Source organism: Hetaerina americana, unplaced genomic scaffold, assembly GCF_022747635.1.
Source record: "Hetaerina americana unplaced genomic scaffold, ioHetAmer1.1.p SCAF_29, whole genome shotgun sequence".
Classification (NCBI taxonomy): domain Eukaryota; kingdom Metazoa; phylum Arthropoda; class Insecta; order Odonata; family Calopterygidae; genus Hetaerina; species Hetaerina americana.
Genome location: NW_027286863.1, coordinates 94,053 through 238,231, shown reverse-complemented (window position 1 = coordinate 238,231; position 144,179 = coordinate 94,053). Strand labels below are relative to the sequence as shown.

The 144,179-nt window shown below is 40.6% G+C and overlaps 1 protein-coding gene across 1 annotated transcript; it reads right to left on the bottom strand.

Annotated features, from left to right (window-relative positions):
- Window positions 1–23,683: 23,683 nt before the first annotated feature.
- On the bottom strand, window positions 23,684–133,910 carry LOC139689925 (collagen alpha-1(IX) chain-like). The gene is made up of 24 exons (XM_071587057.1): window positions 133,763–133,910; window positions 128,944–129,036; window positions 110,249–110,290; window positions 100,415–100,631; window positions 99,100–99,316; window positions 92,931–93,101; window positions 84,170–84,241; window positions 83,105–83,182; window positions 55,188–55,295; window positions 50,735–50,839; window positions 49,591–49,737; window positions 48,984–49,145; window positions 47,668–47,842; window positions 45,272–45,423; window positions 44,216–44,476; window positions 43,866–43,919; window positions 43,190–43,306; window positions 40,437–40,643; window positions 35,719–35,865; window positions 35,422–35,476; window positions 32,653–32,754; window positions 27,754–27,921; window positions 26,973–27,041; window positions 23,684–25,238 (listed from the first exon to the last, which is right to left on the bottom strand). The coding sequence occupies exons 1-24, from the start codon at window positions 133,908–133,910 to the stop codon at window positions 25,108–25,110; spliced, it is 3,198 nt and encodes a 1,065-aa protein (XP_071443158.1). The 3' UTR covers window positions 23,684–25,107.
- Between the last annotated feature and the right edge of the window lie 10,269 nt (window positions 133,911–144,179).

Sequence of the window (144,179 nt, the reverse complement as noted above, 5' to 3'; positions counted from 1 at the left end):
TATTAAACGTTTTTATTAGTAATTTTGGAGTTAACTTTTTCATAAATTACGACTTAACTTTCAAGGTAACGTTTCAGGAAATATTCGATGTAACTTTAAAAGTATTTTTTCGAGGCAAGTTCCGAGGTGATTCTCGAGGTATATTCCTAGGTAATATGTAAGGTAATTTTCGAGTTAACTTTTGTGATAAATTTCGAGGTAACTTTTGAGGTATTATTTGAGGTAACTTTGATGGCGACTTTCGAGGTAAGTTCCGAGGAAACCCTTAACGTAACTTTTCAGGTAAGTTTCGTGTTTAGCTTCGAGCTAATGTTTGAGATAACGTTCGAGGTACCAAATTTGATTTAACTTTAGAGGTAACTTTGTACGTAATTTTCAAAGTAACATTCGAATTAAATGTCGTCTTAACTTTCGAGGTAACTTCCAAGATAACAATGGAGGTAACATTGGAAGTACCTCGAGGTAAATGTCAAGGTCACTTTCGAGGTAATATTCTAGGTAATGTTTAGATAATTTTCGAGATAATATTTGAGTAAATAACGAGATATTTTTAGAATTATCTTTTGATGCCTTTTCAAGGTAAAATACAAGATTAATTTAGAGGTATTTTTAAATTAACTATCGATGCAATGGCCAAGGTAACAATGGAGGTAATTTTGGACGTAACTTTTGTGGTAAAATTCGAGGTAATCTTTGTCAGAATTTTTTAAGTAACTTTTGATGTAACTTTCGAGGTAATACTAGGTAGGTAAGTTTTAGGTCATTTTTGAGGTAACTTTTGAGTTAAATTAAGAGGTCACTTTGAAGGTAACTTTCGACGTAACTTTTAAGGTAACATTCGCGGTAACTTTCAAGGTAACTTTCGAGGTAAGGACCGAGGAAGCCTTTGACGTAACATTTGAGGTAAGTTTACACCGACGTATTTTAGTGGCAACTTTCACGGTAACTTCCGAAATAACTTTCCAGGTACCTTTCGAGGTATTTTTCGAGGTAACTTTGAAGGTAACTTGAGAGGTAATTTCAGAGGAAAACTTCAAAGTAATTTTTAAAGTAAGTTTCGAGGTCAAAATCGAGGCAACTTTCGAGGTAACTTTCTAGTTAACTCGTAAGGTAACAATGGAGGTAACTTCTGTGGTAACATTGGTAACTTTCGATGTTTATCCGAGGAATTTTGACGTACCATTTGAGTTAAGTTTTGAAGAGACCTGTTTGGTATTTTTTCGGTATATTTTGAGGTAACTTTCGAGTTAACTTAAAACGTAAGTCAAGAGGTAACATTAAAGGTAATTTTCGATGTAACTTTCAAGGTACCTTGCAATGTAGGTACCTTTTTTTATTTTAGGTACCTTTCGCGTAAGTTCCGACGAAACCTTCAAGTTAATTTTAAAAGTAAGGATCGAGGTTACCGTCGAAGTAATTTTGTGGTAACTTTCGAGGAAACACCCGAGGTGGTTTCCGAAACAACCTTCGAGGTAACTTTGGAGGTTCCTTTCGTGGTGACTTTGGAGGTTCCTTTCGTGGTAACTTTGGAGGTAACAATTAAGGGAAATTACAAGGTAAGGAAAGGTTGAAATAACTTTCGAGGTAAATTTCAAGGTAACGTTGGCGGTAACTTTACAGGTAACCTTTTAGGTAACTTTTAGGTACCTTTTGAGGTAAATTTCAAGGTAACTTTCAAAGTAACATTCCTTGTAACTCACTAGGTAATTTTAGAGGCAACTTTCAAAGTAACCTTCAGTTAACGACCATGGAAACATTTTACGTATTATTTTAGGTAAGATTAGAGTTATCTCCGCGGAATTTTTTGCTGTAACCTTTGGGTAACTTTCGAGGTATCTTTGGGTGTTACTTTCAAGTTAACTTTCGAGGGTAAGTTCCGAGGAAACTTTAAACGTAATTAACCTTAAAAGTTATCTCGACAGTTACCTTCAAAGTAACCTCGATAGTTTTGTTCAAAGCTACCTCGAGTTACATCGAAAGTTAACTCGAAAATTACCTCGGAGGAAACAGAAAGTTACTTCAAAAATTAAGTTGAATATTTCCTCGGATCTTACCTCGAAAGTTACCTAGGATATTACCGCGAAGGTTAAATCGAAGGTTACATTAAAAGTTACAAAATAATACCTTAAGGGTAACTTCTAAATTTACATATAAAGTAGCGTCAATGGTTTCCCCTGACCTTACCTTGGAAGTTACCTTAAACATTACCTCGAAAGTTACCTTGAAAGATACATTGACAGTAACCTCAAATTTACCACTAAACTCACCTCGAAAGTAACCTCAAAAAATGTTACCTCCAAGGTTACCTCGAATGTTACTTCGAATGTTACCTCGAATGTTACCTCAATGTTACCTCGAAAGATACATCGATTGTTACTTCGAATATGCCTCAATTGTTACGTCGAAAGTTACCTAAAATGTTACCACTAATGTTACCTCGAATGTTCCCGCAAATGTTACATCGAATGTTAACTCAAATGTTACCTCAAATGTTACATCAAATGTTACCACCAATGTTACCGCAAATGTTACCTCAAATATTACCGCCAATGATACCGCGAATGTTACCTCAAACGTTACTTCGAATGTTACATCAAATGTTGCATCGAATGTTACCTAGAATCTTACCTCGAATGTTACCACAAATATTACTTCGAAAGTTACCTCGAATGTTACCTCGAATGTCATCTCGAATGTTACCTCGAAAGTTACCTCGAATGTTACCGAAAAAAATACCGCAAATGTTACCTCAGACGTAACCACAGATGTTACCTCGAATTTTTCCTCGAAAGTTACCTCGAATGCTACCTCGAATGTTACCTCGAATGTTACAAGGAATGTTACCTCATTCCTTGTAAATGTTACCTTACCTAAAATGTTACCTCGAATGTTACCTCTAAAATTACCTTAGATGTTACCTCGAATGTTTCCTTGAATGTCACCTCGAAAACTACCACAAATGTTACCTCGAATGTTACTCGATTATTACCTCAAATGTTATTCCGTATGTTACCTCGAATGTTATCTCGAATGTTGCCTCGAATATTACCTCGAATTTTACCGCAAATGTTCCTGCAAATGTAACCTCAGATATTACTTCAGATGTTACCTCAAATGTTGCCTCGAAAGTTACCTCGAAGGTTACCTCGAATTTTACCTCAGATGTTACCTCAGATGTTACCTCGAAATTTTCCTAGAAAGTTTCCTCGAATGTTACCTGAAATGTTACCCCCAATTTTACCTCGAATGTTACCTCGAATGTTACCTCAAATGTTACCTCGAATGTTACCTCGAATGTTCCTTGAATGTTAGCTCATCTGTTACCTCAAATGTTTCCTCAAATGAAATCTCGAATGTTACCTCGAAGGTTACCTTTATTGTTATTTCGAATGTTACCTTGATTGTTACCTCGAATGTTGTAAAACCTGAGGTAACATCAGATGCCGCCTCAGATGTTACCTCAGACGTAACCACAGATGTTACCTCGAATTTTTCCTCGAAAGTTACCTCGAATGCTACCTCGAATGTTACCTCGAATGTTACAAGGAATGTTACCTCATTCCTTGTAAATGTTACCTTACCTAAAATGTTACCTCGAATGTTACCTCTAAAATTACCTTAGATGTTACCTCGAATGTTTCCTCGAATGTCACCTCGAAAACTACCGCAAATGTTACCTCGAATGTTACTCGATTATTACCTCAAATGTTATTCCGTATGTTACCTCGAATGTTATCTCGAATGTTGCCTCGAATATTACCTCGAATTTTACCGCAAATGTTCCTGCAAATGTAACCTCAGATATTACTTCAGATGTTACCTCAAATGTTGCCTCGAAAGTTACCTCGAAGGTTACCTCAAATGTTACCTCGAATGTTACCTCGAATGTTCCTTGAATGTTAGCTCATCTGTTACCTCAAATGTTTCCTCAAATGAAATCTCGAATGTTACCTCGAAGGTTACCTTTATTGTTATTTCGAATGTTACCTTGATTGTTACCTCGAATGTTGTAAAACCTGAGGTAACATCAGATGCCGCCTCAGATGTTACCTCAGATGTCACCTCAGATGTTACCTCAGATGTTACCTCAGATGTTACCTCAGAATGTTACCTCAGATGTTACCTCAGATGTTACCTCAGATGTTAGCTCAGATGTTACCTCAGATGTTACCTCAGATGTTACCTCAGATGTTACCTCAAATGTTTCCTCAAATGTTACATCAAATGTTACCTCGAAGGTTACCTGGAATATTACCTCGAATGATACCTCGAAATGTGCCTGGACTGTTACCTCGAATGTTACCTCTAATGTTACCTTGAATGTTACCTCGAATGTTACCTCGAATATTACCTCAAGTGTTACTTCGAAGGTTACCTTGATGTTACCTCGAATGTTACCTCGAAATATGCCACGCATGTGACCTCAAATGTTTCCGAAAATGTTACCTCTAATGTTACCTCAGAAGTTACCTCAGATGTTACCTTGAATTTTACCCCAAATGTCACCTCGAATGTTACCGCAAATGATACCTCGTATATTACCTCGAATGTTGCTAGATTGTTTTCTCCAATGTTACCTTTAATGTCACCTCGAATTTTATCTCGAATTTTATCTCGAATATTACCTCGAATTTTACCGCAAATGTTCCCGAAATGCTACCTCAGCTATTACCTCAGATGTAACCTCGAAATTTGCCTAGCAAGTTACCTCGAATGTTACCTCGAATTTTACTTCGAATGTTACCACGAATGTTACCTTGAATTTTATCTCGAATGTCATCTCGAATGTCACCTCGAAAGTTACCTCGAAATGTGCCTGGAATGTTACCTCGAATGTTACCTCGAATGTTACCTCAGACGTAACCACAGATGTTACCTCGAATTTTGCCTCGAAAGTTACCTCGAATGTTACCTCGAATGTTATCTGATATGTTACCTCGAATGGTACCTCGAGTGTTACATCGAATGATATCTCGAATGTCACCTCGAATATTGCCTCGACTTGAATGTTATTTCCAATGTTACCGAATATATTACCAGGAATGTTACATCGAATGTTACCTCGAATGTTACCTCGAATATTACATCTAACTTTACCTCTAAAGTTACCTCGAATGTTACCTCGAAAGTTATCGGATATGTTACCTGAAATGTTACCTCGAATTTTACCGCAGATATATCCTCAGATGTTGCCTCAAATTTTACCTCAAATGGCGCCTCAGATGTTACCTAAGATGTTACCTCAGATGTAACCTCAGATGTGACCTCAAATGTTTCCTCAAAAGTTACCTCATGTGTTGCCTAAAATGTTGCCTCAAAAGCGGCCTAAAATTTTGCCTGGAATGTTACCTCTTATGTTACCGAAAATGTTACCTCTAATGTTACCTCGAATGTTACAGCAAATGTTACCGCAAATATTACTTCGAATGTTTCCTCAGATGTTGCCTCAGATGTTGCGAAGAAAGTTACCTATAAAGTTACCACCGATGTTACCTCGAATGTTACCTCAAATGTTACACTGAATGTTACCTCGAATGTTACATTGAATGTTACCTCAGATGTTACCTTAAATGTAACCTTGAATGTTTCCTCGAATGCTACCTCGAATTTTGCCTCGAATGTTACCTCAAATGTTACTTCGAATCATACCTCGAATGTTACCTCGATTGTTGCCTCGAATGTTACCTCGAATTTTTTCTCGAATGTCATCCCGAATTTTACCTCGAAAATAACCTCAGATATTACCTCAGATGGAACATCGAAATTTGCCTAGAAAGTGACCTCCAAAGTTACCTCGAATTTTACTTCGAATGTTACCACGAATGTTACGTCGAGTGTTACCTCGAATGTTCCCTCAAAAGTTGCCTCCAATTTTACCTCGAATGTTACCTCGAAAAATACCTCAGATATTGCCACGAATGTTACCTCGAATATTACCTCGAGGGTAAACTTAAATATTACCTCGAAATATGCTTCGAAAGTTACCTCGAATGTTACCTCGAATGTTACCTCGAAAGTCACCTCAAATGTTACCTTGAATGTTACCTCCAGTGTTACTTCGAATGTTACCTCGAATGTTACCTCAATATTACCTCGAATGTTAGCTCATATGTAACCTCAAATGTTACCTGGAATTTACCTTGAATTTTACCTCGAAACGTTTTCTCTAAGGTTACCCCAAATGTTACTTCGAATTTTACCTCTTATTTACCTCAATTTTGCGTCGAATGTTACCTTGAATAATACCTCGAATGATACCTCGATTGTTACCTCGAAAGATACCTAAAATATTACCAATAATTTTGCCTCGAATGTTCCCGCAAATGTTTTATCGAATGATAACTCAAATGTTACCTCAAATGTTACCACGAATGTTACGTCAAATGTTTCCTCAAGTGATACCACCAATGATACCGCGTATGTAACTCAAACGTAACTGCGAATGTTACCTCAAATGTTACTAAAAATGTTACCTAGAATGTTACCTCGAATGTAACCCTTTAGGTTACTTCGAATTTTACCTCAAATGTTACCACGAATGTTACTTCGAAAGTTACCACAAAAGTTACCTCGAATGAAATCTCGAATGTTACCTCGAAAGTTACCTCAAATGTTACCAAAAAAATAACCGCAAATGTTACGTCAGACGTAACCAATGATGTTACCTTGAATTTTGTCTCAAAAGTTACCCCGAATGTTACCAGGAATGTTACCTCATATGTTACCTCGAATTTTTACTCGATTGTTTGATCAAATGATACCTCGAATGTGACCACGAATGTTGTCTCGAATGTTACCATGAATGTTACATCGAACGTTACCTCGAAAATTATCTCAAATGGTACTTCGAATGTTACCGCATATATTACTCTAAGATGTTCCCTAAAATGTTACCTCAAATGTCCACTCATCGGTTACTTCAGATGTTACCTCAGATGTTACCCTATTTGTTACCTCAAATGTTTCCTCAAATTTTCCCTGAAATAATGCCACAAATGCTGGCTCAAAAGTTAACTAAAACTTTACCTAAAATGTGGCCTAAAATCTTGCCTCAAATGCGGCCTCTATTGTTACCTCAAATGTTACCTTAAATGTTACCTCGAATATTACCCCCAATGTTAAGGCTAATGTTACCTCGATTGTTACCGCCAATGTTACGGCAAATGTTACCTCGAATGTTACCTAGAATGTTTCCTCGAATATTACCTCAGATATTACCTCAGATGTTACCTCAGATGTTACCTCGAATTTTACCTAAAAGGGTACCTCCGATATTACCTCAGAATTTACCTCGAATGTTTCCTCGAATGCTACCTCGAATAATGCCTCGAATGTTACCTCGAATGTTACCTCGAAGACTACCGCGTATGTAATATCCGATAATGCCTCGAATATTACACACAAACATTACCTCGAACAAATGTTACTTCGAATATTACCACGAAGGTTACCTTGAATGTTACCTCAAATGTTAGGTCGAAATATGCCTCGAATGTTACCTCATATGTTACCTCAAATGTTACCTCGAATGTTACCTCTAAAGTTACCTCAGATATTATCTCGAATGTACCCTCGAATGTCACCTCGAATATTACCTCGAATGTTACCTCGAATGTTACCGAAAATGTTACCACGAATGTTACCTAGAATTTTATCTCGAATGTCATCTCTTTGATACTACGTAAGTTACCTCGCTTGTTACCGGAAAAGTTGGCGTAAATGTTACCTCAGACGTAACCACAGATGTTACCTCGAATTTTGCCTCAAAAGGTACCTTTAATGTAACCTCGAATATTACCAGGAATGTTGCCTTAAATGTTGCCTAAAACGTTGCCTCAAATGCAGCCTAAAATGTTACCTCAGATGTTACCTCATATGTTACCACAAATGTTACCTCGAATGTTATCCCCAATGTTACCTCCAATGTTACCTCGAATGTTACCGCAAATGTTACCTCAAATGTTACCTCGAAAGTTACCTCGAAGGTTACCTCGAATGTTACCACAGATGTTACCTCAAATATTACCTCGAATGTTACCTAGGAGGTTACCTCCGATGTTACCTCGAATGTTTCCTCGAATTGCTACCTCGAATGATGTCTCGAAGGTTACCTCCAATGTAACCTCCAATATTACCACAAATGTTACCTCGAATATTACCTCAAAGGTTACCTCGAATGTTACGTCGAAATATGCCTCCTATGTTACCTCGATTGTTACCTCAAATTTTTCCTCGAATGTTACCTCTAAAGTTACCTTAGATGTTACCTCAAATATTTCCTCGAATGTCACCTCGATTATTACATCAAATGTTACCTCGAATGTTACCGCAAATGTTACCTCGAATGTTACCTCGAATGTTTCTCGATTGTTACCTCGAATGTTACCTTCAATATTACTTCGAATTTTACCGCAAATGTGCCGGCAAATGTTATCTCAGATATTACTTCAGATGTTACCTCGAATGTTGCCTAGAAAGTTACCTCGGATGTTACCTCTAATGTTACCTCAAATGTTACCTCAAATGTTACCTCGAATGTTAGCTCATATGCTACCCTAATTGTTACCTCGAAGGCTACATCGATTGTTACCTCAGATGTTACCTCGAAATTTTCCTAGAAAGTTTCCTCGAATGTTACCTCAAATGTTACCTCGAATGTTACCTCGAATGTTACCTCGAAAGTTACTTCTAATGTTACCTTGAATATTTGCTCTTACGTTTCCTCAAATGTTTCCCCGAATGATATCTTGAATGTTATCTCGAAGGTTACCTTGAATGTTTTTTCGAATATTACCTCGAATGTAAACTCGAATGTTACCTCAGATGCCGCCTCAGATGTTACCTCAAATGTTACCTCAGATGGTACCTCAGATGTTACCTCAGATGTTACCTCACATGTTACCTCACATGTTTCCTCAAATGTTTCCTCAAATGTTGCCTCAAATGTTGCCTCAAATGCGGCCTAAAATTTTACCCCAGATGTTACCTCAAACGTTACCGAAAAGTTACCTGTAATGTTACCTCGAAATATGCCTCGCATGTTACTTCGAATGTTACCAGGAATGTTTCCTGATATGTTACCTCCAATGTGACCTCGATTTTTACATCGAAATTTGCCTCGCATGCTACTTTGAATGTTACCTCAAATGTTCCTAGAAATGTTACCTCAGATGTTACCTCGACATTTGCCTAGAAAGTTACCTTGAATGTTACCTCGAATGTTACCTCAGATGCCGCCTCTAATGGTACCTCTAAAGTTACGTCAGATGTTACCTCGAATGTTACCTCAAATTTCACCTCGAATGTTACCTCGAATGTTACTAGATTTTTAGCTTGAATGTTACCTTGAATGCCTTGAATGCCTCGAATGTTATCTCGGATGATACCTCGATTATTACCTCGAATTTTACCGCAAATGTTCCTGCAAATTTTACCTCAGATGTTACCTCGAATGTTACTATATTGTTACTTCGAATGTTACCTTGAATGTTACCTGGAATGTTATCTCGGATGATATCTTGATTATTACCTCGAATTTTACCGAAAATGAACCTGCGAATGTTTACTCAGATGTTACCGCGAAATTTGCCTAGAAAGTTTCCTCGATTGTTACCTCAAATGTTACCTCGGATGTTATCCCCAATGTTACCGCAAATGTTACCACAAATGTTACCTCGAATTTTAACTCGAATGTCATGTCGAATGTTACCTACAAAATAACCTCAGATATTACCTCAGATGTAAACTCGAAATTTGCCTAGAAAGTGACCTCTAATGTTACCTCGAATTTTACTTCGAATGTTACCACGAATGTTACCTCGAATGTTACCTCGAATGTTCCCTCAAAAGTTACCTCCATATTTACCTCGAATGTTACCTCGATTGTTTTCTCTAAATATTACCTGATACGTTACCTCGAATGTTACCTAGAATGTTACCTCGAATCAAACCTCCAATAATACCTCGAATGTTACCTCAAATGTTACCTCAAATGTTACCTCGAGGGTTACCTGGAATATTACCTCGAATTCCTCGTTACCTCGAAATATGCCTCGAAAATTGCCTCGAATGTTACCTCAAATGTTACCTCAAATGTTGCCTCGAATGTCACCTCAAAATTTACCTCGAATTGTACCTCGAGTGTTACATCGAATATTACCTCGAATGCTACCTCAATGTTACCTCGAATGTTAGCTCATATGTTATCTCAAATGTTACCTCGAATGTTACCTTCAAAGTTACCTCGAATGTTTTCTCTAAGGTTACCCCGAATATTACTTTGAATTTTACATGTAACTTTACCTCAATGTTACCTCGAATGTTACCTTGAATAATGATAATGATACCTCGATTGTTACCTCGAAAGTTTGCTAATATGTTACCAATAATGTTACCTCGAATGTTCCCGCAAATGTTTTATCGAATGATAACTCAAATTTTACCTAAAATGTTACCTCAAATGTTACCACGAATGTTACCGCAAATGTTACTAAGAATGTTACCTCAAATGTTACTAACAATGTTACCTAGAATTCTACCTCGAATGTTACCCCAGAGGGTTCTTCGAATTTACCTCAAATGTTACCACGATTGTTACCTCGAAGGTTACCACAAATGTTACCTCGAATGAAATCTCGAATGTTACCTCGAAAGTTACCTCGAATGTTACCAAAAAACTTACCGAAATGTTACCTCAGACGTAACCACAGACGTTACCTCGAATTTTGTCTCAAAAGTTACCCCGAATGTTACCAGGAATGTTACCTCATATGTTACCTCGAATTTTTACTCGATTGTCTCATCGAATGATACCTCGAATGCTACAACGAATATTGCCTCGAATGTTACTTTCAATTTTACATCGAATGTTACCTCGAAAGTTACCTCAAATGGTACCTCGAATGTTACCGCATATATTACCTAAGATATTCCCTCAAATGTTACCTCAAATGTCAACTCATCGGTTACTTCAGATGTTACCTCAGATGTAACCCCTCAAATAAAAAAAAACAAGATTGTTACCTCAAAAGTTTCCTCAAATTTTCCCTCAAATAATGCCTCAAATGCTGGCTCAAATGTTGCCTAAAATGGTCCTAAAATGTTGCCTAAAATCTGGCCTCATATCCTACCTCAAATGTTACCGAAAAGGTAATTATCGAATTTTTTCCCCCAATGTGAAGTCTAATTGTTACCGCAAATGTTACCTCGAATGTTACGTCGAAGTTTCCTCGAAAGTTACCTCGGATGTTACCTCAGATGTTACCTAGAATGTTATCCCCAATGTTACCTCGAATGTTACGTCGAAATATGCCTCGAATGTTACCTCGAATGTTACCTCTAAAATTACCTTAGATGTTACCTCGAATGTCACCTCGATTATTACCTCAAATAATACCACGAAAATTACCTCAAATGTTACCTCGAATGTTACTTGATTGTTACCTCGAATGTTATCTCGAATTTTACCTCGAATGTTATCTCGAATGTTACCTCGAATATTACCTCGAATTTTACCGCAAATGTTCCTGCAAATGTAACCTCAGGTATTACTTCAGATGTTACCTCGAATGTTGCCTAGAAAGTTACGTCGGATGTTACCTCCAATGTTACCTCTAATGTAACCTAAAATGTTTCCTCAAATGTTAGCTCATATGCTACCCCGATTGTTACCATCGAATGTTACCTCAGATGTTACCTCGAAATTTTCCTAGAAAGTTTCCTCGAATGCTACCTCAAATGTTACCACGAATGTTACCTTGAATTTTATCTGGAATGTCATCTCGAATGTCACCTCGAAAGTTACCTCGTATGTTACCGAAAAAGTTACCTCAAATGTTTCCTCGAATGATATCTCGAATGTTACCTCGAAGGTAACCTTGAATGTTATTTCGAATGTTACCTCGAATGTTACCACGATTGTTACCTCAAATACCGCCTCAGATGAAACCTCAGTTTTTACCTCAGATGTTAACTCAGATGGTACCTCAGATGTTACCTCAGATGTTACCTCGCATGTTACCTCACATGTTTCCTCAAATGATGCCTAAAATGTGTCCTGAAATGCGGCCTCAAATGTTACCTCAGATGTTGCCTCAAATGTTGCCTTAGATGCCACCTCAGATGTTACCTCAGCTGTTACATCAGATGTTACCTCAGATGTTACTTCAGATGTTGCCTCAGATGTTACCCCAGATGTTACATCAGATATTACCTCAGATGGTACCTCAGGTGTTACCTCAGATGTTACTCCAGATCTTATCTCAATTGTTACCTCAAATGTTTCCTCAAATGTTACCACAAATGTTACCGAAAATGTTACCTCGAATGTTACCGCAAATGTTACCTCAGCCGTTACATCAGTTGTATCCTCGAAGGTTACCTGGAATTTTACCTCGAAATATGCCTGGAATGTTACCTCGAATGTTACCTCTAATGTTACCTTGAATTATACCTCGAATGTTACCTAGAATATTACCTCAAATGTTACCTTGATGTTACCATGAATGTTACGTCGAAATATGCAACGCATGTTACCTCAAACGTTGCCGAAAATGTTACCTCCAAAGTTATCTCAGATGTTACCTTTAATGTCACCTTGAATGTTATCTCGGATGTTACCTCGAATATTACCTCGAATTTTAACGCAAATGTTCCCGAAATGCTAACTCAGATATTACCTCATATTTAACCTCGAAATATGCCTAGCAAGTTACCTCGAATGTTACCTCGAATTTTACTTCGAATGTTACCACGAATGTTACCTTGAATTTTATCTGGAATCTTATATTACCTAAGATATTCCCTCAAATGTTTACTCAAATGTCAACTCAGCGGTTACTTCAGATGTTACCTCAGATGTTACCCCATTTATTACCTCAAAAGTTTCCTCAAATTTTCCCTCTAATAATGCCTCAAAGCTGCCTCAAATGTTGCCTAAAATGTTGCCTAAAATGTTGCCTAAAATCTTGCCTCAAATGCGGCCTCTATTGTTACCTAAAATGTTACCGAAAATGTTACCTCGAATGTCATCTCCCCATTGTTAAGTCTAATCGAATGATACCTCGAATGATACCTCGAAATGTGCCTCGATTGTTACCGCCAATGTTACTGCAAATGTTACCTCGAATGTTACCTCGAATATTTCCTCGAATGTTACCTCGGATGTTACCTCAGAATTTACCTAGAATGTTATCCCCAATGTTACCTTGAAGGTTACCTCGAATGTTACGTCGAAATATGCCTCGATTGTTACCTCGAATGTGACCTCAAATGTTACCTCGAATGTTACCTCTAAAATTACCTTAGATGTTACCTCGAATGTTTCCTCGAATGTCACCTCGAAAACTACAGCAAATGTTACCTCGAATGTTACTCGATGTTACCTCGAATTTTACCTCGAATGTTACCTCGAATGTTACCTCAAATGTTACCTCGAATGTTACCTCGAATGTTACCTTGAATGTTAGCCCATCTGTTACCTCAAATGTTTCCTCGAATGATATCTCGAATGTTACCTCGAATGTTATCTCGAATGTTACCTCGAATATTACCTCGAATTTTACCGCAAATGTTCCTGCAAATGTAACCTCAGATATTACTTCAGATGTTACCTCGAATGTTGCCTAGAAAGTTACCTCGGATGTTACCTCCAATGTTACCTCTAATGTTACCTCAAATGTTACCTCAGATGTTACCTCAGATGTTACCTCGAAATTTTCCTAGAAAGTTTCCTCGAATGTTACCTGAAATGTTACCTCGAATTTTACCTCGAATGTTACCTCGAATGTTACCTCAAATGTTACCTCGAATGTTACCTCGAATGTTACCTTGAATGTTAGCCCATCTGTTACCTCAAATGTTTCCTCGAATGATATCTCGAATGTTACCTCGAAGGTTAACTTTATTGTTATTTCGAATGTTACCTTGATTTTTACCTCGAATGTTACCTCAGATGCCGCCTCAGATGTTACCTCAGATGTAACCTAAGACTCCTAAAGTACTTAGGAGTGAACATATGTACGGAAGAGAGACAGCTATCACTCACAAAAGGAAGTCTGTCACGTGCACGGTATATTTTGGATATCATCCCTCGACTACGGCGCAAAGATTTCCCCAAAGCCTTGGGGTTCATCGCATGGTGTGCGTATATACTCCGCCTCCCATACTTCCTCATGTCGGACCTCGCCCGCAGGCAAGTAAAGTGGGCCAACGAATTATGGGAGGCGGGAGTGTGGGCAAAGAAGCGCTATTTTAACAACTTTAGTGTACAAGTAGATGTGTATACCGACGCTACACCCTTCCAGGCAGCCTGGACAATACCAGGACTCCACGTGACGGAAATATGGGCCTTCGACAACGATATGAACATTCTAGAAGCAGAGGGATATGCTGCCTTGATGGGACTCACCCATGCTCTTCAAATTTGTCCCAAATTTTGTAATATTAACATGTATACTGATAATGCCAATGTATTATTCTCAATGTTAAAAGGTAAAGGTGTATTATTTAATAATGCTGAACTGAAGCATTTGTATGTACAAACAATAAAAGAACAGTCACAAGTTGTGACCTGGCAGTACATCTCCACCGCCGAGAATCCGGCCGACCGTCCATCTCGGACCGTCCTTCCTCCCTATGCCAGATCGGCCGCCGATTCGGCGGTATATAGGAGGGACGAGGCCTGAGACGACAGTCGATCAAGAAAATCTTGGTGTGGAGGTGCGCTGCCAGATCTCTCTCACTTACCTCAGATGTTACCTCAGATGTTACCTCAGATGTTACCTCAGATGTTACCTCAAATGTTTCCTCAAATGTTACATCAAATGTTACCTTGAAGGTTACCTGGAATTTTACCTCGAATGATACCTCGAAATGTGCCTGGAATGTTACCTCTAATGTTACCTTGAATGTTACCTCGAATGTTACCTCGAATATTACCTCAAGTGTTACTTCGAAGGTTACCTTGATGTTACCTCGAATGTTACCTCGAAATATGCCACGCATGTGACCTCAAACGTTTCCGAAAATGTTACCTCTAATGTTACCTCAGAAGTTACCTCAGATGTTACCTTGAATTTTACCCCAAATGTCACCTCGAATGTTACCGCAAATGATACCTCGTATATTACCTCGAATGTTGCTAGATTGTTTTCTCCAATGTTACCTTTAATGTCACCTCGAATGTTATCTCGAATTTTATCTCGAATATTACCTCGAATTTTACCGCAAATGTTCCCGAAATACTACCTCAGATATTACCTCAGATGTAAACTCGAAATTTGCCTAGCAAGTTACCTCGAATGTTACCTCGAATTTTACTTCGAATGTTACCACGAATGTTACCTTGAATTTTATCTCGAATGTCATCTCGAATGTCACCTCGAATGTTACCTCTAATGTTACCTTGAATGTTACCTCGAATGTTACCTCAGACGTAACCACAGATGTTACCTCGAATTTTGCCTCGAAAGTTACCTCGAATGTTACCTCGAATGTTACCTGATATGTTACCTCGAATGGTACCTCGAGTGTTACATCGAATGATATCTCGAATGTCACCTCGAATATTGCCTCGACTTGAATGTTACTTCCAATGTTACCGAATATATTACCAGGAATGTTACATCGAATGTTACCTCGAATGTTACCTCAAATATTACATCTAACTATACCTCTAATGTTACCTCGAATGTTACCTCGAATGTTACCTCAACTGTTACCGCGAAGGTTACCTCGAATGTTACCTTGAATGTTACCTCGATGTTACCTCGAAAGTAACCTGAAATGTTATCTCGAAAGTTATCGGATATGTTACCTGAAATGTTACCTCGAATTTTACCGCAGATATATCCTCAGATGTTGCTTCAGAAGTTACCTCAAATGGCGCCTCAGATGTTACCTAAGATGTTACTTCAGATGTAACCTCAGATGTGACCTCAAATGTTTCCTCAAAAGTTACCTCATGTGTTGCCTAAAATGTTGCCTCAAAAGCGGCCTAAAATTTTGCCTGAAATGTTACCTCTTATGTAACCGAAAATGTTACCTCCAATGTTACCTCGAATGTTACCTCGAATGTTACAGCAAATGTTACCGCAAATATTACATCGAATGATTCCTCAGATGTTACCAAGAATGTTACCTAGAAAGTTACCACCGATGTTACCTCGAATGTTACCTCAAATGTTACATTGAATGTTACCTCGATTGTTACCTCAAATGTTACCTTAGATGTTTCCTCGAATGTTAGAGTTACCTGGAATGTTTCCTCGAGTGCTACCTCGAATGTTGCCTCGAATGTTACCTCAAATGTTACTTCGAATTTTATCTCGAATGTCATCCCGAATTTTACCTCGAAAATAACCTCAGATATTACCTCAGATGGAACCTCGAAATTTGCCTAGAAAGTGACCTCGAAAGTTACCTCGAATTGCACTTCGAATGTTACCACGAATGTTACGTCGAATGTTACCTCGAATGTTACCTCGAATTAAACCTCGAATAATACCACGAATAATACCTCGAATGTTACCTCAAATGTTACCTCGAATGTTACCTCGAGGGTAACCTTGAATATTACCTCGAAGGTTGCCTAGAAATATGCCTCGAAAGTTACCTCGAATGTTACCTCAATATTACCTCGAATGTTAGCTCATATGTAACCTCAAATGTTACCTGGAATTTACCTTGAATTTTACCTCGAATGTTTTCTCTAAGGTTACCCCGAATGTTACTTCGAATTTTACCTCTTACTTTACCTCAATGTTGCATCGAATAAAAAAATAACCGCAAATGTTACGTCAGACCTAACCAATGATGTTACCTTGAATTTTGTTTCAAAAGTTACCCCGAATGTTACCAGGAATGTTACCTCATATGTTAACTCGAATTTTTACTCGATTGTTTCATCGAATGATACCTCGAATGTGACCACGAATGTGTTCTCGAATGTTACCTCGAATGTTCTCGAATGTTACCATGAATCGAATGTTACCTCAAAAATTATCTCAAATGGTACTTCGAATGTTACCGCATATATTACCTAAGATTTTCCCTCAAATGTTACCTCAAATGTCCACCCAGCGGTTACTTTAGATGTTACCTCAGATGTACCTCAAATGTTTCCTCAAATTTTCCCTGAAATGTTACCTCAGATGTTACCTCGAATGTTACCTCAAATGTCACCTCGAATGTTACCTCGAATGTTACTAGATTTTTACCTTGAATGTTACCTTGAATGCCTTATGCCTTGAATATCTCGGATGATACCTCTATTATTACCTCGAATTTGACAGCAAATGTTCCTGCAAATGTTACCTCAGATGTTACGTCGAATGTTTTATATTGTTAATTCGAATGTTACCTTGAATGTTACCTCGAAAGTTATCTCGGATGATACCTTGATTATTACCTCGAATTTTACCGCAAATTTCCTGCAAATATTACCTCAGATTTTACCTCGAAATTTGCCTAGAAAGTTTCCTTGAATGTTACCTCGAATGTTATCCCCAATGTTACCTCTAATGTTACCTCGAATGTTACCGCAAATGTTTCAACAAATGTTACCTCGAATGTTACCTCGAATGTTACCTCGAATGTTACTTCAGATGTTACCTCAGATGTTATATCAGATGTTACCTCGAATGTTACCTAGGAGGTTACCTCCGATGTTAACTCGAATGTTTCCTTGAATGCTACCTCGAATGATGCCTCGAAGTTTACCTCGAATGTAACCTCCAATAATACCTCGAATATTACCACAAATGTACCTCGAATATTACCTCGAAGGTTACCTCGAATGTTACGTCGAAATATGCGTCGAATGTTACCGCTAATGTTACCTCAAATGTTACCTTGAATGTTACATCAAAAGTTACCTTAGATATTACCTCGAATGTTTCCTCGAATGTCACCTCAAAAATTAACTCAAATGTTACCTCAAATGTTACCTCGAATGTTATTCGATTGTTACCTCGAATGTTACCTCGAATGTTACCTCTAACTTTAGATGTTAAACTAACCTTAGATGTTACCTCGAATGTCACCTCGATTATTACCTCAAATAATACCACGAAAATTGCCTCAAATGTTACCTCGAATGTTACTTGATTGTTACCTCGAATGTTATCTCGAATTTTACCTCGAATGTTATCTCGAATGTTACCTCGAATATTACCTCGAATTTTACCGCAAATGTTCCTGCAAATGTTACCTCAGATATTACTTCAGATGTTACCTCGAATGTTGCCTAGAAAGTTACCTCGGATGTTATCTCCAATGTTCCATTTTATGTTACCTCAAATGTTACCTCGAATATTAGCTCATATGCTACCGCAATTGTTACCTCGAATGTTACATCGAATGTTACCTCAGATGGTACCTCAGATGCTACCTTAGATGTTACCTTGAATGTTTCCTCGAATGTTACCTCAATTGTTACCTCAATTGTTACCTCGAATGTTACCTCGAATGATACTTGAAATGTTACCTCGAATGTTACCTCGAAGGTTACCTTGAATGATAGCTTATATGTTACCTCAAAGGTTTCCTCGAATGATATCTCGAATGTTACCTCGAAGGTTACCTTGAATGTTATTTCGAATATTACCTCGAATGTTAACTCGAGTACCTCGAATATTACCTCGAATGTTACCTCAGATGCATCCTCAGATGTTACCTCAGATGTTAACTCAGATGGTACCTCAGATATTACCTCAGATGTTACCTCACATGTTACCTCACATGTTTCCTCAAATGTTACCTCAAATGTTGCCTAAAATGTTTCCTCATTTGGGCCTAAAATTTTACCCCAGATGTTACCTCCAACGTTACCTCAAATGTTACCTCTAATGTTACCTCGAATGTTACCTCGAAATATGCCTCGCATGTTACCTCGAATGTTACCAGGAATGTTACCTGATATGTTACCTCATTTGTTACCTCGAACGTTCATCGAAATTTGCCTCGCATGTTACTTCGAATGTTACCTCAAATGTTCCTGCCAATGTTACCTCAGATGTTACCTCGACATTTGCCTAGAAAGTTACCTCGAATGTTACCTCAGATGCCGCCTCGAATGTTACCTCTAAAGTTACGTCAAATGTTACCTCGAATGTTACCTCAAATGTCACCTCGAATGTTACCTCGACTGTTACTTGATTTTAACCTCGAATGTTACCTTGAATGCCTTGAATGCCTTGAATGCCTCGAATGTTCTCGAATTCTTGGATGATACCTGGATTAATACCTCGAATTTTACCGCAAATGGTCCTGCGAATGTTACCTCAGATGTTACCTCGAAATTTGCCAAGAGAATTTCCTCAAATGTTACCTCGAATGTTACCTCCAATGTTACCACGATTTTTACCACAGATATTACTGCAAATGCTGCTGATATTACTGCATACTCTGATGATACCTCGAATGTTGCCTAGAAAGTTTCCTCGGATGTTACCTCCAATGTTACATCGAATGTTACCTCAATTGTTACTTCGAATGTGAGCTCATATGTTACCTCGAATAGTGCACCGAATGTTACCTCAGATGTTGCCTCAGATGTACCCTCGAATGCCTTCCGAAAAAGTTACATTCGATGTTACCTCGAATGTTACCTCAAATGTGACATTGAATGTTATCTCGTTTGTTACCTCAGATGTTACCTTAGATGCTCCCTTGAATGTTTCCTCAAATGCTACCTCGAATGTTACCTCGAATGTTACCTTGAATGTTACCTGGAATGTTACCTCGAAATTTTTTCGAATGTTACCACGAATGTTACCTCAAATGTTACCTTAAATGTTACCTTGAATGTTACCTCAAAAGTTAGGTCTAATGTTACCTCGAATGTTACCTCGAAAAAAACCTCAGTTATTACCCTAAGAGTAACCTAAAACGTTATCTCGAAAGTTACCGCAAATGTTACCTGAAATGTTACCTCGAATTTCACCGCAGATATTACCTCAGAGTTTGCTTCAAATGTTACCTCAGATGCCGCGTCAAATGTTACCTCAGATGTTACCTCAGATGTTACTTCAGATGTTACCTCAGTGCCACCTAAAATTTTACCTCAAATGTTACCGCAAATGTTACATCGAATGTTAACTCAGATGTTACCTAGGAAGTTACCTCCAATGTTACCTCGAATGTTACCTTAAATGTTTCATTGAATGTTACCTCGATTGTTACCTCAGATTCTACCTTAAATGTTACCTTGAATATTTCCTCGAATGCTACCTCGAATGTTACCTCGAATGTTACCTCGAATGATACTTGAAATGTTACCTCGAATGTTACCTCGAAGGTTACCTCGAAGGTTACCTTGAATGATAGCTCATATGTTATCTCTTTCTACCTAACAACATCTTTCAAATTTTACACAATGGCATAATCATATCTTGATCACTGGCTCAGGCACTTTGTGCAAACTACCTTCATATCTACAGAGCAAGTTTAGGCAAATGATTTCAATGCTTGGAATCAATGTTTCAATGTTTAAAAACACTCCCTGGAAAGAGCAGAGTAATGTGGATTGCCCATGGAACCCATGGCATTCCTCAGAGTTATCCCACTTCAAATTTCTACCACATGCCACCACCACTCAATGGGAAAAACCATTGATGGAGAAGATGCAGATAGGAAATTTAAAAAGGAAGATAGAGAGAGAGGATAGGAGGTCGAAGGAGCGGGGAAGAATGAGTGGGAGAGACAGGGAGGGTGAGACGAGGTAACCTCGAGGTTACCTCGAGGTAACATCTGAGGTAAAATTCGAGGTAAATATCGAGGTAACATTCGAGGTAACATTCGTGGTAACATTCAAGGTTACATTGGAGATAACATTGGAGGTCACATTCGAGGCAGCATAAAATATAATATTCGAGGTAACTTTCGAGGTAACATTCGAGGTAACATTCGAGGTAACATTCGAGGTAACATTTGTGGTATCATTTACGGTTACATTCGAGCTAACATTAGAGATAACATTTGGGGTAACATTCGAGGTAACATTTGAAGTAACATTTGAGGTAACATCTGAGGTAACTTCTGTGGTAACATTTGAGGCCGCATTTGAGGCAACATTTTAGGCATCATTTTAGGCAACATTCCTGGTAACATTCGAGGTAACAATCGAGGTAATATCTGAGGTACCTTTAGAGGTAACATTCGAGGTAACATTTGAGGTAACATTTGAGGTAACATTCGAGGTAACATTCGAGGCATATTTCGACGTAACATTTGAGTTAACATTCAAGGTAACCTTCGTAGTAATATTCGAAGTAACATTTGTGGAAATATTGGTATTATTGGAGGTTGCATTCGAGGTAACATCTGAGGTAACATCTGAGATAACATTCGAGGCATTATTCGAGGTAGCATTCGAGGTAACCTTTTAGGTAACATTCGAGGTAACATCTGAGGTAACATTCGCGGTAACTTTCGAGGTTACATTGGAGATAACATTTGAGGTAACATTCGGGGCAGCATAAAATATAACATTCGAGGTAACATTCGAGGTAACTTACGAGGCAACATTCGAGGTAACATCTGAGGTAACATTCGCGGTAACTTTCGAGGTAACATTTGAGTTAACTTTCGAGGTTAAATTCGAGGTAACATTCAAGGTAACATTCGAGGTAACATTCGAGGTAACATTCGAGGTAACATTCGATGTTTCATTTGATGTAACATTCGAGTTGACATTCGAGGTAACATTCGACGTAACATTTGCGGTAACATCTGAGGTCACATCTGAGATAACATTTGAGGTAACTTTTGAGGTAACTTTTGAGGTAATATTCAAGGTAACATTCGAGGTTACATTGGAGGTAACATTGGAGGTCACATTCTAGATAACATTCAAGGCAGCATAACATATAACATTCCAGGTAAATTTCGAGGTAATTTTCGAGGTAATTTTCGAGGTAATATTCGAGGTAACTTTCGAGGCCACATTTGAGGTAACATTTGCGGTAACCCTTGCCGTAAATTTCGAGGTAACATCGAAATGTACCTCGAATGTACCTCGAAAGTTACCTCGAATGTTACCTCGAATGTTATCTCGAATGTTACCTCGAAAGTTACCTAAAATGTTTCCTCAAATGTCATCTCAGATGTGACCTCAGATGTTACCGCAAATGTTACGTCGAAAGTTACCTCGAATGTGACCTCGAATGTTACCTCAAATGAAACATCGAATGTTACCTCGAATGATACCTCGAATGTTACTTCGAATATTACCTCGATTGTTACCTCGAATGTTACCTTAAATGTTACCTAGAATGTTACCTCGAAAGTTACCTCAAATGATACTATGAAAGTTACCGCAAATGTTACTGCAAATGTTACCTCAGATGTTACATCGAATGTTTCCTCGAAAGTTACCTTGAATATTACCTCAAATATTACCTTGAAAGTTACCTCGAATTTTACCTCGAATGTTATATTTTATGCTGCCTTGAATGTTACCTCGAATGTGACCTCCAATGTTACCTCCAATGTAACCTCGAATGTTACAACGAATGTTACCTCGAATGTTACCTCAAATGTTATCTCAAATGTTACCTCGAATGTTACCTCGAATGTTATCTCGAATGTTACCTCGAATGTTATCTCGAATGTTATCTCGAAAGTTACCTCGAAAGTTACCTAAAATGTTACCTCAAATGTTACCTCAAATGTTATCTCAGATGTGACCTCAGATGTTACCGCAAATGTTACGTCGAATGTTACCTCGAATGTGATCTCGAATGTTACCTCAACTGAAACATCTAATGTTACCTCGATAGTTACCTCGAATGTTACCTCGAATGTTACCTCGATTGTAACCTCGAATGTTACCTCGAAAGTTACCTCAAATGTTACCTGGAAAGTTACCGCAAATGTTACCGCAAATGTGGCCTCGTAAGTTACCTCGCATATTACCTCGAATGTTACCTCGAAAGTTACCTCGAATATTATATTTTATACTGCCTCGAATGTGACCTCCAATGTTATCTCCAATGTAACCTTGAATGTTACCACGAATGTTACCTCGAATGTTACCTCGATATTTACCTCGAATTTTACCTCAGATGTTACCTCGAGGTAACCTCGAGGTTACCTCGTCTCACCCTCCCTGTCTCTCCCACTCATTCTTCCCCGCTCCTTCGACCTCCTATCCTCTCTCTCTATCTTCCTTTTTAAATTTCCTATCTGCATCTTCTCCATCAATGGTTTTTTCCCATTGAGTGGTGGTGGCATGTGGTAGAAATTTGAAGTGGGATAACTCTGAGGAATGCCATGGGTTCCATGGGCAATCCACATTACTCTGCTCTTTCCAGGGAGTGTTTTTAAACATTGAAACATTGATTCTAAGCATTGAAATCATTTGCCTAAACTTGCTCTGTAGATATGAAGGTAGTTTGCACAAAGTGCCTGAGCCAGTGATCAAGATATGATTATGCCATTGTGTAAAATTTGAAAGATGTTGTTAACTTTAATGGGAAGGTCAGAAGAATGATGACTGCCGTATTGAAATAATGGCAATAATATCAGGATTTTAATTGATTCTTACTTACCTGGGCTCATTAAACTTTTTGAATAGACTATGATGATAAAATGGTTCAATGTGTTGTAGATGTACCAATGCTGGTCAAATAATTGCATAAAAACAATTGATTTTCAAAATAACAAATATTCCCTGCACACAATGTGTAGTATTAAAAATATATTTAATTTGCCAAAATCAATTCCATTGGTTAATATGGAACAAAAAGTTACACATTTTGTTACAATAAATACAATATGACCAATTTACTGAAATGTGCCATTTTTTTACATAAAAACTTGTTTCATAGCATTAATTTTTAAATGAATAACTTTAACATAAACAACAAGCATGGCTCACCTAAACCGATGCCAAATGAATGACTGTTAGCAGCATTTCATTTTAGCGCAAGGCACGCAAATGAACTTAGTCAAATAAAATCTCAATCAAAGAAGCAACTCTTGTCGACATTATTCATGCATTTAGCATCCAAAGTAACATAACAACTCTGGGTGTATTACATAACTTAGAAACTATTCCATGGAAAGCAAGTTAACTGGCCATCCAAAGAAGGCAGTGGGCATAGCGCACAATGCAATGGTTTCCACCACTGCACCTACACTCTGTTGGGAAATTCCTATTAACTAAACATGAGGAAGTGGGTAGCTAACAAAATAATCAGAATTTCAGTTCTTGAGAGAGAATGATGGATAACTTTTACATATTTTGGTAATTTTGTTCTAAAATCGTGTAGTTTAGTGTATCAATATACTTTGAATCTAATTTTCATTTTCACTGCAATCCAAAATTTATTTTCATTCACAAAATTGGGCACTAAGCATTGATGCAGGATACTCTAAAAATATGAGGTGCTGAAGATCCATCATTGCCTTTTCGATTTCCTTTTGTGCTTTACAAAGAGTGTATGGTTACTTTTCCTATAGAAGTACCACTGAGTTACATTTACTCTAAATCTACAGATATATATTGCATTTCAAGTTGTACATCATTCAACCACAAATTTTAAAACTTAAGGAAATATGCTGATTGTAAGGAGAAAAAAGTATCCAACTGCTAAAGAGTATTTAGACAAAATTTTAAACAATATTTTTTTTTAGGTGGAGTAAATCTAAATTTTTCTTTTATTAGAAGATGTCATGTCACTTGACTATGATTACAGTTTGTCCCTATCCTTTTTATTTAAACTTCTAAACCCATCAGTCCAACATTAATGTTTTTATCAATGCATTTGACACCCTTGAATCAGCTGAAAATCAATCAATCAAGAATTACTGTTTTTCAAAAACCATGTTGTGCAGTTCTATAAAACTTTGGTTCCCCGTCATTAGGCTAAGAAAGAGACATCACAAATGGCTGTCTTAGATTCTATGCCGCAACACCAAAACGTGTTGTCCACTCTTCCACCCAAACAAGCAATATTTGAGTTAAGTCTTTTATTAAGCGCCACTCAAGTTGTCACCACCAAGCATGTAGGCCCTACACTGTCATGTTCTGGAGTCACTGCTTTGAAGGAATTGAGGCGCATAGATAGCATGGGCTTCTGAGACTGTTTATGACTTAATGCCACTTCATGGGCCTTTGCTGTTCCCTCCTGATCTAGATGAACCAGACTGGACTAAGCTTGCTCCGGGATAATTGCAGAATTCGCAGAATCCTGGCTGCCCATGAGGTCCTGGGGGACCGCGGGTCCCTGGCAATCCTATAAAAACCATTGAAAATTAAGACAAATATGTCTCATGTACTTATTTACACAAGTTTAAAAATTATGCAAAGTGCCAAAATGTATATGAATGAAAGGGAAAGTTTTAGTTTTATTTTTTCAGTTATTCAGAATTGCCTTCTTCAAAACAATTTGGGCATGACCATGAAGCATCACTCATAATACACGCACATATTGACAACATATATGTTATTCTAATTTCACAATCATTTCCAATGTCCCCTTTTACCATATGAATGGTGTGTTCCGTCAATAAACTTGCTTTTTACCCAAAAATTTCAAAATACACACCACACATCCTAGACCTGCTTACTTGGCCTAATTTTACCAACAAAAACTCACACTATAAAACTTTTGCACTCCACACCTTCCCTCCCATTTCATTCATGATACTCATTTTTGCACCACTCTAATTCTCCCGCGTAAATTTTTATTTAAATCTGATCATATTTGTGATGACCAATAGTAACTCTTGTCTTGAGGGACTGTGGAGAATATCGAAGCATACTAAGTTTATTCCAGTACCAGTCAGGCACCCAGAAGAAAATTCTAAATCTTTTTTTTGAGGAAATTCATTTGATTGGTAAAGAAAAAATTGCTAGCTGTCAGCCTGAATGAGTGAGACGTTGCAAGGAATGCAAAGTAACCTTCATTAACCTCCTTCTGTTAACCTTCATTTGACGAAGAAAAAGTATTAAGTTAAACATGTATGCATTGAAGTACATACCACTCTTGAATGAAAATGCAAACACATACTACAAGAAACAAGTCACCGATGTGAAGAAGAACAGGGATGGAAAATATTTTCTACTGTTGTGATGTATCCAATATTTGTGTTCCAAACTGCATACTATGATGTACACTATTATTTTCCTACATAACATAAGTGTTTATGGAGGTATTTAAACTCATATTTTATTCTATTTTTTTCTCCGGGGCATCATATGGAATAGAGTTCTTGGGATCATATGTATGCATGTGGCACAAAGTTTTCTTGATCCAAAAAATTTATCAAATGGCGCTTCTAATAGGATGCCCTGTAGGCCCTTTTTTAAAAAAATGAAATTGTTCATACCGTTTCATCTGTGCATATACTTGCTATGTCTGTCTCCACAAAAAACTAATACCTATCTTTTTCACCCTAATATTGACATTCACTCATGTTCAAAAAGAAATCATCACCACATTCACACGAGTTACCATAAATCAGCAATTTCATATTATAGCTCTCGTACAATGGGAGTCAGGATATATAACTCATTAACACACTCATTTAAAACAAGTGATAGATTACTTAGTTTCAAATGGAAATGCAAGAATCTCCTTCTAATGAAAAGTTAATATTCATTAAATGACAAGAAGTTACAGTGATTTGTATTTTGATTACATTCTTTAATGTTTATGTTCGTTTCATAGCATTGAAATTTGTATTTTGTAATTTTCTTTGTGATTTCAATGACATACATGATATGTATGGTTATTGGACAGCAAAAATATTGTTATTCCATATTCTGATTCCTCTTGCCATCAAGCATTTGCTTTGATTTTATTCTAGGAAAATTTCTTCAAATTTCCAGAGAACATATTCATCTTATTTTTTTGTAATATCATGTATAAATGCATTTTCATTGCGTTTACTTGAAAACTAATGACCTAAACGCACATGCCTCAACTTTTTTCATGCATTAATGTATTTTTTTACAATTGTCATACCTGGTCGACCTGGTTCTCCTCTGTCCCCTGGTCTTCCTGGCATTCCTACTCCAGGGGGTCCAGTTGGTCCTATTCAAATCCAAATATTATGTTGTATACTTTTATTAAATTTACACCTAACATACGTAGCAGACAAAACTGCTATATTCAATCACACATTTTGTTTTTATTCAGACTATTATTAATTCAAGGATTTGACATCTTTACACCAGGGACATCTTAAAGGAGCCTCTTCATTTCACAAAGGCCCACTCAACCTTTGGTTGGTCTCATACTTGGCTATAAACAGTATGCATGCAACTATATGAAATGGACAATTATCCATGCAGAATATTGTGGGCTTTTTTGCATAAATGGGGAAAGCCTCAAAAGATAGATAGCCAAAGGTGTCCAGTCACCTTACAATGGCTCTGTTTTGCTCAGTCAATACTTGTAAAATTTGGATTGATTGAGAAGCTTGAACATCAATAATATGATACTATAACAATGAATAAATGGAAAGGACACTAATAAAAATCACTAACATTTATTACACTAAAGATATGAATTTATTTTCAGAAGTATCGGTGGTCTAAACTTAGAGATGTCAAATCTGTTTTAATAAGTAATTCACTCCATATTCATAAGTTTATAACAATGACATACTGAATGAATTTCTCACAAAAATGTTCTCAATCTACACTTGATGATCATTTTTAGACAACTTTGGCCTGATAATACTTTGCCTTGAGTTTAAAACCAGTAAAAGATGTGTTTACAATCCACTGACTAGATACATCACCTGGTAACCCTCTGGGTCCTACTGGACCTTCGATGCCAACACCTTCAGGACCCCTATCACCCTTATCTCCTCTTTCTCCTCGAGAACCGTGAGGGCCTACCGGGCCTGCTACGCCAGGGAGCCCCATGAAGCCTCTCTCACCGGGAAGGCCTGGGGGTCCAGTGTCACCTGACACACCCAATCAAAATGTTACTTCATTTCACTGGGATCAGTGGCAAAATATATATATATATATATTAAATATTAATTAGTATGTATATACTATACTATACTATATACATTCCTCACCAGCCAGAACAATGGAAATCATACCCAGGATATAAAAGGGAAATGCTAGTGGTTTTGTAATAATTCATTTGGGTATTGCACAGGCAATGCCAAACTACTTACTTTGGTAATTTATGGTTGAATTGATATCAACCATTAAAAATATATACAAACCAGTGCTAACCTCATATTTCAATTTACTTGTATTACAATTTATATTGGTACCTATTTTCTGCTACATAAAAAAATATTATCAACTTAACTTAATATATTTTTGTTGTGGTAGAATAAGATGTGGGTTTAAGCATTTTTCAAAATTACATAGCACATGTTTATCATTTATGTAGATTAATGTGACATAATGAACTCTAGAAAATGCTTTTAATAATTAAAAAATTGCATGAGTGGACCAGTTAGAAGTGAACAAAACATAATATCATTACGTTACCATGGCTCTAAACCATGATCATAGAGTGGGTACAATTTCTCCAGGCAACTTCTTTTCCCACTATCCCCCAATGACATTGAAATAATTTATTAAGAGAGAATAAAGCTGATCCTCTCTGACTTATCAACAATTGAATAGTTATTTAATTAAAGTACGATTGCCACTATGAGTATGCACTTATATTTTCATGTGTTTGAATTGCAAGTGGAATTTGTTACACGTGGAATAAATGAGTCAATTTGTTAAGGCACAATGCTTTAACAGCCTGGAAATGCTGACGAATGAAAGACCCAACTACACCATATACTAATACTTCTGCAAAATTTTACTGTAATCAATGTGACCTGTATACAGTCATTTAAAATTAAAATAAACTTCAGTGTACAACTATATTTACCTCAATATTTATTATGAACTTATCAACTGGTTCATTAAAATGAATACAACGTATTTAGCAATTTTAAAATCTGTGTTCATATAATTATTTATCCACATGCTTGGTTTTCATTTCTTTAAGCACTAATCTAGAGCAAGGGTTAGGTAAATGAATCATGCAGAGTCAAGTATATTTTCAATTTTGCCATATACATTGCATTAATTGGATGTGAGGCAGTAGGGTGGGTTGAATTGTGTATTTTGCATTACTGTATCTCTCATGAGTAATTTCCTTTCAACTATTAATTATGATCAATTTGTCTTAAAAATTGTAAAAATGGTTCAACACTGTGACATGTGTTTCCTAACAATCACACACAGCAACTCTCTGTTCAGCTAACTGAAAGCAATGCTAAATAGATGTGGCAATGATAAATACACGTGGCACTATGGACTTGCCAGAAATTGAAGTGGGGGTTGCCACTAAATTACTTAAACAAAGAGACATGCAGGGCATGCTGCTTACTCAATTTCAGGTGTTTGCTAATATAATGGTGCGTTGGGCTAATGGGTAGGGCCCTCAGATATTGAACATCGCTCAAATCCAACTGTTGCCTTTGGGCAACAGTTTGATTCTTCACTCAAGCTGTATGATTTTTCAGACATAGATCTTCCAAGAAATCGACTGGATAAAAAATGTACTCTTCTGATGTGTGAATGTGTGAATTTCTAATGCCCAAAGGTTGACGGTCCTACTGGACCTTCAATGAAAAGAAGACCCTGGAGTTTAAGTTAAGATCTAATATCATCTATCAAATCAATTTTCAAGTTGATTACTATCATTCTAAAAGATCTGTTCATCCATATTTTATACCCAACTTTTACATCACCATTCCATACATGACTTAGGGTATCTTGTTTGTTTAAGTCTGTGTAATACCATGACAAAGGTTTGTGTTTCACACTGTCCTGGCTGGATCAGTAACTAATGCATTTCTAAAAATAAAGTTAGGATGAACTACAACCATTTCTATATGCTTTTGGAAAAAATTGAGTAAACACTACATTAAGACAAATAATAGCAATGAATATTGACTCATTGATTTTAAAATCCACCAAATAGTGATGGCTATTTGATCACAAAATTACTTTGAAAGTATATATTACTTTACTCAAATAAACCATGATAAAGCCACGTGTCTTGATATGAATTACATAAAAAATTTTCAGGCTCAATTTAATGAGGCATATTCATTAAACAGCATGAAGTTATAAGCTGAACAAATAGTCATAATCCATCAGATATACTTGAATTCTTATATTATTAATAAATTTTCTAATATTGACTGGTGGCACTTATGTAAACATTACTTATTGTCTATGTATTATTACTATTTTCCCTAATATCATTATTCAAAGTTCTCATGATAAAATGATTTTACAACAAATTGAAAACAAGTTTAGTCAAAATTATTGCGTTTAAATACAAATAAGGGAGCAAACATAGTTAATATTATATCAAAAGGTAAAACAATTATTTAATAGGATTATATGATTGATTTGTTGTTATTGTGGTCAAAAGTCAAAATGTTATGTTTTGATGCTAAGGTAATATTTCGTTCATCATGAACATACATCACCTTGATATTAGTAGGTAGGTATCTAAGTAACTGGTGAAAACTGGAAGATTTATGAGCTGAAGTTATGGCACTCGGTATTTATCATGAATAAACACTCACCTCACTTTGGTATTAGTAGGTATCTTAGTCCACCACCTCTACCTACTATACTCCATGGGTTAAACAGCTTTATTTTTTTGTGAAGCAGGTATTTCTGTCATGTGTTTCAATATAATGTATCATTATTTTAATCGAAAGAGAAACAGATTTTTCTCGAATATTCTTAAGAAATTATTTCAACCATTACATTAAAATATGGAATAATGCATGCGGTAAAATGTAGGCCACGAAACAAAAATACCATGTCTGTAAATTCAATTGAAAATCAGTCACAAAACTTTGATAGTAATTTAGTACCTCACTGAATTTAATCCCTTTGTTATCCATGCAAGCCAATGACTTCAATTTGATGAAAATTATTGTATGATAAATGGTAGTGGGTATATTGCAGGGAAAAGCAACTACAGCCATGTTAGGTGATATCCCAATGTCATGAAATTAGATATGATATCAGTATGACAATGGGAATATTTAATCCAATGTCTTAAAAGCACACCAAACTTTAAAAAATAAGGTTGATGGCATTTTTGAAGTATGAATTTTTAAAATAAAACCTAATTTACATACATGTTTTACCTATCATAATGAAAATACTGCAAGGCAACTGTCAGTGCAAATTTTAGTAACATTAAATTTTTGTTCACCAAATCATTGAAAAACTTAATGTAATGAAAGAGGTCATTTGTAACAAAAAAAGGGGCCAACAAAAATAGTAAAATACTCATTAGGAGAAAACATTCTAGGGCAAAACTCAAGTTTTGCTCATTCATAGTGTGTAACCGCACCAATATTTGCAAAATTTGAGTTAATACCTCTTCTGTTAGAAAAAGGAATGCGAGGAGCTTTTGCTTTTCAGAAGAATTTGCTCCAATGAATCACCAGGCATGTAATATGACCCCCCAAAGCTGTCTCCCTTGTCAAAAAAGGAATAAAAAACAGAATATGGATAAGAAATGCAACTTGTGCAGCACAATGAATGAATATGCAAAATTTTTTGTCACTATTTGGTTTATATCATTTGGATAATGAGGAATTATTCATGTGTTTTTAAATTGATTTTTAATTTATTCAATCATGTTCAATTTAAAACCAGGAATGAAAAATATTGAATCCTTTTTTAAAATATATGGAAATAATGTGTGATAATAAAAAGTGTTTTTAAAACTACTGAAATTTCAAAGTAATCCCTTTTCAATTATTTAAAATTTGTTATCAATCCCAGCAGAAAATACCATTCGATTCTGACACAAATGCTATCTTGATTCGACTCTTTGGGTTCATATGCCTGTGATTCTATTTATAAGTATTATTTGGCAGGGAATGTTATGTGTAATGCTACTGGAATGCAAATTCGGAATGTGGTTACCAAACGAGGGTATGATAAAGAGTATCATTGCAGTCAGGAGGTGAGAAGAGAGTGCTACCTGGGATGCCTGTGACCCCGGCATGACCCATCCGACCATGTCTGGTGATGCCTGGCGGGCCTGGTGGCCCACGAAGGCCATAGATGAGGACGTCCTTTCTTTCTGTGATCATAGCGGAGTGATGGCAGGTTGGACAAAAGGAAAGGGCATTGGCAGGAAGTTAATAGTGGGTTTTAAGGCATTTGTGACCAATGGTGGAGGCAGGGTTAACGGGAGGGAGGCAATGGTATGACAAAATATCAATCAGCAACTTGTCTAAGATGGCAATAGGGATGCAAGTTGAATTTTGATGCCTACTAATGGAGTAACTTAATAACGACTAACGCATAGTTATACAGTATACATTACCTCTAAACCTTATGATGTAATGATGTCTGTAGGTAACTGTGTGGATGAGAGATTGGACTGAATGCAGAAGAGTACGATTTTTAAGAGAAGTCAGACAGTGAGAATGTGATGCCTGCCAAGGAATGATAAAAGGTTACGTTTCCAAAGGCTTTAATGTTAAGTGGTAGTGGGTATTTGTCTGTTACCAGGAGCTCCTTAATGTTGATGTTCAAGTTTTGGCGCTGTTTGTCTCAATGAAATTGCATTTTCCGCTGTAAAATTGGGAGCAAGTGAAATATACTGAGGCAGGGCATCAAACCTGGAGGTCCCTGTTGGCCTGGGGGCCCTGGTCTGCCTATTTTCCCCCTGCCAGGGGGTCCTGGTGGTCCCACCAGCGTGGCTGTCAGCTCGCTCAGTTGGTCTGCTCAGGCGTTCGATTTGATTGGACGATGGAGCGCACGTGACGGGTTGAAAATTCATTGGAAAAAAGTTTGTTTGGCAGTCAAGAAGGGAAAACGTGAGAGGCGAGAGTATAAAATCATGAGAGAAATATCATCCATGAAAGAGAAAGAGAGTGAATTGCACATGAATGAGATGCACTTGTGGAGAAAAAAATCACCAAAGACACAGGATACATAATATTATGCAGGAAAATAATAAAAAACTAAGTCAAAACCTTGTAGCGTAATCATCATCAACTGGAAATTTTCTTGGAATGTAACCTCTCCGTAACTTACATTAGCCTGACTAACGGCAAGTTGTTCATGAATTCACACAAGGCTTATTGTGGATTAAAACATTTAAAAAATCTGAAAGCAGCAATAACTAATTACACAGCATTGATATATTCATCATACTGATATATTATTGTATGCAGCAGGAACCTGACAGTTTATTTAGGCGTGCATAAATGAACATGGAGGGAATATGGCAGTCCAGTGGATAGAGCACTGAATCCTTAAGACAAAAAGGTTTAATCCTCGCTGATGACTTTAGACACACACGTGTGAACTTCACATATGCAATTGGACTTGGTGTGAGGTGAAATTTACTCTCACCCATCAAATCAACCTTTGGGTTGATTACCGAGGCTTTTTGGGCAGATGTACACCGTTGAGAAGGTCAGTGACCAAAGAGTGACTTTGACTACCACACTTTTTGTACCCATTTACTGAACCTTCATTTTATGCACAAAATTGGCAATAGTTTTACAAAAAAACTCCATTCTTTCAGAGTCATCCACAGAGTGACCTTATTCCATCAGGAGTAGGTCAACGATGATTTCATTTTTAATGTGTTACTTGTATTCATGCTGAATAGGAAAGGATTTATTGGTTTTTTCTTTGGGTCTTTGAAGCAGTACCCAATTGTTGACATGTTCAAAAGATAAGCTGAGGAAAACAAAATTTTCTTCAAAGTTAAATTATTTGTCTTGAACATGTATTTTCGGTAAACTATCTTTGAATGATAGATGTGACTGCTTTGAAAAATTAGTATGAAATAATATAATGATCATTTATTGATAGAATCCATCCATTTTTAAGGAATGTGTAGAATTTATGTAGCTTACTATGCCATGAAAAATAAAGAGGGTATATTTTAAATAAAAAAAAATACTTTTTTTAGCATAACCGAGGTCAAAGTCTTTTTTCACAAATCGCACTCAGCCAAGGTTAAAATAACATTTTCAGTGACACATTTAAGAATATATAAAAAGATGTACTGATGGAAAAAATTGAAAACAACTGATAGAAGTTTTAATTCTAGCGAGTGCTTCTCAGAAAGGTGATTTTTAACACCTTTGTATTTGGAGCTTTGGAGCCAATGTAATTGATTTATTGTTTTTAAAATCATTGCACACATTAACATATATTTCCCGATACTGCATTTTATGCCATAATTATAAGATAGCAGAGGTTTTTGGTTTGTCTCAAGGAAATTAAGTGAAAGCTAAGTTTGATTTAAATAAATCAATACTTGTCAAACGAAATACTTCTTTTAGACAGGAAGTGGGTGTATATTTTTCCCAGTAGAAACATTCTATGCACCTACTAAAATATTATACGTATAATATATCCTAATCATCTGGAAAAAAGTACTAAAATAAATAAGACCGAAAAATATTAATTAGTCTGCTTTCAAAAGATTTTACTTTATGCCTCAAAAATAATATAATGAATAGACAGTTTAATAGACAGAATAATGTTTTTTTTATGTCCACAAGATGTATTGACATCTTGTGGACATAAATTACTAAAGTAGCAATTAAAATAATCCCATGGCTAATGTTTTCATTGAAGTATACTTTCTCAAAGATCTTTCTAAGATTCTTTCTCTCACCAAAGGTCAAGCAATTTAAATTGAATGAATTTCTATCAAGTGAGTAGGATTTACAGATAAGAAATTGGCTCAGATTATGAAGTAACCATTAAATGTTGTCCTATTTGTATCCAAATATAGACTTGCTATCTCTAATCTTTTGGTCTATTGCTAATTATACTATATTTCCGTGAGAAACATTCATTTGTCCAATGTTCTCCCTCGCATGATTAGGATTTGGCAAGTTATTAGAGTATGGGAGGAATTTGCTCCAGAATATTAGACAATATTATTTTTTTGATTATACATGAGAAGAAGCCCACAATCAAGAAAATAAATATCATTGCATTCATATCACTTCGTGAACTTTTATGAACACTTAAAGATATTTATGAGCATAAAGAAGGCTCATTAAAAATATGCTCTTTTAACCACCCCAAACAATCTTTTTTTAAACTTGGAATTTAGCAAAATGTGGCACAAAAAGGGTTTTCTTGTGGCTTATTATCAATGGAAGGAGTTTACAAGACCTTTTAAATTTATAAAGAGTGCAAAAATCTTTTGGTAACTTTGAATGTTTTGATCAAAATTGTGGGCTTATATTTATCATTTACTGTTGTCAAAATTCTCTGATAAAATGAAATAAATGCAGCTAAAATTCTAATACTGAATCCTTTGTTTCATTCACATATATTCACATACATTCATGTCACATATATCTAAAACTTTACTCACTTAACAATTGTCAAATAAATTAAATGTCATGTACCTCTTAAAACTGCTGCACAGATGTCACGAAGCTCTGCCTCAGTAAATGACCTCCCCTAAAAAGAATAATTTATACAACTTATACAGTTTTATTAAAGTTCTTAATGACTTTATCTATATTACAAACTAAAAGTTTATGTATTGATTGCTTCATATAAATATTATGGTATGTTTTGATCGATAAATTTGGATTTTCTTCGTAACACTTGCAATTTGATTGTTTAGGAAACAATAAAGAAAAAGTGAGAGATGTTGAAAGATTTTGAGTACATGCTCTTAATTGCATGGGGTTACTCACAGGTGGTCCTGGCATCCCATGCATTCCTGGCTGACCTCTCTGACCAGGGGCCCCTGGGAGCCCTGGTGGTCCATCCTTTCCTGGCATCCCCGCGGGACCTGGCTGGCCCTCAGGGCCCCTCTCACCTGCTGCACCCCTCTCACCTGGCTTCATTCCACATAGAGAGAGTTCACTAATGTCAATTTCAGATCTAAACATATGTTTTTATTTTATTTAGGTAATCTACTGGTTAAGGTAGGTTTTTGGATGGACATAATTACTAATTAAATAATTTGTGACCCCTCGCAAAACACAACATCCTACTCTACATCAGGTCCCTCTTCATCTCTGAGTACTTTCTTCCTCCCTTCATCCCGTCCAACATCCCTATCCTGTTCCTTCCCTTTCCTCGTTTGCTGAACATCCTCCCCTCTATCGCAGTCTTCAACATCCCACTGCTGGTAAACACCCCCTTCATCCACTTTTCCCACCTCCATAGGATTTATCCCAACAAACCCCTCTCTTCGCCCACCATTCCAAGTACTTCCTCGTTTGTTTTCTCCTCTGTCCATTTCACCTTCTCCATTCTTCTCCACACCCACATTTCAAAAGCCTCCAATCTATGTCTTGGTAATGTGGTAATTGAAGCCTCCTGCTTCAATTACCACGTTTCCGTGCCGTACATGGCTACGCTCCATATCAAAGTTTTTACGAGTCTTTTCTTAACATCCTTACTCAAAGTCCCTGTCATCAACTCCCTCCTCCATGTGAAAGCCTCTTTGCCTAGCGCAATTCTTCTCCTTACGTCCCTATTACTTTGACCGTGTTGGTCGAAAACACTTCCGACATACGTAAACTGTTCTACCTACTCTAGTTTTTGCCCTCCTATTTTAATGTTTAGCTTAGCCTTTTCTAGAAAATCGCAAAACCTTTGTTTTATTAATATTGATTCTCATCCCATACCTGTCGCACTGAATTTCCAATTCACTCAGCACTGCTTGCAACCCCTTGGCTGACTGACAAACTAAAGCTTGGTCATCAGCAAACCTAACTGATTTTACGAATTCCCCCCCCACTTTCATTCCTACCTCGAGTTCTTCCCATGCCTCTTTGATCATTTCCTCTGCATACAGGTTGAACAGCAACGGTGATAATGGGCACCCTGCCTTACACCTCTTCCTAACACTGCCCATCCGGACTCCCCATTCCCCACCCGCACCTGAGCAGTCTGAGACATGTACAGGTTGCGGATTAGCCTCCTTTCCCTCCAATCTATTCCTGTTTTCTGCAGAATACTCATCAGTTTTTCCCAATTCACTCTATCAAACACTTTTTCAAAATCAACGAAACAGGCAAATGCCTCCTGGTTGTGTTCTATATTCCTCTCGATTAATGATCTCATTACTGCAATGGCATCATGCGTACCTCTCCCCTTCCTAAACCCAAACTGATCATCCCCTAAGTAATCATTTGCCCTACTCTCTATTCTTTTGTTTATGATCCTTAGAATAAATTTAGCTGCGTGGGGTATCAAACTTATTGTCCTGTAGTCCTCACATGATGTAGCCTTTACCTTTTTCCAAATAGGAACTAAAACTGAACTCACAAAGTCTTCCATCCAGATTCCTTCCTCATAGATACTACTAATCAGCCCATATAGCCCCTTCCTCCCACATTTTCCTAAGCATTTTAAAAGTTCCACGGGAATGTTATCCACCCCCACGGCCTTATTTACCTTCATCTCCCTTAATGCCCTTTCTATCTCATCGTCGAGTATGCCTGGACCTAAGGTATCTTCCTCTACGTCATTTTCTTTTTCAACGTCAAACTTTGTTGGTCTGAGTTCTTTACTATACAGTTCTTCTATATACTCCTTTCATCTCTCTTGGATCTTTCCTGCGTCAACTATTACCTTACCCGCCTTGTCTCTAATTGTTAGCAGAGCTCTTCCTTTCTTATTTCCCGATAACGATTAAACTTTGATGTACAGCGCAACGATTTCACCCTTCCTCTGCAGACTTTCCATATCCTCGCACTGCGTCTTCCACCATGCTTCTTTTGCTTTATTTGTTGCCTACCTCAATTTATTGTTTAACTCTTTGTACTTCATTTTGCCTAACTCTGTATTGGCATTCTTCTATTTTCTCCGCTCTCGATCTTTTAATCATCTCATCCATGATCAATGGTGTCCTAGTCCTTTTAGCGTTAACGGTTCCAATAGTGTCTTTTGCGGCTTTAGACAACCCTTTCTTGATCATTTCCCATTTTTCTTCGATAGTACTAAGCCCTTTGCCATCCTCCATGATTTTCTCTACCGCCTGTTTGTATTCCTTCCTTTTCAACTCATTTAATGCTTCTACATTCCATTTTCTAACTCGCCTGCCCCTGCCTTATCTTTTTGAAACGGACACTACATTTCATAACAACTAAATTGTGGTCAGAGTCCGCATTTGCTTCCGGGAAGCTGTGCGAATTTATCACACTGTTCCTAAACCTGTGTCTAACCAGGATATAATCTAGCTCATACCTTTCTGAGTCACCTGGCATTTTCCATGTATACCTGCGTCTTTTGTGGTGTCTAAACCAAGTGATGGTGATGACTAACTAACCCCTGTCTCCTGCGGAACTCAACTGCTTTCTCCCCGCGGTCATTCCTTGTGCCTAAACCGTAGTCCCCAACCTCATCACCATCTGTTCCTTCGCCTACCGTCGCATTCCAATCCCCCATCACTATCAAATGTTTCCCTGCAGGAACACACGCGATCATGTCCTCTAACTGATCGTATATCCTATCGACCTCTTCTTCCTTATGGTTGCTCGGTGGCATGTATACCTGTATAATAATCAAGTGCGTCGGTTCTGCTTTTATCTCTACTAGTAGTATTCTATCCGTTACCTGTTCTATGTCGACTAAGCTTCTTCCTACCTCTTCATTTAATACTATGGCAACCCCTCGTTGGCTCTCGTCTCCACCGCTGTATATTACTCTATACTTATCACTCCAGTAATCCCCGCTATCTTTCCATCTCACCTCGCATAGACCTAAAATATCTATTTTTCCCGTTTCCATCTCTTGCTTAACAATCTCCAATTTCCCTGTCCTCATCATTGTCCTAACATTCCACGTTCCTATTCTAACTAATGTGGTCTTCTTCTCCTGCATCTTCTGTCCTGCTGCTGCTGGTTTTCCCTTGCAAGGGTTTCGTGGGATGATGACCACGGAAGCCTTGCCTTCCCCGCTGTCGGGCACGACACACGGCCGATTGGGCCGAGCCCAGTAGTTGCCAAGACTCAAAATCTCCTTATTGTCCATCATGTTAATCTTGGGAATAATAATTGAGGTGCTTTTATATTTCTTAATTTTATTTCAATACGTGTGATTGGTGGGCCCCTGACGCAGAGGGAAACCTCTCGTAAGCCCTGATAGAGTGAGAGTGTATGCGAATAGCAAGGATCACTGCTGCATAGTACATCCAAGCTAGAGAATGCGTGATTAATTTTCACTTTTTTAGTATTCAAAAAAATTAATTTTTTGTATTATTCTAATTTTACTACGTGCGTTTGAGTGCTTGAGACTAGCATAGATCAATGCTGTATAGTATATCCAAGCTAGATAGTACGTGATTTATTTGCAGTCCTCCATTTCATTGTTCTAACCGTTTGCGGTATTTAAATATTTCAATTATTTTCAGTTTTTTACTATATTCATTGTTAGTCTTATTTTCAGTTAATTATTTAATTTTATAATTTTTATCGATTTACTGTTTCTATTTTCTCCAATTTCCCCCACCCATCCTTTGCCCATTTACAAGAGTACGGCTGGGGTGAACTCTTTCCATTATATTTATACGGCCGTAGTTACCGTTCGCTTTGTATGTATTGAGGTTAGAATTTTTATTTCAGAAATTTGGACTCTATTGGGATGGCAGGGATAATGTTTTTATGACTGCTGCTTTCCACCCTTCGAAAAATGAAAATACATACATTGATGCACTTTATTTCCCTCCAAAAAGTTACCAGTAGTAGTGGTTGCACAGCATCATGAGTTATCTCTTGGGAGACCTGGTAAATTGCTAAATAAATTGAGCATTGCAAATTGTAAGAGAAGCACAAGATTCAGCCAAACTGCTAAAACATGAATTTAAGAAATTTTATATTCTGAAATACCTAAGACTTTCTGGATTTTCTCTAAAAAATGATGAGTGATTGGTTGAGAATGATTGTGGTAGCTCCCTAAGTCAAAAATACTTAGAGAGCTCACATTTCCCCTTGATATATATATTTGAAAAGTCATAGTTCACCAATATCTCTCTTATATTTAAAGGCACTTGATTACACTTTGGGGCATATGGTAGTTCAGGAGAAGAGCATTGGACTACTGACTAAAGGTCCCAGGTTCGATTCCCAGAAAAGCCTTTCTGGGCACCCAAGCTGTGTGATTTTTCAGATAACAGATACTCGTGGGAAACCATAACCAGCACAAGGGAAGGAAATAAAGGTAAATTCGTGAAAAGCCAGTTGCTCACATTTGTGGTATATTATGTATGCTCTCAACGTCAGAACATAGGATCCAATTTGGAAAATTAGATGTTAAATTTATGCTGATGGATTTTGCATATTACACCATTTTGATGTAGATTCAAATTTTACTTTAATGTCATACCTAGGCATGTGCTTATTACTATGCTTTAATGGAGCATTTGTTTCTACTCTGGTTCTGGGTAGTAGGCAGGCCTTACCAGTCCTGATGGTCCTGAAAGGCCTCTTGGACCGGCCACTCCAGGGGCTCCTACTCCATCCCAGTAAATATTGTTGCCCGCCTGCGATGACATAGGGATGGCATCACCTGGTGGCCCTGGTGGACCTGCAGGTCCTGCAGGCCCTGGCTTACCCACAAATCCAGGTAAACCTGGGGGACCAGGAGTGCCAGACATTCCCGGAGGACCCTGTGGAGATGCAATCAGGTAAGATTTTACATAGGCTTAACAGTCTGGTCCATAACCGGGTACTCGGGTATGCATTTCAGCTTCACTGATAGAATTAATTGACTTTTCCTTAAACAAATTGTATGACCGCCCTGATCCCCAAAATTGAAGTAGTTTCACATCAATTTTTTTGTAAATTTTTTTTAAATCAATGATTCAAAAACAGTTTTCAACTGTCAAACATAATACCCACTCCGTCATGACCAGGCACCTGGGCACCCACTCAGGTCGTTGTGCATGAAAACTGGGTTTATGCACACTGAAGAGACCGTTTGTCAAAGTGTCCATGAAACTTGACTCTAGATTAAATAATCAAAAATATCATTTGTAATTTCCTTCATTTAAGCAATTTTTATTATAAAAAATAGTAAAGATAGTAGGTAAAAAAAACATCACTCTGTATATTTCACTTTGGTTATTTTTTCTTTTCCTTACACAGTTCCATGCAAAAAAAACTAGCATTCAAATATTAAAAAAATAAAAAAAACATTTAATTATTTCACACGCTCCTCACATGTTCTGATGTAATACAATGTTCATCCCAAACAGGGAACCCACATACCGAACATGACTTTTGAGTTTTGCTATGTTTTCTGAATTCGCCCTGGAGAGGAATACGGCATGTACCAGTAATATTTTTCCATCCAGTTGAATCCAACGGTGCCGGAGGTTTCTCGACTGTTGGCTGCGCATGTGGATTTATGGTTTGACCCAAAAAACTTCCAATCACCCCTTTGGTAAAGAAATGCCTCTTGATATGTGCATTATTTGAACGATTTTTGAAGAGAGTAAACAGCTCTCTGCCCAGTTGCCAATTAAATAATCATCTTTCCTGAGTTTTTTCGATGGCAATTTATTATTCTCATAATAAAGAGAATATATGCCCTAAGGCAGGCGATATCAAGAATATTATAGAAAAACGCCATAGGCCACCCCAGCTTTTGGCCAATAATAAAATTGAATAATTTTGGGTTTTTTCTTTGCACCATCACGAATCTTTGCATCCTGATGCATCGATGATAGTAGAATTACTGTCTTGTTTTTTTGGCACACGGTCACTTTTTCATGTAAGCCAAACACAGTAGATAATTATTCTCGTGTTTTTGATGTAACCATTGCTGGTGGAATGTGCAGCTTATATTTCTTCCAAGTGTCAACAATTGTTAAATCCCAGGATAGTAAAAATTTTGCCGTCGTAAAGTAATTATCCATTGTAATATTTCCACCTTTGTATGGTGCCATCAAGTCTTTGACAACTCTCTTGCCAATGTTTTTCTCGTGCCCGGCACACAATTTTCCAGTGTAAAACTATCCAGCGAGCAAATATGAATTTCCAGCATTACCAGTCACCAAAATTAGACTATGAATACAGCCTTCATGCATCCTTACAAATTAAATAACTGTTGCATCATTTAATCGTTCTTTCTTTCGCTCGACTGGAGTCTCACTGGACATACCATGACATAACAGTACTCTGTTTCCCCATTCTCATAAGATTCATTGTAATGATTTACTTGGATTAAGTTAGGTACCTTGTCACCACTTTTGGATATACCTATCACTTCTGGAGTGTGGCCATACCCCTTATATTCTCCCCTTATATTCTAATTTGATGTAATTCTTTATCCAATAATTTTGCCTCTGGATATGGTATACTTCAATAGTAAAATGGCTGAAAGGAATTGAGTTATTACTATTTGGCAGTCTACAATTTAGGTAAGTTTTGAATGGACACAAACCTAGCACCCCTACATTTCTTAGCCTTGCCCAAGAACAACCTGATCTCATGCTACAATAAACTGGTTTTCAATTCTGCACACTTTCTTTCTCCCCCCCTACAATGCCTCGTACCTCTCTATTTATTTTCCTTTCCTCCATTTTACTTTTTCCGCTGAGCAAGATTTAAAAGTTAATGGAGAGCAATAGATTCAGAAATAAGTCTGCTGTGATCCAACGAGTGTGTTTTCAACGCAAAGAGGTCTGTCTCATGTCTTAGAGCAAGCATAGAGAATCAGGTATTTGATGCCATTATTATGAAGACTCACAAAAGAAAATTAAAATACGATCACTCTATTATACCATGTGCTTGATTACTATTAATACATAGTACTTGATTAAATCATTACCAATTAATACTCATACTCATTTTGCATTTTTATCATTTCAGTCAGCCCTATATTTTCACCACTGCAGAGCAAACCTTATTCCATAAGTTGAACTTGAATATCAAGGAACGCAAAAGCAAATATCAAGGAACACCTATTTGCTTTAAAAATTAACAGCTTGTCGCGATTTGTTGTTGATAAATGAAAATATGGATAAAAACCGAATGTATCGAAGTAGAATAGCATGAATGCATAAGCATACAATAATAATTAAATTCAAGCATTGATAATCTGCAAATGGATGCATGGAGCATAGGAAGTTGATCATACATTTCACGAACAAGGTAAACCATGAAACAAGTCAGAAATAGTGGATGGATAAATAATTTTAATTGATCTCACCATTGGACCTGGTAAACCTCTTGGGCCTGATGTTCCAATTTCCCCCCTCTCCCCTGGCTCCCCCTTCATTCCTGTCTTGCCTGGCATCCCTGATGGGCCTGGCTTCCCAGGGTTTCCCTGTGAAAGAGAAACTTTAGTATTAAGCCCATGCAAACACAAGAGCTAAGAAGATTTTCATACTTTAATCCCCTCATATTCACTGGAGTAATGAATAATATTTTCTCTTAGCTGACAACTCATAACAGATGAGGTTCACAATTTTTGACAATGCAAAAAAAATAAATGGAATTGTTCAATTCTTATTACATCAACCATACAGCTTGATAGAAATTTATTTTCACCCCTGTGTAACAGAGAGCAAGGCTTATTTCATATGTGATTGAGACTGGGTACTGCCTAGTTTCATAAATTAGGTGAAACAAGGTAGTGTCCTGTCTACTTCACAATGAAAACATATTGTGGACCACCTCTATTATAAATCATCAAACACTGCTCATGAGGAAAATATGTGAGCTTAAGTTGCATTATACATACACACATATATATATATATATATATATATATATATATATATATATATATATATATATATATATATATAATACAAATATTAATGCAAAACCCCAAATAAAAAATTATCAACTATTTGGCATGCAATGTGACCCATGCATCTTACCTGTGGCCCTTCGTGCCCTCTTGGTCCTGCCTCACCTCGTTGCCCAGGAGGTCCCTGAAGAAAAATAATCAACTTTGTTTTGTATCCAGATTGATGCTAATGAAAGTATGTGGTGATCAAAGTAGCAATCAAAGTGGATGAATTCTAACATTTTAGAGGTCCTCCTTCAAAAATAAAATATGTATTTAGGTACCCAATCATTATATATTGTTTTCAGGAATTCATTAATTATATTGGTAAATTAATAAACAATAGCTAAAGGTTAGCCGGTTGAAAAAATGTCATTGAATATTCACAAAAGTATTGCTACAACTTTCAAGGGCACCAGAGAACCATGTCCACGGTCATACCCCTTCTCCTTCCTCCCCTTGAAGTCCCTGTGCTCCAGGCAGCCCCACTGGTCCAGGTGGCCCCATCACTCCAGGACTTCCCCTATCCCCCTTCTCGCCCCTCTCTCCATCTTCTCCCTGCGGTCCCATGGGCCCCGGGGGTCCTGAAGTCCCTGGCTCACCTGCCTGGGCCACGGCACCAGGCAGACCGGGCTGTCCTGGCTCCCCAGCATCACCCTTCTGCCCAGCCGGCCCTGGTATGCCAGGGGGCCCTGCTGCTCCCTGTGGGCATACCATTATGAGAAATGAGTTGGCCAGGGCAGAAATTAAGGGTGGGAGACTGAAGTGCTGCACGGAAATGTCACACAAATGTATGACAAAGTACACGAGCAACAATTATTTTGTCTCAATCACAAGGTTATATTATTGCACTTGAATGCACTAATTCACAGAACATCACCCATAGATATCAAGTTCAAGCATTTAAGACACAGTGATGTCTAAATAATTGATGCTGATTCTGCAAGAAACCCAAGTTAAACAAATTATGAATGCTATTAAAAATATATTAATAATAATGGATGTACGTTTGCTGATGCTTATCTTCATTGTAAACATATCCAGTTTTCCTTGCTATTTAACTTTAGCACTTGATAAGTATCAAAGAAACAATGCTGAAAGTAGTCATTCAAAGGAACAATACAAGTATTTTTAACTACAAGCTCTTTTCAATTGAAATGTATATAATTATTCTCTTGGGATTATGAAGATGCTCTGCAATAATCGGCAATATTTTGATGAAGTTTGATAATCTGAAAAGTATTATTTAAAAGAAATAACTACAATTGAAATATATTGTTTGCCTTTATTTTAAAAGTCCACTTTCAAATATTACTGTAGCACATTTTTCATAGTTATTCCAACCAGAGATGTTGGATTCTATAATGTTCTTTCAACATATCACACATTCAACCATCAACTGGATCATGTACACATCCAGTTTTCCGAGGTCATACTAGGTTGTCTCTGTGAGAAATTGTTGTTCTGAGCGTGGGTACATCATAGCATCATACTCACAGGCAGTCCAACAAGCCCAGGGGATCCAATCAGTCCAGGCATCCCAGGCAGTCCTGCCTCTCCTTTGGGACCTGTCTGACCCACTCCTCCATCACGCCCAGGGGCTCCTCTTAAGCCATCAATTCCATTGCGGCCTGACTCGCCTCGGTCACCTAATGGTTGGAGAAATCACTAGTCTAATTGATTGCCCTTATTTCCTTTGGTCCATTATGCATTGTAAAACTTCTTAGGCCATCTTTGGTGAGCATCTATTCGTGGAATTTGGGGAAAAATTGCAAATTTACCATGACAAATGTCTACTAAAGAAGGCAAATGTAGTGGGCTGATGCCTAATATAGCTGAAAGTTGAAGAATACTTAATCCCAGAAAATGCCCTATATGAATATGTGTGTGTGTGTGTGATTTACCGTGTGAGTGTACTTAAAATGACACTCACATGGTAAATTGTTTGAGCTTTCAGCCCTCTCAGAGGCCTTCTTCAAGTGAGACTGAAAATATGCTGTTGCTGTGGAGAGGGGAAAGAGGTATGGGTGGGGAGGGGAGGAGTGGAGCAGGGAATGCTGGGAGGGAAATTAAAGATGGCGGTGAAGGGTGGGAATTTTGAAAGAACGGAAAGCTAATATGTAGGCGGATTCATGAGTTCTCACCTCTAAGTTGGTGGCTAAATCAGGTAGGGATTCTAGGATGCTGAGAGCAAAACACTGGTCGAATGAAAGGTTGTGGGAATTGGGGTGTGAAGGGATAGGAAGAGAAGAGAGTGAGGCAGAATTGCAGGAGTACCGGTGATTATTCATTCGAATGGATAAGGGGTTAATGCATTCGCCTATGTAAAAGGAAGTGCAATATTTGCATGATAACAGATAAATAATGTTTTTTGAGAGGCAAGTAGCGTGGGAACGAGGTGAGGGGGCAATGAGGGGATATAGGGAGAGGGGAGTAGGCATAATAAGAGGACAGGTTTTACATCGGGGGCGGTTGCAAGTTGGGGAGATATTGGGAAATTTGTCACGGGGGGGCGCCAAAGGGTTGGTGGATCTCAGAAGGTTTTTGAGATTGGCGGGTCGTCTTTATGCGATAGATGGGCATTGGGGTAGTATATGTAAAAAAATATATATATATATATATATATATATATATATATATATATATATATATATATATATATATATATATATGTATATGTATATATATATGTATGTATGCATTATATATATATATAATGTTGGAAATTTAGTGCGACAGGTACGGGATGGAAATCAATAATAATAAAACGAAGGTTTTGCGATTTTCTAGAAAGAAAAAGGCTAAGCTAAACATTAAAATAGGAGGGCAAAAACTAGAGCAGGTAGAACAGTTTACGTATCTCGGTAGTGTTTTGGACCAACACGGTCAAAGTAGTTTGGACGTAAAGAGAAGAATTGCGCTAGGCAAAGAGACTTTCACAAGGAGGAGGGAGTTGATGACTGGGACTTTAAGTAAGGATGTTTAGAAAAGACTCGTAAAAACATTTATATGGGACTGGAGGCTTTTTAAATGCGGGTGCGGAGTAGAATGGAGAAGGTGAAATGGACAGAGAAGAAAACAAACGAGGAAGTACTTGGTATGGTGGGCGAAGAGATGGGTTTGTTGGGAGAAATCCTATGGAGGCAAGAAGTGTGGATGAAGGGGGTGTTGACCGGCAGCGGGATGTTGAAGACAGTAATGGAGGGGAGAATGTTAGGCAAACGAGGAAAGGGAAGGAACAGGATAGGGATGCTGGACGGGATGAAGGGAGGAAGAAAGTACTCAGAGATGAAGAGGGACCTGATATAGAGTAGGATGATGGACTTTTTGTTTTGTTAGGAGTAATAAAATGTTTGTTTGGTAGTTGTGTCCATCCAAAAACCTACCTTAACCGGTAGATTACCTTAAAAAGATGGCATATTAAATTCCCTTCTTCAAGTTGGGGGACCACCTTGTCCTACCTTTAGTTGCCCACTTCAATGGCCCATTCATAGGCTGGACTTAAGCTGGCTGATCCATCTACCATTGCTCATAGCTGAGAGCTTCACCTCCAACGTGGGTTGGTACTTAGAGTGATACAATTTTGAATTAAATGTCTAAGAAAGTAAGGGCAAATAGAGTGACATGTTTCTACTAGCCATACTGAAAAGAAAGACTTGTACTTTTCCACAGACTTTTATTATATGGTACAATGCGTTTCACCGACCTGCGGCATCATCAGGTACTGTACCTGATGATGCCGCAAGTCTGTGAAATGCGTAGTACCATATACAAGTCTTTCTTTTTAGTATGGATACTAAATACTTCCATGAGGTGAAGCCTGAAACAATACAATATATTGTTTCTCCTAATGACAGTTTTGAGAGAATAAAACAAGTCAATATAAGCCTTGCCTTTGTCTCCTCTTGGTCCAGCCTCACCCCTGTCTCCCTGAGATCCTTTGCCTCCCTTTGGTCCGACTGGGCCTGGCAATCCTGGCTCCCCAGGGATGCCAGGTGGTCCAACTGCACCAGGGACAATCTCGCCAGCTTCTTGAGCTCCAGGCCTGCCAGGCTGACCGGGAGGACCCTGAGGAAGAATCATTACAATGTGCAAGTACATGAATTATGAACCCCTATGGAGTCATTAACTGAGACAAGAAACTGCCATTCAGATTGTCGATATCACCTTGAAGAGTAAACATAGTTTCAAAAATTCTCATGCATTGCCCGATTGAGAAGTTAATAAATAACTCTTCTCAATATAGTGCAACCTAAAATGGGTAAAAAATGGTTACCTAAGCCTACATTATTCACATGTTTTAAAGTTACTTCATATTGTGAAAACAAGTCTCTTATTTCAATTCTTAATGATTGAAAATATGTATGCAGTGCCTAATTTCACAACTATGGAGTCCCTGGTCGAAGGCAGATGTTTTAGGGCAGATAATTTCAAATAGATGAAAAATGAGCTTTAGACTTGATCTGATTCCATGGCTGTCAAGAGTACATCACTTTGAAAATGTTGCACATAAGTGCATGATAATTTGAATAGGTACTTGCAACTTGGGTTGTGATGAGAAATTTTTGTTTTACTATGGATAAATAAAATCCAATGTCAACTCACTAATTTATAGAACTTTTTTCAAATTACAATGCCAGTATGTTACACTAATTATACTTCTTAATCCCAGTAAACTATGCTTATATAGTTTACTCTGCAGGTGAAGCTATGAGAAAATTCCTAAGCTATAATAACCCCAACTTTATTAAATACTCTTCATATTGATCCATGAAGCCGAATAACATTTTGCTGCCATTGCATTTGGCATCTTCAGAGTCAATATTAGACCTAAAGATGATGACAATAATGCCAGAAAAACTATTGTCCAACCAAAAGGATCAATGTGGTAGAAACCTTGGTGTCATTATGAGGACATTACAACAGAATTCTTCATCACATTCCTTAGATACATCACAAGTGAATTCATTAATGCAAATTATTAGAAGAGTCAATAATGTCAATCAGTACAGGTTATTAATATGTTAGTACCAGGATTTATAAATAGAGTATAAATAAAAAATATAGTAACTATTTGAAAGCTGAAGGTCTGGAGCATATGTGATTACACACAGCCCTCGCCAAGCTGAATGAATGAATGTTAGTTTCAAATGTTAATTTTCTCTTTAATGTGATGGATATGCTTAGAATTCCGTTTGTTTGCACGTACCGCTATACCTGGGAGACCTCTCAGTCCTTGGGGCCCTGGCTCACCCCTGTCTCCCTTCAACCCTCTCTCTCCTGGAATGCCATCCCTTCCTGGTTCACCCGTAAGACCCGTGTCTCCGATAGGACCCCTGGGCCCTGGAGGTCCTTCTTGTCCCTCAGGACCCTGTGTTGAGCAGATGATGCAGCATGGAATGCAATGGACTCATAAATATTAGCAGAGTTATAAAATTAATATTGACATGTATTAATTGATGAAGAAAGTATTTCCCAGGTCCCGGCTGTGTCTTTGGTGTGAAATAGGATTTACATAATTTCAGAATATTTAATTTTAGGCTGAGAATATATCCACGGAAAAATGTCTCCGAGAAGAATCTTAGATTCCGTTCAGATTACATTCAAATACCAAATCATCTGAACGAAGAATAATTGTTCACCAAACATCTCATGCCTAATTAGATGGAGGAATAAAAGTGAATGTGGCATGTATTGTTTTTACGTAAACACATTACAGTCAAACTAATTTAAATATGACAGCGTGGGCTAATCCATGCAGAATCAGTTGCGGCATTGAAAGGTGAATACTCTTTATTTTTCATGGGGGCTCTTACCACTGGTCCAGGAGGTCCTATTATACCTAGGCTCCCTGAGACTCCTTCAATTTGCCGTATTTCCCCAGGGGGGCCTCTTGGGCCCACTGGCCCTGGTGCCCCTGGGTCTCCCTTCTCTCCTGGCTGTCCTAGAAATCCAATATCACCCTGCAAAAATTGGAGGAAAGTGAATTATGCAAAAAAGTCATTTGAATAACAATAAAATGCTGTAAACTAAACCCAAGAGTTGACATGAAATAAAATTAACTGTGGATGGACTCTGTGCAAATTGTTAAAAAAATCACACGAAGACTCCATAAGTTCCTACAATTCCTATTCCTACATTCCAAACCAGTATTAAGAATGCTCTATCATGTTGGATATTAATGCCAGAAATATTAATGTACCAGAAAATACCATCAACATACTTACCATTTTCTCAGCAGAAAATTAATGTACTGAGAATGAAATAATTTCAAGAAGAAAAATTGAAGTTGAAATGAAATAATTAACTTTGTTATTCCACAAACCCTTTATTTAGAACACAACCTAGGTTTTGATGTTGGATGTCATCAACTTCGGCAGGAGAGTTGGTCAAGTGGAAGAGCATGGGAGGGGTTAATAGGTAAAAATGTAGATGGGAGGGAAAGCGAATTATGGCTTAAGAACCTGATCTCATGTGCTAAAGACAAAGTTCCCAAAGACAAGAGGAATGCAGTGCATGAATTTAAGTGCTAGGAGTGTAACACTGAGTATATTGGGCAAATAGGACGAAAATTTAAAGAAAGGATAAAGGTGCACAAAACATGTGTAAAGAATAGGAACATAACATCTCTCTTTGCGAAGCACCTTAGCAAATGTGACCACAAAAGTGACTTTGGGACTGAAATCCTCCATTTCAAAAATAAAGGCCATAGACTTGAGGCATAGGAGCAATTAGAAATTTTGAAATGTGTCCATTGCAAGGATGAACTTGCTAACATAATTTTAAATCCCTTCGCCCCTCTAAGATCCTACACTCTTCCATGTCCAGTGATCCCCACAGGGGATACCCCCCTCCCACACAAACCCCCCATTTGAAGACAACAATTGACACCAAAAGCTATTTGATAAATGAAGAAATAAATAAAGAAATGTTTCATGAAGTTCAATAAATGAAACTTACCCTTTCACCTTTGGTCCCTGGCAGTCCCCTTCCCTCTGGACCAGGGGGTCCTTGTACCCCTGGAAGGCCTCTCGGTCCAGCGACTCCAGGAGACCCTGGGAATCCCTGAGAGATGCCATAGATTTAGTTAAATTCCATGACAGTGACCAACCACAACCTCTAAACCAGAACACCGTTCTGCAGTAGTTTGTGGGAATGTTACTTTCTCGCCAGTGACCAGTTACTGACGCAAGCACTCAAACCCAATTGGGATCATTGAGATAGTTCAAGGGACTCCATTGAGTATACCCGAGTTTATGAACAGATATACTCTCCGTGACTGTTTACGGAAATAAATTCTGTGCCAGGGAGAAACACAGAGCTGACACACACTCACAAGCACTGAGGAAAGCAATCGCTCGCACATTCAAAAAGATTTTTCTTGTCAGTTATACTAAAAGTGGGCCATATGTTCCTTGAACCTTGTCTTGATGTTTTACGTGCTTGTCCAACGCAGGAAACATCGCATGAGGAACAAGACATTTGGTAAATTCCTGATTTATTGACCGTGTCGATCTTGTCTTTTGTGTGCCCCCAACAAATGTTTAAGCTTATTTTTGTTACTAAAAGAAATATTTTTATCAACAGCTTTAAATATCTTTTCTAGACCTTTAGTCAAATGTGGGTGGTGAGGAAATTTAATGTATTTATTCTTTAATAACCAACTTATTACAACAACTTTGATTATTCTCTATTAACCAACTCCCATTCTTCGATCTTCTATTATCTAGGAATAATAACAAACTCACTCATGACATATACTGTAAACCTACACACACGGACCACTACATTCTCCGGGATTCCTTTGGTTCCCAACAATAATAAACCCACTTCTTCCCATGCACTAGTCCACAGACTAGTTAGTATCCCACCTGATAAAAGTAATTATTTGAAAGAGCTAACGAATATTAAACGTATCACCATTCAAAATTCTCTTCTCACCGTAAAATTTCTCCTTGACCTTTTTATCACATTTACCCAGGACTACTGCAATAATTCTAATTATTTGTTAGCTTGTCCACATATTCCCCGTATGTGCTTCACTCAGGAAAGATAGTGAGTGAGGGTAACGCCTAGGCATTTCATTGAGCCCACACTTTCCATTTTGGTGTGCCCGATGCAGTAGGGGTTCGTGAGGGAATTGCTCTTTTTCCACGAATTTATCACCACACATCTCTTTAAGTTTAATTGTAACTTCCAAGTGTCGCAACAGCGTCATATAGCATTAAGGTCATCTGACAAAGCTGCTATGGTTATCCACTGCATATATCATGGTTAACTGCTGAATCATCGGAAAATAAACGCATCTCGCTAGTGACTGCAGAGTCAATCTCGTTAATGTAAAGCAGGAATAAAAGATGTCCAATAACACTTCCCTGGGGAACACCTGAAGTAACTTCTACTACATTAGAGCTAACTCCATCTATCACTGCTCTTTGAACCCGACCATTCGAAAAGTCTTTAATCCAACCCCAGATATTTTTATCTATGCCATATGCTTCTAGCTTTGCGAGTAGTTTAATATGAGGTACTTTGTCGAAGGCTTTCTTAAAATCTAGAAAAATCGCGTCCACTGGAACATTGCTCTCTCCCGAAGTAAGAATACCATGAACAAAATGCGCAAGTTCCACCTTTTCGGAAACCATGCTGATTTTTCATTAATAACTCCCGATTATCGAGGTGACTCATGATCAAACTAGCAACTATATCTTCCATAGACTTGCACGAAATGGATATCAGGGAAATAGGTCTGTAATTACTCGGTTCCTCCTTGTCTCCGTTTTTAAATATTGGTGTTAAGTTAGCTCTTTTATAATCTCTGGGAACCTTGTGATCTACCAGCGACTTCTTAAGTATGATTTCTACATACGGTGCAATATCCAAATCTAGATTCTTAAATATACGAGTGGGTATTTGATCGGGCCCGAAGGATTTATTAGGCCAAATATTTTTCAGCAAACGTTCTAATCCATTACATGAGATTTCAATTTGGGCACTTTTGGATTCTCCATTAAATATTCCGCAAATCTTTTCCTTCTGAATTCGCTTAAAGCTTTCCGAAATTAAGTTTTGGCATTCGCCCTAGATATCTTGTGATCATTAGTGATCTCAGTTCTTTTTGTCGCCAGAGATATCATCCCTAATATTTTTTTCTTGCCGTGACATAGGCTTTGACGTCGCAATGCCTTTCTAACATCCCCGTTGTACCATCTAGGTTCTCTGTCATCTTTTATGAGGATGAACTTGTTAACTGAAGAGCGCGTGATCTCAAGGAAGTGATTCCACGTATCCTCAGTATTTCGGTGATGCTATCCTTCTTAAAACTTGCAAATTAACTCTGTATTAATTCCACCTCAAGTGAAATGAATGGATATCATCTCAAGATGTCAGAGGGATAAACAGGTTCGACAATATCACCGCACAATCGAGGACACAACAAATGGCCCTAATTTAGATTTTCCGCGATGATAACTGTGTCGGGGTGGGAATGGGGTGGGGCCGAGAGCACTTCCTCATATTTTAATACGCGGAGTGGCGGCCGCCCAAAATTCATATCATATTAATCTCTCGATTCGAGCCATGGCCTTTAATGGAAACGGGCCGGGAGAGATTACCTACTCCACCGGATGAAAAATGAAACACACCAACTTCCACGGAAGCACGTGTTTATTGGAGCGTCTCGCGGCGATGGGGGTGGTCCCGCGGACATTCGCCGCTTCTTTAAGGAACATTAATCTTCGTTCCGCGTGGACACTCCGAATCCGCGGGTCGGCGCCGCGGCTTTGGCCTCGGGGAACTCGATCTCCCCGCCCCATCCCGCCCGGTACGCAACGAGACGGCAAACGGCGCAGCTGCGAAAGAGTCCTCACATACCCTCGTCGGCGGGGCGATTCGGGAGCATACACACCCGCGGTACCCGGGTGGGAAACATTCCGATCCCAATCACGCCCGAAAGTGAGGCAATGTCGTGGATCGAGCGGGGGGGGGGGGGAGTGGCTCGTTATCGCGAGAGAGACGGAGCGGAGCGTTGTATTCTGCTTATCTCTCGCACAGTCTCACTGTTGACGAGGGATAACGAATTTGAATTGGAAAAAAATCTCCTTCGCAGGAAGCCTACATTAGCCAGCTCAATTTACGAAGAAAATGGAGCTTATCTCATTCGAAAATATTTGCCTAATCTCTGATATGGTCATAATGTTTTACGAGATATCCGCGAGAAAAATATTAGAGCGAGGCTATTCAAACTATTTTGGTCTATGAGATCGAAAGACTAAACTAGAATGCAATAAGAGACGAAGAATATACCATCACTCGCGGAAGATGCTGATGCATGACTCGGAGAAAAGACGTGTAGACACGTATTTTTCCAGCTGGGTCACCCCGAAAAAAATGGATGATTATCATGAAAAATTCTTAAGAAAACCTGCGGTCAAAGATATTCTCTCCTTCATCTCGCCATTCCTGTTTCGTAGATATTTATCGAAATGTAGTACTGAAGACCTTTTTGACCGGTCCGTTTGATAATATCTATATATTCCAAACTATCGTCAACTATTTACGAAGAAATTCGTAGTTAAAAACACTACTCACTCAGCATAAGGAACGAATTCTTGGTTACCAGACTTTCACATTACTCATTAATACGCACATGTAGATGGATAATGTTTATCTTATGTGACTCAAGATACCTATTGTCATTTGATTTCAATATAGTTCAGCCCCAAATGGGAAAGCCATACCTTACATGCATTTCCCATATTTTAATACATGGTAACAATTAAAAAATAGGGTATAATGATTTGATGCAAAAAAATAACAAATTGCTGGATTATTACCATATGCACAAAAATTCCCTCACCGGCAAAGGAGAAATTACAATAATGATAATACTTTCACTGAATCGAGGATTCTTTTTAGAGTAATATAGAGCATGAACACTCTTACTCCAACACCCAATGTACTGAAGAGGCATATGAGAAATTACTTAAATAAAAATTTAATTTTTCAAGTTGATGTGAAGTAATTCTTCCTATAATGGAATGAAATGCGATAAGTACCCTAAATTGTATTTATTTTGATAAAACTATTATCTCATACATAATTGTTTCCGAATGAATATATCCTAGCCGAGAGCGAAAAAGGCAGCTTACCCTGGCGAGGCATTCACTCAAGATCGCTCGAGGGCTTGATTAAGTTATCAATTAAAAAAACAACTTCCAAGGGTTTTTTTTTGAGAGTGAAGTTTTTACTCACTTCAAATTGGCGGAGATAAATTTGATGGGATGGGGGCACAATTAAATAACGATTAAAGTAAATGGAAATCCCATTATTGTCGCGGAATAAACTCATCCGCCAAGTTCTTTCGGGAGGGCTTCAATTAAACCAGGACGAAGGCGACGCGTAATGCAATTACCGGTCTCCCTTGTGGCCCGGGGTCTCCTTTCTCCCCGGGAAATCCTGGTATTCCCGGCTCACCGATCGGTCCGATGGGTCCAATGGGCCCCAGCCGCCCCGGCGGGCCCTATTGGGAGAGAAATACATCGTCGATTAATCGAATCTCCTGAATTGCCTCGGGTGACGGCAAATCATTTGTATGCGTACACACGTTAGAATTGAAATAAAAAAAGGCGTGCCAAAAATAAATGGAAACCGATTTGTCAAGGTTTTACATACTAGACATAAGATTCCGTTCAAAATAAAATAAAAACCCACGCATTTCCGCGAAACACACGGGAGCGATTTCCAGGAACGGACACGATTTGCGTCGCACCCAAAGGAAGAGATGAGGGAAAATTAATTCAAAATTAGATATTAATTGAAAATGATTTGATGCATTATGAGAAATATGGATGGAGTTTCTTCTTACTAATGCAAGAAGCATTCAGAATGTAATTATGATAAATTGCGGGACGGAGACACTTAAAATTAAGAATCCATTACCATGGTGCACGAACCTCCCTTCTTTCATGGGATCGCATCAAAGAACTAAATTTTCTTTTAATATTTACAAATATATTTGAAATACTTACTGTATTTATAGAAATGCAACGTTACCCAGCAAGACACAAGCCAACATTAAAAAAGGAGGTAAAATTGATGGTTCCATTCACCCATTCGTGTATAACATATCATTGTCACACTTGCCCCGTCGTATTTTGGATGCAAACATAATATATATTATACAATAAAAAACTTTCAATTACTATTAATTTTTCACAAGAAAAGAGACCTGCACAAGTACCGGCAGCAACACCATTACAGAATTAACACTAGGCTAAGACTAACATAGTAGCAGGAAAACAATTCTGGCGTCACAATATGAATGAAGCATGGGAAAATATAACCATGCCACAACACGCAACCACGAGAATATTTTACAAACGGTAAATACCCGGTGAAAGTTTAACTGTTGTGTAGAGGGCAAGGAAAAGAATATAAATTTAAACAATGAACTACACCTCAATTTCTTAAAGATTTGCAAATTAAATGTGTTATTTTGATGTTTTTATGTACTTTCACTAATTTATAATAATATAATCATGAGTAACTTCTGGGTCTAATAAATTACGAACTCTGTAGGGGAGATTTTCTCTGTAACTATGGGTTGCTCTCAGATCGCTTAACCCGCACATTATAAAAAACAATGATCCATTACATATGTACACGGCTTCGATAATACGGATTTGAATTTTTTTCTCGGTTACAGCTTTCAAGATAGTGTAATAGTGCCACCTAAGCACTCAGTGAATCCTAAACGGGACATAGAAGAAATATGTACTTCTTTTAGGAGTATTGGGTTTTCGCAGATCTTTTTAAAAATATTTAACTTTTGGAGGTCCTTTTTGAAAGAATCGAAAAAGGTTTAAATAAATTCGGTTAAATCTTCTATTTGAAAATTTACCCTTTTATTTCGTAATTGGTATATACCTCATTTCTCTCGGCATTAAAGATGCAATGGAATAAAATACGCAGAACAATTCTAAAATTCAAAAATTAGGGGGAAATTCGTTCGTATACAGGTTCAAATTTTTTTGACAACGAGGACACTAAACAAGTCATTCCCTTGGATAATAAATAAGGTGCCAATCTTGGAATGCCTTTCACATACGCGAAGAAAGCGTTGCCCACCCTGTACTGGGCGTGCCAGGCCAGTTTGCGCATCAAATCGCCCAGGAATGTAAAAGGACACAAATATGGATAATTTTCAGCTTGCATAGGCATGACCTTTAGAAAGGAAATATATTATTTATTTACCCCTCCATTCTTCCCATCGCATTTGAGTCTGATCGCAATCATTGCTTCAGGTGGTGGGAGGTTGAAACGTTTATCTCTGGCGCTAGAGACCAAGGTCAGTTTGACAGCACTCGGGGAAAATAAATCCTTCTTGTTTGTATTTCAATAAAGCACGTGGATATGATATTTCACATGAAATGAGCATTACATTCTAGTTGGTATATGATAACAAACTCAAAATATGTGCCGAAAACACAGCGTATTCACCCATTCCTTTGCTTTTTGATTAAAACTTTTGATTTCAAGGTGGAAGATGATTTACGCGTAAGCTTTATACGACAGTTAAATCACCAGTAAAAAATATCGCCAAAATATGTAACAAAATGTAAATGATTTACTTTTTTGATGCGAAGTAAACCAAATTAATACACCCTTCACTTTTGTTGGCTAAAGCGTGACGCTTTTCCGTTGACGTAAGTTGTGATTTTGAGAGACTTCTCTCCACTCAAATGGAATGTTTAATCGATATGAATGAGATAGCGTATTTCCAGAGTCATTCTTGTATTTCCCCATAATCTTTGCCGTCACTTTTCCGAGGAAAATTCTATATTCCATGAACATGATGATAAATAAAAATTAGTATTTAATTAAAACGACGGGGATATTATTTGGTGAAAATTCAAAATATCCAAAAATAAACAAAATTTTACTTCTCCCTTGAACAAAGACATTTCAAGTAAGATTTGGTGCTTTCCCGGCGTATATTCTTGATGAAGTATTCTCGGGTCTTCCACCGGGTCAGGGGTTCCATGTTGGCCGACGTTTCGATGCCCGACTCGTGCATCGTCTTCAGGGATGATGATTGCCACTCAGAGCAGTTTCTTGCAAGGGCTCTTGCGTAGCCCTTACACTGCGCCTTTCCAGCCTCCAAGGCTACTAAGGCGGGAAGAATTCTTCTGCATTGTCAGTCGTTTGATTTATTCCCGCTCAGAGCAGCCTTGGCTTCTTCTTTGCCGGAAGGGTGTCTTGCTCGTCTTGGGATGTTATGGGGCGCTTGTAGCGGTCCCATAGCCAGACCCTTATGTCGCCAACCCGGCGAATCACTTTCACTGCCGCTTCAGCCGCTTTTCTGAAGAATTTTCCAGAGATTCTAGGCAGAAGGACGTCCAGGGTTTCCATCTTTCCGTCCCCGTGCATCTCGGAAACGCGGGCGTAACGACCGCGTGCCATGATGTCACGAAGAGCAGAATTCTGCACCACCTGAATTTGAGCGAGACTCGTTCGCGACACTCCTGACCATACCGGAGCAGCGTACGTGATGACAGGCAGCACGAACGCTTGGTACAGTCTACGCTTCGTGTCCATACTCAGGACCGGCGGGCGGATAATCGGCCGGAGCCGACTAAGCGCCGCGAATGCCTTTCTACGTACACGAAGCTTTGGGGCGTTCCAAAAGAGTTTCCGGTCCATCAGCACTCCGAGGTAGGAAACTTCAGATTCCCACGGTAGGGCGACTCCATTCACAGTTAAGTTCACTCCTGGCGGCCGACCATTTCCCGGATGGAAGATGATCGCCTTCGTCTTCTGTGCGTTAACATGAAAGCGCCATCGGCGGTACCATTCTAGGAGATTCGCCACGGCGCTCTGCAGTCTTCGCACCGCGGTCACCTTCTGCCGGGAACAGCACAGGAGGGCCGTAACGTCGGCATAGAGAGACAGGATCTCGAGGTTCCCACGACGAGTTGGAATGTCGTGGGAGTAGATATTGTAAAGCAGTGGCCCGAGGAATGATCCCTGGGGCACGCCGGCGGAGATCCGACGCACCCCTGAATTCACCCCGAGCCATTGCACGGTGAATGTCCTGTCTCTCAAATAGGAGTGAACCATCCGTACAATCCAAGGTGGGAAATGGACTCGTCTCATCTTCAACAGGAGAGCCGGATGCCAGACGCGATCGAACGCCTTACTGACGTCGAAGAAGGCCCCAGCAACCGCCATATTCCTGTTGAAGCTGTCCGTGATGAAATCCGCCGTTCGTACCAGCTGATGGACTGTGGAATGCTGCGCACGGAAACCAAACTGCTCCTCCGGGAGGATGTCATTCTCCCGGACAAAATCAGCTAGCGGCCGTTGCAGCAGTCGCTCGAATATCTTACCGAAGCCGTCGAGCAAGGAGATAAGCCGGAATTTTCCGGGACCCACCTCCAATTTCTGCGACTTCGGCAGGCAGACGATTCTCGCTCTTCTCCAAGTGGTCGGGAAGTAGAAAATCCTGACACCGCCATTTAGGAGCGTTGTCAGGTACCTCACCGCCGCCTTTGGAAGCTCCCGAATGACCACATTGGGAATGTTGTCGCTTCCGGGGGCTTTCCCCTTGCGGAGGCGACGCATTGCCTCTATGACGTCCTTCTCGTCGAATCTCGGAATTTCCGAGGCGTCTTTCAAATCGGCGTCTCCGGCTCTTTCAAACGCCTCGATTTCTTCTTCAATCTCGGCAGAAGCGGAATTCCCAGGATTGGGTGAAAAGCTGCAGGCCAAGTGATGAGCGAGCAGTTCCGCCTTCTCCATGGGAGATCGTGCCTCCCTGTCTCCGTCGGTAATAATCGGGTCCAGTCTTTGAGGAGCCCGCAGCCTCCGGCATATCTTCCACACCGACGGCAGGTCCTCGTTGCCGTCTTCCGAAAGGCGCTCCTCCCGCAGGTGCGCCTCCCAGTGGTCCGATCGGACCTCCCAGAGGGCATCCTGTACCGCAACGTTAAGCTCTGAGAGCTGCCTTATCTCGTCCGCTGTACGATATTTCTGTCATTGGCGCCACACGTTGTTTCGCCGCGCAATGAGGCCTCTAACCGCCGCTGGAAGTGGAACCCGAAGATACGAGTTCCGTTGTTCCTTTAGCGGTATCGAGGCCTTCATTGCGCCGTCTACTGCAGAGGTGAGGTGGCTGACCATTTGATCGGCCATCTCCGGCTGGTCAGAGCGAAGGACCCAATCGGCCTAAAGACCCCGGGCATATACCAAGTCCCTTGTGCCTGCGGGGAGGTCTACATTGGAGAGACAGGGCGGACCATCGAGACGAGGTTAAAGGAACATAAAAGACATTTACGACTAGGGCAGGTGGAAAAATAAGCTATCGCCGAACACAGCATTGGGATGGACCACCCAATTGATTTCAACGGGACCAAGCTACTTGCCCGCGCCGGTGGTTACTGGGACCGCATTATCAAGGAATCCATTGAAATTATTCCGCTTACCAACTTAGTGGTAAGACTATTATTCCTGACGAAATTCGTTCCTTATTCCCGGCTGACAGACGCGTCGTAGCCATCGGCGATTGGAATTCAAAGTATTTAGAATGGGGGTGCCGGTCCGCGAATATTAATGGCCGGCGTTTGCATAACATTGTAAATTCCATCATGGTAGACGTCGAAGTGCCACTAACGGCGACGCACATTGACATCCGTGGAGGGGAAGACATCCTGGATTTCTGCCTAACGAAAAATATGCCTTGTATAATGACTCCAACTGTACTTCCCGATCTCTCCAGTGATCATTACCCGATTAAATCCGACATTGCGACTGTCCCTTATGAGCAACCTCCTTCCATCCCTGCTAGGACGAACTGGAAACAGTTCGCCTCCTTGGCAGAAGACGCCTTCTCAGCAATCCCAATCCTACACTCCTCAGACCAGCAGGACATCGACGCTCATGTCCTTGCCATCACCGAGGCAATGCGGGAAGCGCATGCACTCGCATCACTCCCGTATCTTCTTCCTCCTCCTCCTTCAAACGCCCTACCCGACGACATCCTGATGCTCATAAAACAGCGCAACAAGGCTTGCAGACAATGGGCGCGAACTAGGGATGGCGCCTATAAACGGCTTTATAACTTCTTCGCGTCCTGCGTCAAACGCGAAATTAAAAATTGGTTCAATGAACAGTGGAGGGACAAACTCGACAACCTCTCCTTTGACGACGGTTCCCTTTGGAAGGTTGCTAAGCAACTGACCAAAAAAGGCCGTCCTGACCAGCCCATCAGGCATAACAACAACTTATATTTTGACGCCAATGACAAGGCAGAAATCCTCGCCAATGCGTTCCAGGGAACCATGACTCTCAGAAACGACTGGCCAAGAACGGAGGAGGACGAAGAGGCTAAAGCTGCTGTAAGTAGCCTAAGTTTTCTTCCGACTCCGCCTTTCCAACCAGTTACAGAGACGGAGCTAAGATTGACTATTAAATACTTGAACCCGAAAAAAGCCCCGGGTATTGATGACATTTCAAACAGGCATTTAAAGAACGCGCCACTGCCGGCCGCTCGTCACTTGCTGGGCTTATTTAACAACTGTCTTTCCTCTTGCTATTTTCCAGACTCCTGGAAAATAGCAAAACTTTGCTTGCTTACAAAGCCAGGCAAGGACCCGACAACTCCTCTAAACCGCAGACCTATCTCTTTACTTTCCTCTATTTCAAAACTGTTTGAATCAATTTTGAAATCCCGTCGAGACCTCTTCCTACGGACCAACGACGTAATATGACCGGAACAAATGGGATTCCGGGAAGGACAATCCACCTCCCTGCAAATACTCAGACTAGCAGAGTATATCAGCCACGGCCTGCAGAACAACCAACACATTGCGGTGTTGTTCTTGGATGTGGCCAAGGCATTCGATCAAGTCTGGCATGATGGATTGCTTCTGAAATTAATTAAAATCGGGGTACCATTACATCTCATCAAGATGTTTCAAAGTTTTCTCGCTTCACGAGTCATACATGTCGTCGAAAACGGAGCTCTGTCAGCCAGGAAACAGATAAATTGTGGCGTCCCGCAGGGCGCCATATTATCTCCTACACTCTTCAATTGCTATGTCAATGATCTTCCTTCTTCTCCACAAACTCAAACTTTCATGTTCGCCGACGATACTGCTATCGCGGCAAGATCTTGGAGCGGCACATGTGCCTTTCGTAAGATCCAAAACCACCTCTCTTTACTTGAAAAGTGGACCATCAACTCGAAAGTCACAATTAATGCCGAGAAAAGCGTTGTTGTTGACTTTCGGAGGAAACGAAGCTATCTCCCAAAAAAACCTTTAACCTTTCAGTCCGTGCGTATTCCGACGAAATCCTCACACAAATTCTTAGGGATACATTTCGATTACAGACTGACATGGGTCACGCACGTACAGCATGCCTTACAAATAGCACAGGGCACAAGAGCACTTCTTTCTCCACTCTTGTGCTCCAAATCGCGCCTCACGCCCCGAGTAAAGATCAGACTTTACCTCTCTTATAATCGTCCCAGGATGCTGTACGGTTGCGAAATTTACGTGAACGCGACAAAAACAGACAGAAGTCGCTTAGAAACATTCCAGAATAAAACACTTCGCTACCTCACAAACCAGAGTAAACTCGTGCCAATGCAGGAGATCAGAAACGCACACAAAATACCAAAAGTACACGGCTTCATTCGAGCGCAAGCTGCAAGACTCGAGAGGTCCCTTCCACGAAACACGCTTACAAAAAACATATGGGATTACTCCCTACATAGAAAACGCCGTCCGAGCTACAGACTTCCAAAAGAAATTATATTTCGGTAACAAAACCGAAATCTTTTCTATGACTTTCATTCTTATCAACTTACTAATATTTTTATTAAAATGAGGGTTTTATTTTGTGAATATTTGTAAACACTTTGTAACACTAATCATTATTTTATGTAAGTGTATATATAAGAAGGCATGTTGCATCTTATATATATCACAGTAAATATGCATTTGGCCCCGACTAGACCTAATGTGTGAGGGTCTGTTGGGCAGAAATTGATGTTAAAAAAAAGAGGAAAAAAAGGATTAAAAAAAATAATATATAAGACAAAAGCAATAAAAAAATTGTGTATATATATATATATATATATATATATATATATATATATATATATATATATATATATCTAAATAGATATATAAAAAAACTGAAAAAAGTATTTAAAAAAAAAAGAAAAAAAATATATTATATATACATAGCTTAGACCAGATTGTTAAAAAGTTAAATTTAAGTTTTTAGGATTAGAAAATGTTATCCCTTCCTGTTGACGAGGAAATGGGCAAAATGTTCCCGCCCTTAAAATTAAGGTATTTTAGTTCTTCCTTTAAGTTAATGGCCAATTGCCAACCCACTAGTGGTCTTTCTTTCAATTTCTCCTTCACTAACACTGGAAACGTACACGTTCGTCATTTACACTTTCGTTTGTCATTGATTTCCACGTGCCGATTGCACAAACACTGTCGCTGAAGGGGTGGACGTTGTCGCACCGAAGCAGCATTTATAACGAAGGGCAAATGCTCAGACAATAGGGATTCTGGTCTTCTGGTCTAGTGGCAATCTTTTCCGCAGCCGCTACCATCTTGTAGCCTTTCAATATTTAATTTTTCCACCCCGAAGAGGAGTTTATCCTAAAACGGGGTTTCCGTATTGTTATGTTATGTTTCAATCATATATTTTATGCATTTCTTGTACGCTGTCTCTTTACGGAAATAAAAACCTATAAAACTGAAAAAACGAGTGGCCACCATTATCCCTGAAGACGATGCGCGAGTCGGGCATCGAAACGTCGGCCAACATGGAACCCCTGACCCGGTGGAAGACCCGAGAGAACTTCATCAAAGACATTTCAACTCGAAGTTTGGTTTAATAGCTGAGGGTCTCGATCTATCAAGCTTCTTTCACCAAAGCCCTAGGCCGTGAGAAATTCGCACATTCTCAATTGGAGGGGACACATCCTATCCATCTGCCGGCTGTGGTTTCCCATTGAGCTCTGGGACGCAGTGGAGAACGCCATGGCTGGGGGTGTCGAGACTCCGCGCAATTAAAAATTGCATGTATTCTCCCGGTTTCGTACTAGATCTACACATGCCTAATCAAACTTAATTACAGCGATAGCGACAATTCAATTAAAAATACTCGCGAAGAAATAAATTCAAAGTCAGATTATTAAAATGTGCACTCGACTAAAACATATGAAGGTTTGATATAAAATAATTTCAGACGAAAAACTCATTGATTCTAAAAGCTATAACAGTAATTGGAAGTATTTGCCGATCTAATTAAATAAATCATTAATTGTTCCAGAAGAAACAACATCCACCACACCACCCGAGGCGGGTTTTGAACCGTCGATGTGAGAGCCTGCTCGTTCAATTCGAAGGGAGAGGGTGATGGCGGAAGGGAAAAAGCCTTGCTGCATTCCTGTTGCTCATTAGCGGAGTCTCCTCCTCAGCAGAGCGTCAATGGGCTCGACTCTTGCCCGCTTATCCCGCGCATCAAGTGCGACAGGTAATTAGGGTGAAAGGAGGTGGAGAAGGGATGCTGGGATTGGGATGATCTTTTGATGTGAGCTTTGCAGACGGGGGTGGTGGAAGGTTCTCATATCCCTTCGGTAAAGGCGGAAGAGGCTCTCCCGACAAATCGGAACGCTTTCCGAAAACAAATGTCTCGATTTTCCATGGAGGTGGGACGAGTGGAGTGGGTGAGGGCGGGGGGTAGGCGATGGCGACCCCATCTAACCCCGCTCTCCTCCCCCGCTGCCACCACCCCCTCCCACCCCAGTAGGAACGCCACGAAGCGCACGGGGTCAGCAAGTAAGAGATAGGAGAGAGGGAAGGGTGGACCGATTTCGGCAAAAGGAGGAAAGAGGAGAGTGTTGGTGGGAGCAGTGAGAGCGAAAGGGAGAGATAAAAACATTATTTCGTGGTAAATATGAGAGAGTACGTAAATTAATAAAAAAACTCGAAGCTGGTCTTCCACAGGAAATTTGCGAGGCAAAGGAGACGGAATTTTCGCAGGATTTTTGCAATAAATAGAGGGGGTAGCACGAACCTGCAGCGTGACACCGAATGTACATGTAATTTTTTTAAGGTTACAAATTTTAGCTTCACGTTTTCTGTCAATTTAATTGTCATTATCCTAACTTGAAATCATTTCTTTACACATGCCAACAAATTACGGAAATAATGGCTAACGTAGAGGGCATAGCTGGGACAATAACTGAAATATTATTTAACTTTTAATGCTTGAAACACACGTGGACAAAGAAGTTTTTGAAGTTTCTTATGAAAGCAGTCCTCCCTATTTAAATTCAATTCAACCAATAGAATACTGTTTGAAATTGTACATAATGCATTTGTTATTTTTCAATAACATTAATCAATTTATTGCTATATTTTACCAAATAATATTTGTACCTTAGTTCATTTATGTTCCCATTTATTCAGTGGTTCTTCATCTTTATTACTTAAAGTTCCCCTTTCAGCATAGCTCAGACCATCATTCTCCCTTCCCAAGACATTCTAACTCAAAATATGCATTTCAAATAATGTAAAAATACATTATTATTTGTCTGTATATATATATATATATATATATATATATATATATATATAAATCCCTCCCCGGACTACAACCTTGACGTGGTGGAAGGGCTTGTGCGTTCCGATGACCCCTAGAGCTGTGCTGGCGGGAGTAATAAAAAATTGCTCCTGGTAGGGTCACCCATGCCACATAGGTCGAAGGTAAGGGGCCAAACGAAAGGTAGTCCACGCAGCGTCTGTTCCTCAGTGAGGCGACTGCAATGGCGTCTGACCCCAGTGGGGCGGCCAGTAAGTGATGGTGTCACGTTAAAAACACTATTGAGGAAGGCAACGGGAAACCACCTCAATTATCACTCCCAAGAAAAATATGATGGACGATAGAGATATTTTGAGTCTTGGCAACCACGGGGCTCGGCCCAATCGGCCGTGTGTCGTGCCCGGCAGCGGGGGAGGCAAGGCTTCCGCGGTCGTCATCCCACGAAACCCTTGCAAGGGAAAACCAGCATCAGCAGGACAGAAGACGCAGGAGAAGAAGACCACATTAGTTAGAATAGGAACGTGGAATGTTAGGACAATGATGAGGACAGGGAAATTGGAGAATGTTAAGCGAGAGATGGAAAGGGGAAATATAGATATTTTAGGTCTATGCGAGGTGAGATGGAAAGGTAGCGGGGATTACTGGAGTGATAAGTATAGAATAATATACAGCGGTGGGGACGAGAGCCAACGAGGGGTTGCCATAGTATTAAATGAAGAGGTAGGAGGAAGCCTAGTCAACATAGAGCAGGTAACGGATAGAATACTACTAGTGGAGATAAAAGCAGAACCGACGAACTTAGTTATTATTCAGGTATACATGCCACCGAGCAACCATAAGGAAGAAGAGGTCGATAGGATATACGATCAGTTAGAGGACATGATCGCGTGTGTTCCCGCACGGAAAAATTTGATAGTGATCGGGGATTGGAATGCGACGGTAGGCGAAAAAAGAGATTGTGATGAGGTTGGGGACTACGGTTTAGGCACGAGGAATGACCGCAGGGAGAAAGCAGTTGAGTTCTCCAGGAGACAGGGGTTAGTCATCACCAACACTTGGTTTAGACACCACAAAAGACGCAGGTATACATGGAAAATGCCAGGTGACTCAGGAAGGTATCAGCTAGATTATATCCTGGTTAGACACAGATTTAGGAACAGTGTGATAAATTCCCACAGCTTCCCGGGAGCGGATGCGGACTCAGACCACAATTTAGTTGTTATGAAATGTAGCGTACGTTTCAAAAAGATAAGGCAGGGCCGGCGGGTTAGAAAATGGAACATTGAAGCATTAAATGGGTTGAAAAGGAAGGAATACAAACAGGTGGTAGAGGAAATCACGGATGATGGTAAAGAGCTGAGTGCTATCAAGGAAAAATGGGAAAGTATCAAGGAAGGGTTATCGAAAGCCGCAAAAGACGCTATTGGAACCGTTAACGCTAAAAGGACTAGGAAACAATGGATCAGGTTGAGATGATTACAAAGACGGATGAGCGGCGAAAATGGAAGAATATAAATACAGAATTAGGCAAAATGAAGTACAAAGAATTAAACAATAAATTAAGGCGAGCAAAAAATAAAGCAAAAGAAGCATGGTGGAAGACGCAGTGCGAGGATATGGAAAGTCTTCAGAGGAAGGGTGAAATCGGTGCGCTGTACAGCAAAGTTAAATCGTTATCGGGAAGTAAGAAAGGAAGAGCTATGCTAACAGTTAGAGATAAGGCGGGTAAGGTAATAGTTGACGCAGGAAAGATCCAAGAGAGATGGAAGGAGTATATAGAAGAACTGTATAGTAAAGAACTCAGACCAACAAAGTTAGACATTGAAAAAGAAAATGACGTAGAGGAAGACAGCTTAGGTCCAGGCATACTAGACAATGAGATAGAAAGGGCATTAAGGGAAGGCCGTGAGGGTAGATAACATTCCCGTGGAACTTTTAAAATGCTTAGGAAAATGTGGGAGGAAGAGGCTATATGGGCTGATCCGTAGTATTTATGAGGAGGGAATCTGGCCGGAAGACTTTGTGAGATCAGTTTTAGTTCCTATTCCGAAAAAGGTAAAGGCCACGTCATGTGAGGACTATAGGACAATTAGTTTGATATCCCACGCAGCTAAAGTTGTTCTCAGGATCATAAACAAAAGGATAGAGAGTAGGGCAAATGATTACTTAGGGGATGATCAGTTTGGGTTTAGGAAGGGGAGAGGTACGCGTGATGCCATTGCAGTAATTAGATTATTAATCGAGAGGAATATAGAACACAACCAGGAGGTATTTGCCTGTTTCGTAGATTTCGAAAAAGCGTTTGATAGAGTGAATTGGGAAAAACTAATGAGTATATTGCAGAAAATAGGAATAGATTGGAGGGAAAGGAGGCTAATCCGCAACCTGTACATGTCTCAGACTGCTCAGGTACGAGTGGGAAACGGGGAGTCAGGATGGGTAGTGTTAGGAAGGGGTGTAAGGCAGGGTTGTCCATTATCACCGTTGCTGTTCAACCTGTATGCAGAGGAAATGATTAAAGAGGCATGGGAAGAACTCGAGGTAGGAATGAAAGTGGGCGGGGAATTCGTAAAATCAGTTAGGTTTGCTGATGACCAAGCTTTAGTTTGTCAGTCAGCCAAGGGGCTGCAAGCATTGCTGAGTGAATTGGAAATTCAATGCGACAGGTATGGGATGAGAATCAATATTAATAAAACAAAGGTTATGCGATTTTCTAGAAAGAAAAAGCCCAAGCTTAACATTAAAATAGGAGGGCAAAAACTAGAGCAGGTAGAACAGTTTACGTATCTCGGTAGTGTTTTGGACCAACACGGTCAAAGTAGTAGGGACGTAAGGAGAAGAATTGCGCTAGGCAAAGAGGCTTTCACAAGGAGGAGGGAGTTGATGATGGGGACGTTGAGTAAGGATGTTAAGAAAAGACTCGTAAAAACTTTTATATGAGACTGGAGGCTTTTTAAATGCGGGTGCGGAGTAGAATGGAGAAGGTGAACTGGACAGAGAAGAAAACAAACGAGGAATTACTTGGTATGGTGGGCGAAGAGAGGGGTTTGTTGGGAGCAATCCTATGGAGGCAGGAAAAGTGGATGAAGGGGGTGTTGACCGGGAGGGGGATGTTGAAGACTGTGATAGAGGGTAGAATGTTGGGCAAAAGAGGAAAGGGAAGGAACAGGATAGGGATGTTGGACGGGATGAAGGGAGGAAGAAAGTACTCAGAGATGAAGAGGGACCTGATGTAGAGTAGGATGATGGATTTTGTATTTTGTTAGGAGTAATAAAATATTTGTTTGGTAGTTGTGTCCATCCAAAAACCTACCTTAACCGGTAGATTATCTTAAAAAAATATATGTATATATATATATATATATATGTATATATACTATATATATATATTTATATATATTTTTTTAAGGTAATCTAGGGTGGGATGCGGGAAAAAGGGGAAGAACAGGGGTGGGAACTTTCGCCGGATCACGGCAGCGGGCTCCGCTTCTGAGGGGACGTCTCTCCGCCCCGCATGGCGCCAGCTGAGGGGTATCATTTCGTGGGTCCGCTGGAATTCGCCCACTTCCGCTGTAATTGCTCACAAAGGATGGCTTGAATTGCCCATGACGCTGCCCGAGGGGATTCGGAATGCCGTCTTGGGAATTGGAGGGTGAGGGGAGGACGGAAACCAGAGGAGGGGGGAAGGGAGGTCAAGAATACCGTCGGCTTCGTTATCAATTGCTACTGTCACTTGATGTTTGGAATGCGACTGACCTCTTTTAATTAACATTTTACCTCCTCTACCTACTCCTCGTTTTTTTAATGAATGCTTGAGTACAGTTTATGCAATGCACTAAAAGGAAGTAGAGTGCGGTGCTCCTTCTAAAAAATAATCCCTGTTGTTGTCGCTAAGTACAAATTAGAAACCTTTAAATTAGCTCACGATATTTCTTTTTGCCTGTTACCCACGGCATAGAGCACAAAGTGCATTGTCATTTTTTTATTATTGGCTGTTTATCCTGGAAGTAAGTTAATAAACTATTGCCTCGAGAATCACTGATATTTTACGTTGATATAAGTTTGTCCACGGCGAGTTAGTGACAATTGTTGGAGTCCTAAAAATATTAATTTCGTTGGATTCGAATATTCCACCAGCTCCCGTGATGGGCCGATATTATTCATGTCGAATTTTGAGTGACCAACGTATTGAATGGGGAGGAGAATTAAGATTTCGAATACATTATATACGAGGGCGATTCGAAAAGTAAGGTCTCCTATTTTTTTCATGAAAAATCAATTTTATTCTCAATTTTGTGCACTTCGTAGGAAAGTCTCAGCATTTGTCTATTTTCCTACATAGTTGCCTTGACGATCAATCACTTTTTGTATCCTTGTAAGCAGCTTTTCAATACCGGCGTCGTACCTTTCTCCCGCACAAAAGTTCATTGACTGCCCAAGCGGGCAAGTATAAACCGTCCCGGTGAGTGAAGTCCCACCTTTACCGGTCATTGTACATAAGAAACGCATGGCATTGAAGAAGGAAACATGGCTGAGGTGGAAGTGCGGTTTGCGAGAAGGAGAAACTTAAAACTAGGAATAAAATATGATTCTTAATCTAACAAGAAAGGAAAGCCGACAGGGAACGGCTTTTTACAAAAGAGAAAAAGAAAAGTACGTCACTAACTGCCCACCGGCACACTCTGAGCATAGAGCGGCACAAAATGGAAGCGGAGGCGAGGGTCGCCCGTTTCCCACAGCGGGAAATTACACTTGGGCAAGAGGAAGCGGGTTACAGCAAGACCGTGAAGCGGATAAAATGATACTAAAATAACGTAGAGGACGGAGGAAGAGATCCGTCCGGCCGTGAAGCGGCTTAATACTATGAAGAAAATTTAAAATTAAAAGACATAGTAAAGACTCATAGGCGAGTAATATCTTTAGGCAGTGTATAAGTGTGTTTCTCTCCGGGATCATAGTCCCAGATGGTTTGTAGCGGCGGATTTCCAGACGGTGCGAGGCGGGATTTGAAAGACGCGACTTGCGAGCGAATAAATTCCGCGACGGATGGAAGTTTATGCGCCGCTCGCACGTCGGCCATCCTAGTGAAACGACTCACTTGGAGTAACGACCGAACAGCCTTGTTTTGGATGGTTTCAAGGTGACGCCAGGGCGTTTTCCGGATGGCAAACACGGGGCAAGCGTACAGAAACTGCGGGCGAATGATTGACCTGTAAAGTCGCATCCTGTCGGCGTGATTCAGGGGAGAAATCACGGAGGAAAGGCAGCCGAGACGGCTCTTTGCGACCATTGCCTTCTGACGGCAAAAGTCGAGGTGCGGCTGAAAAGTGAGCTGGTTGTCTAGAATGACACCAAGAAATCGGTGCGAAGAAGCCCTCGGTATAATGTGTTGGTGGAAGAAAAGAGGAACGTGGGGTGTGCGTTGTCGTCTGCGGGAAAAGTGAATTTGTGCGCTTTTGTCAGGATTGATTCGTATTTTCCAAGTCCGTGTCCACCGGTGCAGTTTGTCAAGGTGTGCTGTAAGTCGTCTGATGTTCGCGGAGCGTGTTCGAGATGTGGCGGCGATGGCAGTGCCATCGTCGTACATGTAAAGGGAAGTGTGAGGTGTAGAAGGCAGATCTTGGACTTACAAGTTGAATAACAGAGGGCTGATAAGAGAGCCCTGCGGCACGCCCGCCTCGGCTCTCTTTACAGAAGAGAGGGAATCACCCAACGACACGCGGAACTAGGAGGAGAAGGGGAGGGGAAAGTCGAGGATATGCATTTTGTAAATGAGGCCCTTGTACCAAACGCGGTCGAAAGCACGGGCGACGTCCAGGAAGACGGCGTCCGTCGTACGGCGAAGATTGAAGCCGTGCGAAATATGTTCACTGAGGCGAAGGATCTGATGACACGCGGACACACGCGAATGAAAGCCAAGCTGCTCAGGACGGAGAATACCGCGGTCGCGGACGTGGGTTTCTAGGAGGGTCAGAAGGACCCTCTCGAAAATTTTCGAGACGTTTGAAAGAAGGGTAATCGGACGACTATTTCCCGGGGTGGTGGCATCTTTCCCTGGTTTCGGGAGGAGAATAACTTTCCCTGACTTCCAAGGGGAAGGAAAACGGGAGGAGAGGTAGCAGTGATTAATTAATTCTGAAAGGATGAGAGGGAAACCGGGGACAGAGGCGGCGAGCTTGAGCTCGCGATTTGAAACATTATCAAATCCTGGCGCCTTATAGTTTGGGAGCGAGGTGAGGATAACCTTAATTTCGGCCGCAGACGTAATCAAGGGGAGGAAAGGAGGATTCGGGGGAATGTTCGAAAGGAATTTACGTCCCGAAGCCGACTCCCAACTCACGACTGACTGCTTCTTGCACTTCCTCGTCTGAATTGAATTTCTGTCCTCCTAGGTGTTTTTTTAGAGCGGGAAACAAGTGGTAGTCGCTGGGGGCAACGTCTGGTCCGTAACGAGGGTGTTCGATGATATCCCAGCCGAATTCATTTAGTAGGGTGGTCGTTTGATGTGACACATATGGGTGTGCATTGTCATGATGCAAACACACTCCTTTGGTGAGACACCTTGTTGTAACCGAGGACCTTCAACACAATATTCTGCACGGAGAAGTAACCACTCTTTTCATTAAGGCCTTCCTTTTTCTCATGAAGGGTAATTCTCCGGTTATTGCGCACCATTTCGTCAATTGGAGCCACCGTTGATTCCGGCAAAATCGGCCGCCCCGACCGCTGCTCATCGTGGACGTTTTCCCGGCCATCAAAAAACTCCCTCCACCACTTCCGCATGTTTTTGATGTCCATCACTTTTCACCGCACACTTCCACTAAATGGCGAAGCAGTCTTTGGTTGGCTTCGCGACGCGGCAGGAGAAAGGTACGACGTCGGTATTAAAAAGCTGCTTACAAGGATGCAAAAAGTGATTGATCGTCAAGGTGACTACGTAGAAAAATAGCTAAATGGTCAACCTTTCCAACGATGTGCACAGATTTGAGAATAAATTCGATTTATTATGACAAAAATAGGACACCTTACTTTTCGAATCGCCCTCGCACTATCACACTGTTATGTGTAAATTTAGAAGTCTTTTTATATTTGTTTTTAATGATTAAAAGATGGGTCACTAAATGACAATAGGCTAGGTTTGTATATCAAGATAAAATAATAGTAGTTATTGAAGAATTTCACTAAGAAAGAGTTTTTAACTGTTTTCGTATGCATTCCGCCGACGATGTTCACTTTGCATTTGCTTTTGGGACTTATAATCTTCAACATCCGCACTTGCTTCTTTGGCCAAGAAATTCGTTAAGTCCCATTGAGTAAAGTCACTTATCACCGCCACAATGGAAGTGTTACAGTATCCCTCCTTTATTAAGCACTTCATTTCTATTATATCAGTGTATACTATTTTGTATTCTTCTGGTTGTATTTAAGCCGTAAATATTTAAGGATAAACGTGGCTTTATGTGATTATATGGCTTTTCCTATTTGGCTGGTCAATCTAAATTCAATGCTTAGTCATTTAAACGTATGTATACTTCCGATCATTCCGAGTGGTGCAAACGGCCCTTTATTTCAATACTGAAATTAAAGTTTCAAGTACATAGGCTATTGCTTTCTGTAAATACTGGAGGTTGGTTATTTTACCAGAACTAATACCTGGTATATTAGTAATGTGAGAAATCAGCCAATTACATTGCAATGTAAGAATTGTTTTCTTTACGCTCCGAAGGCTGAGATCACGTCGTACATGCAACAACATTCGCGTCTAACAGGTACGGTAGAAACGCGGGTTTGTGAGTTTCAAGCGGCCCTTTGGAAAGAGTGCGTGTGACTAATGAAATAATGCTGTTTTCGATGGTTATGAATGTATAATCCAAGTTTGGCGGCTCTCAGAAATCAGAACACTTTACCTTTTAGTTCTCGGACCCTGTGAGTCGTGCACGTCCAGATTCAAGTTGCGCTTGGGCCCTGTTGGATATCCGCTACCGCGTCACGATACGGTGTCAACGTTTCGGCCCAAGAATTTCGGATCACCCCAACGTTAACTTAATTCGTCGCATCGGACCGGAAATACACTGCGAGCATGAGAGGACGAATCACCCTTATTACAATCGCATCAATGCAATCGCTGAAGGGGACCGTTTGGTAAACGCACGCCTGACGCTCGGGTATCAATCAACCGAATTCATTCGTCTAAGCAGCCTCGTCAAAAGAACTCAGAAGATCGTGCCGCTCATTTGGTGACTAGGATGATGGAAAACGACCTTGAACTGTCAATATGCTTCCCGCCCTCAAGCCGCGCTCATCATTCGCTCGAGCGGGTACGACGACGGTCATACGTCTCCGCTCTGCACATTGGGACGCTCGGAAATAAAAGCGAGAAAAATTAGCGATGCTTACGAGCCCCCGGGGCGTCAACTTCTCTCGATGAAAATCCGCGCCATGAATTTTCGGTTACATTAGAAAGGGCATTATTTCCGCACGCAAGGAAAATTCCAGAAAATTGAGCTTCCTTTCCTTGGCTCCTTCAACGCTATGAAACATGTACATCGGGATAATGCATGCAATTGCAGGAATGAAGCTCTCATATGGAAAAGAGATATCTAAGCGGAAGGAAAGAGGATCCCGCGCGGGGAGGGGAAATATTGGATCAAGTGGAATCTTTCACCTGCTTCGGAAGCAAAACAACGTTGAATTGAAGCAGTCCGACCGAAATCAATTGCGGAGTGGTACAAGGGAGAAGATACGTCCCAGACGACAAGGGAACAGTGAAAATAATCGCGTGAACTTTGAACCCCAAAGATCTGAGACTTGGGTAATTGGAAAAAATTGGGCCTGGGATAAAATGATGTTTCGAAACCTTGTGCGACAAATGAAAAACGAAGATATCTATGGTAGAGTGAACACGAAGAAGAATTGTAATTATTGGTATTCTACCGGGTAAAGTAAGTAAAATAGGTTTCGGAGAAACGGCATATGCAACGATTTATTAATAAATATCCCTGCCTCTCCTCAAAACATAATCTGACTCCCAATTTAAAATAAACCCTGCTTCAATTCGGAATACGTCCTTCCTCCCTTCATTCCGTCCAATATGCCTATCCTATTCCTACTGTTTCCTCGTTTCTCAGACGTTTAACCCTCCGTCATAGTTTTAAACATCTGATTACCAATCAAAATTCTGTGCACCCAACCTGCCAGCCACTTTTTCATTTCTCCCAGCAGCGCACTCTCCTCCAACATGCCCAGCAATCAAGCTCTCGTTTGCTTCCCTCGCTCTCCAATCCACCTTATCTACCCTTCTCCCAACCAATGTTTCCGCGCCGTACGGAACAATGCCTCGTATCAAAGTTTCAACGAGTATTTTCTTAACATGAAGAAGAATATGGGTCTTACAAATAAAAATAACATGAGTTGAGCCTACCTTGAGAAATGGATAAATGAAGGGGACATGTGATGAAAGGTGGATGACGTACGCCAGGCGATGATTCGTAAATTAAATAAAGAGAGGTACGAAACGGAAGAGTTGTCTTAGGGCGAGGATATTATTATGGGATTGGGAATAATGATGGTTGGCTGTACAGGGTTCGTCCGGAAAATAAGTGTACTGAGCTCAGGAAAAAAAATGTATTACACTTTTACATATCTTAAGCTAATATTCCTCAAAATAGGACCCTTGTGAGTCGATACACTTGTTCCAGCGGCGTTCCCATTCCTGGAACGCTCCCGCGAAGGCATCATCGGGAACCTCTCGAAGACTCGTCGTCGACCTCTTCTCTGCCCTCCACGAACATCTTGTGCCACCGAAAGATCATGTTTCTGGACATGGCTGACTCCCCGTAAGCCTGGTTAATTATACCGACAGTTTCGGTAGACGATTTCCCAAGCTTTACCGCAAATTTGATTGAATAGCGCTGCTCCAAAAACTTCGGCATCGCGTTCCGTGACGTGGGTCGAGCGTGGAGGTTCGCGTTAACAGAGCTCCTCACTACACCACAGCTCAGAGCCGACTGCCTTTTTCAGCGTCGCTTGCCAACATACCCCCCTCCAATCGCAGCCCGTCAGAGCGGTGCTGGGCGCGCCTGGAGCGGCGCGCCCAGCCCAGGAGTCAGTACACTTATTTTCCGGACGAACCCTGTATGCCTAACCTCCGGTTGAAATTCTGATAATTATGCATGGTTCATTGTAGCTAATATCCTCTCGATTAACCAATTCTCAGCTCAACATTATAATTCAGAATAAAGCGTTATAATCTGGTGTCAAATCGTAGTTGATAGGCAGTATGCAAGGACAAATACCTTTGAAGCGTTCATAGAGTTCCTGATTCCAGCTCAAAATATTCCGTCACTTGCTTGTCCTCACCAGTTACATATTTAATGCGTGGAAGATACATCGCTATAGGTCCTCAATGGAGTATTGTTGATAAAGGGCCTTCAAAACTTTGACCAAGCCACTTATTTGTGCGGACGGGCCGTTTAAATAGGTGTCTATTACGGAAATTTTCGTCCGATAGATATCGTGCGAAATGTCATCCGATGTTACATTTCCAACGGAAACAATCATCTGCTCTCCAAACAGCATTTGATTTTTTCATCCTCATTTTAGCTCGGTTGAGTGATAATCAATTACCCACTCTTTCCAGCACCATCCCCCCACGGCTCACTCGGGTCCTCCCTCTCTCCTTTCTCGTCGGACTCGCCAGCAGCAGACATTTCTCGCGACTGCCCTCGGGTTTGAAAGAAATCACCGTCGTGCAAAGAGAAGGTGATACGTGTGTGTGTGGGGGGGAGGAGGGAGTGAGGGAGGGTGAGGCCGGCGGGAGTGTGCGCCTCCCTGCCCTACAAACTTGTTCACTCCCCATTCTTCCTTTTCGTTTCCGTCCGGCCCGTCGACCCCGTGCCGCGCGCGTTGACGTGTGATGGAGGCGTGAAACATTTTGGAGAGTGGCTCACTTTTTGCTCCCCTCCTCCGTGCACGGAGCGTGTCGGAGACGTCCTCTGCCTTCGCCCCCTCCAGACACCTTGCTCCCCCATCCCTCTCTCTCGCCTTTGTCTTGCCCTCGTACCTACGCGCCTATTGCCATTCCGACCCCTCCCCCTTCCACGCCTGCCCAGACCCGGATGAAAGATGCCATGCCTCCGTCACACTCCTCACGCCCCTCTCCTCCTCTCCCTCCCTCGACCCTCCCTTCTCCAGCAACACTCTCCTTGTCCGACGTCCGAATGGGTACGGAGGATATCAATAATACTGATCTACGCACGTTATTCGGACGTGACACAAGAGCAATTCACATCGAGGGTCTTATTATAATTATTTAACCAAGGTTTTTCTTGAAGGTCTTATTATTATTTATTTTATGAATTTTTTCCTGAGAAGGTTGATATTAACGGGGCGGAGTGCGGAACGCGGATCTATTTAGTAGTGCCGCCGTCCGCGGATGTCCCGGACGCCATTCGTTTAGTTCCCCTACAGTTTCGTCGTCCGCTCCACCGCTTCGTTGCCCTTCCTCAGGAGGGGGGACGGCCTCGGGAATATTTAGCGTCGGCCCGGGCGGTTGCAAAAAAGTCAAGAAAAAAACACCCATCTGTCCTTTTTTTCGGATTCCGCCCCTTGCTCTTCGCACGACGTGACCTTTTCCCGCCGCCCGCCCTCTCCGTGGCGAATATCTCAAGGCGCGTCCGTATTTCCCCCCTCCCCTCCGTCCTTGAGAAGGACGTCCCCTCGATGGGGGATTTTGATCGCGTCCCGAGAGGAGATGAGGACAATTGCTCGAGGGAAGAGCGGAGGCGAGAGGGCGCCCCGCGAGTCGACCCCGGTGACGGTTTTCGACGCATTCCGCATTGCCATGACAACTAAAAGTTTGAAGTTTTCACCAACTGTGGTCAGATTTGAAATTCGCGATTACCATTTTGGAATGGCCTTCGGGATGAGAGGGTACCGCAAGCACTTTGACGCAAGAATACAGAACCTGCAAGGGAGAGCGATGCATTGAATTGTAGCTTTAGATATGAAGGCTAATTGGAATAATTGGCAGAATTCTGAGAGGCTTCAGGATGCTATGGCAGAGAGGAGAATGGAGGTTGGGTGAGTGAGCGAGCGGGCTCGAGGGAGGCAAAATGATTCACGGCATGGAGGGAGGAAGAGAGAATATGCGGCGTGGAAAAGCCGTGTGTCGTACGAGTGTTGTGCAGTGGTAGGATGTTGTCAGGACTCAGAAGAGTAGCATTGCTTGGCCCCCGAGTCTATCAGAAATCTACCCCGTCCGATAGTCTACTACTAGTAATAATATTGATTAATAATTAGAGGAGGCGAAGATAAATGACATTATTTCCGAAATAGGGAAAGGTTTGAGGGAGATGTGGCAATATATAAATAGGTGGAGAGAAGGCGATGAGAAATCAGGAATCGGGGCTTTTGAACTTCCATGGAAGTGGCCAAATGATCGACAGTTTAGCGCCCCCCTAATTGACGGAGTACTAATCTGCTATCCAATTTAAATAAGGAAAAGAGGTGCGTGAGGTATTGATTTTTTTACCTAAAATTTAATTATTCATCACACTAATAGACCACCATAATAGTGTACATGTTTTACGTCAAATACTTCCATTTAAAGCCTTCCACTTGCTACAATTTACGAGTCACGGTTTATACATAGGATTTCTCTAAAACAATTGTAGTTTTTAAATTTCAGCTAGTACTTCCTTAAAGACTCTTCGGTATAAAATTCTTTCAAAACATTCATTTAGCTGTGTTTTTGGGAAGGGTGGCGTCCAAAATTTGTTGGCCAGGGACTCGAATAGGTGTCTTATACCCTCGAGGGAGATAATCCTTTTACTGCGTGCCACCACGACAGTCATTACCGATGAGATCTCATGCGTCAATTGGGATACTCGGGCTATTTATTGTCACGACTAGGAAGGCACAGTCAGGCATTGAAATCAGAGGGAAGAATCCAGGAGAGATTAAAGAGTTTACATAGTTGTGCAATATTTTAAAGCAAGGTGGACGTAGTAGAAGGGATATGAAGCGAAGAATTTCGTTCGCCAAATAAATATTTGCAAGCAGAAAAATATGATGACAGATTTGGTAGATAATGAGGTAAATAAAAAATAAATATATGCAATGCAGCAATTTCAGGGCATAAAAATCATTTTTCTGAATGATTGAATGAAGAATCATTTTTACACTCTACAATAGTTGTATGACAATGCTCATTTAGCGAATGACTCCGCTGAAAGTTAATGTCAAGGCATCTCCCGCAGTTTCTTCCAAAAGATAAATAATTAAATATAAAGGGTAGCACTGTGTGGAAAAAAACCTGATCTTTCGGGGAAAAGGATGGAAGTAGATTGAAGGCTTCTGATATGTGGGTCAGGAGGAAAATGGAGAAAAAAAAGTCTAATGGAGATGCGGAAAAATGATGAGTTCTTGCAGATTGTGAAAATTGAGACTTAAGTTCAAGAATTTAGTTCTTTGATACGATCCCATGCAAGAAGGGAGGTTCGCACACCATGGTGATTGACAGAGTTCGAAGAGAACAGAATAAATGAATTCGAAACGATGGAACTAGATGAAGTGAAAAAAATGAACGAGGCAATATTTTTCGGCAAGGGAAGATTCAGAGACTCTTTCTCCCATCGCACCCAAAGACCCAATGCCTCCTCCTCCAACCACGATGCTCAAAACATCCTAATTATAATTCGACACCCTTATTGCGAACACATCTCATTCGCCGGAACTTAAATAATAAAGAGTACATCCCTAGAACCCTCTGACACACGTTCCCGTTGAGAATCGCAGTTTATAACGTGCATGTAGAAATTTGATAACACAATGGTTACTCATATTAGCGTAGACGTGTTCGAAAGGATGATGACGTTCTCCCTTTCCCTCTTTATATCCGGCTCCGTAGTGGGGAATCTATCGGCCCGAAACACCGCGAGAATCCGCCCTCCGGGCACGGCCCCACCTTTCGTCGGCGAGAGAATACCCTCGCCGCTCGTTAACGCAATTCCCGAAACCGACGATCGGTCCATGCGCCGCTGGGCATCGTCAGGGGACAAAATTCGACCGGACGTCACCCCCCCCCCCCCGACACCCTCTCTTTGCACACGCCCCCTTCCCATCCCATGCGTGAGGATCACGAATAATGCAGGGCGACGTGGTTGGTGGTGGTCAGGAGGCAGGCAGGCAACGTCGCCGGTGCTATTTCGGGCGAGATAACCCGAGGAGGGAGAGCGTGCTTCATCAGCCCCGGCCCAGTCATCCGTCAACCAAACCACCATCTTTCCCTCCTCCCTCGCCCCACTCCAGCCCACCGGACCTTTGCTCAGTTCCTTGCGCCTAAGTCGGAGTAAGCTGTTGAATACCTTACCCACGTCGCCTCCAGCATGATGACGCACAAACTCCGCCCATCAATACATTACAATTTTTTTCCAAGGTTGAAGACATTATTAGGAAAATTATAGTAAGCATATGACTTAAATACTTCCTACATTTGAATATCACATTAAATTACTTCAAGAGTTCTCGAGCAGCGGGGAATTCCCCAAGCGGCGAAATGCGATGTTCTGGAATATATGATATATTATAAATATGAAACTTGCTATAAAATTTGTAGTAATCTACCGTAAAATAGCAATATAAACATATGTTTATGCATATATATATATGTGTGTGTGTGCATACCCATATTTTTATAAATAAATAAATAAATATATATATATATATATATATATTTATATTTATATATTATTATTAGGTAATCTACCGGTTAAGGTAGGTTTTTGGATGGACAGAATTAGTAATTAAATAATTTGTGACCCCTAGCAAAACACAATATCCTACTTTACATCAGGTCCCTCTTCAGCTCTGAGTACTTTCTTCCTCCCTTCATCCCGTCCAACATCCCTATCCTGTTCCTTCCCTTTCCTCGTTTGCCTAACATTCTCCCCTCTATTACAGTCTTCAACCTCCCGCTGCCGGTCAATACCCCCTTCAGCCACACTTCCTGCCTCCATAGGATTGCTCCCAGCAAACCCCTCTCTTCGACCACAATACCGAGGACTTCCTCATTTGTTTTGTTCTCTGTCCATTTCACCTTCTCCATTCTTCTCCATACCCACATTTCAAAAGCCCCCAAAATATCCTTACTCAACATCCCTGTCATCAACTCCCTCCTCTTGTGAAAACCTCTTTGCCTAGCGCAATTCTTCTCCTTACGTCCCCACTACTTTGACCATGTTGGTCCAAAACACTTCTGAGATACGTGAACTGTTCTACCTGCTCTAGTTTTCGCCCGTCTATTGTAATGTTAAGCTTAGCCTTTTTATTTCTAGAACATCGCATGACCTTTGTTTTATTAATATTGATTCTCATCCCATACCTGTCGCACTGAATTTCCAATTCACTAAGCAATGCTTGCAGCCCCTTGGCTGACTGACAAACTATAGCTTGGTCATCAGCAAACCTAACTGATTTTAAGAATTCCCCGCCCACTTTCATTCCTATCTCCAGTTCTTCCCATGCCTCTTTAATCATTTCCTCTGCATAAAGGTTGAACAGCAACGGTGTAATGGGCAACCCTGGCTTACACCTCTTCCTAACACTGCCCAACTGCACTCCCCGTTCCCCGCTCGTACCTGGGCAGTCTGAGACATGCACAGGTTGCGGATTAGCCTCCTTTCCCTCCAATCTATTCCTATTTTCTTCAATATACTCTCTAGTTTTTCCCAATTCACTTTATCAAACGCTTTTTCGAAATCTACGAAACAGGCAAATACCTCCTGGTTGCATTCTATATTCCTCTCGATTAATAATCTCATTACTGCAATGGCATCACGCGTACCTCTCCCCTTCCTAAACCCAAACTGATCATCCCCTAAGTAGTAATTTGCCCTACTCTCTATCCTTTTGTTTATGATCCTGAGAACAACTTTAGCTGCGTGAGATATCAAACTTATTGTCCTGTAGTCCTCACATGATGTAGCCTTTACCTTTTTCGGAATAGAAACTAACACTGATCTCACAAAGCCTTCCGGCCAGATTCCTTCCTCATAGATTCTAAGAATTAACCCATGAAGCTTCTTCCTCCCATATTTTTCTAATCGTTTCGTCTGGCTCCTAACCTTCGACCTATCTGGCATCGGTGACCCTACCAGGAGCAATTATTATTACTCCCGCCAGCACAGCTCTAGGGGTCTTCGGAACGCACAAACCCTTCCACCACGTCAAGGTTGTATACATATATATATATATATATATATATATATATATATATATATATATAAACATACATATATATATAATATATATGTATGTTTATACATAAATACATATATAACATATATATATAATATATATATAAACATATATATATATAAATTGGTTATGTTTGCAATTACCTTAGGTTAATACTATGGGACCGTTAGGGAAACTCGCGCACGGGTTAACACTATAATTGATGAGACAAAATCCATGAAAATTGCCCATGAACATTCAAATATTAGCAATAATTTGCCATGGTAAAAATTAAGACAAGGAATTAGCAATTCAGTTTAACATGCCGGTGCTACCTAATGCGTTAAAGTTTCCCCATCCGTTCCAGCATGTAACTGTCCCAGCGCGTCCATTCCCGGCGTCCGACAAATATTAATTTCGAGTCAAAAAAACTGTGAGGTGCGGGAAATGGGCGAAAAACTGGGATTAAATATTCACAAATATGATATTTAAGTTCATGGCGCAAAAACCTTTTCAGTGTAGTGAAAATAACTAGGCCCCTTAGAATTCGGCGCGTGCCGCCGAAGGTCTTCAGGCAGATAGACGGACCCAAAAAGATTTGGAGCACGCGTTGTTAAGTAGCGTTCGCTGCTCCGTCAACATAGACGATATCAAGGCTGTGCAAAAATTTGACCCATAAAGTGGGTGTTGATATTTTGATATCGACACCCTTTTTCAACAAAGAAAACACAAAAAATTTGGAAAAAAATGCATTAATTTTTCAACATAATCTCCTTTCAGCTCTATACACTTTTCCCAGCGATTTTTAATTTGTTTGATACCCTTTTCATTTTGAGAACTGAAATGCTCCTCAAAATCGCCATTAACCGCTGACATCACTTCTTCATGGTTGGAAAATCATTGACCACTGAGCTATTTTTTCAAGTTTGTGAACGGAAAATAATCCGAGGGGACTAAATCTGGCGAATGGGGTGCATTAGGTCGCAATTCAAACTTTAATTCGTGAATGTTGGCCATTGCAATAATGGATTTGTGAGCTGGTGGTCCCAGTCAAGGCGAATGATTTTTACGCTCTGAAATTGTTGCATTTAAATTACAAGGATTAAGTCAGTTTTAAGGTTTAAGAAATTAGATAACTTACAAAAACACCCCTCCTGAATTTCTTGGTTCTTCGTGTCCTGAGTTGAAAAAATCTCAGTTATTTACGTTTATTATTGTTCCTAGTTTTAATGGCGATCAATTTAATTCCATTAATAATTATCATTTGTTAATTAGCTGAGGTAAATCAAGTCTCAATCTATTGGGATGTCGTTTCGTTTCGCATTTTATTGCTGGGTGATACATGATCGTTCACACGATTTGGTCCTGAGAGCAGCAAACATGTAATATGGAATGAAGACGCATGACATTTGTCAGTGATCACATTCAAGGAGAATGGAAGGTGGCGAAGAGTCCACTTACCGCGGATCCGTTGACTCCGGGAGGTCCTTGTGGGCAGACTGTTTCGCAGGAGGCTCCCTGAGGTTTTAGAGACGGTCTCTGAAATGACACGGGTCGAGGGCATGAGTGACACGCAATAAGGTGAGAGTGATCGAAAGATCACGCTTAACACGATGCCATTGCTGATCGCCACTTGTTTAAATGAAAATCAACAAACGGACAATTCCTTTAGATGCAGCGCCAAGGAAGCCAAAGCCTTCCTTGAGAAGTAAATCAGTATTCAATTCTATTGGGCCATTAATATTGTATTCGAAGAATTTACACTCAAAATTATATTCAACTTTGCATTCGAAAAGCGTTGAAAATATCCTTGAACCATTTGCCCTGTGATTGAGCTGTATAATGGCACTCTATGAATCATTTTGGCGAAAGCAATTCACACCATTGGGTGGGGAATATTCATTCGCGACCAATAAAACACGTATTCTCAGTCACTTTGGCCGAAACTGGGTGAAATAGAAAGTGGGGAGTAGAGAAAACGTTTAAGATACTTATCCATGACCCTTGGTGACACAGCAAAACAGAGAGTACTTGAGGTAAACGATAAAAAAGCACTTTGGAGCAAATGAGCTTGGTCCTTTCTTAAACCTCGACAGTAAAACCGACCAGAAAAGTCACCAAATACTCAAATGATTTGTTTTCTCAAAAAATATTCCAAAGAACTATTCATTTTCAAAAATCTAAGTTAGAATAGAAAAATATTACTTTTGCCGAGTAAAAGATGACATTTTACTTACCCGCAGTTCCAGTTTTTCAATCGATATTCAATGAAATAATAAAAAAATTCACACCTATCAGACTGGAGCAGTTTCTTCTCCGTCAATAGGCCTTAATGATTGTATTTTCTTACTCGAAGGGCATTCACCATTAAATATCGCCAGTTAATCATAGCAAAATCAAGTGTCATTTCAGAAGTCTGAAAATAAATGGGCGACTGGAGTAGCACAGCTAGGAGGGGACTATTATCTGAAAGAAGGGACAATTCCACTCGGTGTCAAATTTGGATAGCCCTTCGCAAAGACTCACGGGAAGTTCTTCGCATGGCTCCCTCTCTGGCCGCGTGGGGTCGCAGCTGAGCACCATCCACTGCAGGTCGATCTGTAAACGAGAGAGAGAGAGTGGGAGGGGGGAGGGGGGGAGGGGAGGGGAGGAGAGGAGTGGGAGGGAAACATTAAAATGAATGAAACGGCATTTCAAAAAATAAATACTTCGCTCTTATGCAAGTGGATCACCCGTTTTAGCCATGACGTGATGTGATCTCACACCATCTCTGACCAATTAGGTTTCCTTGCACGCATGCGTCTAAAAAGAAATTCCATCCTATCCCAGAAATGGAGTCAGTGCTAATTAGATCAGTCAAATAATGCAAACTGCTATAATTTTTCAGACGGGGCGAATCTTTCTCGAAGACAACGGGCTACTTTTAAACAGCCAATGGAACGCTTGTATTACAATTGGTTTTTTACAATAGTGTCCATCTGAGTTTTCTAGAAGGAGAATCAGACTGATTGATGTCACGGCAAAGTACATAAGAAAATTACGAGTATATCAATCATGTTTACTGTTTTCGTTTATTCAAGATTACATGTTATACAGTATTACTAAGGATATAAAAGTAAACGAGTATCTCAGGCTATTATTTTTAGTTTGCCTTCACTTAACAGGTTTAAGGGCACTTAGAATTTATCTTCAAAGAAAAAATATAACTGGGCACAAAAACAGCTTTCTGTAAGTAGTTTTTTCCATTGAAAAAGAATCGACATATTTTTATTTCGTCATTTAATCAAATAGAAGGCATTATGAATGAAAATGCCTATGTGATACTCTAGTATGCAGCTGGAAATAAATTATCCGTGAGTAAGAATAGGTTTTATTTTATCATTAATAATAATTACATACCTTTAAAGAAGAGGATCTAATCTTCTAGTGCGTATATGAAACAAGTATCGTGTCAATTCTTTTTTTTCAAAACAAGCATGGCTGCGTTGGGAAAAACGCAGCTGGACATAATATACAAAGCAAAATTTTTAGGTTAAGCACATGAATGACAAGTGAGTAAGCTCTAATAGTAAACAAAATCCAAACATGCGAAGCAAAAATAAGTCCAAATGCACACATAGTTTTATTTCGACGCGATTTTGGAAATGCAGTTCTCAATACATTTGCTTAGATTCTGCAGTGCACTAATGAACCTTGATTTGAGATGCAGTCGACCTTTGAGGAGTTAGGGATTTTATTTTTTGATGAAATTAACTGCTTTCAAGGCACTTTATCTGATCATTATATATTATTAGGTACCTAAAAGAAAATATTCAAAAGAATATTAAACGGTTAAAGTGGTCGACTTTTGCTCGGAGCGTTGCGTTTGATGCTGTAGAAGTCATTAGTGTACATCGACGGATAGACAGGAAGTTTTATTTCAATTCCAGTCTTAATTATGCAAGTTATGAAGACGAAAAGCCCAATGCACCGAGGAATTTTATGCATAAGAAGTTTTATATCAAAGAGAACCTTAACTATTGGGAATAAAGAAGTACAAATAAATTATCACTCTTCATGGAAGTCGGTTATAAAAATGATGCAAACATTCCTTCTGCATGAATTCCAACCCAGTCATCTCATTTTAATTTCTTGAATTCGTCATGCATGCGCCGAAGTTTGAGAGAAAATAGCAAATTTTATGCAGAGAAAAGAACTGTCACTCACCTCAAACCTACTTTTCCCTAATCACGTCTGAAGCAGCACCCAAAATACTCTCGACATTCGTAATCCGATCTCAGAACCAGCGGCGCCGTTTTGTCTATTGTGATACACGACTGTACTTATTACAAACATTTGCAAAAAAATTTGGACCAAAACATACTGAAAAATATCGTTTGTCTTACCAAAATACGTGGCTTTGACTCTAATACCCCAAAAAAAGAAAGATTCGTATTCAGAATAGTCTTAATTATTCCCTTTTTATTCGGCATTCATCTCGACCTTCCTCAAACCTTCCCGCCTTAAGTACCCTCAAGAATTCGGCTTTCATCGTTTTAAAAGCGAGACAAGAGGAACTAGAGGTTTTTTATTCTTTAATTATCTCCCAGATTCTCAGTTCCCGGGTGTAATTGGACATTCGCAATCCCCTCTCCCTCAAAGAACTGCGGTTAATAACGGCATTCCCATGTTAATGGGCCCCCGCCATCCACCAGCAGCCCGATCTGAAGAAAAAGAGGAAAAAAGGCCCGCCCTCCATTCAACCTCAATTCACTACCCCCCCTTCCGCCCTTCAAAACCACCGACGGAGGCCTTCCCGTTCCGCTAGGTACTCCTTGCGGCGGGGAAGAAACTGAGTCGAGGGCCTAGAATAAGACCTGGAGAATAAGAACTGGGCCGGGCTTTGCTTTCGCAGCTTTTACACTTTGTTTTTTGTCAAATTTTCCACTCGGGCTTACTTCAGCGAGTTAAACGTGAAGGAGCACAAATTATGGCAGGTGGTACAGCAGTTATCGCAAATGGTCGAAAGACGTCATAGTGCCTCTCGCAGGGTACGTTGACGGAGGAATCCAGCCAGGAGATTGGCCATTAATGAAGGGAAGGTGATCATGAACAGACTCAGCGGAGACGCGGGGAAAAGATTTAATTTTTGGTTTTATTTGGAGCGCAATGCGCAGCCGAAACGTGGGTGAGCGTGGATCAGAAGCTTATGAGGGGCGGGTATGGAGATGAGAGGGGTGCTGACCAGGGAGGGGGAAAGCGAAGTGGTGATGGCGCGGGGGAGGAGGGAGTTGGAGGGAGGACATCGAAGGAGGCAGCGCATTCAAAATGGGATTGAGATATTTAGGGGTGAGTGGGCGGTGGAAGAAGCTATGATGACAGGAAGGGGAAATGTTGGCTGGGCGGCACGACGGATGAAGCGAAGAGGCACGAGGGGGGATGAAGACCTTCTGAAACTGAATTAAGTTATGGCGTAGGGCGAAAGGAGTTCATATTGCGAAGTAATGTTTTAAATGTCAGCAAGAATGCGCATTTATGCTGACATATTGCTTAATTCCATCGGGTACGTAGTTTACATGTAATATCGATATTTAACTCGAGTTACAACTGATAATTATTTTCTGCAAGGCATTATTTAAAAATTATTCCGTATAAGTCTAAACCGATAAACTGAATATCCGATGGCATTTCGGTTCGGGATCTGATCCGAGAACTTCTGATTGGTAGTGGGCGGCTAGGGTAATTAAAGGGGTATTTTTGTAGTGATAATGATTCAGGGAACATTCCTTGAAGAGAAAATACGAGCCGCTTAACATTTGCTGATCCCTTGAATTACAGCCAATGAAGGCTGAGGAAAGCACAGTATACCTGTACGTAATATTTATCCGAAAATAAAACCAAAACAATTCTATGGATTGCCAGGTCGCATATAAAATCTTACAACATGAATTTGCTTCATGATCAGGTACTCGGAACTAATTCAGGTAAAACAGGACTCGGTACATTCGGAAGCTAATTCGATGGGTTTTTAGGAAAAAACAAAATTCACTACCTCTACCCTAAATCGATGACATCCTGTCAAAATTAAATTCTCACTTAATTTAAATAGTAAGTCTTTTTCAGCAAAGAGAAGAAAACTAAGTATTCCGCTTTATATTTCAATACCGAAAAATAAATGGCGAACTCGCGAGCATCATTAGTCATCATTCAAACACTCCAAACTCGCTACAACTAACTGATTTAAAGGTACTAAGCAACCGTTTGACTCTTTTGTGAAATGGCGGTTTCTTTAGGCTCAATTGCATATATTATCATGACAATACTTCAAAGATGGAAGGGGCCGGGGAAATCATGACTGAGGCCTCCCTTGTAAATGGACGAACCTATTTTATTTTTAGCGGTGGATGCAGCCGAAGAGCCCTTTTAACTTTTGACTTTTTCATCCAAGCCCGAGATTCAGACGTGAAATGGGATAGAGAAGGCTGACTCACGGTCTGGACCTCTTCAGGTGGCCTGCCATTATTTTACGCGCAACTCTTACCTAAAAACAAATCATTAACATTTTATGGATTTTTAACACTTCTCTAATTTTTATCAAAAACTAATCGAAAGATTGTTTTCATAGTGAAACCCAGAGCGGAGAAAAAGTGCTATTATGTGCATACTACACAAGAACACTACATCTCCTTTCTTTATTTCTGGATCGTGACGTTCATGTAGCGCTCGTGAACGACGGGCGAATAAGTAGCTCACTTGGCAACGAAAAGATAGGTTGGTTGCGCAGAACTTGGCCAATTCAATATGACAAAACAGGTCAAACGCGCCATTTAGTAACGGTATGGACAACTGCAATGAATATAACAAGAAAATACTCTACCTCTATTTATTTTAATGAATATAAACTTTAAAACCAACGATAATGATGAAGACAAGACTTAAATATGAAATAAATAACGTCTACATACTTGTATGACGGAAATGTAACGAATGCACAAGGAACTCCTGCATAAATATTTCCTCTGCATAAAATAGCAGAGATTTTATTCATAAAATCGTTGAAATGAAATATAAATGTCAGTGAATTGAAAGAAATTTGGAAGGAAATATAATGCGACGGTCATGTGAAGCAATATTAATCTTCGGTCATGAACAAACACGCAATGCATGTGATAAAAATAGCTTTACTATCGAATTCTTATATTATATCGACGGCCTCGATCAGTAAATAGCCTTTAATGGGTTTTCAGAGTTGGCGATAAACCAAAATGTCTCACGAACCGATGATTCTTTTCAGAAACTAGATCAAAGTATCGAGTTATGACTCCCGAGCACGCGAGTGTGAGGCAAAGAATGGTCGGAGCTGTGCCATTGTGCCCGTTCTCCTTCGTCACTAAACTACGAAGAGCAGATTGCATGGCCGTAAAGAGTTTAGAAAGGGAAGTAATTCGTATTGCATCGTTTTTCACAACAATTTGAACCAGCGACACGTGGAAATTCTGGCCAATTCTTAGAATTCTAAGGGCAGCTCGGTCAAAAAAAAAATCGGAAAAACTACTCCAATCGACGAGATATTGAAGTGAAACATTACCGACGTTTCAGTAAGATTTACATTTTGAATATTCAACGGTTTAGCATCCATTAATAATTTAACGCATTTGCTTTTATGAATTAAAAACAGGAAATACAGTGGAACCACCCATTTTAATCATTTCAGGAACCCATCATTTTCGCGTAAATGCCGAGTGGGCTGCAAGCTTTACTGGCTCTAACAGGCGTACCACTATTCCTGGTAAATGCCAAATCGTCTTCAAAAGACCGCATTGATGTTCGGAACCAAAATATGAAGTGCAATTAAACTCAGTCGATATACAGCCCATCGAGTGGAAAACTATTTGACGATTCCCATATATATCACCAACTCAATATTCATGATTGAATCTTTCACTACATATCTCAAATATTATTTAAAACTACAGAACAGGCACGATGGTTTGAACAAATGAGGAGCTGGAAGCTTCAATAAGATGCCAAAGATTACACGAGTTTTTGGTAGTATATTTGGTTACTCTATTCTGTCGCGCTCCCTTAGGGGAACGGTCGATATTGTAATGTCGCCTGAATAGGTAAGCGAACCCTTCGGACCTCGCGACCAAACAACCGGCAGGAATATCTAACTCGGGGATCGACGTCTGCCGGCACCACATGAGCCCCGCCTCCTTTCCGCATATCATTCCCAAAACTCCCACGCGAGTGACCAACGTAGCCTGACCTCCATAGCAACCATTCCCCCCTCCCACTCCCCAATACGCGACCCCATTCTCGCCTCCCGTTTCGATTCCCTTCTGCCCCCACCCCTCGGCTCCCCATCTCAAACACCTCTCCCCCGCAGGGAGTCCTAAGCCTTCTCCAACCCTCTCCCTCCCTCCTCTATCTCGTCTCCCAAGCTAAATATAAAAAACATACCAAACCCGTTCCCCAACTTCAAAATAACCCCTCCCCAATCGATGGAAGGAAGTTACCGGATCGAAGGCACCCTCGAAATCACGTGAGGTCGTCGCTTCGGCGGTTCGCCCGTGAAGCAACGCGGCGAGCGTGCCATTCGGAACGGAGTTTGACTGCTGCAATACTCTTTTGCGTTGCCCTTCCCGTCCATCCCCTGACCCCTCACCCCGCCCTTCGTCCCTCCTGCCGACGTCCGTCCGGAGATGGGTGCGAGGTCGTTTCCGGGTTCCGAACTCCGATCTCACCGCGAATGCATCGCGCCGCGCGGTCGCATTCCGATTATCCGCGGTCGGATGGGAAACTGCGAAAGAAAGTCAAGGGCGTAGAAATGGGAGCGGGTCAAACGTCCGGCCACGATACATTTCCTGCCTCGATGAGAAATATTCTCATGCTTCCTTCCTCCGAGCACTTGAGGCCCGCGCCGAGAGTCTCCTTGTGTCTGAGGTTGTCTTCGCACTCGTTTGCCCTGATCGCACCTACTTCGACCCGAGAGAGGAAAAAATCCCCCTTCGGGTTCGTCCTTGGCTTGAGACGGCAAAACGAAGGGAACTCTGGGCAGACCTTTGCTATCTTTAGGTAGACTCCCTTCGAAAAAAAGCCACTTACGACTCTCGTACAGAAATCCTTCCTCCATTCTCACCTCTGCCTTAGTAAATACTGGCTTTAAGGGAACGACGGGCTTGAGTCTCAGATTCAAATTTTATCACTCTCCTCGGATGTCTGAAAAAGGTTTCCAGAGGGGATTGGTAATTTCACGGGGCATGGTAGCCTACTAGGTCGGGTGCTAGACTGGTGACCGGAGGGTTTAAATACAGGTGACCCCGGAGCCTCAGAGCTCCACCCACACTGCGTGGTTTTACGGGTTCGAGATCTATGAGGGAGACGGAAGGTGGAGTGGGGAAAGAGGCTGCTTGATTGATTTAACTACTGTGGTTACTTTGTAAGGGTGAGGGCAGAGATCATATCGCACCAAGAGTGCAAAGTTCACGAATCATCGGCGTCAGGGGTGACCCCGCAGCTATATTGTCCATTTCTCCACTCAATCACTATATATACATATATATATATATACACACACACATATATATTCTTTATACATACATACATATAAAATATGAGAAAGGACGGTCTCAGCATAGGTGCCAGGCTTAAAGGATTGCTGAGAGAAAAATATCCTTTCAAGGGATCGCACCGCGAAATATTTTGCAAATACAAATCAGAAGGGATAAATAAAGAAAAAAATCAAATTTCCTTTAATAATTATGAACTGGCGCTGGGGAAGATTATACATTTTTCAAGCAAATAAAGCAATATCTCATGCTCCGTAGTTTCAAATGTTACTGTCCAAGCAGAAATGCGATGAATGTTAAGTTGAAGCTGTGTTAAAATGATGCAGGGATAATTAGGTCGGTCATGCTGAAAAAGCAGTTTAATGTTGCGGGTTGTTGCGGCTCCGGAAATCACACAACCCTATTAACCTTCACCCTCGTAGAATGCAACACTCCCAAGTTATTTTTCTCCTTCTCGTGGCTGAGCGCACGCCAGGCTCACAAGAGGAAGCGACGTCAGAGGGTGCCAAGACGAGTTAATGATGCACGTGCATGCGCACAAAAAAAACAAAAGAAAAACAAAGGGCGCCTGCTTCGGGACGTTATGGTTCCGTGGCCTCGAGGGCAAGCATCCGCGCCTTGGTGGACTGCCGTGAGCGGGTTAGAGGAAGTTGTCGCGTGTGTTCAACGCCAGCAAATACTTACTAGCTGGGAGGCCTGAAATGGATCAGGAGAGGCCCCGCGTTAGACAGGGAGTTGATGGACCAACTTACTCACTATGCTTAGCGAATGCCCATGAGTAGAAGGGAACCAGTCATAAGAACTGAAAGATGCGACTGGGTTGCAAGTAAGCAATCTGGACGTTGCTCGCCATTAGGTATTTAATCAAAATCGATTTTTTTTAAACATGACACAAGCAATTTAATTCAAAGGGTAAATATCACGTTTTTATAACATCAGATCAACAAGCAATAAAGGTTCTACCAATTTATCATGGACTTTTAATGACGGTCCGATTTCGTGGACTCAAAACACAACTGTGCTCATAGTTACTGAAGATCAGAAGACATCGAGCCTAAAAAACATACCGGTAATATTTTAGCGTTTCAAAAATCAAAAAGTAACTGGAAATGTAAGAATTATACGCGGGAAAGAACAAAACGACATGAACCATGAGTTTTTCCTCATTTTGATCGTGAGATTATCTTAAAGTTGAAGGAATTTACACTGGAATCGTCGAAGGTTTATATAAGCACATAAAAATCGCTGAAGCACATAAACAAAGGCTAATATGAAATGTATTTTTTGAAATTATTTCATTTCCTAAGACAACCGCGAAAACGAGAGAATATGAAACATATATTTTTAACAGAACTATTGGTGCGCCCAATGCCGAGGATAGCACTCCTCCATGGGTCTCACTAACTTCGGGAAAATAGCAAGCGTAATTTACGCATGTGGAAGCTTGGAAGGGAAATGTGAGGTTTAATGCCTTGATTTCAGCATCGATACTTTTTGTATATCGTATCGGTGCCGCCGGGTATTACGCCTCATGCATAGCGTTCTGCTCTAGTGGCTTGTTTGCATATATCTGTACGGGGGGGGGGGGAGTTAATTTATTTTACACGATTTGGCGGCGGCGATCTGTACGGAGTGTGGGGCTTAAAGTAATGAAGCGAGGTTATTGGAGGCGATGCCTAATGCACACGTCTGGTGCACTCCGCCGCCGCTGACGGGGCGAGGGCCGCTCCACTCACCGGCACCGACGTCCTCGTCCCTGACATCTTCGAGATGGCGATCTGCCCGTTGACGTCGATGGGGCTCCGGGATTCCAGGTACTCGGTCGTGGTCTCCTCGCAGTCCACGTAGAGCACCACTCGCTCGCGGAACACCCCGAAGTGGATCTTGTGCCATGTCTTGTCGAACACCTGCACGTCGAAGAACGGAAGAGTAGACAGACAAATATTTAATTATTCGCTATTAATTGTAGGGCGCGGCAAACTTAGCTCTTCCTTTTTTAAAGGGATTTTACCTTCTAAAAAAGGAAGCCATGTTGCCGCACACTGTATTAGTGGTGGTATGAGTAGGTCGGCCAGAAGACTGGCCATTCGACCCAAACACCTCAAAAGAAAAGAAACAATACCATCACATACGAGGTGAACTGAAGAAAAACACCAAACTTTTTTAATTGGACGCCAAACAGTGAAAATCACATGTTCGGACAAGTGGAGCTAGCCAATGGCAACTTTCATCGACACAGCACCGTTTGACGCCTCATGCTACCGTTGTTACGACAAGTTTTCGAAGTACCACAATTATCAAGAGTACGTCTGCCAACTTGTTGGCTTTTTAAGAAAAAGAAAAGGGAATATCTTAAGGAACAGCATGATTGTGATCAAATAAGCTTTATACTTGTTTAACCTTTCACGGAGACATTTAAAATGACTCCGCGAGCATTTGGGGAAGAATATGAACGGTTTTAAATTGACGGAACATCGATTGGTTGAAGTTTCCAGGCCTGGAGAGCAATCCAAGCCAACAGAGAACGATACCAATGAATAAGTTCGTCAAATGTTTTGCTGTTTAACCGTACGAGAGATTGCTGAGTGGGTGGAGATCAGCACTGGATCACGTCACGATATTTTGAAGGAGAATTTTAACATGATTCGCGTCTCCGCAAAATCCGTGCCCCGTTTGATGATCGACGGTCAAAAAGTTAATCGATTTAGCGAAGTCGAGACATACTAACCATGTAGTTTAGCATAACTTGGCCCATTTTTAATTACCTCTACATTGTGATAGCATTTATTTTTGCTTGAATAAAGACTCCTTTAATGATATTGTCGCAATACAGAGAACAATACAGAGACAACCAATACAGAGAACACTTGGAATTATTTCTTAAATATTTACGCGAAGGAATGAAGACGTACATCCCGTCCAAACTCAAATGCGACAGTAAGGAACCTAGATGGTACAACGGGGAAGTCAGATCGGCATTAAGAAGGCAAAGAAAGTTACAGTCAAATTTCAAAAAGACTTTAAAAAGTGGCGATATTGTGTATGTGAATAAATCCAAACAGCAACTAAAAGAATGCCGTAGTAAGACTTGGCTTGCCGTAACGTTGAAACCTTTCGCTGAGAGTAACTTTATTTATTTATTTCCCCTTAGTTCTAAAACAGCGCTTTTTGGTCATTTACATCGGACTGTTCACAGTGCTAACAATGGATATGATTAAAACACCCAAGCCTTAAGTGAAGGAAAACCCACCCGGGCGGGAATCGAACTCGCGACCCTCGGGTTGGCAGAAGAGGACGTTACCCCGCCGCCACTGGGGCCGGTAACAAATCCATTATACAAATTTGAAATTGAGAAATTTTACCTAGGGAGATTTAAAAACATATATTTTCGCAAAATCAACATCTATTCGCATGAATAGAGGTATTAAAGAATGGTTATTTGCAATCATCTCGAGAGCCTTATCCTGGAATATTTCCTCACGAGATCTCAGCAATCGTTCAAATCTTTGTTCCAAAATCATGGATCTCGCCGCGGGCAACAAGTTATGAGTGTTGTCGTGAGCATAACGCTGCGCTCATTCGAGCATTCACCCCATCGAATGAATGCGCGTGGGAAGCCAACGCACCGGAACGCTGAATACCCGGTCCGATGTTTATTTCACGGCCTCGCATACACCGCTTCTTCCCCCCAGGAGCCTGAGCCACCACACGCGAGCCGTGCACCAGCAAGTTGACTTTTGGAGTCCCCTTCATTCCTCCCACAGCCCCGCTCTCGGGGATTTCAAAACACCCTCGCCCCACCGCCCCTTCACATCGCTTCCCTTCACTGGCGTTTTGGCGTTTTTACGACGATCCACACCCTCCCCCACCTCTCGGTCAGAAACTCCCGACTCCTCCGACAGTGCACTCTGGAAGCCCTTGCCAAATGACTCCTTTCCTTCCCATCGCTCCCTCTCTCTCGCGGTGATTTTTCTTCCCCCTTCCTCCACCGAACCCATCTCTCTCTCTCTCTCTCTCTCTCTCTCTCTCTCTCTCTCTCTCTCTCTCTCTCTCTCTCTCAATCCCCTCCGTTTCCGTGTTTTTATTTCGCGCGCGATCGCGAAATCCGGGGCATCGAACCGCCCGCGGCCGCAGACACAAATCCCTCCGTCCAACTTCATGCGCCCACCCCCTTCTCTTACCATCCTCCCTCACGCCCTTGCTGGATTCTGGACCGCCTCCGTAATTTCAGCGATTAAAAGTCCCCATCTCATCCACACCGTCGGGGCTCCCATCTTTTCACAAGTCTACTCGTTTTAAAGGTTTACGAATAAAAATAGTTTTGGTTCAGTTTCCCCCCACACCCAAACCCCCCCCCACACACACACTCGCGTACACTCAGCCTGGACGAGGTATTTCCCTTTTGTTTGCCTTTCGGCTCCGAGTCGAGTGGGGAGCGGACAGCCTCGGCGGTAAGGGCCCCGATTATATTTACCCCTCGTGGCACGATCGGCGCGAAAACTGGTTCGCATCGCGGACGATTTGGGGTTCCTCTGACGGAGAGAATTTTACGTGCGGAGACAAGTGAATTTCGGCGTTTTTGGATACTGATCGCCTCCCGCGGCGCGTGAATTATTTACGAAGCTCGCTTGGTGGGACGCGGTGATTTTCTCGTCTTATGCTCGAGGTTCGCCCTGACCTTCGAGGCGCGTTCCTTACCTTCGAACTTGATTAAGTTTTTCAATGACCCCCTCACTCTCCACGAAGCCACTTTCACCAAAAGTGGTCAAAGAAAAAGCTTCTCCGACAAGTTCATACATCTTAGCAAGGGAGTGGAAAGCAAAAACCACTGAACAACGCATTTGAATAATTTGACTTCCAAAGTTTTACGCATTCCTCCGATTTTGCCTTCCTTAATGCTTCATTCATAACATGTTAGATTGGAGGTTATTTCAGCAATAAATAATGCTTGAGTGAATTAGTGTTTTCATCCTGCAAAAATTTTGTTACGAAATATCATTAGCATTATGGCATGAATAGCATCATTTTAAGCACAAACCTAATATCTTTGTGACTTGAAGTCAGTCTCGTTGAGTACTTACAAATTTCGTACCGCTTTCAAAAGTAAGTATTTTTTTTTAACTGAATACGAATACTCTTCGCGTTCATTCCTCTTCTAATTAATTTTTTCTCACCTTACCTTTTTGCCTACAGCAAATATTTCTGACCATATCGTCCAAGGCTACAATTTAAGGTAAATCATTAAAAACTCACCATAATTCATAGAATAAATGTATTGGTCAAAATATGAGCTTTAAAATATTAAGGAAAAGGTTTGTTTTCTGAGGCTCCGAAAGAAATATGAAGATTCAGTGAATAGGATGCAGACATTCGCTTTTGGAGTTTTTTTTCTGTTGGCGACATTTACTGTTACTATGAAACTAAAACTTTTGCAGTATTTTGGGGTATTTGCATTTGACTATTTCAAGGTTTTAGTTTTGTCTAACCAGCTGGGTTATACATACAACTCCGCATTATTTAGGAATCCCATGACTGTTGTTATTTTTAGACATAAACACCAAGGGAATATGAGGTTTTTCTGGCAATTCACTCCGATTCTTAAAGAAACTGTTCCCAATATTAATATCCAAGAATCTTTTAGAAATATTAGAATCAAAATTGGTAAACTAAGAAACGAGCCACCTTTTCTGTGGAGTTTTTAATATTTGAATACGCAAAATAATTACGGCCGCTGTATATTATTCTATAATTATCACTCCAGCAATCCCCGCTATCCTTCCTATCTCACCTAGCATAGACCTAAAATATCTATATTTCCCCTTTCCATCTCTCGCTTAACATACTCCGATTTCCCTGTACTCATCATTGTCCTAACACTACAACTTCCTATTCTGACTAATGTGGTCTTCTTCTCCTACGTCGTCTGTCCTGCTGCTGCCGGTTTTCCCTTGCAAGGGTTTCGTGGGATGACGACCGCGGAAGCCTTGCCTCCCCCGCTGCCGGGCACGACACACGGCCGATTGGGCCGAGCCCCGTGGTTGCCAGGACTCAAAATATCTCTATTGTCCATCATATTTTTCTTGGGAATGATAATTGAGGTGGTTTCCCGTTGCCTTCCTCAATAGTGTTTTTAACGTGACACCATCACTTATTGGTCGTCCCACTGGGTTCAGACGCCATTGCAGCCGCCTCACTGAGGAACAGACGCTGCGTGGACTACCTTTCGTCTGGCTCCTAACCCTCGACCGATCTGGCATGGGTGCTCCTACCAGGAGAATTATTATTACTCCCGCCAGCACAGCTCCAGGGGTCATCGGAACGCACAAGCCCTTCCACCATGTCAGTGTTTTAGTCCGGGGAGGGATCTATATATATATATATATATATATATAGCAAACACAATTTTTTTCTCAAAAATGTAAACAAAATTCAGAAAACTCAATGAAGACTTAAGTCTTCAGTGACTTATTTTATTTTTATTAATCTTGAGAGAAATAATTTTACGCCAGCATCTGTGTTTATGCGTGTGCACTGGACATTCGGTCAACGGCATGAAGATGTAATTTTGTGAAACTATTAATATTGGTATATGAATAAATATGTGCATATATATACACATATTTATATTTATTTATTTTCGTGTTAGAATTCATATTTATGTATATTCTTGGTAAATCATTTCCTTTCTCCTTTCCCAACCCTCCCTCGTATTCTCGATGGATGGTATTCCTTTGAGACCGTCAACCCACATCAGAATCATTTCACCGCGAAATGAAATGGGACGCAACCATCGATTGTGGATGTACGCCGGTGTCATTGTTCGCTCTTTTCGCAGCCCTCTCGGGCTTTTTATTGCCTGGCAACGCGGAGAAATTTTTCATTGTGACTGAAAGCTCTTTCCCTGACGTTTTGATGGCAGATTGTCCGGGGCACCCACAACAGCGTATTTTTTCGGAAATGTCATATGCATACGAGCGGAGTTTGGAAAAATTGTGCGCGTTTCCTAAGGAGGCTTTCTTTCGACGAAATACGACTTCAAAATGGCTCCCAAGACAGTTTCAAAACACTGCTCTATTTTAACCAACCTTATCAAGGTTTTCATTATCTAATGTCAGTATTTAAATATTCCTTTTATAAACTAGCAGTGAAATAGATGTCCTATTTGCCAGGTTTGGTTTTCCCTTTCCATGATGAGTTCCTAGATTGAGATGGCATAAAAATGAGTAGGAATTAAAGTTTACTAATCTTTCATTGAAAGTATTGCATTCGATTGATGTAAAATTGGTTTTGCATATTTTCTCTTGAAATTACCAAGAAGATAAATATGGGCGTAAATCTCCAATTGCACATGACATGAACCGTTCACAAATACTAACACTCTAAGTAAATTGCCAAAAAATGGTTACAACTGTTGGTAGCGTTGTAACTAGGTGGATAAATCTTTTGGTGGGAATCGTATATCATCCTCGGAAGCAGAGATGGGCAAACACAAATTACTTCCAAATACAACGACTGTCAATCGCTCAAATCGGTGAAACATTTATCAATGTTTGTCTCACAGTAAGCTAACAAAATATTATATTTTTTCCCAATAAAATTTGAAAAGGGACAATGTATTATAATTTATTTGAACATAAATCGTCGTTAATTCACACAAGCACACACACACACATATATATATATATATATATATATATATATATATATATATATATATATATATCTCAAAGATAATGCAACACCTCCTTTAGAATCTCACTCAAATTACCTTGTGAGACAATTATCGAATCGGATGGAAATGCATCGTTTGAAACGCAGGGAGGAGGGGGATGGGGATGAACTGCCTCTTCCATCAACACTTTCACGGGTGGTTAAAATTTTTAAATACCCAAGGAGCTTACTTACCGGTGCTTTCTTGAAGGACAGCGTCTGCATTCGCCCACCGGCGCCGACTATGGAGAACTCGATGGTCTCCTTCCTCGGGTTGAGGGTGATGAGGAACTGCGGCCTGTCCCTGACGTCCGATATCCGGATTATGTGCCACGGGGACTTGGGCAGCTTGCGCGTCCGGAACGTGCAGATGAAGCTGAACTGCTGGGGGAGACCCAACGGGAATATATCCCTGTGGGGGGGCGGGAGGGAGAAAAGGTTTGCAATTGGGAATCCACGCCTCGGTGGCCGAGCGAATTCAATGTCGAAAGAACTGTGGGAGATGCCGCGTCAATTGCTTCAACGGAGCCATCCGCGAATCCGCGCCAAAAATCAGGAATTTTACGGTGTAAAAATCATCGAGGTCAATGAATGATATTTACACTGATATCCCTGCGTTTTGAAGTTCAACATTTGATGATATTAAAATTATTATTAAGTTGCCGTCGAATAATATTGAAACTTGTAGTTCATACTAACGTGAGCATTAATTTAAGGATATGATTTCAGACTGCAATAGCATTAAAAGTTAAGAAAATATAACAATAGGCGTAAAATAAAAAATGGCCACACAATTTCACATGAAATGGATTAAAATATGGATGGATTGGCACATCATCAATACTCCATCGGTGAATCATTTACTTCTGTGAAGAATTTGCGCTTGAGATGGATTAACCTTCTCCATTTATACACAAAAGATTTTACTACTGAAATCTACGTATTTTTATTTCCCAACGATGACCATCATAGAAGACGCTATCCTTAGAACCAAAATTCTCGAATGAAAATATCCACATGCTTGAAAAATGAAATAAGGTTAACCGGGGACTAAGATATGTAAGACTCACGGCGTGTATAAGAAATTCACCCATTCAAAGCTGATGAGTCTCAGTAATAGCCCCACAAACGCTGGCGGTTTATCAGGAAGTTCTAGTACTCAGAAATTAACAACAGACAACGTTTTTAAATGTTCCATGGCTGTCTTGAGACAGCAACTAGGTTTAAGCTCGGGTTCTTCAGTCGACAGTTAAAAACCTCAAACCATTGGGTCACCAATTAGAATGTCAAGGTTGGATGTACAAAGGGGATTTGCTTTCCCAACCCTGTTTTAAGACCTTGATTCTGATTATGGCCTCTTCACCATCGTCTTAATTCCGCTGCTAAAGGTCACCCTGCCTTCGGTTCTTTACGATTTCTTTACTTACGTACGTTTCCTCGCTCGCGTACGACCATTTTCAGTCCACGGCTGAGGCTCGTTGGCCGAGAGCCATTGGATCCACCAACTTACTGAGTGGGAAGAATGAGGTTCGCGTCCCTCTCCAGCCTGTAAGCCGTCTGCATCCTGTTGGATCCCCGGACCCTCGTCACCCCTGGGTACTGCGTTTCCAGGACGTCGAGACGGAATTTCCTGATGAAGTCGAAAGCTTCGAGATCATCTTCGCCGGGCCTGTAGCCGGCGCATGGTCCGTTGCTTTCGGGGTCCAGCGGCTCGTAATTGTTGCTCTCTGGAGCGAAGAGAAGGACAAGGGGATGTAGGGGGAGGGGCGAGCAAATGAAAGCCGGAAGTCGGAGAGAGAGAGAGAGAGAGCTGGGAAGAGGTGAGGGAAGGCCGAGCTACGAACGAAGGTAGGCACGCGCATGACGACACAGAGCAACAACCCTTAAACAAACCATGGAATTAGCACAAAAAACACACAATTTGGCTCGGATTCTTTTATTTGATTGGTCCTGGAATACTACCAACGGCTCTTTCCTTCCCTCCGATCGATGCCGAGGTCGGAGACGAAAGAGCCTCACCTCTTTCAAAACAGATTATTTAGTTAAGGATTTATTTTATTATATTATCGTAGAATCATTTAGGCTATGGCGATCAAAAAATCAGGGTCAAATCACCTAACTATCCTACACTTAGCGTAGTAAGTGAGGAGGTTTACTTATAAAAGGCTCGGCTGTAATACGGGCGTCTCACGTTAAGGGCACCAAGCTAGGGAATTTGATACAAACTTTCTCGCTTCACCCAGCGGACATAACCATTCGGAAAAATAAAAAAAACATCGTACGTCTTTTATGAATGGAATGCTGCCGAGCATAAAAAATAAAAATGTGGATAAAATAGAGTAATTGAGGAAAATACTTCATTTTTTGACTTGGTGGTTTAGTAGAAATACAGTTTAGGTTTTAGTAGTTACAGTTTAGTATTACGTATTGAATTAATATTGCTATTTTATTATCTCAAATATTTTTATCGCCAGTGTCTCACCTAAATGGTTTTAAAACATAGTCAAATAGCTATAATTATTTGAAAATTTAAGTTATTATAAATTATAAGAAAATTTCATTTAAGTATTGATAAATTAAAATAAACAAGGTGGGAGAGCAAATTGGTAACCTGGGGCAATTCATTTTCGCATACGTATGCACAGATGCACCAAATAGAGTGTTTAAAGTCCTTGTACATCCTTGAAATTGCTAGCAGTTTCCATGGCATTGAAAGGGTCGTTAATTTCATCGCCCGACCTTTGCCTTTGCAGTGTGATTGGCTCAGGGAACCGGAGTGCAATGAGATTAGGAGGAAGTGCCGGTAACAGGGTTTCAGGAGAGTTTGGACTCCACCACATGGCTCCGATTGCGCGCAGAGGAAAGAGATTAGCTCCATTTCCCACGAAAATCCCCAGGTGGAGCATACGAGGTGAAAGGTGCCAAAAAATAGGTAACATATATACGCAGTAAAACTTACCATAGACATGTTTCATCTCATTCTGTGACACATGGAAATATTTCATGCCATATTAAAAACAAAACTTGTGGGAATCGTTGTGTTAATGATATGTCGTTCAGGTTCTCAAAAAATGCGCTTGTTCCAGTGGGCTGGACTGAAATTCATTAAAGTCAGTCAAAAGTCTACATTTAATCATTTATTTCATTTAACTCATTCCACAGAAGGAAATTAAAAGCCTTGATTTCTTTATTCCTCACTCTGATTCGCAACAAAACTTTTAATTTTCCCAACTTGATTGAATCGATTTACATTTATGGCGAGAAAAAAGAATCAAACCCACAAAGTGATGAGGAAACCCTCGTGTAAACTATCCAGTTGCTAATGCTCAGCCCACAGGCACCAGGTTGACCTCGTGTCGATGGCTCATGATAGTTTTCATTTGGAAATCTAGGCCCAAAACTTTCTTCAAAAGTAATTAGATGTGACGTTCGGGACAAAAGAGATTAATGCCTAAAGAGAGCATGCTACGCGTGCGTTTGTGTTAGATATTTCCTATAATGAAAGCACTTATTTTACATGATGAACACAACAAAAGGAAACGAAGGCAAAATTCATGTTTCACCGAAAATTTTCCAATAAATCTCCATCACATGACTAAATGAGACACAAAAATCATTCAGAATTGCGAAATGTGCAATGAATGCTCAGAAGGAAATGTAAGTGGGATTGGCGAGAGTGAATCAATACGATGTGAGTGAAAAGAACGAGTAACAATAGTCACAACTACATGCATTCTGTGCTAGTTTTATTAGATTAACTTTAAGATAAAAATGTGTTTTACACTTAAGAAATATTTCTTGAAAAGGTTAAGATTAATACATTTAAATAGTAACACACAAAACTAGGAGAATTCATCTGGAAATCACAAATATATACATGCGGGGTACCGTGCGAGCAACTTTGAATATTAATTAATTGGTTGGAGATTTTATCAATAATGTATCAATCAGCGTGAAATACAACTGACGGGAAGTTTTACTCTTGCTAAGAATTTATATTTTCAGGAGGTGACTTAATGTTTCGGTAAATTTTATATAAGATCCTTCCACCCTTCCAACATCTCCAAAAACTGAATTTCAATGCAACATGTGTTTTTAGTGAACAAAATAATTACCATACAGATATGGCTAGCATTTCCATTTGCGGAGTGAAGGAATTTAACGCAAAAATTAACAGAATATAAGTTATTGATGACTTTACCCGTATTGTAGGAGTGTTAAAATGTTCAAGTGCAACAACACCATAGAGTTAGTCGCAGTATAGATTCTTGGATAAATAGGAAGTTAGAAGTATCCAATATGAAATGAATTAGAATTTGAGAGTATAAGTGACACCTTCCACATGAAGAATAAAAACGCCACTGTTTCAACCAGAACCAGTGACATAAGTTCTGAAACCCTTCAAGCAATTATTATTTCTACTCACTTTCTATTATGTAAGTACAACAGTGATGATGTTGAAAGTATTCTAAAAATTTAAAGTTTTCATATTCATTACTTAATAACGAAGGTCCATTTGTTCAGTTCGTTGATAATTTCGCCGTAGTTGAACAAGGAATTGCGTCGTTGCACGTGCTCACGGAATGGAGTAATGAAGACCAAAATGTTACCATTAGAATCGAAAAAATGGGTACGAACATCAAATATCGGTGCACAGCACTGCTTGCAGCTTTATAAATGTCAGAGTGAAGATTTCATGCTGAAGCTGGAGAAGCAAAGCATTCAAAGCGTTATAGCGATACTCAGTCTACACAGGATAAAATTCTAGTGCCCATATTTTCATGCATTGGAATAAATGCAAAAACCAGGAACATACGAAGTGAAAGAAAGTCCTTTCTATCGTATATGAAGTTAACGAATACTTCCATTTTCTTAGGAATGCAATGATATACCGGAAAATATAGATTCTTAATTCATTCCCTTTGACAATCTATCCTTACTCTTTCAGAATTTATTGTAATAGGATTTGATTGTTGAATGACGAAGTCGCATTATTTGAAGAGGAAACTAGCCGAAAAACTTAATAGTTTTTGCTATTCAATTTCAATCAAAATTCATGAAATATATAAAAAATCGACACCAGAATTTTCAATGATTCCTGTTACGTATTTTCTCTTTACCGTTTCCCGTAACCAGGCCAATCAAGTTCGAACAATTGTACAGATATTTGGCTGCCCAATTCTTTTTCGAAATTTTGTAAATTCTAGCAAAAAATCATATTGCTATTCCAATCAATCAAATTTAAAATAATGACGCTATTGGGAAGGTGAAGTTCGATGTCAAGGATTGATGGTCGCCTAGCAGTAGTTTCGCAGCCGTATCCTCTTGGGAACGAGTCGTAGCGATTCAGAGCCCTTAAAACAAGAGTTCTTGTGACTGCATAATTATCATTCTATTTGTATCAGGATAAAGAATATTCGACCGAAATTGTTCAAGCGGGCTTTACTGCCTCCAGCAATTTTACCCAAATTTATGTATTACGAATTAGTACATCGTTTTGTTTGAACTCCTATTTGGAAAAGTGACTAGGGCTTTGAAATTTCAGCATATATTTTTGATGGCCGTTGATTTGACCACATAAATGTTTTATTGAAACCAAACGATGTAATCAACATTTAGGCATTGATAGAGAAAAATACCATCGCTATTTAACAAAATAGTAAAATAAAAACTGCACGTGTTATTACAGAGAAATTTTATTACAGGATTAAATATGCACCAAGTTTTAAATAAGTAGGTTAAAAGTCACTTGTTATGATTAAGCACTGGGTTAAGGTACACGTATCTTAGAGAAATGCAAGGGGGCAAGTTATATTTTTCGCAAAGAAATTTGGACAAGTTTTTTTTCAGTTTGCTGCGCTGTCATCCTCCTAGAGCTGCAATAAAAGTAATAAATCACCAAGATAAGATGGCTTTCGAAAACCGCCACTCCTAACCTCCGATTGAGACGGTTCCTCTCGCCTAACGCCTCGTCAAACGCACCTGAGTGATCTCTACACCCACCCTCCGAGGCGGACGAGAAATTACATTTCTCGCACGTTTGGCGAGAAATTGCTCTTTTCTTATTTGAAGAAAAAAATGAAAACGCCTCCGAGAGGGAGACGAGCGCCATTATCTCCTCTTTTGAACCATCCCTCCATTCGTTGTGAGCGAGGTGGAAATCCGAACGGAGCAATATTATGCGTCCGGGACTGACTGCTAGGGCCTCCTCCTATGGATGGGTTAGTGTGCTCGGAAGAGTCAGATGAGGAGAGATGACGGGAGGGGATATGAGGGCGGGGAGGAGGAAGTGGTGCGTGAAGGGACAGGAAGACCTCTGGGCGCGTCCCCGAGCGCGGAGGAGGAAGAGGTCGAAGGAAGGGAAAGCCGACCCGAGCGGCAAAGATTCGGCTATCTCGTGTGGTGCGGGGGCGAGGCGCGGTCTCATTCTCAGAGGATGCTCAAACGCTTCGGCGGAAGCGAGCTAGGGGAGGATATTGGGAAGCCGGGGGAGAACGGGTGGTGGAGGAAAGCGAGAGGGATGAAGGGGACCACGGGGAGAAGTGTGAGGGGTAAATTGGGGCGGAGGTCGTGGAATCGGCAAAGGAAGAGAACGGGACGAAGACGGATGATGGGGTGGGAGAGAGAGGGAGGGAGATGGACCGGGGAAAGAGGGGAGGTGAAGGGCGTGGGACCGGGGAAAGGGTGATGGGCTGCTCTGGGACACCACCGAAGGCAATGCACGGCGCTGTGGCCACGATCGCCAAGCACGAATTTAACTTCCCCGCCATTACCGCATTTACACCCGTCCTAATCGGGTGCGCGTCAATTTCAATTTGCCACCGTCCGATTGCATTTCCGTCCACATTTATTTACGCATCCCCTCAATGCTGTTCCCTTTCTACGCAGCCAAAGTCAAAACGCCTTATTTCTACGTCATCTTAGGGGACCCGCTCGGATTTATTGATGTCATACACACTGCTCCGTCTTTGCACAGCCATACTGTGCCCTTCACTTCATGATAATCCTAATACGCCTGTTATCGTCCTGAGTCCTGGTAAGTAAGGACACTCCACGAACAAGCGTGTTAGCAAAAGTGGAACTTGTTCATTGATAGGTTTAGGTTTTTCATGTGGGAAGCCGGTGAAGACTTGCCGGAAGTTACAGACGGTAAAACTATCAAGGCTGGTGGCCTTACAAAATGTATGTACTTATAAAAGCCATTTTTGTCCATATATTTAACTTATTAAAACTTTAAGGTCATTGTTTTCATTGATAACGATGGTAATCAATCTGTTACTTTAATATTTAATCAATTTCCGATTTACGAACCAAAGGACCGAAATCACGCACTCATGCTTATTTCACTTCTGCCATTTATCGATAACACTCCTGCGTTCTTAGCGTTATATTGGGAGACTCGTATAGCTTTGCAGATCAAGAAATATTTTGGTAACTGTTGTCTACGTCAAATGCACGAATAAAAATTGATATTAACTTCCAGGTCCATCGTTGGTATGATACCAAATTCGTTTCGATTGATACTTGAATGTAATATCAAAATGATGCAAATGAATTTTCATTAACAGCAAAACAATGCTCTCATATTATAATAGCTTTGGAAGATAATTAGGAACGTTAATCAGTAACCACCAGCATTTGCTTTGCATCCAGAATTTGGTGATCACCCTACGATGTGACTAATAGTATTTTTATTGCCAATACTATTTTCCTTGGTAAACAGGTATATATATATATATATAAATAAAACAAAGGTAATGCGATTTTTTAGAAAGAAAAAGGCTAAGCTTAACATTAAAATAGGAGGGCAAAAACTAGAGCAGGTAGAACAGTTTACGTATCTCGGTAGTGTTTTGGACCAACACGGTCAAAGTAGTAGGGACGTAAGGAGAAGAATTGCACTAGGCAAAGAGGCTTTCACAAGGAGGAAGGAGTTAATGACGGGGTCGTTGAGTAAGGATGTTAAGAAAAGACTCGTAAAAACTTTTATATGAGACTGGAGGCTTTTTAAATGCGGGTGCGGAGTAGAATGGAGAAGGTGAACTGGACAGAGAAGAAAACAAACGAGGAAGTACTTTGATATGGAGAGTAGCTATGTACGGCGCGGAAACGTGGCCATTGAAGCTGGAGGATAGACGTCGACTGGAGGCTTTTGAAATGTGGGTGTGGAGAAGAATGGAGAAGGTGAAATGGACAGAGAAGAAAACAAGCGAGGAAGTACTTGGTATGGTGGGCGAAGAGAGGGGTTTGTTGGGAGCAATCCTATGGAGGCAGGAAAAGTGGATGAAGGGGGTGTTGACTGGCAGTGGGATGTTGAAGACTGTAATAGAGGGGAGAATTTTGGGCAAAAGAGGAAAGGGAAGGAACAGGATAGGGATGTTGGACGGGATGAAGGGAGGAAGAAAGTACTCAGAGATGAAGAGGGACCTGATATAGAGTAGGATGATGGATTTTGTGTTTTGTTAGGAGTAATAAAATATTTGTTTGGTAGTTGTGTCCATCGAAAAACCTACCTTAACCGGTAGATTAACTTAAAATTAAAATATATATATATATATATATATATATATATATATATAATATGCAGTCAGGTTAAATAAAATACGGGTAATCATAAAACCTGATGCATGTAATGAAACTGGAGTGAAGAGCTAAATTATAAATTAAAATAACATGGCTTCAGTTAAATGGATAATTTGGTATGGGATCAATTACACTTCGAATAGAATATTTGGGCGACTTTAATGAAGATAAACGGAGCAGTTAGGATAAAAAAAATCCCTCAAAGTTACTCAGGTAGTACGAAGTAAACGGGAGTATTTTTGGTTTCTGCCTTAGCATTTATTGGGGTGGTGTTTAATCAGAAGAATTCGTCCGACGACAATTAATCCACATCCAAAAATTACGGAAATCAGTGGAATACGTACGAGGACGGCGGAGTGCACGGTTTAATTTCGTTCGCTGCAAAATCATTACTATTCGCATCTGCCAGAAGGTTGAAGAGCAAAACCAGCGGCTACAGAGACATAGCGCACGTTGGGTTTTCGAAAGGGGAGAGAACGCACAACGAATATTGAAATGCAAAGAAAACATGGTTGGGAAGCCTTGGCTTACTTTAGGGATTTCGGAACGATCATTGCAAGTGCAGATGCGACAAAGTTAAAGAAAGGATTCAATAAAAATGAGCTGTACAGGGAAACATTTTTCTTTGGTGGTGTAGCACTGTCTTAAATGAAACTTCATCTGTTACATTGTAAGCTTTGCCACGCCTAAAAGACTTTTTTTTCCGGACAGCGTCCATTATCTAGTGTGCTTCAAATCTTTACCAATAGTCTACGACGATTATATCTTGTCATTATTAGACCTGTATATATATATATATATATATATATATATATATATATATATATGTATATATGTATATATATATATATATATATATATATATAGGTATATATATGTATATATATGTATATACATATATATACATATATATATACATATATATATATATATGCTATATATATATATACATATATATTTCATGACCTTGTTCTTCACACACTCAATGGCATTTGATTTAATTCTTATTTATGTACTGGGAAATTTTTAAAATTTACTGGTGATGGCGACCTATTCTACTGCCTCCCGTTTCTTTTCATTTTCGTCATCACTGTGTTAGTTCAGGGTTTCGATACCCGGTAGTCAAGCAAATATTTTTTCGAGGTACAGGCGGTATAGAAACGCAGTGGACTAAAGTTTGATACAGAAATAAATTTATGATACACTCTTAACATTCTTAGTTACCCACTTATACATACATGTTTTCCTGAGGATAAATCAAGATTTGAAAATCTACCCGCGTGGAAATTACGGATTTCAGCGTTCAAATGAGTAGGTCACTATTGTTGTTGTTACAGCAAACTTCCTAAAATTCTACACAAAAGTTAATAGAAGTGTATGTTGAACATGATACATATGAATGACAATTTAAATACATTTTTTCTACCCGCCAACATACCCGACAATCAACATTTTCAATGATTGACCGATTTCGAAGATGATCTATTTCGAAATTTCGAGGTTGAATTATGTTTAATTCCCAATTCTAATGTAAGTTTTTTTGGGCTTGAATATATTTTCTAGTGTCCATGGCGACGCGGATAATCTATATCTGCCGGGGGAAGCAGAGGGAGCGGAAATTAGTGTGGGGTGAGACCGGGTAGGGAGGGGGAGGGGGGGAGGGGTGTGTGGGAGGAAGGGCCGAAGAGGAAGAGGGAGGAGCAGGGGAAGGAAGTCGTCTTTCTGTTTTTGTCGGATGGTATTCGGGGCACGGGACATAAACGCGAGGAATGTTGACGAGAGTCGCAGTTTCCAAGATGCTCGCGGGTCGTTGTCGTGGCGTCCGCCCGCTATCTGATTCATGCCACCACTCCATCCCGCGGCCCGAGAGCCTCCATTCACTCCCCAGCCAGCGTGATGTGTTCCGCGGCTTGAATCATTCGTGGCGGTCTAAAAAATAGAACGCCGGGGAATGAAAAATGGGCAGCCGACGTGAAAGACCCTCAAGTCGGAGTCTGCCGAATCGTTAGAGCATTTTCTGTAGCTTTGAAAATGTTCTGATGATAAATCAATTCGACATTTTGAGCAATTACCGTCGTTGATTTCGTAAATTTGATTCAACATTACATCCTATACATCAATTCTTATGATACATTGATTTAAAAAATAATGACCGCGGTTTTTAATCGACTAGCCTTACATTTACACAATGTTTTTCATGTGATCAAACTCCTTCTACATCAAAAAATTATAAAAATACTGTTGAAGAAACACTGGTAATAAGTGCAGTTTTACATCTTCATTATTTAAAAAATGATGAATTTAGGAAAATCACATCATTATAATGACGTGTGGGTGACTAGGAGGAAGAACGTCTCACAGGGAAATTGACAAAACGGTCAAACATCGGTGTGCGAGAATAACATGCCATTGATTGACGTGCATTTACATTTACTACACATTGTAATGTCACTACGTGAATTTCTAAAAAAAAAACCAATGAGGAATGAGTATTCCGTATCTCTCCAAGGCTGACGAATCTCAGTTATGCGATAAAAGCATGTGGTATTCGACAAGAAGTTATCCAAGCTTGACTCGGAGGTTTTTAATGAGAACTTTTCAAATAAACATCATGTCTGTGAACAGCAAGGCCATTCACTACTGGTGAGTTTATTTATTTAGAATATAGCCCACGAATAATAACTGAATCATCAAAAGGAGCTTTAGAGAGGTACATATTATATGTATAAATAAATATAGAAGATATTGATAGGGAAATTACCTTTCCAGTCGTCGGTGGAATTATATCTGTAGCGCTGTGAATCTGAAATTTCGAAAATAATGAAAAACATAGATATTGGTAAACTAACGGGAAATGGAGAACGCGGTATTTCATAAGTTACTTCATAACTATACTTACATAAAATACGGAAAATGTTGCGCAAAATATATAGGATATTAGCATTAATTTGAAGGCATAATTTTGAGTATTGATAGCAATACATGCAGTTAAGTCATAAAGCACAATATCGTCTTTGGCCAAAAATATTAGAATGAAATTAGAAATTTGATTCCTCAGTTCACTTTATTAGGAGGATAATAATTTTTAAAGGAATTAAGAGAGTAAAAAATGGATCACAGAGTATATTTAATAAGAATACATTTACAAGCTATTATCTTCACATTTCACTTGCTCAAAGTATGCCGCTACCTGCGCTGCAAGAATATGTTTCATTACACCACGAAATACACTATTCAGGCAAAAATGCTACAATTGTTGCAGGCAACAAGAGTGGTAAGAGGAACTTGCAAGGGCCATGCATGCTCATTCGATAAAGATATATACGCACTTAAGAGTGTAAATATACTCGTAAGGAAGCAACATTGTCGTACACCCTGCAAACAATGTGGCGGATATTTCCTAAGGAATTAAACGTTTAAAAAATCAGTTTTCAATTTCGAATTAGAGAGAATAAATCGATATTTGTTTACTCAGTGCCTATCGAATTACTTAGAACTTACTAAAAATTTGGAAACAACTCACATGAGGATGATACATATATTTAAAAAAATATATGTACACATACATATATATGTGGGCGTATATACACACATATACTCGTATACATATGTGTATATATATATATATTGATATATTTATTTATTAGGTATTATACCGGCTAAGGTAGGTTATATATTTATTTATATAAATTTCAGAATGATATACCGTAAACTTCTTCAACCTTTCAATGATTTTGCCAGCGATTTCAAGATTTTAATATTATCTTTGCTGAAAAATATTTTTTCCTAATAGTTGTATCATTGAATGAATCAAAGATGCCACATAACGTAGAAAAACGTAATATATAACGAAATAAAGAGGTGATAAGAGGTGCACGAATATTGACGAGAGTAACGCTTTCTTCCTGAATATTATAAAGGCCCTTCCGCAGGTACCCTTAAGGCAAATAAAAGTATCAGTTAATTGGGGAAGAACCACGGAAAAATTGTACAGCAATGAAACATGGCACCTGCCCAAGAGTCCAGTATTGAACTTAGCTGGATCAGAAGGATTAAATGCACTAGTTGAGTTAAATATATGCGTAAAACGATTGAACTTCAAAACATTAATTTTGTATGAAAAAGGCTACACTTGTTTCACCTATTGTATACGTAATTATAAGGAATAACTCTATTGCACATTGAAAAAATCATGTTTTTGGGAGAGAAGTATAATGAAAGGATTATGAATGTTCAGATTCACGGAACAGTGCGCCCAGACACACCTGTAGCTATGCCGCGCGATAGTTTGATGGACCTTTCGATGACGCTTCACATTCAGCAAAGTCAGAAAGGAGTATGTTGCACCATTGATGCAAATAGTTAAAGCGTCTTCCAGGCCAGTTTATTGAGGAAACCCGGTGCAGGGGAGAGACCGGAGGGCTAGAGTGAGAGCCAAGAGAATTAGGATGAGGCGGGTGAGATTGAGGAACTCTTCCCTCCCATCGTATTCACCCCATTGGATCATTCAGCGCCTCCTCAGCACAAGCGACATCTGCTCGGCGGGGCGCCAACTTCCGAACTAACCGAGGGGTGGGCCCCTTGCGATATATGCGTCTCCGCGTCACTCGCCTGTGTTTAAATTGCGTTTTGTAAGGATACTCTAGGGAAGCCGAGAGCATTTCCGTCTGCCACGAGATCACTCTCTATCTAAATCGGCGTGAAGAAGACATAGATGTTTTAGATGCGGTTTCCGGATCCCGATGTCTGTAGACATAAGAGAGTTCAATTGAATTCCAAGAGATAATTTGGATAACATTCGAACTGGTTTAAGTACACCTGAATTTTACCTCAATGTATTACCTACACATGTTTGTTTTTGTTGGAGAAGATATTGGAGCGAATTTTGCAACGCCAAAATGGGCACTCGGTCGTACATACAACCAGGTCAAAATTGCAAGAGATTTACCTCCCTAAAATAGAATTCCCCCTGAGAGGCCGAAAAAAATGTTTCAATAAATCACTAAGCCCCAGAATCTTTCGCTTTCTCGAACCCACGAAGACGCCCAATTTATAAATATCTTTGCATGAATATCTATGAATTAATAAGTATTTAATAAAACTATTTGTACTTTCATTTTGAGTCATCGGGACAAAGTGGACACGGAGAAGAGTTTAATATTCCGTGAATGTTATTTTCTCATCACTAAAAATCTCACACATGTCTGTCTGATGGTATTTATCCATCTATTATTTTTAATGCTTTGACGATTAAAACTGAAATGTGATGAATTAAATTTTGAAATAAAAAGTAACAGTTTGATTGTGCTTTATTGTTTCTCAGTGACTTCTCAAGAAAGTTTTTATGTAGGTAGTTTTGTTTCTTCTAAAGAATCACACAAGTTCTATTCCAGTCATATTTTGCGCCCACGCTTTCTATACATATTGCTTGCATTTATCGAAACACAGAAGGCAAGTGATTTTTAATGTGTATATTTATATTTCGTAGTCAAAGTGCAGCATACATAGCAGCCCCAAATTTGAAAAAGTTTTGCTTCAAATAAAGGAATCAAGAACATTATTTATTTGCATAAATGAATTCATTTATGTGTTAAAATAATAAAAAAACTTCTTCAATTTAAGAAGCAGTTGTTTACTTATAAAATATGTTCATTGAAATGAAGAAATCTTTCCGGAGTGGTATGCAAGCTGCTCATTGGAGCGTTGTCAGAGTAATTAGTTCTTCTGTCGTGCTCGGTTAGCATAACATTGCACCCCCTCGCTCAACTCATAGTAAATGCTCCTACATTGGTTTTCATAAAGAAAATATCAAATGGACTGAGGAAATTATTCTCTCCTCGCCTTAGAAAGCATTGTCAATACAAATGTATTCCTACCAATTTTTTTGTAGATGTGTGGGAAAATTCACAGGCAAATATACCCTTTCGAAACACTATGCTTCATTAAAAAAAATTTTGATATAATGAGGGAGAGCAAATATTTTACGCTACTTCCAACGTGAAGTGAGCTTTGGATGAGGTCGGACCGCTGGCTAAAAGATTAAATGGAATGAAGCCAGGCCAAGGAAATCACAACGAGAGTTGGGTCTATGAGAGAAATAATCAAGCCTTTTGTCCTAAAATATTTGCAAATGTGTTAAGAAAATAATCGGAGCCATTAAAGTACACATATAAGGAAAATATTGGAAAACAGACAGAATATTTATTCAAAGTAGGAAAAAAAATTCTCTCATCCAAGTTGAATGAAGAGTTAAGTCTTAAGATTGACAAATGAAAATGAAGATTCTATCTCGATCATTCTACATACCCTCTAATAGTCAAGTTAATTCCAATATTCTTGGAATATATGGGAATAAATTAAAAGCAATAAAATGCACTATGAAGAAATAATTAAATAATTTGAACAGGTATTATTATAAAAATTAGGTACATCATTGAAAGATCTTATAAAACTTATTTCAGTATTTATGTTTCAATACGTAATTTTTTATATAATGAATAAAAATGAAGTATATAAAATATTTTTTCAAAAACAGTTAATTAGAAAAAAATGCTCAACACACATGCATTGTTGTAGATCTTCCATTTAGCCCGCCTACGTCATTTAAATAAACTATTGCTGGATTAGGAGAAATTGCAAGCAGATGATATTATTCCACTCGAAATATCTAGATTCGTGAGTTGAAAACACACACGAAGAGTATACATATACAAACAAACGTATGGAGGGAGTTTCCACTTTTTTTCCTCTACCAGCCTAAAGGTTATTTCCGCTCTCGCTATCCTGCATGTAATATTCAAGACGAAAGAAGCAACGATTTATAAAGGAAGCTCATCTGGAAAAGGGAAGGCGAAAAGAAAGGGGGCGTTGGGATGGAGAAGGAGGGGGATTGAAGGAGACGAACGTGCGTGCGACAATGGAGAATGGGACCGCCGGCATCCTCCGCAGAGCAAATAAAACTATCTCTCCTCCCACTGATGAAGGCCTAGTGTACACATTGTTCCCATCCGAGCCCCCTTCCACCGAGCCAGATTCATCCACTCTTCCCTTGCATCCAAATCCAGTGTTTTTTTGGATGCCCGGATCCCTTTCGTGGATTTCCTCGAATTCGGCGTGGCGGGAGGGATGGGGGAGATTGGGATTTCGGGGTGGAAGAGGGGTGGAAGTTGACTGGGAAGGGGAACAAGCGAATGGATGCCGAAAACGGGTCCATGTGCACACACACGCCCACAAACATCCACGGGGGCACAGTGGAGAACACGGAGGGAAGGAGTGGCGCGGGAGGGAAGGACATGAACTACCTGCGAATGGATCGCTCGAAGGGGGGAACTGGTGGAGCCTTCGAGGGGAGGGAGGCGGAAGCAGAAGTGTGGCAGCGAAAGAAGCATTGTTAGGACGTTACCATAGAAGCCATGGGACTCAGGGAATGAATCCCTGACGCGAACGTAGAAACAAGGATATTTTAAAAACAAACACGCGAAATAAAAGATTACTGAGCCATAATGAGTTTTGTATTTCTCAGAAACTGCGGGAGATACCGCAACAGTAACCTTTAACGGAGTCATCCGCTAATGCGGATTAAAATGCTACACTTTCTAATTCAACAATTTACAATGCCTTTTACTTCAAATGATTTTTACACTTTGAAAATGTTGCATTGAGTTTAATAATAATGCAGAAATGTTTAAGCCAGTACTTGGAAATGAAAAAAAACGTTACAGATTTTCTCGCTATCCTAATTGTGTTCGTTATTTTTAAGGCTGTGCGTCATCGTTTTTCCTATAGGAAACACATCCCAAGAGTGTTTTACGTCGGGAATACAAGCGGATATGCCGATAAAACACAATTGCCTAAAAGCATATACATATACGGAAATAAAACAAGTGTGAATATTTGAAATTCTTCAATCTGAACACGAAGAGTCAATTAAAAATATGGATTGCTTCGCTGTATAAGGATGAAGTGGATAGAACAATTATTTTTAAGTGCCCCATGCAAACTTTAAAAAATGTAAATTGTCTTCTCATCCAGTGAAAAAACTGCTGAAAATGTAATTGAATATTTTAACTCATGGGCGGTGAAATAAATAATAGAAAATTTATCGATTTTCAGGTTTCAATGAATAATTTATGTCGCATCACATCTCCGTTAATAATTTAGCAATGCTTAATACCAAAATATCGCCAACTCTTCTGGTTTTCAAATTACTGTCGAATGTACAACTAATTACGGATAATAGAGGCGGAGTGTTATTGCCCTTAGCCCCTGGTACCATGCACATTCGAATTTTAAATTAATGCGAACGTCCTCTCCAATTGTGGTACAATTAACATTTTATAAAAACAAAGATTGAAACAGTCAACAGAAGGAGACTTTTTACTGTCTCGTGAAACCGAGCTGTTTGATTTTTCGCGTACCCGATTTACATGGGTCACCAGAGGCGAACAGGCAACAAAACTTGCCCTCATATCCCAAGTACAGTTTTTAATTACGAATTATATGGTTTTATTACGAATATCACTCGCCGTCGGGCTTACAACTAGGCGAGGTCTACCCTTACCTATCGAATCAACCTTCGTGTTGATAACTGTGGTTATGGTATTGGAAATTACCATTCAATATTAAAATATTGCACTAGAAAAGTATAAAACTACAGATACAACGTAAATATTTGCATCATAATCAATAGCACATATTCCGGCTCGGAAAATGAGTTCAGTACTGAAAAACAATTTTTAAAACTTAAAATCCTATATTAGTTGTCAAAAAGTGATATTTGCGCGTGAAAACCTCTGAAAATCCCCAAATTAGAACGCAGAATCTTAAGCAACAATGAAGTCAGAAGGAAGTAAAGAAGCAGAAGGAGCCCCACAGTATATCCCATTCAATTGTACATTTTACGGAAATTTGTTATAGAAAATCGGTCATTGTTTAGGATGGGAGAAGCACTTACGATTAACTTGTCACTCTAATAAGTGTCTAAAATATTACACTACTCGTCTGCTCCCTTTAACAATCCTTTCCTACTGATATAATTGAAGTACACTAAATTTCAATGTGAAGGCAATGAACCCTAGGTTAGCGATTATCTCATGAAATGAAAATTTTAATTACAGCCGATTTTGAGGCTCTGATAAGTCTTGTAGACGATGCAAGTTTCTTTCGAGGAAATGCACGAGAAAAGCTTCCGCGAAAAGTAATCTGAATTTACTGGAACATTTTGAAAGCTAGGAACTAAAAGTATCCAAAGTTTCAAAATCTGACAGGCGATTAAGGGTCAACGTCAGCAATCAGACCGTTTAGGCTCATTTAGAGGGAGTTATGGTAGATCGTACTTCTCGTAAAACCCCAACGGGGTGTGAAATATAATCATAGAAGAAGGTGTGATAATGGGGAGAAAGAATTTCCTTCCCCTGCATCGCCTGAAGTTTCTAATGATTTTCTGGTGGCCTGACAATCGTGAAGTTAGTCATGGGCACCACTAGAGACCATGAAACACTCTAGACAGTAGCCCGGGGTTCTACTCACCAGTATACCCCGCCGCCTTGCAAAGAGGAATAAGAATACCAAAGATGATGGAGGTGGACGTGGACAAAATAAAGGAAGGAGTGCCAAGATAAGGGGCATAACAGACATGTACGAGGTATTGAGGGAAACGCTGCAGAACCTTTGAAGGAAAGTATAGGAGGAACTTAATTTGATGAGAATAAAACCAAAAAACTGTAAAATGATTATCCACATGCAAATTAATCACTGAAATTAAGTCCGAGGAATTATTTATGAAATTTTATTTTACGTTTCTATGAATCTCTGCGTTTAAATTCCATTTATAAGATAATAATTTCAATGCTGCACATAATTTGTACACCCATTCTACCGATCTTCAAAATATTGGATAGACAAATCAAGTATAAAATATGAAATAATAACTAGCGCAATGGAGTACAGAGAAAAATTCGGCGAGGACTCATAATCCTGACCATCACTGACGGCTACCCTTGCAATTTTGAAGTTCCAAGTTGAAAGGATAGTCCGGTGCAATCAAGGAAGGGAGCGAATGATGGGCTCTCTACTTCCTTCCCTTTCCTCTAACTACAAATTCTATCCGATACAAGACCTCTTGGTAACTTTTCATTATTAAGAAAATGAGAAGTAATTCCTCGACGTTCTTTCTGAGGACGCTTCCAGGTACGAGGAAAGTTCGCAACTTAGGCATACTTAAGTATGAGTACGAATATGATAGTAGATAAGTTCATGCATATTCAGACGCATGCATGAACTTATAGTTATGACGCAGGGCTGATGGCCTACCACCCCCTGCCACATATCCTTGCGGCGGCTCGCGGAGCATGTTGTACATGCAGATTAAGATTGAAATTATTTTGCGACACCACAGGGATTAAAAATGGAAGTAATAGAGAATCGGAATTCACGTTCGACCAACCCTTCGACCCGCGCCAGTCCAGAGGAATGGCGATTCTCGAGTGGGGGCACTCGGCCGAAGAGCATGACCAGGAATCGAGAGACAGGTGGAGGGAGATGCACGGCGACGAAGGGACTCCACTGGGAAGGCGCAACCGGCCTGGATTCCCCTCGGCTTCGACAACGACGTTCAGCACTCGAAGGAGATCCGGATTTTTCATTTAGGATCCATTATTGCATGATTCCTCGACGTGTTGTGGCTAAACAATAGCACGGTAGGCTATTGAGTAGAGTGTTGGTCAACTGACACGAGGGCCTGGGATCGAATTCGGGCGACGAACCTGGACTGGAGATTTCACCCAAACTGCGTGGACTTTTCGGGCTCCGCATTTTTTCTGGGAAACCGCATCCGCGTGAGGGAAAGGAATTGGTGCCTAAGTTTTGTTCATTCACTCGCCGATGGAATTATTACTGTGTGAGATCTACCTTTTAGCATTCAAAAAACGTTGGGTTATTAACAGCGGATGGCTGACAACATTTAAATGGTCAGACTTAGTACTTCATCGATAATACATCGTAATCTTAACGACATGAATAATTTATAAAATTACTCTTTTGTCCTTTATGAATTGAAACGGACCGAGTGCAACCTGAAAACCATACATCGTGGAAGTAAAAGCACTTTAGTGGAAACAAGTTAAAAATTCTTTCATTCAATTTCATCGAAATTAGTACTACAGTTTCCAATGAATTCGTGATGAGCTGAGAGTTACAAATTTGGCAAATGCGAAGAATGAAATAGAAACGTGATTACGAAAAGTGGATAGATAGATGAAATTACTTAATCGAGTTTATGACAGTAATCGATCCGTACGTGAAAACATTAATACCGGATCTGATAGATATACACTTATATTTCACTCGTCATGGTGACAGCTTGTGCCATTGTTCATTTCTGGCTGGCGATGGAAAAATCAACAAAATTCACTTTTATGGTTATTCGACCTTCTGATGTTCTAATTAAAAAAAATATTTCCGTTCAACCCTCCAAACTAAATATTGGGTTTTGATAGATAATAGATAAAATAGATATTTGAAGGAATGAGAAACTATGGCGAGCATAATTTAATAGCTTTAATGAATAAATTTTCCATGGGATCATAGATAAAAATTCCCGTAATAATTCCGCATAATATCTCCCGTCAGGATTCCATCCAAGCAATTACATGCAATCATCCGCAGTGAAAATTATAGAAGAAACCTGTCAAAGAAAGATTGAATTTTAAACTATCACTCTTTTTATTGGGATGTTGTCACAACTAGAAGTTGTGTAGTACTTACTGAATTGGTGTAATAATATCAAAATTCTATAGTAAAAATATGTCAGGATCCTGTCACGTTTACACTGTGAATACATTTTTCTAGGGTTGAAGCAGGAAACATTTCATACAAGGGAATAACGGAATAACTTGTCAATATTCCATGTATGTGCCTTTATTGTAAAGCGTGAGTACAGGAAACCTTAAATACACAGGGATCGAAAATGCTTACTAGAAATCATTGCGTGCCTCCTAGTTTGATATCAACTCGGGAAATACAAACGCACCAGTTAAGGGAAAGCGGCGATCTCCGACATTTCTACTTCGCATCGTCCGGAATGAGACTTTTCCCCAGCCCACAGTCTAAGCCGACTACATCATCCGATTCCGACATGTACAAAAAAAGACTGCAAAAGAACCAAAGGTATCATCGATTCGTATTGCAAGACAGCTCCACAATATCGATGCCGCTCTCCGAGGACGTTTGAGACCGCTGACGCCGGTGCCGATTCGCACCACTCAAGTTTCACTCAATTGCTGAGGCCTCTTTGCACTTCTCTGAACTCATCTTGCGGCGCAGGAGTCTTGATGACGCTCGGTTTGCATCAATCGGCGATCTCACGAGCGAACGACTTACCCTGAAGACATTCCACACGTACGAAGTCCAATTCCGATAAGTACGCCGAGACGAAAGAGCGTCGGCGTCGGGATGGAGAGGTTTACGGGGACGGGGAAGAGGGAGGGCGTGAGGCCGCGTTGGACGGAGGAGGTGGTCAGTGGAATGGGAGGGAGGGAGGGAGCCGTCTCGCCCTCCTGCCGCGCGTGACCGGCATCGCTTGTGCACCCACGAGCAGTGGAGGGGGGGGGGAGAGAATCGCAGGGGAGGACAGAAATGACGTACATCGTTTAAAATCACGTCCACACGATCAAATGGCTTTAAATGACGCTTTATGAGTACTCCGACGAACCGCTACACCACCTAAAGGCGACGGCCTTTTTGCAGGACCCTTCCCGAGGCCATTTTCAGCGTCCAAAACTTCTGCGATTCGAATACAGTTCTTCCAAACTTCCGTTTGCGTTGAGTTACCATCGGCGAATTGCATCACTGTGCACAACTCTACATTTTATCATCTGAGCCACCGAGGAATTGCATAGTACGTGGTGCTAAGCCCTCGTTTATCAAGAAACAATTTGCATCACATAACAAAATTATCGACAGAAACAGATTACACTCCATTTTTGAGCAGGTAGAATAGCGCTATCTTTTTCATTGCGCTGACCATTGTTTTTTCTATAGAAAAAAAGGGCTTCACAAATCGCTTTTGGTGACAGTTAATTTCTTATAGCTTTTTATTTCGGTCTCTCTTTTTGTATTCTGGGGTGTGCAATATCCGTTTGGGAACGGGGAACCCATGAGCGTGCAATTAAGAAGCAGCCCAGAGCGAGCTGGTTGCGCCTCAAACGAGGGACGGTCTGAGGACACGCGGCTCCCGGGCTGAAGTTTTCAACAATCACGCGACGCCTTTTTTAAGAAACGCACCTTTCCTCAGTAGGCACTCTTGTACTTGTTAGGGAAACAATTTGTGCGCAGCGGTGTAAATTCTCGATTCATAGTCCAGGTGAAGCCCATGAACACCTTCTTTCATTATAAAACTGATTTCTGTAACTTCTTTCCAGAAAGACGTTCCCATTTTCGTTCCATGAGGCCAATTTTCTTTAAGGCTTGATTTCCCCACATTGAATTTGAGGTCATTAAGACGCCCATTGATTTATCAGGTCGCATGCTCTTATGCCCACACCTCTGAGTCAGCACATGCGTGAGGAATGGAATTTATTTTCATAAAAATACATCACTGATCACTTGTTTGGATATAGTTTTACATTTCTTTCATTAAAACCACCAAAAAGCTCTGGAATCCCGACCTAACGCTATTACGTTTGTTTTCTCAGTATGACTTTCTTGTCTTAGTTAATGAAAGGATCGTAAAAATATAAACGCAGTCTACTTAAAAGATACTGTGTTACAAAACTGTCACTCTTGTCCTCATCAACTATTTCAATATTAATAGGGGAAATATATGTTTTCCAAATGCAATCTCGTATACTAATGAGAGATATCAGCTGCATTACGACTCATCATCGATGAAGAAGAAAATGGAGACTAATCACAGACTCCCGTAAAGGGCAGCCAAAATCGACATTATTCATGCAGTTTCTGGTAGATACGATATCAAATCATTAAGCGTATATAAACGCACCATATTAATTTAGTAGTATGTAATGAACGACGCACCAAACTCCGCAAACGTGTTCCATTCCATGGATTATGCACGTTACTGTTTTTAGTATTCTACTTTAATAAATAATTTTAGCACTTGAATCCGAGCTAAGACTCCGCCTCAAGAAACTGATGCCAGGGAAAGCAAAAAAACCGACGCCCGAGTATGGTCACAGACAGGATGAGCTTGGATTGCCTCTTTTGCATGCAATTCATCCGCCCACCTTAGTTTATATTATTGCGTCAAATTCCGAATTTTAACACATTGCACACCTCTACTTGCGATTGGTGATCTTAAGAATAAGGTCACGAATTTAAAGAAATGAAATAAGTGACCTAAATGTCTCATTAAATTTGCAGGCTGCGGCCGAGAGTTGAATTTTCATGCAACGGTGAGCTTCCTTCGCGTGAACACATTTGGGAAATAAAAATTAAAATAAGATGCAAACAATTACGATGGTTTTCGTGGACGTGGGGAGCGTATATCCATAGTTCTAATGACGTTTAACAAAGACAGCACTCGCCTGGTTGCCCGTTCATGTCAACTGACGGATTCAGGGAATTGCCGCGTCCCGACACTGGCGGTGACACAGCAGAGGCACTGCGTCTTTCGCGTTTCCATTGATAAGGAGACCTCGTCAACGTTTCCGCAAAAACTTTAATCAACATTTTATTTTACCGGAAAATCCATAAAACATTTCTTGTTTTACGACTCGACACATAAAAAGGTCGCGGAGACAAGGTTAGAAGGCGTGAAACGCGAATATATTCCGTTCTCGAGGCATGTGGTGGGTGGTATGAGGGGTGAGGAAGGAGAGAGGGGGGTGGGGGCAGAGCTTTCAAACCCTCCTCTCTCTCTCTGTGCAGCTGCACCCATCAATTATTAAACACGGCAGAGGAGGAGGCAAAGTGATCATTTCAATTCGCTCGCTTATAATAAATTCTTATTGACGTCATCGCTCCAGGAGCGGGCTCGCGGAGGAGACGCGGCGGGGAAGAGAGGAGGAGAATTTGCCGAGGGAGGAAAAGAGAGAGGGAGGAAGGGAGAGAGGGAGAGAGGGAGGGAGGGAGGTGGAAGACGGAGCGGGGAAATGGAGGTAAGCGCGGAGCGACTCGCGGCTGTCGGGGATGAGTGCACCCGGGTGGGGTTGCGAGGGGGAGAGGGGCGGGGTGTTGCCATTGGGGTTTGCTGGCATCCTCGTGCTTCGGTTTGCCGAATACCCCTCCCCTCCCTCCCCACGCCCACCCCCCGCCCCACCTCGCCTCCAAGGGTGCGATTCATGAAATTAGCATGTCGGACGGGGTGAACATGCACATCGGGGCGGCTCGCGCGGGGAAGAAGCAAGGCGACCCGAAGCGAGACCATTCCTTCCACATTTCCGTGTGCTGCGGCCTGGATACGCCCGGATTGTGGGGATTCCGTCCCGGGAATATAAATTTGAGGCGTTCGAGTGACAGAACCTTCTGTTGTGGGTACTCGTGTGTGCTTAACGCCATCTCGCGGAATGTCTCAGGTAGCACGCATCCCGTCCAAACTCGAGTGTACCGGCTCGGAATAAAACGGCAACTCGGTAGTATCGTGTGAAAGACGCTTGATGGCATGCACGACTACCGGCGTTTTATTATCTCCTAACTCATTATTAATTTATCATTTATTTTGGATAACCCTGAAAATAGTTAATTGGGCGTTTAGAATTTAAGAGTTTTAATTTTCTGAGTGTTGCCGCCCTTACGTGTGGTCGGTTCGAGACATTTTATTTTTATTTATTTTTTGAATGGAAGTGCCTCCTACTGACTGACAAATTTGAAATGAAAAAATCTGCATCATTGCCCGCGATGAAATATTCAAAATGAAATAAATACTATAGATTATGGCCATGTAAGGATATTTTTTAAATAAAATTTGAAATTTTTATCATATGCTTAGAGATACCAGAGGTATTTCCGAGTATGGTATATTCGTAATATTTTTATTTTCAAACGGGTTTAAACTTTAAAGGAAAGAATTTTTACGATTAATATTTCGTATGTAAAAACTGCACTCGTACTACCTTGATCAAAAAGTTCCCGGAATAACCACAGTGTGGCGCTCCCATCGTTCCGATTTGAGTTCTGTTTCTTTGTTAAATTGGTACATCTGTTGTTGATATTCCCTTTAAATCTTAGTGTCATAACTTGACATTTGCAAAAGTTACGTAGCCAAGAGTACATCTATCTCTGTGTGTGTTGGCGATTTTTTACAATTTCAGAAATGGATTTAAATTTGCAACAACGAACTTGTATTAAATTTTGCGTAAAAAACGGATTTAGTGGCGCACGGACGTGGTCCATCAGCTGGTGAGAACCACGGACTTCATCACGGACGCCTTCAACAGGAAGACGTCGGTGGCAGGCGCATTTTTCGACGTCAGCAAGGCGTTTGACCGCGTCTGGCACCAGGCACTGCTGTTGAAGATGCGGAGACTCCACTTCCCGACGTGGATCATCGAGGTGATCCGCTCCTACCTAAGAGACAGGACCTTCGTCGTTTCCTGGTCTGACTCGTTCTCTGGGGTGCACCGGATCTCCGCTGGTGTCCCCCAGGGTTCGGTTCTCGGGCCAGTATTATTCAACATCTTCTCCCATGACATTCCCAGGAGTCATGGGAGGCACGAGGTCCTGTCACTATACGCGGACGACGCGGCGCTCCTGTGCAGCTCCCGGCGAATATCTTTCGCCGTGGAGAGGCTGCAGATCGTCGTCGACGAGCTACTTTCGTGGTATCGTCGCTGGCGGTTTGCAGTCAATTCCGGGAAAACGAAGGCAATCGTCTTCCATACCGGCAGAGGAGCGCCGACAGAAGAGGAGCTGTCGGTGAATGGAGTCACCCTTCCGTGGGAATCCGAGGTTCTCTACCTCGGAGTGCTGATGGACCGGAAACTCCTTTGGAACGCCCAAGCGCGACGTGTCCGAGGGAAGGCCTTCGCGGCGCTTAACCGGCTTCGGCCGATTATTCGTCCGGGGGTCCTGAGCTCGGAAACGAAGCGTCGACTGTACCGAGCGTGCGTGTTGCCTGTCATCACGTACGCAGCGCCGGTATGGTCAGGAGTGCCGAAGTCTACCCTCGCTCTCATCCAAGTGGTGCAGAACTCTGCGCTACGGTGCATCTTGGGATGCGGGCGCTACGCCCGCGTGGAAGAGATGCACCAGGACGGGAACATGGAACCTCTGAACGTCCTTCTTCCGGAGCTGTCTCGAAGATTCTTCGAGAGGGCTGCGGATTCAGACGTCGCCACCATCCGACGCCTCGGAGAGATCCAGGTTTCAACGTGGGACCGCTATAAGCGCCCCATTGCGAGCATGGATCGCCAAGATGCCCTCCCAGCGAAGAAGAGGCCCAGGCTTCAGTAGCAGGGATCGCCAGAACGCCGTGACAACGCAGAAGACGACGCCCTGCCTTAGAAGCCTAGGCGGCTGGAAAGGCAACACAGTGGAGCCCCGACCGGAGTAACGGGGGTCCGTCCACGAGAATTGGCACGGACGTTGGAAATGTTGGAAAAGTGTTTCGGCAACGATTCTCTAAAAAAACGGTCGTTTACCAGTGGCACGAGCGGTTCAGAAGTGGTCGTGAGTCAATCGAAGATGATGAACGCAGTGGCAGACCATCGACATCGAAAGTCGGTGAAAAAATTGATAAAGTAAAAGAAATGTTGGTCAATAACCGCAAATTAACCATCAGAGAAATAGCGGAGGACTTGAACATTGCCTATGGATCCGCACAAGACATTGTGGTTAATGATTTGGGTTTCCGTCGTGTAGCAGCAAAGTTGGTTCCAAAAGACCTCAATTTCATGCAAAAAAGAGACCGTGTTGACGTCGCAAAAGACATGATTTGCGAGGCTGAATCCGATCCCACATTCATCAAAAGGATCATTACTGGAGACGAGACGTGGGTTTATGAGTACGACACGCAATCCAGACATCAGGCAAGTGAATGGCGTTCACCAAATGAGCCGAGACCAAAAAAACCACGTCGTTTTCAGTCAAAAAAGAAGGCAATGCTGACGGTTTTCATGGATTACAACGGTGTAGTGCATCATGAATTTTTGCCAGAAGGCCAGACAGTAAACAAAGAGTATTATTTGGGCGTTATGAGACGTTTGCGTGAAGCAATTCGCCGAAAGACCCCAGAAATGTGGGCAGAAAACTCGTGGATTTTGCACCATGATAACGCACCGTCGCACAGTGCTATCATTATTCGTAATTTTTTGACGAAAAATGCAACAAATACCATCCAACAGCCACCGAATTCACCTGATTTGGCTCCCTGTGACTTCTTTCTGTTCAATCGAGTTAAAAAACCATTACGGGGAACGCGTTTTAGCAGCCGAGAGGAAGTAATGGAAAAATCGCAGGAAGCACTGATGGACATACCGAAAACCGAATATAAAAAATGTTTCGAGGATTGGATCAAGCGCTGGCATAAGTGTGTTGCAGTCGATGGGGATTACTTTGAAGGGGACAATATAGATTTAGATGAATAAACTTGTATTTTTAATTTTCTGAATAAATTCCGGGAAATTTTTGATCAAGGTAGTATGCGGGTTAAAACTCAAAGAAAAAATAGCAGATACTTTAATATACCCACATATATAGGCAAAATACGAAGAAATATTTTTAAATAATCTCGAAAAACAGTGTTGACCAATTGGACTAACACCATTATTATTGGACTGGCACCCTTCGATATCTCCACAAAAAATCCAAGTAGTGCAATATTTTAAAACTTAAGAGCTTGGCGGAGATACCGTGCAAAGCTATATACGAATATATTAAAAAGCTGGGGGAGAGAGATTTTGTTTCATTAGTATGCCAAACAAGATTTCAAATTTAATGCTTGATCCTCAGGAATGGGCAGAGGTACGAGGGTCATCCGGAAAGTAGTACCCGTTCGTGAAATAAAAAGACAAAAGTAAATATTAACAAACATAAAAAATTTTATTTGAAAGAGGATACTTTAAACTACTTCTCAACATAATCTCCAAGCAAATTAAGGCATTTGTCATAACGTGTGACAAGTTTCTGTATTCCTGCTGCATAGTCCTTCGCCGCCAGCTCATTGAGATACGCGAGGGACCCATCTTGCACAAATTTTTGCATAATGCAGATGGTGTTTAACAATGTCATGAACAATTGTTCGAGAAACATTGGGAAAATGCTCACAGATGTCATCAATTGTGACGCGCCGATCGTTCCTCACGAATTCGTCAACTGAGCTCACCAGTTGGTCTGTAATGACAGACGGTCTCTCCGAACGCTCATCGTCGTGTGTGTTCCCCCTCCCCATGTTGAAGTTGCGACACCACCGCCGAACAGACGACTCGTCCATTACATTGTCTCCATACACCTCCTTTAATTGGCGATGAATATCACATGGGCGAACGTTTCTTGCATTGAGGAATTTAATCACTGCCCTCACTTCACAACTGGCGGCGTTCTCAATTTTTTTAAACATTGTAAACAATCACAGAAACCACACAGGCAATGCTAGCGTCACGCAACTTGGCTCAGAGAAGGCAGACAAGCCACTGAAGCTATCTGACCTCGTCCAGCGGCTACTCGCGTCGTCAGCACTTCATGCGGCACGAACGGGTACTACTTTCCGGATGACCCTCGTATGTCATTTGGCAAATACATTTCATAATGGGGTGAAATTGGAGTTCAAATTCGGAAATGGGCATCGTTTGAAACTTAAGTAAATCCACTACTGAGATATCTATGCCAATTATAAAGATCACTTCTTCCATAATCTTTCCCGAAATTTGCAAAAGAGTAATTAATGGGCTTATGTTGTAGACCCAAGAAAGTCTCAGATAAATTAAAAACTTTACATGTAATATATTTATTTGCCTAACATAGACTAGGAAAACCAACCCTTTTATCCAACAGTATAACTTCTTCATGATTTTTCCACAGGATATGACACTCTTTGTCGGAGTAGGTTATTCCGGTTGACAGAAAGTAAGTATAAGCTAGCTAACTCAGTAATTGGGTATAACTTCAGTCTGTTTCAATCAATCATTCACGAAGACTGGTAATGGTATAAGCATTCGTGATATTATAAGAATGTATCACAGTGTATACTATTATTTGGGGCCCTTCCGCCGATTATCAGTCTTTACGTCTGTCGACTTGAATCATTAGACGTTGAATCCCCAAATAAAATGAGAAGGGAGGAAAAAATCAGTAACAAGAATACAAGCAACTTGCAAATATTAAGGTACTCGGTAATTGAGTTAGTTGCATTTGGTAAATGCACATCCGGTTTATATTACTGAAGGAAATTGACCGTGGGAGTGGATGCTTTAAAATGTTACATTATGAAATGAATTCCTTGGAGAAAGCAAGCATTCGTTCTAATTAGATAGTTCGGAAGGAAGATCGACACGTTTCGCTGTGATGTGGCTAAGTCCACAATCTATACACGCCACACGCTTGGAAGGGTGTTAGGCCACTTGACCGACCATTCAACCGATTTCCCGTTGTGTTGCCGCCGCTGCGTGTCACTTGTCGCGAAAGCGCATTATGTCAGTGACAATATTACCAGTGAATATCACCTTAAAGACGCTGGCACTGCAGTCAGTACAAACTAAAGTTTAAAAAAAACTCTTGAATACAACGTACATTCAATGATGGAATTGATGTTGCCTTAAAAAGATACGAATAAAAGTATAGAAAAGCATAACGTTACTAATTTTGAATACATATAGTGAAACACATATATTGGTGGTGAAAACACCTTCATGCAGAAAACATGCAAGAATGTTAACGAGCGAGGAAAAAAAGCAACATAAAATACCCATGTCTATATTCAGTTTAAAATCACGTCAATCAAGCGTAAAAAGAGCAAACGGTGCACAAGAAATTGCACGCCACTGGTGAAGAAATTCAATTTCTCTTGAATAGCGGTTAAACGATGGACAAATGGGAATGCAGCATAGATGCCGTGTAAGGGTCATTTGGGTCTGAGAACGAGGAAGCAGCGACTGCTTCCAGGAACAACTCGATTTAACCCGCTCACTAAACTTGATTGCGTGGATACATTTGATTGATCGATCTCATTAAATCTTCTCTCATTGGTCCCACTTGCATCTTGGTACATGCTCGCGGTAGCTCATGCAAAAATCGAAACAAAATGATACGGCTATAAATGGCATTCAGACAGAAGCAACTATAGCAGCCTGCCTCGTCTTAAAAAATAATTTAATCAAGCACATCCATTCTTTTACTTTATCTTTTGACATTTAACCTTAAAAAAACATGCTGAATATTTCTATCAAAGATAAAAAAAATGCTGAAAATGCAACAGTGCGCTGGAATTCGGAGTGACCTGTGTGACATGACAAAAATTGTGTGTTAAACAGTTTCAGTCATTTCATATGATATCATTTTCCGTACCGTCTTCGTCCTCCAAACGGTAGGAGGCTCCACTTGCGTCCCCGAAGTCCACATCATCTTCGTCCGAGTAGTTGGGATACACTCCACCGCGTTCTGGGGGCACCGCAGTCGCCAGGGAAGTTATAAGCGAAGCACACGATAGGTGGTAAATGGCGAAAGAGAAACGCAAGGGTTGAAAGAAGGACTTGACAGGAAGAATCACGAAAAAGGGGAAAAAGGCTAAGAATAGCAATGTGAGAGGCCACAGTAGCACTGGATGTCCCGCAATGAGGTGAGCCCACGTGGCTCAAGAACATATTGGGAGGAGAGAGGGTCAACCATCTTGGTATTGAGTCGATCACTCTTGGAATTCAGAAAAAGGCCAAATCAGGAAACGATTGATAACCACACTTTTATGGCTGCTGGTGGAACCGGTGGATAAGGATTTTTAGAGGGATCTGCTAATGAATCCTTCCGCATCCCCGCCAAGCTATGCTCTTCGCTCACGCCGCGTGCATTTGACAAGTCAAATGCACGCGGCGTGAGTCGAGCACGTGGGCAATTCTTATGGCGGGTAGCTCGCAACGCCAAGGGAAGCGTTCCCCACGGAAATTCAATAGCGGTAGTAGCAAAGTGCGAAGTTCACCAATGTTCATTTGGACTCCTTCACTAGGTGGTCCAAAGGGTTCGCTTTTAAGCTGGGGACGTCCTATTGCGGGACACCTGGCGCAATAATACATTTATTTGCGAGGAGGAGGGCGGGCGAGCACTGAGAACTACATGAAATAAACACACAAGCGAGTTAAAAAGCCCTAAAAAGCACATAGAACCACATTCATTCGCGCGCGCGAATTGATAAGTTCGGCGCGTTTAATCAATCGGCAAAACAACGCTGATTAAATTGACGCTTGGCCTACTTCTTTTTCATTTGAAGTTTTTCCGTTTCGGGATCGCATGGATTTTGAATTACCCATCAAAAGGACCGCGTTGGGATTCGTCTCCATAAATGGCTTCCCGAAGCGCCAATTTTTTAATCATCATTCGTCCACTCTCCTTTTTAGCAGGGGCTAATTATTTTCGTTTCCTAACCAGATTATTCGGGAGGACAAAATCAAACGTCGCTCCGGAGAGCTCGGAACTCGTTTCACCCTCCCCCTGGATAGGGGGATGGTGAAGGGGGAAAATAAGGACTAGCGAATCATTAAGCTCAGAATTCGGGGAAAATGGGGTCGCGGGTTTCATAAAACATCGATTAGTTAGTCGACATGAAATTCAAAATAGCGATAAATGAAATGTAATATCTGAGGAAGAGGGATCGAGTATGGCACGGAGTTGAGTTTTCGAATGCACACTAAAGACCAAGTTTCTACAATGTGCAGTCTCGAAAGGAAGTGAGAAAGCAAACTCGAAAGGATACAGGCTGGAGTTTAAGTGGGACGAGATTGAGCCATTTAAATGAGAAAGCGAAACATGTGACATCGTCCACATTGATTAAAACATACACGCGTATAATTCACAGATAAATTAGAATTAGTATTAGTGAGTTGCCTGTTAGCTTAAGTTACCACTATTTGATGCTACCGTCACCAGGTTTATATTGAGAATCCGCGTTTTATTTGATCTACATCAGAAATCTCACACCTATTAAAAATGTACTGGCTCAGCATTTGAAGCCTCAGAACATGCAAGGTAATTCGTGCAATGAGTACAGTTTACACTCATATATCCAGTTTTACAAAAATAAACATCTTTTACTATTTAATGCGTTTTTCGCCGCGAGTTCAGAAATGTGGACGAGCAGCGAACGTATTTTATTATTTAATTTGTGTACCCGTCGCTGGCTTCATCTGTAATCACTAAAAGACAAAATAAACAGCATATTAATTGAAAACAAATCTTAAGGGCGGAGGAAGCAGGGGTGTCGGGGAATTAGGCAGCAGGTAAAGTTAAAGAATGACGTCTGGTAAGTGCTTCCCACGGAGCGCGGCCGTCGTAATCGTTCCTGTCGCTTTGCTGTCGACATTGCTCCATCGGTATTTTAGTCATAAAACTGGGAAAGTGGCAGTTAATCCGGCTAGATTTTAGGACGGGAATGCCCTGGGTAACTCGGAGGCAATAAAAATCGAGGAGGTAGGACGATAAGGGCCAGAGTGAGATAGATATTCGAGCCGATAAAATGACGCTTGCTGTAGTGGATTAGGAAGGCTCTTCTCCTTCGCCGCCATGAGTGCATTCCGTCGGCGCTAAGTGCTGGGCTTATTTCGACCCAGCAGGTATTGGAGAGTCTCACTCATGAGGTAATCGACTTGCCTCTTACCTTCTGAAACAAGGCGTAAAAACGTCGGCAAGTCCATGTTATTACATTCTCGAAATATTTATTAAATCACAGAGAAACGATACGATTCGTGTAACCGTCAAAAGAGTTAAACGTTGCTACCTAAGCAATTTGCTATAATTATTCCCATAATTTCATACATTTTCCAACGGTATCTTAAAGAGAAGTTACGATACATATTAGCCTTTCATTTCAGAGAAAGTTAAATATGAATATGGAAATTTGGTATTGAATTCATTTAAATAAAATATACTTTTGATTCAAATAGCAACGTTGAATTAAAATGTGTCCATAATTTTTGGTTTAACAAGTTTAATTCAGAATATGTATGCTCTTGGCCATTGAAAGTGAAGATAATGTAAAATAGAAATTTTTTAAGATTAGGAATTTCATGCGTGGCATCGTAAAAAACGTATGTAGTTGCTTGTTGATCCCGTAATCAATTCAAACGCGCGGTTTCTATGCTTTAAATGCACATAGTTTACATTTCCGTAGACATGTTAGATGAACTTTTCAGTGAAGGTGACCTAAATGCGGTCCAAAATTTAAATATCAGATATATGAGGGGCAGCCAATTGAAAACTCACATAAAAATCTCATGTGGTGGAAGAGAACGTTTGCTGGAAAATATTAAGCCTAATAAATCCTCCGGGCCCGATAAAATACCCGCACGCATATTGAGAGCAATGTTCCAGCGGTCGCGATTTTTCCAGATTTTAAGAAAGCCTTCGGCAAAGTATCTCATAGTAAGCCACTCCCAAAGCTAGAAGCATATGGCATAGATAAAAATATCCGGGGTGGGATTAAAGACTTTTTGGATGGTCGGGTGCAAAGAGTAATGATAGATGTAGTTAGCTCAAATGCAGTAGAAGTCACTTCAGGTGATCCCCAGGGATGTGTCATCGGACCCCTTTTATTCCTACTTTACGTTAACGACATTGACTCCGTAGTCACCAGTAAGATACGTTTACTTGCCGATGATGCAAGGGTTTACCGTGATATCCGCGAGCCTGAGGTCACAGCAGCTTTGTCAGATGACCTTAAAGCTACACAGCGCTGGTGCGAAACTTGGCAATGAAAATGAAACCTAAAAAAGTACGTAGTGATGAATTCTTGGGAAAAGAGTAATTCCCACCAGAACGCCTACTGCATTGGGAACTCCGAAATGGAATATGAAGACTCAATGAAAAACCTAGTCGTTATTCTAACTTACGGTCTCTCCTGGGTGAAACACATACGGGGAATATGTGGACAAGATAACAAAAAATTAGGATTTATTGGAAGAGCACTAGGGAAATGTGACGAAAAGGTCCAAGAGAAGTGTTATCTTTGGCTGGTTTAGCCTCATTTAGAATATCCTGCAAGTATACTTGCATGCGATCCTCACGAAGTTGGATTGATTGCCGAATCCGATCGCGTGCAGTGTAGATGAGCTAGATATTTGTAAAACATTGCCATGATAAACTAAGTAGCGTATCCAAAATATGAAAGCAGCTTGGCTAGGAATCACTCGAGCAGGAGCGAAGGTTAAATTACAGATTGAAGTTCTTGAATAAATTGGAAGGGAGTTTCTTTAGCAGTGATATGCTGAAAATGTACAATTACCGCCATCGTACTACGGTAGAAGATATCATGCTAATAAAATTAGAGAGATTAAGTGTCGAACAGATGCATTTAAGATATCATTTATTCCACGAACGACATGGGATCATAATGACATTGTTCGACCGCGATTGGGTCACGTTCGGGTAAAATTATTCTGGTGTGTATTCAGCCCCTGCCCCAACCAAACGCCTGCTGGAACAACCAGTCCGCGCACCAAAAAGGACATCGCCCAACAGCTGCGTGCGCGTCTGAGAGTTATCAGTATGCAGTTCTGCTACCACAGCGATAGCTGTATCGATACTGTAAAAGCTAGTTTCTAGCTTTTAGGGAATGTGTTTGTTATGGCGTGTGCTCGGCTTTCATTTGACTCCCCCAGTTGAATAAAACATATGTATTGCCCACAAAACGAATGAAACCAAGGTCTTTAAATCGGCTCGATCATATCTCAACAACCAATAATAAATGGGTTCAAATTCATCTTAGCGTGGGGTTGCTTTCAACGAAATGAAGGCAGAAGGAATCTCCGCATTTGGAGCAATCTTCGCTGTTACTAACGACGGGAAGCGACCACGGCTCTGACCAAAGCCCTCCGAGGGTGGGTAAGGTTTACGGGCGAATCCAGTGCTGGCGTCAAGGTGGCGCCCATCGTCCCAGCCACCCGAACAATCACCGAGTTTTGCGGAGGAGGGCGACAGTGGGTCGTGGGAGGGAAAGGTTTGGTGAATTGCCGCCCTCCTCCGCTTCGGCGACCCCGCACAGCGATAAACGCCCGGGTCGGATAATGGAAAAGTTTCCGAATCGGGACTGGACGGGGGTAGGGAGGCGGCCCCTTCGCGGTCCCACCGGGGGGAGGGAGGGGGAGAGGCGGGAAAGGGGATCTCTGGCGTTCGCGGAACTCACGCGCGGTCACCGATGGCAGGAGCGCGGCGGTGGCCAGCAGCAAGGCCGCCACCATGATGGAGGCTCCGTTACCCCTCACCCTGGCTGTCGGCGACTGGCGACGCCCTCTTCCTCCCGGGTCCGGGCTGCGGAGGTCCCGGTGCGCCATCTCCTCGTGGGGCCTGTGCAAAGAGGAAGGATAACTTAAGATTTCATTCAAGATAACGTGGCGTCTTAATAACGAATTCGGTAACCGAAGATAAATATCAACACATGACATACAAGTAACCAATTTTGGAGTTACTTCGTGTAGGTTTTGATGGCCATAATTAAAATGAAATTTGTAGTCGACCAGAATTTTATTTAGTAGCAGTATGACGTAGTCCACCTCAATGCGACATACATATGTATACGTACGTGCACCCGAATGTCCCACAGTTCATTGAGAGGCGTCGTGATAAGAGCAAATGAAATTTTGGAACTTTTAAAAGTTCTTTGCGATCATGGAAAAAACACATCAGCCTTGCCCTAACGGAAGAGCCTGATATTCTAACTATAACAACAATTTCAGGAAAGGATTTGTAAAACGTGGTCATAGTGACGCCCCACACCATTAACAACATCCAATGAACCACTTAACTTTGTGTAATGTTAGTCGGTCGCATTGTGCTGGGTGAAATTGGGAGGATCTTGTAGCGTTATTGCGTGCCGAAACATCTTTTTCACTTGGTTTTATATGGCAATTGAAAAATTTTAAATATGAACTAAAAATGTAAAAACGTTGGCAATCATAAATGCGATACAAGATTCCGATTCTGCTTTCGAACGCGGAATTAGCACATAGAAAATAAGAGAATTTAGACAACCAACAAAATCCGACTGCAGGAAAGCACGCATAGATAAGAGAGTACTATTGAGCATCAACAGAAGCAGAAGGTGTGGAATACATTAGCGAACTACTGTTATTAATGGAAGCATTGTTCATATTGAATTTCTTACTGACACTAGTGCCCTATGAGCGAATTATATTTCTGGTTATCATGAAAGTTTAGTGAGTGACACGTGAATTAAAATAATGCAACTCCTGTGGCGTGGCAATGTCCTTAATGAGGTGTTATCTTCATCCATGAGTGACGTGTTATTTAAACTCTTTGTCCGCCTGATTTATTTTCAGATTCAGATTTTGGAATAAATCGTTACTCTTTACATAATTTAATTTCCGCTCCATATTTAGTGATGTATTCAATGCCGAAAGTGCAAATGTTTGAGGGCGATGAAGTCATTTGTCCTCTTGTGCTTGCAATTCAAAGTTTTGCTCTGAAATCAGCCTGGGGTCTCCTTGAGTTCTCTTAATTCTCAGAACAGAAAGATCCACTCTATCTACAGCGATCTATTCTGCTGATGTTTTCTACCTATTCAATTTTTATCTTTAAGCAAATATGTTTCTTATGTGGAATTATTCTGCTTTAAATAAACTCATAATTTATCGTAATTTGCCAAATTGCCAACCAAAACAATTTATTTGCATTATTTGGAGTGAATTCAGATACAGCTTATTTTAAGCAGCACAAAAAGATAACGTAAAATGTTCAGAAAAAAATTCAGGTAAACCAATGCACGCTTTGCAATGAAATTTTTTCGGATAAAAAACCTGTGACTAATGAAAAATAAATGAAATCAAATTACATTTTTAATACCAACCAGACAAGCCGAATAGTTTTTTTTAATTTCAACACCAAAAAAAATATTTTTATGAGTAACTTCAGGAGTTTACCCATTAAATTTCCCACGATATTTTCATGATTTTCCGCATTATGTATGAAATTTCCTTATGGAACAAAAACCAATAAATGGTCAAAATATATTTACAATCTGCATAACTCTAGCATTATGTTGATATCGGTGGAGGACCGAAGGACTTGAAGGGATGGAGGCCAGAAAAGACTCGTGCCAATGACGATGACCGAATTATGAAAAGGGATGCACTGATTTCCACAAGAAAGGTAGCCGAAGTTTTAGTTGTCTGGAGCATTCTAGAGAAAAATTACAGAGACTTTAAGAGAACTTTACTTTTATGCTTGTTGGTGCGTGTGGAATACTTCTCCCGAAATCCCAAGCTATTCCCCCGTGGATCACTTGGACGCCCTCGTGGATTTTAGCAGCGACCATAGCCCCCATGAGTATTCATCGGCAGAGGAGATTTAACCCAACCACGCGATGGGAAATTTTTCATTATCCTCGCAAGAAAAGGGGGAAAGTGGCGAGAAGAAAAACACACAAGAGAGAGAGAGAGAGAAAAGAGAAAGGTGAATAAAGCCCTCAGACGCCGCTGATTTAACCTCCCGGTAGGAGTACTTTAAAAGAAATGACTTCTATTTTTCGCCCTCCGGGATAGCAAATCTGCATCGGATCGCTCGGGCTATTACACGGGCGACCCCTCGCCCACCCCTCCCCCGTCTACCATCCCAAACCCACTAAATCCCCCATCGCGGAAACAGTTTTACCCCGTTTTTATTTCCGAGTCGGACGATATCGATTCGGATTTGAAAAAAAAGATAATTCCCACTCCCTAAAACCATACGATCCTCATGAATTGATACTTTTTCTGGAAAAAGGAACACCATGGGGGCAGGCGACATTTGCACGATGGAGGAGTGCGGTGGGGGGTCAGGGTTAGGAGGGAGTGTAGCCTCTCCCTCCGTATCCACGACACTTCCACCAACCCAGGTGCATTTATTCAATACAAACACATCGTTCCGAGTCGATCTAATTTCCTCCCCAAAAGGATACGGCTCGACAGCGGCTGTTTGCGTTTCTTTGGATTACAAATAAAATGGATCCAAAGGAAGTGCATTTTTTTATGCCGGGAAATCACTTCGTCGTTCTCAATGATTGGAACGAGATCGACATCTCCGCTGTGGAAATGAAATCCGCCTCCATGGGACAATCAACGCATCCGGCCTCGAAATGGGTCGTCGTCATATTAAAATGAAATGAGAGTCGGACGGTGAGAGTATTTATAAGGGAGATCGTTGTGTTTTTCCTTCATGGATTTCTATCTCTGAGCTGCATGAAAGAGCGGGCGCATAAAAACATTTTGCACAGTTGCAGAAGACTCAGGAAGTTGAAATTATGCCAAATCGGTGGCTTTTCAGATCGATTGCACCCGACTTAAAATGTTTGGAACATTGCGACTCCACACGCGGGGTCACCTACACTCCCTGGGGAAAAGATTATATCATCTCTAACCAATGGTGTGAGGAATACTACGCCGAATCCTCAAACTACTGAACGCTGGCCTTCATTTGCTTCGGTGATAGAATACCCAACTTACGACTACAATAAATATCTTATATTACCCGTGAATCACTCAATATTTAAAAAATCCGAAAATAATTTTTCTATTTTCACTTAGCATTCTAGATAAATTTGGTTTATGTGGGAAATATATTTATGGTAATCGCGTGCATTTTCCCAAATGACGTCCGCTCCGACCCAGCGCATTAGGATCGATACATGGATCAAATTGAACAATTTAAACAAAGCAGAGGGATTTTTATGAATAATTTAACATGTTCCTTTCGTTATTATCGTATTTATGTGCACTCAAAAGCTACATATGATTCCTCCATCACCCCGCTCTCCAGCTACGTTCGCCTGTGACCATTACCTCCCCTCCCTCCCCCTTCCCCTGATGCCGTCTCCGAACGAACACCCGGCGCCCCCACCCTCCGCATGCCACGCTGGGAGGGAAATAGTCAAGTGAAAAGTGAAGATCGCCGCATGAGCGCGGGGCGTACTAGTTTCAAGTGGATTGAACGTTGACGCAATAGACTGCGGTGGATAAAATAAAACACCATCGGGTTAACACTGGAGGAGATGGAGAGCGGGCTGGAGTGAGGAGGGTGTGGGTGGGTCGGGAGATTGGATTGGATTGGGGGGGGGGGGCGCTGCGGCGGTCGAAAATAACACGGCCACGGCGGCATACACGTCTTTTTTATTTCGTTATAATATTTGCTCGCGCGCCAAATATAGTTCTTTATTAGTTTATCTTGCATCGCGCTTCCGCTTGAGTAAACACGGCATCTCCCCTCCCCCCCGGTCCTCCCCACAGGCCCTCTCAGCTTACCCTCTTCGAGCCAAGATTTGCAAAAATGACTCGCCACGCGCGCGTCTTGCGGACTTCGCCCGAGCGCATGTTTATTGCCCTTGCGAAATGTTTTTGAAGCACTTTTAGGGAAATCTGATTCGCCGGGTTCAATCTCATGCGCTTTAATTTTTCATTAATATCCACTAATATATGTATATATATATATATATGTATATATGTGTATATATATATATATATATATATATATATATATATATATATATATATATATACTATATATGTCTCTGTCCCTCTCTTCCTTGATAAAGGTGGCAACGACCACCGAAAATTCGAAAAATAGTGAGTCTCTTTTTTGTGTGTTTCTGTGTTTTTGTCTGGGTCCACTAGTGCTAAGTGTTATACATTATTATTCACGTCCGTGAGACTTTCAAAAAGTGTTATATATATATATATATATATATTTCGAAGGTAATGCCAGGCCACCGCGTATGAATATTTGATGAGTGATATTTTTTTCCACTCCGTAGACTTAGCGTTTATGTACATATACATACGAGGGTCATCCGGAAAGTAGTACCCGTTCGTGCCGCATGAAGTGCTGACGACGCGAGTAGCCGCTGGACGAGGTCAGATAGCTTCAGTGGCTTGTCTGCCTTCTCTGAGCCAAGTTGCGTGACGCTAGCATTGCCTGTGTTGTTTCTGTGATTGTTTACAATGTTTAAAAAAATTGAGAACGCCGCCAGTTGTGAAGTGAGGGCAGTGATTAAATTCCTCAATGCAAGAAACGTTCGCCCATGTGATATTCATCGCCAATTAAAGGAGGTGTATGGAGACAATGTAATGGACGAGTCGTCTGTTCGGCGGTGGTGTCGCAACTTCAACATGGGGAGGGGGAACACACACGACGATGAGCGTTCGGAGAGACCGTCTGTCATTACAGACCAACTGGTGAGCTCAGTTGACGAATTCGTGAGGAACGATCGGCGCGTCACAATTGATGACATCTGTGAGCATTTTCCCAATGTTTCTCGAACAATTGTTCATGAAATTGTTAAACACCATCTGCATTATGCAAAAATTTGTGCAAGATGGGTCCCTCGCGTATCTCAATGAGCTGGCGGCGAAGGACTATGCAGCAGGAATACAGAAACTTGTCACACGTTATGACAAATGCCTTAATTTGCTTGGAGATTATGTTGAGAAGTAGTTTAAAGTATCCTCTTTCAAATAAAATTTTTTATGTTTGTTAATATTTACTTTTGTGTCTTTATTTCACGAACGGGTACTACTTTCCGGATGACCCTCGTATATATTTTTCCTCTCTCTCTCGAAGTATGTCGAAATTGATTTGACGGAAGTTCTGAGGGAATCTTCATTTTTTTTACCGGATGTCATGGGTATCTAATAAATTATTCATCTAGGTACTTTTCGATACGAATATGAGAATCCATGACTCGGATTCCGGCTACCGCGATATTCGTCGCAACTCATTTATAGAATCTTAACGGCATAATTGCACATTCAGCTACGGTAAATAAATTCAAAGAAGTTCGTTTCACAAAATGAGGTTAAACTAATTCATGAATTATTTATAATAGCGCCTTCTCCAGCAGTATTTGTAAATCTAAATTACCTCTTTTCAAATACGTTCCCGCCGTAAAACACGGATTTTCCGAGCAGCTAGCATTCATTTCCTCGTCTTTTAAATATACGGCGGACTAGGCAACAACGGTTAAGATTTTAACTTTTTCAATAATTCAAAATGACGACGATTAACAGCGCAAAATTCGCTCCGGAATGATTATTACGCCTCGAGAAAATATTCAATCGGCGTTTTCGTGCAAAAAGTATTTTTATATTTTACATGACATTTGTGTTTCATGCAATTAGAACGATGAATGAACTAAATTTTCATTTACGGCTTCCAATCCTACAATTAACGAGCATGTTCCCCTTCCGTTGAGCATATGAAAATGCTCAATAAAAAGCGGAAAAAACGATCCCTCATTTCTCGAGTTGTTTCTCGTTACCGAAGCGACTCCGCGTCACGAGCCCACGATGGGCAACATGGTGCAACAACGTGTTCGACTGATCGACGCGGAAACATTTTCGCTAAAGCCATCTGGGCGTGCGTATTTTTTCCTTCGCTCAAAGCCTGCCCGCCCTAATTGGATGCGTGCGTCTATGATCCCCGGGAGGAAAGAGTGAGAGGAAAGCAGACAGACAGAAACACACTCACTCAGAGAGAGAGAGAGAGAGACCTCTTTGCCTAATTGCGAGCGATACCAAGCGGTGGATACGTAGAAGGAGAGAGGGAGTAGGCGGGCATGGGGCACGCAGACGGGAATGGGAGGGAGGGACGTTAAAAAATATAAAATAAAAAAGGACACGTGGAAGTTTCGAAGTTCTCGACGGTGGAAGAAGAGAGATCTCCCCATCGATTTTTGCCCTCTACCGCATTCGGGTCCGTTTGGAAATGGAGGTATAGAATTGGTGGACGATCACTCCTTGTTCCTCCTAATTGCGCCGTGCTAAGGCTACCAAATTACGGAAATGAATTAATAGAAAAATGAAGACTGTGTGCGAGTGGTAGATAGAGAGGGGGAAGAAGAGACACAAACCTCGACTCGTTTCGACGGAAACAACTCACAAATAGTCAGCAAGACATAGAAACTACCGAGTGTAAATGCACACGATCGACTTCGTGGAATAAGAGAACTCGAGTTGTGGAAAGCAGTCGTATAATTGGAGAAAAACGAATTAAAATATGAAGCCAGAAACATTTTGAACGAGTGAAGGGAAACTTTGCGATACTTTCGGTGAAAATAAATGGGACATATATGGAGATTTGATTGTCATTATATACTCATGCATGACTCCCATTGGGATTATACGTCTTTAAAATCATTGTACCCAGGATTCGAAGTAATTGTCTCAATGATTAGATTTATGGCAATATCTACTGGTGCTTAAGGAGGAAAGGTGGATGATTAATGCCGATTTCCAGAAAATGGCTACCGTTACATTTTTGCCCATAATTTTACACAAATCCTGGAAGCTGTTAATTTTTGAGTCGGTCTAGGTATAAATAAAACAGTGGAAATAACATGATGCATGCGGCTATGCTTTGTTTTCGAATTCAATTCAGAGATGCATGAATTAGGCAGCGTAAACGTTATGTGGAAATGAAATTCATCTCTCTCTCCAGAACTGTGGCCGGCGCAACGATTTCAAAACGCACGCCCCAATTTCACCTTCAGGCTGTTTCGAAAACAACGCATCCTTCCTTTTTGCTATAGTAACTCCTGGAGAAAACCGCAAAAAAATATTTTTATTGCATCTATGGGAAGAGTTTCCCTTCAAAACGCACGACCAGTAAAAATGATTCTCCCCGCTGAATGCACACAAAATTAGACGAAATGAAAACATTGCGCGCGGAAGATTGGTGACTGGGAACGGAAAACAAGAACGCCGCCAAAGTTGTGTTCCGTTCATGCAGTCGCACTCACTCACTTTGCCTTGGTGAGATTGTTACTTTTAAGGTTAATATTAGCGTGCAGATTAAATGTAGGCATGAGCGATTTTGCTCCACACACAAGCAAATATCAACGAAGCAATCAACAGCAATTGATGTAAATGCTTCAATGGATATTCACAGGGAAACCAATGCAAACTTCTCCTTGATGATCATGCAATGCCTCTATGTTTCTCTCTTATTCTCCTGCTCTTTGGGCGGAGGCCAAGCATGAATGCATGTTTGTTATAAATTGACGCGAAGTATTTATTCCATGAACTTAAGCACATTGAGGCCTTCAGCCAAAGAGTTTTAGATTGATACCAAGGAAAGCAATTAGCAAATTATGACAGTGTCAGTGTAAAAGCGGTGGCACTACATGGAGAACATGAAACAATGGAGGGGGATCGGGATGGTTCATGTACTGCACGGGCTTTCCACCAAAGGGCCCGGGATCTCTACTCGGGGTGCAGTTTGGCGAGCCCTTCAAGGGGAGAATGCCATTCGTCGGGTGGGTCATTGAATAGCGGTACCCTAGTCGGTCTTTCGTCAAAAGCAGATCAATGCAAACATTGCATTTCTTTCCATCCTTCCTTCATTACTTTTATACCCTAAACTTTTCGCATTACCCGCCTATTCCAAATACAGCAACTGATTTCGAATTTCGGTCTCCCACCCTAACGGCCACTACTACTGTAATGATGACCGTTTTTCTAAGGCAGTAAAAGTGGCCGCCAAAAGAGCGTTCAAATTTAGTTTCTGAAAATTGTTCAATTCAATTACCTTTAATGCTTACAAGAATAGGGTTGGGGCATTTTTTTACCAACATTTTTACCTGCTCTCACGTCTATTTTTCTATCTTATTCTCGTGCTCTTTGAACGGACGCGAAGTATTCATTTGGTAGTCTTTACTTGGCAATAATCTTAAAGAACACTACATTAATCTACCAGCGAACATTTTGCATTTCTTTCGGATTTGCATAAACGTTTACGCTGTAAGTAATGAATATTGAACTCAATATAAAATTTTGCTCCTCTGCACGCAATTTCAGGGAAGTGAAATCATATAAACCTGAATAAGCACAAATGTCGACTTGATACAGGGGGATGGTGTTTGTGGTAAGAACAAGATACATGGTAGGTAAAAAAAAATTAATCTATTCTTCCCAGAGAATGAGTATTACTTATAGAGTGGACCTTGTTGGTAGGGCGAGAAATGACGGAACTATAGACGAGAAATGCCTCCGAAGAACTCCGCTATTTCGTCATGTAAGGAGAATGGAATGAGGGGAATGGGGTGAGTGAGGGCGGCGTTAGGGCAATGGTGTAGGTAGCGGGGTAATTGGAGAATGTTAAGAAAGTCACGAGTGAATGTGGCAGACGGGACTAAAGACGAGGAAGCTTAAAGGTCAAGGGCACAGAGAAAGTAACATATGCAGAAGAAAAATGCACGAATAGGACAGAGGGAAAGAAATATGCATGCAAATGGAAGTAAGGTGGAAAATATTAGGTAAAATGTTGTAAGTTTCCTGGAGAACCTATGAACGCATATTTTTTTGTCCCTGGCCAATTCGGGAAGGAAATGAGTTAAGGGTAGTGTGTGTTTAGTTTTGAAATGTAAATACTTTAAAATATTTAAGACTAGGCTAAGCGAGAAGAGTGACGTTTTTTAGAAAGTCTTTGTTGGCAAGACGACATGTTTCGTTTCGAGGAGAAAAACATATCCATAAGCTCTTCGACATGACTGAGAGAGCAACGATTGAATATCAAGTGAATACCGATGCAGTTTCCCTCCTTAAAAGTGTGATCTTTTTTAGAAATAGGCCTCGGAATATACTCCGTGTATAAGCAATTGAAATTCAGCTAGAGGAATCGTCTCTTGCGAGTCACGATCTTCGGTCAAGAGACATTCGAAGTCATTCTGCAAAGAATGTGCCTTCACTTATTTAGCTCTCGAGTATTTCGAATTGTGCCCAATATTTTCCACAGTTTGGATCGCGCATCATGCGCTAGATGTAAAATTCTGCTCTTGACCGCACTTATTTCCGTCTCTTCACATTCCCATTCTTACTCCCTCTATCAATTAAATGTGGGCTCATAAGTCCCCTTCAGCACCAGCATTAAGCTCACAGAGTTTCTTTTCTCTAATGAGACCGCATGAATTTTCGTGCGCCGACCAGTTCCAATGATTAGTTTTCTAATAACGCGCATCTGACTCCTCAATTCAGTTGACATACGAAGCATTATTTCCAGCAAGTTTTCATCGGAAATGAAATTATTCCGCCTTTAGTTCGCACTAGGTTCATTGGTATTTTTTCAATAGCCGGAGGTTAAAAAAAAACTCAACACACCCTTACTTTTCCGCTCTTCATCACTTCTGGATCAAGAAAGTCCTCGGCAAATGAGTAAAGAGAGTTTTAGAATGCACGCATTTAATCTCAGGGAGGGTGCAGTGCACTTGAAACGATACACAAGAGGGCATGATTTCAAGACTTCCTCTTAAGCGTCACCTTTGTAGTTAAGGTTTATGTGTTTTTCTTAGGTGTTTTTTATTAACTGTGTAGACGCACCTAAAAGCACTTTCAATAGACGTGGACAACGTATTAAATATTTTGGCATCAATTAATAATGCTGCACCCAGCCCAAAAGACGAAAAATCATGAGGAGGAAGTGATAGGCTGGCCACATTAAATATTTTAGGTTTTGGGATCATATGAAGAAGGGAACGCATCTCGTTATATCGCGCGACCCATCTCTTCGCCAAAAAACTCGGACGGTCTCGCATGAAAGTGTTCTAAGATGAAATCTTATAT

Excerpts from the sequence above, each read along its gene's own strand:
- LOC139689925 (XM_071587057.1), bottom strand. The coding sequence starts at position 133,910 with ATGGCGCACCGGGACCTCCGCAGCCCGGACCCGGGAGGAAGAGGGCGT. Across the intron at positions 35,866-40,436 it reads TTTCAGGACCATCAGGACTG|CCAGGTGAGAGGGGTGCAGC; the intron begins GTAAGGCCTGCC and ends TGTGGAATGAAG. Across the intron at positions 32,755-35,421 it reads CTGTGCAGCAGTTTTAAGAG|ACCAACTGAGCGAGCTGACA; the intron begins GTACATGACATT and ends ACGCCTGAGCAG.